Genomic DNA, 144,179 nt, shown 5'->3' on the forward strand with positions numbered 1-144,179 from the left:
AAATGAATGGCTTGTCTTATGAGGAGAAATTGAGCAGTTTAGGCCTATACTCGATAGAGTTTAGAAGAATGAGAGAATTGAGCTTAATGAGATGTTAAAAAGAATTGACAAAGCAGATTTAGAGCAGATGGTTTCCCCTTGTGGAGCAATCTCGAATGAGAGGTTATGCTTTTGGCTAAGCAATAGCAGATTTAAAACAAATGAGGAATTATTTCTCTCAAAGGGTTTTGAATCTGCGAAATTCACTACCCCAGAGTATGGTAGGTGTCAAGTCACTGAATAAATTCAAGAAGAAAATAGACAGATTTTTAACCTTGTCCCCTGGCCAACACCTCTGTCTCTGGCTTGCTGCAGTGTTCCAGTGAAGTCCAATGCAAACTGAAAGAACAATACCTCATTTTCCACTTGGGGACCCTGCAGCCCTCCAGACTCAATATTGAGCTTGATAATTTTAGGGCCTTAACTCTCCCATGTTCTAGCCCCCTACCCCAAACACCAGGCTTTGTTATCATATAAAAACCAAAAGAACTGCGGATGCTGTAAATCAGGAACAAAATCAAAGTTGCTGGAAAAGCTCAGCAGGTCTGGCAGCATCTGTGGAGGAGGAAACAGAGTTAACGATTCGGGTCCGGTGACCCTTCCTCAGTTCTTTGTTTTTGTTATCTTATAGCTTGCTATTACACACTACCTATTGTTAGTCACTAACAGTCCCCATTAACAGCTATTCACGCTCTTAGCCAGATCATTATCAACTCCTTTGTCTATCCAACTACTCTTCTCTTTCTTTGTGCTGTATCCTTTATCCTATTGTTTACTCCCTATCCCATCCCCTTCATTATCTTCTGCACATAAACTGACGTTTTCCCAGCTACCATCAGTTCTGAGGAAGGGTCACCGGACCCGAAACGTTAACTCTGATTTTTTTCTTCACAGATGCTGCTAGACCAGCTGAGCTTTTCCAGAACTTCTGTTTTTGTTCCTGATGTACAGCATCTGCAGTTCTTTCGATTTTTTTTAGACAGACAGTAATGGGTTGAGTGTTATGGGGAGCAAGCAGGAAAATGGAATTGCGGCCAAGATGAAATCAGCCAAGATCATGTTAAATGGTGGAACAGGCTCGAGGGACTGAATTGCTTGCTCCTGCTCCTATTTCTTATGTTCTCCTGTTCTGCTCCTGCTTTGTTAGGTGGTTTGAATGGCTGCATGTGGGTATCTGGCAAGTGACTGAAAAGTCCTTTTCTTAAAGATAATCAGAATAAGTAGTGGTGTTTCCATGACACTGTTTGCATGGCTGGTTATAGTCCTTAGTACTGGCTTTTTTGACTTCATTCAAAACTTCCATTTGCACAATGACCTGCTGAGTAGAGGGCTCGTGTCAGTTTGAAATCTTATTTAGAATCACAAAGTTATTTTTGAAACTTAAGCTGCAACTTCACAGCTGTTAGGTAAGGAAGCTGTTTGCACCAGAAAAATTTCTGGTCAATGTGGCTCCTCTATCATGTCCTACCAGGTTTACCCATGCTGCTCTGAGTTTGATACTGAGTCAGGCAGAGAAAGGACTTGGAAGGCATCCTCCACAAGTTTGCTGCCAGTCTGGTAGGAGACAGCTGACTGGGCAAATGCTACCACCAACACAGGATTCCAAAGCCAAAGAATATGACAGACCTGCAGAACGCTGCCAAGATGAGGCTATGCAACAGCTTTCCAAGCCAAGTGACTGCCTCAAGTATGAAAACATTAAAGTGTTTCTTCACAAACTGTTATTCCATTCCTGCTGTCCCATTCTCAGCTTCCAGACAATCTGAAAGCTTTTCAAAATGAATTCCAAACATGGCCATACTGCAACTGGCCACAAATGCAAGCTCAACTTAGAATCAAAACTATTGTCTTCCTTCAAAAGAACATCACTGACTACAAAAATATCAAGGTTAAGATGATGGATCAAGGCTGCCCAAATCTTGGAGCAAACAAGTTGTCATGTTTTGGCCACTCACTCAGAAGCATATATTCAACCACAATGACAACAGCCATCAATCACAAAAAGCAGGCTGACCGTAATAATTTAAGTGCATAAAAATAGGGACAACTGTAGATCTACTGAGCTCCTTGAGTTTGTTCAACATTTCCATACAATCAAATTTCATATTCTGTTCCAACTCCACTTTTCTGCCTGCTGTCCAAATCCCTTTACTGAGAATCACTGAGAGACCAAATATTTTTGATCTCGCTCTTTGTGCACCTTCTCTGCAGTTGTAGCATTATATTTTTCACTCTGTTCTATTATTCTAATGGACTTTGTACGGTGGGATCTACCTGTACTACATGCAGAACAAAACTTTGCACTGTACCTAGGTACATGTGATAATAATAAATCAAATCAAACAAAAAAAGATTTGTCTATCCTAAATGTACTTAATAAGGCAGCATCCACAACCCTCCAAGGTAAACACATTCTAAAGATTCACAACCTTCTGAGTGAAAAAAGTTCTCCTGATCTCACTTATTGATCCCTTATCCTGAGACTGCATCCTCATGCTCTAGATTACCCAGCTAGAGGGAAAAAAGAGACTCTCAGTGTCTACCCTGTAACATGTCTTCAGAAATTTTGTATGCTTGGAACAAGTCACTTCTCATTCTTAAAAAAACGGGCAAGCCACTTGCCTGGATAAATACAGCTTCAGCAACATTCAAGAAGCTTGACATCATGCAGGACAAAATAACTTGCTTGATTGGCACCACATCCATCACCTTCAACATACACTCCCTTCACCACTGGTGCATGGTGGCAGCATCGTGTACCATTTACAAGATGCACTGCAGTAATTCACCAAGGGTCCCTTGCCAGCAATGTTCATCCCGAGACCTTTACCACCAAGGACAGAACAGCAGGTTCCAAGCCATACAGCATCCATGGAACTATATCACTGTTCCTTCGCTGCTGTTCGTCCAAATCCTATTACTCACTCCTTAATAGCACTGTGAATGTGCCTACATCTCATGGACTGAAGAGTTTCAAGGTTACACTTCACCACCATCACCTTCCCCAGGACAATTACAGATGAGTCTAACATGCTACCTAGCCAGTGATAGCCACACCTCATAAATGAATAAAAATCCCAGAGACAGCTAACAAATGTTTACTGTATTGCCCTGTTCCAAGGTAAGTGCAACTTCCTTAGATCTAGAGACCACAACTGGGTAATGTACTCCAGTGGTCTCACAAAAGCCTTATAAAATTGTGGCAAGGATTTCTTTTTTATGTAATTGGATCCTCTTTCATTTTCCTTTCTAATTTCTTGTTTTACCTTCATACTAATATTTTTGGTCCTTTCACCAGTATATTCCAAATTTCCCTGAACACCAACATTTAAAAGCTTAGCATATTTTACACAATAATCTTTGCAAAGGCACGTTGCAGAAGGAGATGTGAGATAATCACTTTACCACTGCACTCACCCTGAGGACAGTCTATAGAGATTCTGGGAATGCATGAAAGATCCGACAGGTAGTACCCTTCTCAACACTAGCTATGTCTCAGCAATGAGTCATTCTGTCAAATGTCTTCAGCAGTCTGCTCAGGGAACTATCCAACAGGATCAGCCTTCTTCTTTTCCCATCAGCTAGTACCAATTCATAGAATGGTGACAACCAAGGTGGCAGAGAGAAGATATTGGCATGAGTTTCAGCTGAATTTTCTTTGCAGCCACAGTGATTGCTGACTAAGCTGAAGTTGCTTGAGCTTTTCCAATTATGCTGCAATGTTAGGACAAGGTGCATGGGTTTGACTGCATATCATTATTTGTATAGTTCAATAGAACAGCTTTTCTGCCCTGTCTGTGTGGCAGCTCTATCAGCAAACATCAGAAAGCCAGCCAGAGCACATCCAATGAATGAGACCTAGATTCCAATATGAAAGTAACTATTAAGTCTAACTTCAACTTTGAGATAAAATAGAGAACATTTTAGAGATTCATGCATTTCATTGCCGTCTTGCGCTTTGTTCTTATTTAAATTAGGGGACATTTTGAAATATTGCTCCAAAACAGTGTTGTAACTGGAAATAGCTATTTTCTTTCAGGATAATGGCACATCCAAAACCATCTCTGCAAATGACGGTGTGTTTTGCAAAATATACACGAGACCCATCTTTAATGCAACAATTAAAAGCAAATTTGTGTTCCAATGATACTACCAGACCTGCTGAGACTCTCCAACACTTTCTGTTTTTATTTTATGCAACAATATCCCGATTACTGGTTCCAAAACAAGCAAAACTAATCACGGAAATCACAAAAGGTGGCAAGACTGATTTGCCTTTGGCCTCTACCACAAAGTCTGTCACCTGATCATGGAACCATTCCTTTACCTGACAACTGCTTATAACCTTGGTGCAATTTTTGACCTTCTGCCCTATATCTTCACCCTCATCAAGACTATCTACTTCCACCTCTGTAATAGCAAACGTCTTTGCCACTGTCTGGTTGAGAGTATTCTGTGCAATTCTGTAATCCACATTATAGGAGGGATGTGATAACACTGGAGAGAGTTCAGAGCAAGATTTACCAGGATGCTGCCTGGGCTGGAGAGTTTCATTTATGAAGAGAGATTGGACAGACTGGGGTTGTTTTCCTTACAGCAGAGGAGATTGAGGAAGGACATAATGGCAATGTATAAAATTATGAGGGGCATAGATAGGGTAGACAAGAAGACATTTTCCCATTGATGGAGGGATCAATGACCGGGGGCCATAGATTTAAGGTAAGGGGCAGAAAGATTGGAGGAGATGTGAGGAAAAATGTTTTCACCCAGAGAGCAGTGGGAATCTGGAACTGACTGTCTGTTAGTGTGGTAGACATAAAAACCCTCACAAACTTAAGAATTATTTAGATGTGCACTTGTGATGCCAAAGCGTATGGGGAGGGAATGGTCTAGTGGTATTATCGCTGGATTGTTAACACAGAGATCCAGGTAATGCTCTGAATCCCGCCAGTGCAGATGGTGTAATTTGAATTCAATAAAAATCTAGAATTAAGAGTTTAATGATGACCATGAAACCATTGTCAATTGTTGGGAAAAAAACCCATCTGATTCACTAATGCCCTTTAGGGAAGGAAGCTGCTGCCCTTACCTGGTCTGGCCTCCATCTGACTCCCGACCCACAGTAATGTGGTTGCTGTATGTTACTGTACTCTCAACTGCCCTCTGGGAAATCAAGGATGGACAATAAATGCTCAGCCAGGAATTCCCTCATGCTGTGAATGAATGAATGAAAAAGGCAAACAAGGCAATAGGCCAAGTGCTGGAAAATGGGATTTTAATAGATAGATGGTTGTTTTTGACCTGCATGAATGTGTTGGACTGAAGTGCCTTTTTTGTCCTGTCGATCTCTATGATTCTATGACTCAAATCACCTACTGTGGAAATGTTTATCATCTTTTTTGCTACTTCCAGGCTTGATTATTTCAATACTTTCCTGGTTTACATCCATTCTTATATCCTTTATAAATTTTCGTGCACCTAAAACTCTGCTGCTCGGATCCAAAGTCGCACCAAGTCTCTGCCACTTATCATCCCAGTACCCACCAATCAACATTGTCACTATGACCAGCAATGCCCCGATTTAAACATTAGCGTCTTAAATTCAGTTTTATGGCCCCCTCCTCACTCTGTGGCCTGCTCCAGACCTCCTTTGAGATCTCTGCAAAATAAAAACCAAAGAACTGCGGATGCTGTAAATCAGGAACAAAAACAGAAGTTGCTGGAAATGCTCAGCAGGTTTGGCAGCATCTGTGAAGAAAAAAATCAGAATTAACATTTCGGGTCCAGTGAGCTGTCCTCAGAACAAGGGTCACCAGACCTGAAACGATAACTCTGATTTTTTCCTTTACAGATGCTGCCAAACCTGCTGAGCTTTTCCAGCAACTTCTGTTTTTGTTGTTCAGATCTCTGCGTTGCCCAAATTCTGGCCTTGTGCATCCCCAGTTTCCCTCACCATTGCATTGGTGGCCATGTGTTTGTCTGTATAAGTCCCAGGATCTGGAATTCCCTCTCTGAAGCTGTATGCTTATTGAGACACTCCCTGAAATCTGACACCCTGAAGAAATTCAGGTTCATAGAACATAAAACATAGAACATAGAACAGTACAGCACAGTACAGGCTCTTTGGCCCAAGATGTTGTGCCGACCTATTATCCTACTAAGATCAATCTACCCTGCATACCCTACATTTTACTTTCCTCCATGTGCCTATCCAAGAGTTGCTCATAAGTCTCTTAAAGTATCTGACTCCACTACCACTGCTGGCAGTGCAGTCCATACGCCCACCACTCTCTGTGTAAAGAACCTACCTCTGACATCTCCCCTATACCTTCCTCCAATCACCTTAAAATTATGTCCCCTCATCATAGTCATTTCCGCCCTGGGAAAAAGTTTCTGACTACTCACTCTATCTATGCCTCTCAACATCTTGTACACCTTTCACGTCACCTCTCATTCTTCTTTGCTCAAATGAAAAAAGCCCTAGCTCTCTCAACCTTTGCTCATAAGACCTGCCCTCCAGTCCAGGCAGCATCCTGGTAAATCTCCCCTGCACCCTCTCTAAAGCTTTCACATCTTACCTATAATGAGGTGACCAGAACTGAACACAATATTCCAAGTGTGGTATAACCAGGGTTTTATAGAGCTGCAGCATAAACTCGCAGCTCTTAAATTCAATCCCCCTGCCAGTGAAAGCCAACACACCATACACCTTCTTAACAACCCTATCAACGTGGGTGGCAATTTTGAGGGATCTATGGACTTGGACCCCAAGATCCCTCTGTTCCTCCACACTGCCGAGAATCCTGCCATTAACCCTGTATTCTGCATTCAAATCCGACCTTCCAAAATGAATCACTTCACACTTTTCTGGGTTGAATTCCATCTGTCACTTCTTTGCCCAGGTCTGCACCCTGTCAATGTCCCATTGCAACCTACAACAGCCCTCCACGCTGTCCACAACTCCATCAACCTTCGTGTCATCGGCAAACTTACTAACCCACCCTTCCACTTCCTCATCCAAATCATTTATAAAGATCACAAAGAGCAGAGGTCCCAGAACAGATCCCTGCGGAACACCACTGGTCACCAAGGTCCAGGCTGAATACTTTCCATCTACTACCACCCTCTGTCGTTTATTGGACAGCCAATTCTATAATCACACAGCCAAATTTCCCTGAATCCCTTGCCACCTTACTTTCTGAATGAGCCTACCATATGGAACCTTATCGAATGCCTTGCTAAAATCCATATACACCACATCCACTGCTCTACCTTCATCAATGTGTTTTGTCACACCCTCAAAGAATTCAATAAGGCTTGTGAGGCATGACCTGTCCCTCACAAAGCCATGCTGACTATTTCTAATCAAACTGTGCTTTTCCAAATAATCGTAAATACTATCTCTCAGAATCGTCTCCAATAATTTGCCCACCACAGAAGTAAGACTGACCGGTCTGTAATTCCCAGGATTATACCTATTCCCTTTCTTGAACAAGGGAATGACATTTGCCACCCTCCAATCATCTGGTACTACTCCAGTGGACCGTGAGGATGCAAAGATCATTGCCAAAGGGGCAGTAATCTCTTCCCTCGCTTCCCGTAGTAACCTTGGGTATATCCCGTCTGGTCCAGGGGACTTATCTATCCTTAAGTTTTTCAAAATTTCTAGCACATCCTCCTTCCTAACATCAACCTGTTCGAGCATATCTGCCAGTTTCATGCTGTCCTCACAAATGTCAATGTCCCTCTCACTGGTGAATACTGAAGCAAAGTATTCATTAAAGACCTCCCCTACCTCCTCTGACTCCGTGCACAAGTTCCCTCCACTATCCCTGATTGGCCCTACCCTCACTCTGGCCATCCTCTTGTTCCTCACATAAGTATAGAAAGCCTTGGGGTTTTCCTTGATCCTACCCACCAAGGTTTTCTCATACTCCCTTCTAGCTCTCCTAAGTCCATTCTTCAGTTCCTTCCTGGCTACCTTGTAGACCTCTAGAGCCCTGTCCGATCCTTGCTTCCTCAACCTTAAGTAAGCTTCCTTCTTCCTCTGGACGAGGTGTTCCACATGTCTTGTCATCCAAGGTTTTTTCACATTACCATCCTTTCCTTGCCTTAGCGGGACAAACCTATCCAGTACTTGTAGCAATTGCTCCCTAAACAACCTCCACATTTCTGTCGTGCATTTCCCTGAGAACATCTGATCCCAATTTGTGCTCCGTAGTTCTTGCCTAATAGCATTGTAATTCCCCCTCCCCCAATTAAATACTTTCCCATACCGTCTGCTCCTATTCCTCTCCATGGCTATAGCAAAGGTCAGGGAGTTGTGATCGCTATCACCGAAATGCTCTCCCACCGAGAGATCTGACATCTGGCCTGGTTCGTTGCCAAGCACCAAATCCAATATGGCCTACCCTCTAGTCGGCCTATCCGCATATTGAGTCAGAAATCCTTCCTGGACACACCTGACAAAATCTGCTCCAACCAAACTATTTGCACTTAGGAGGTTCCAGTCTATATTAGGGAAATTGAAGTCACCCATGACAACAACCTTATTCTGCACCTTTCCAAAATCTGTCTCCTAATCTGTTCCTCAGTGTCTCTGTTGCTATTGGGGAGTCTATAAAAATCTCCTAATAAAGTGACTGCTCCTTTCCTGTTTCTGACTTCCACTCATACTGACTCAGTGGACAAACCCTCCTCCGTGACTTCCCTTTCTGCAGCTGTGATACCATCCCTGATTAGCAATGCCACTCTCCCACCTCTTTTACCTCCCTCCCTACTTCTTTTGAAACATCTATACCCCGGAACATCCAACACCCATTCCTGCCCCTGTGTTATTCAAGTCTTCGTAATGGCCACAACATCATAGTTCCAAGTACTGATCCATGCTCTAACTTCGTCACCCTTATTCCTGACACTTCTTGCATTGAATTAGACACACCTCAACCCATCGCACTGACTGCCACTTTGCCCTATCAACTGCTTATCCTTCCTCACAGATTCCCTGCTTGCTCTATCTGCCTGTTCACTGGCTACCCCATCCTCTGATCTCTAGCTTCGGTTCCCATCCCCCTGCCAAACTAGTTTAACCCCTCCCAAAGAGCTCTAGCAAACCTTCTGCCTAGGATATTGCTGCCCCTCCAGTTCAGGTGCAACCCGTCTTCCTGTACAGGTCCCACCTTCCCCAGAAGGTATCCCAATGATCCACAAACTTGAAGCCCTCCCTCCTACACCAGCTCTGTAGCCACGTGTTCAGAAACTCTCAATTCAGTTCGAACTCCATTCAACATGGCTGCTAAGGTCAGACAGACCTGACTTAAAACTAAATCTAGTCTGAATGGCAAAGACCTCAAGGGATCTGCTCCAAAGTGGAAGTCAAATGCCAGTCATGTAAGAAAGCAGATAACTTGACTCATTGGTTAATTTTGATCATGTAACCAAATCAGTAAATTCAAAGACTTGCAATTGAGTTAGATACAAAAGAAATAATTCCTTGTCACTGGTCATTTAAGAATGGGGAAGAGAACAATATTTTCCAATAACAAAAATAAAGATTGCTGGAAAAGCTCAGCAGGTCTGGCAGCATCTGTGAACAGAAATCAGTTATCATTTCTAGCAGTTCTGAGGACAGGTCACCGGACCCAAAACGTTAACTCTGATTTCTCTTCACAGATGCTGCCAGATCTGCTGAGCTTTTCTACCAATGTCTATTTTTGTTTCTGATTTACAGCATCCGCAGTGCTTTCAGTTTTTAATCAATATTTTCCATTGTTGTTTGTGGTGGATACACCTGTAAAGCATTTGTACATTAAGTTCTTACTTTAGTTGACAATGGTCATCTTTTGTTCTGTAAAAGTTGCAGCAGGAAAGATGATGCTACTCTTTATATTTCACTGTGAATTGTAAGTCACTTGCTGGAGCAAGTTAATCATTATATGTTTTTAAATTTACCTTTTTTTATTAGGGAATCCACTTTGCTCACGAGAGCTCAGCTGTCCCTGATAAGTCTAAAGGTCAGAAAATTACTGATCTCAGCAAATGCACAGTTTATAACAAATTATAGGATAATGCAGAATAATGAGATTCTTTAACTGTAAGGCGACTAGGAAGTTATTAGGTAAAAGATTGCATTTCAGTGCCATTAAAGGGCCTTATTCTGGTATCTTTCATTCAAATATCTATTCCCAAAAGTAATGTTAATTAGTGCTTGAGACAACTGGCACTATTTAACTAATGTGTTTCTTAATATTACGGAGGCTACACAAAGTGGTTCAAATTCTAGCAGGGCTGGATTTTTGCCAGATTTAACATTCCCCAAAGGCCTAATAAAATGTACAACCCAGCATTGCCCGGACTCTTACAGTCACTACAGTTCTTACAGTCTTGGTGCTAAATTCATCCCTGTGAAGCAAATGTTAGAAAGGTTACCCTCGAGAGTAAAGGAGGGGTCAAAGGGAGACAACGGCCTAGTCCTGTTGGTTTAAATTTTCATCTGAGAGGTGGTTAGCAAGAGTCAGGAAGGTTTAGAGCAAACCTATAATGGTGGAATTTTCATTCTGGAGTGGGGCTTGTCAGGATGGGGACAGTTGGGTTGGTAGAGTGCAGGTTGAAGTTGTATTCATGGTCACCGCCACTGGAAAGGGTTCAGAGGCAGCCACAGAGTATTGAGACAGGCTGGTTAAGAGACTCACTTTAGTGGACAAGAACTTCATTCTAATTGTAACCAAAATAAAGAAAAAAAGCTATCCTTTAGCCATCACCCCTTCCACCCCCTAATCTCTCCACCCACCCCTGAACCCTTCATGCCAATTCCATGCTTACCTATGGCACCTCAGATAGCCACCCCTAGCCACTCATTCCCTCCATGTTAACCCGTGTCCTTCCACCCACCTGTCGCATGCCAAACCATGACATTTTCATGTCTATTCACCCATTAGACAGAACCAAATAATTCTTCAATACAATGTTAAATATTAACATGGTTCAGTATTGCACTGAGATCACCACTCAACACATCAAAGCTCCTTCACTGTGGGAGTATTTTTTGGTAGTCTGTCTTGCTGATGTCTCCTGAGTTGTGTAATTTTTTCAGGGTCGTTATAATCCGGTTCCCTAACTGTGGTGTTGGGTCAGTATCTACTAGTAGTGCATTAGCTTTCTTGATATTTCGGGGTCTATTGAGGATTACTGTCATGTCCGCTGGTAAGATTACAATATTTCTGTCTTTCTTGAGTCTTTCCAGGGCTTTCCTCTCTTCTGTATTGAATGTGTTCCACTTACCTTTTCTGCTCAGTGTTGGGACTATCATCTGTCTGATGTTCTGTCGTATTTCCTCTGTGAGTCCATTGCTCTTTAGGGTCGATTCCAGTGCAATTATAACCCAAGGTGTTGATACTGAGTGATTCAGAGATGGTAACTCTGTTGAATATCAAGAGGAGATAGTTAGATTCTCTCTTATTTGAGATGCTAATTGCTTGGCATTTGTGTTGCATAAGTATCAGTCCAAACTTAGATATTGTCTACATCTTGATCTGTTCAGATACAGGCTCCTTCAAGTATCTGAGGAGCCGCAAATTGCGTTGAATACTATGCAATCATCATTGAACAGTTCCACTTGTGACACTCTGATGCATGGAAGGTTGTAGATGAAACAGTTGAAGGTTGTTAAGCCTAGGACATACCCTGAGGAACTCCTGCAGAGATGTTCTGGGACTGAGATGATGGACCTTCAATAACCACAGCAGTTTTCCTTTGTTCCAGGTATGATGTCAATCAATGAAGGATTTGTTCAAATCTCATTGGCTGCAGTTTTACCAAGTATTCCTTATGCCAAATTCTGTCAAATGCTGCCTTGATGTCAAGGATGCTCACTTACACTTCACCTGGTGACAAATTTTGTCTATGTTTGGACTGAAGCTGCAGTGAGGTCAGTCCTGGATTAAACTTGGCAGAACCTACACTGAGCATTAGTGAGCAGGTTTTTGCTGAGAATGTGCTGCTTTAAAGTTCTGTTAACAGCTGCTTCCATTGGTTTTCTGATGATCGAGGGTAAACAGATAAGGCAGTAACTGACCGGGTTGGATTTGTCCTCTTCTTATGTATTAAACAGGGCTGGGTGATTGTCTCATTTTCAGGTAAATGCTGGTATTGTAATTCTGCTGGATCAGTTTGATCAGATGTTTCTAGGGGCAAAATACTGCAGATAGTGGAATCTGTACTGCCAACAGAAACTGCTAAGAGATCACAGTGGATCAGGCAGCATCCATGGAGAGAGATCTAGAAATGAGATCTAGATCTCAAAATGTTAGCATATTTTGTTGGCCAGAAGTATGGTCAGTTCGGGAGCACAAGTCTTCAGTAATATTGTCGGAATGTTGTCAGGGTCCATTGCCATTGCAGTATCTAATGCTTACAGCCATTTGATAATATTTTAAAATTTCATTTAGGGGATGTGGCCATCACTGGCTAGGCCAGCATTTATTGTCCATCCCTAATATCCCAATGGCAGTTAAGAGTAAATCACATTGCTGTGGGCCTGAAGTGATGCATAGGCCAGACCAGGTAAGGGCATTCATGAACCAGATGGGTTATTTTAACAATCAACAATGGGTTCACGGTCATCATTACACCCTTCATTCCAGATTTTTATTGAATTCAAATTCCACCATCTGCCATGGCAGGATTTGAATCAAGTTCCCTAGAAAATTACCTGGATCTCTGGATTAATGGTCTAGTGATAATACCACTAGGTCATTGCCTCCTTCCAAGTGGAGTGTGTAGAATTTGCTGAAGATCTGCATCTGTGATAATGGGGATGTCAGGAGGAGGAGAAGGTGGATCACAACTTGTCACTTCTAGCTGAAGGTGGATGCAAATGTTTCAACCTTATTTTTTCTTTACATATGTGTTGCGTTTTCCAATTGTTGAGGATGTGAATTATTATGCATCCTCCTCCTCTCGTTAGCTGTCTAATTGCTCACTAGCCTTCATGACTGAATGTGACAGGACAGCAGAGTTTAGATCTGATCAAAACCAAAAGAATTGCAGATGCTGTAAATCAGAAACAAAAACAGAAGTTGAGGGAAAAGATAAACGTGTCTGGCAGCATCTGTGAAGAGAAATCAGAGTTAACGTTTTGGGTCAAGTGTCTTTTCCTCAGAACTGATGGTAGCTAGGAAAATGTTGGTTTATATGCAGAAGATAGGATGGGGGGAGGGTGCTGCTGTTGTAGTCTGGCATACTGACTTCTACATTGCAGAGGCTGAGCGCTAGCTCCCAGATACCTCCTTCTATCTTCACCTGCACCATGACCTCACCATGGCACATCAGGCCATTGTATCAACCACAGTCACTCATCTCATTTCATCTGGTGATCTCCCCCTACTATTCCCTCCAAGCTGATAGTCCCCCCAGCTGCACACAGCTCACTTCTACCTCCTTCCGAAACTCATCTTTTCCTACCTTGACTCAGCCTTTTCTCCCTGGTCCAGTCACTGCCCACGTACATCCACAATTCTTCTGACGCTTTACGCCAGTTTTTGAACTTCTAGTTTGCTGGCTCCAGCCACCTCCTCTTTCCATGGACGTGCAATCCCTTTACACGATCCCCCACCAGGAGGGTCTCAGGGCTCTCTGCTTCTTCCTGGAGCAAAGCCTGAACCATCCCCACTCACCACCACCCTCCTCTGCTTGGCTGAGCTTGTCCTCGTCCTCAACAACTTCTCTTTCAACTCATCTTATCCTCTTCAGGTAAGAGGGGTGGCCATAGGTACCCATATGGGCCCTACTTATGCCTGTCACTTCATGGGGTATTTGGAACAATCCTTGTTCCAGTCCCATTCTGGCCCCCACCACAACTCTTTCTCCGATATATCAATGATATTATTGGTGCTGCTTCCCTCTCTCATCTGGAATTGGAATAGTTGCTTCCAATTTTCACCCTGCCCTCATTTTCCCCTGGTCAATCTCTGACTTCTCCCTTCCATTCCTCGACATCTCTGTTTCCATTTCTGGGGATAGATGGCCACTAATATCCATGATAAACCCACTGACTCCCACAGCTACCTGGACTATACATCCTCACACCCCGCTTCCTGTAAAGACTCCACCCCATTCTCTTAGATAACAAGGTGTAGAGCTGGATGAACACGGCAGGCCAAACAGCATCAGTGGAGCAGGAAAGCTGACGTTTCGGGTCTGGGGCCTTCTTCAGAAATGAAGAAGGGTCCAGACCCAAAACATCAGCTTTCCTGCTCCTCTGATGCTGCTTGGCCTGCTGTGTTCATCCAGCTCTACACCTTGGTTATCTCAGATTCTCCATCATTGGCAGTTCCTACTATCTCTGACCCCATTCTCTCAGTTCCTCCGTCTCTGTCACATACGTCCCGATGAGGCCAACAATACAAGGGAACCTCTGAAATGTCTACCTTCTTCCTCAACTGAGGATCCCCCAGCAAGGTTGTCGACAGGATCCTCAACTGGGGAAGACTCACCTCCCCGCACTTCCGCCCTCACCCCTTCTCCTCCCTCTTGCAACATCGATAGGGTTTCCCTTGTCCTTACCTACCATCCCACCAGCGCCCACATCCAGAAGATCATCAGTCACCATTTCCACCACCTCCAGTGAGATGCCACCACCAGCATATTTTCTTCCCCTCCCCCTCCTTCACTCCCAACAACCCCCCAACACCCACATCCCCACGACACCCTCTCCTGTAACTGGCGAAGGTTAATACCTGCCCTTTTACTTCCTCCTTCCCCAGTATCCAAAGAATGAAACATACCTTCCAGATGAAGCAACACTTCAGCTGCACTTCCCAGAATCTAGTCTACTGCATTCGCTGCTCACAATGTGGTCTCCTCTACACTGGGGAAACGAAGCGTAAACTGGTGACCATTTCACAAAACATCTACAATCTGCCCGCAAAATAAACCCTGAGCCACCTGTTGCCTGCCACTTTAACACATCACATTTCCCTGGCCAACATCTCTGTCTCTGGCTTGCTGCAGTGTTCTAGCGAATCTCAGTGCAAGTTCGAAGAACAACACCTTATTTTCTGATTGCGGACCCTGCAGCCCTCTAGACTCAATATCAATTTCAATAATTTTAGAGCCTAAACTCTCCAATGTCCTAGCCCCCTACCCCACACACCAGGCCTTGTTACCACATAGCTTGCCATTAAACACCCCCTGTTGTTCGTCTCCATTAATAGCTATTCACCCTTCTAGCCAGATCATTCTCCACTCCTTTGTCTGTCTCTCTCTTTGGGCTCTATCCTCACCTATTGTTTACTCCTTACCCTTTCCCCCACCCTAGCTTCTGCATATAAACCAATACTTTCCTAGCTACCATCAGTTCTGAGGAAGAGTTACTGGACCCGAAATGTTAGCTCTAATTTTTCTTCACAAATGCTCTCAGACCCGGTGAGCTTTTTGAGCAACTTCTATTTTTGTTCCTGATTTTCAGCATCTGCAGTTCTTTCGGGTTTTATTTACAAAAGATTATAGACAGGTTAGGTGAGTGGGAAACGTTCTGGCAAATCGAGTATAATGTGGAAAAATGTAAAATAGTCTATTTTGAAAGTAAGAATAAAAAAATTATCCAAGTAGTGAGATTGCAAAATTGTGAGATACAGAGGGATCTGGGTGTCTTTGTGTATGAATTTGAAAGGCTAGTTTGTAGACACAGCAAGTATTCTGCTGAGTCCCTTGGTCTCTTGTTTTAAATTCAGATCCTGACTCTGGAGGTTTTTATTTTCCCTAGCAGCTATCGTGTTTTGCCTTATACTTTAAGCTAATACTGATACATATACATTGAGATACCAGTTTGGAATACCCTGGGCTGTGGGTGTTTTACACATACACTGTACCTGCATCTGCTAGCTCATTACATGATCATATGATCATGAAACGGTGGCATTGTGATAATGTCAATGGAATAGTAATTCAGAATCCTAGGCTAATGATCTGGGACATGGGATCAAATCCCATCATGGCAGATGGAGAAAATTAATTTCAACAATGTCTGAAGCTAGTCTATAGAGGCTATCCAACAATTATTGATCATTTAGAACCCATCTGCTTCACTAATGTTGATGCACAGAAGTCTTCCATCCTTACCTATCATCTGTACCTGCATGTGAATCCAAACCTTTTGCAATGTGGTTGATAGCCTCCTGTAATGGCCCAAAGAGCCAATCAGTTCAAAGGTAAGTAGAAATAGGCAACAAATGCCAGTCTTGCCAGCAATATGCACATTCCATCCAATGGTAAAGAGATCACCATGACTGACATAAATCTCATTATGCCACAATGCTCTCAGTAACATCTTCCAAACCCACAACCTTGACCATCTAGAAAGACAAAGTTAATAGGTACATTGGAACACCACTATCTGCAAGTTCAGATCAAAGCTACTGACCATTTTGAAGTGGAACTATATTATGCTTTCTCCATTGCTGCTGGATCTAAATTCTAGATGACTCTCCCTAACAGCTTTGTGGGTGAGCACAACATGCAAACATTTGAGCAAGGAAAAACAGTAAGCCATTCCACCTCTCAGGCCTGCTCCACTACTTAATCAGATCTTGGCTGATCTGGTTGTAACCACAAAGTGACATTCCCACCACCTACCCCAATAACCTGTCACCCTGTTGCTTAGCAAGAATTAACTCACCTCAGCCTTAAAAATATTCAAACATTCTGCTTCCACCAACTTATCAGAAAGAGAGTTCCAATGATTCATAATCTTCTGAGAGAAACAAAAGCCACATCTCCTTTTAAATGGGCAAAACTGTGCTTCTCAGAAATTGTCTGACCTGCTGTGCTTTTCCATCTCTACATATATTGACTCTAGCTTCCAGCATCTGCTGTCCTTACTGCCTCCAAACAACTTATTAAATATGACTCCTTGGTCTAGATTATCTTGTAAAAGGGAACATCCTCTCCACATCCAACCAGTCGAGACCCCTCTGGACCTTATATGTTTCAATTAGTCACCTCTTAGCTGTTCTGAACTTCAGTGTACACAGTCTTAGTTTGTCCTACATTGTATTCCCTCCAAAGCCAATATATCCTTCATAAGGTGTAGTGCCCAGATCTGGTCCCAGTACTCAAAGTGGGGTCTAACCAGTGTTTTGTATAACTGCAGCATAACTTCTGCATCCTTGTGCTCCAGCCCTGTAGATATAAAGGCCAGCATTCCACTCGCTTGCTGGATTATTTTCTGTGCCTGTTCAAGACATTTTAAAGATCTAGGCACTTGAATTCCCCAAGTCTCTTTGGATATCCACTGTATTTAATTTCATACCATCTAGAAATATCCTGATCTATCCTTTTTCAGTCCAAAATGAATAACCTCATGCCGCTTACATTGAACTCCATCTGCCACTGTTCAGTTATGTCCATTCACTTAGTCTACCGATATTACTTTGTAATTATATGCTATTATCTGCACTGTCTAGAATGCTGCCTAACTTTGTGTCAGCAGCAAATTTGGATGTATGATTTTCTACACCATTATCCAAGTTATCAATAAGTAATTTGAATAATTGAGGCCCTAATGCAGATCACTCACAACTCACATTTTTTTCCTTAGAAACCCTACAGCATGGAAACAGGCCCTTCAGCCCAACAAGCCCATACCAACCCTCAGAGCATCCTACCCAGACCCATCCCCCTAATCTACACATCCCTGAATACTACAGGCAATTTAGCATGGCCAATCCGCCTAGCCTGCACATCCTCAGACTGTGGGAGGAAACCGGAGCACCCAGAGGAAACCCATGTAGAGAATGCGCAAACTCCACACAGACAGTCGCCCGAGGGTGGAATCAAACCTGGGCTCCTTGTATTGTGAGGCAGCAGTGCTAACCACTGAGCCACTGTGCCACTTCATATCAGTTTCTATCTGCTTAGATTTTGCCCTCTCTAAACTTGTCTATACCCCTCTGTAGATTCACCAGTGTCCTACAGAACTGAGGCACAATCTCTTTGCCCACTTTTGAATTTAACCCCTCACAACTATGATAACGTTCTTGCTTAAGGGAAAGCACGGCAGATGTCAGATGATTTCAAATTTGTAGCTAAGTAAAGAGCAGAAAGACACCAATGGCTAGCCAAGACCTGGGAAGACATTGAAAAAAATGACATTGGAAGACGTAAAGATTCCAAAGGCAGATAGAATATCTAGGAAGACTTTGATTGTGAAGCTGCCGAGCAGGAACATTTCAAAGGGTAGGAGATGGAACCTCAAAAAACCTTGAACTGTAGCCAGAAACCAGCAATAATGGGAGAAGAAAAACGCAGAATCAGAACACTTCAACAATAAGTAGGAAAAATCCAAATATTCATCAAGGTTCAGTTAGGCAGGACAGTCCATAGTAGTTGCAACTCCAGTGGAGACTTTGCCATTACCTTAATGATTTGATAATACAGGAGACCTACAAGGAGGCAGAAGTGTGAACATTGAATGTGGTGATTTCAGTGCAATAGAACAACTTCAGTCTTACAAATGAAGGATCTATGCTATCAAGAAAGCATATTTTATATACTGTGGGTCCAATAGCTGATGATATTCTGGTAAGACAAACCATGGATTTACGTAATCTAGCAGGTTGCTACAGGTGCATAGCTTTGAAGGATGAATTAATTAGATATCTTGTGGTATATGGAGAGAGGAATGAGAAGTTATCCGATCAATTTAAGGAGGATATAATGCTGAATCCAACTCACTGCACGGTCAGAAATCAGGGCCCAGAATTGGTCAGCATTGAGTGGAACCCATTGAAAATTCATCTCACATGGTCCAATGAGAAGGCTCCAAGATGGCATCATCACTCTTTTGAAAGCCTGCCAAAATGACAAAAGAGTGGGAATCTACATTATTGACAACATTAGGTTGTAGAAGATGTGGTTTCACACAGAATCACAAACACATGTCCAGCTTAATGCTATAAGTGTGAGCATGTTAGAAGATTTTGTATGTCAATAGTACCTGGGGCATCACCTCATAAACAAAGATAAAGGTCGTGCAGAAGGAAAATTTCCAGAGAAATGGAAACATACAACAAGGTTGCAAGAATTTGAAGGTACGGAACAAAAAGTTATGACAACATTCCCAGGGGAGGTGAATTAGAATCAGAACAGATTACACTTTATTCTTATTTGGGATTAGAACATCCCTGGCAAGGCCAACGTTTGTCCATCTATAATTGTCCTTGAATTGAGTGGCTTACTGAGCCATTACAGAGGATGGTTAAGAGTCAACCATATTACTGTGGATATGAAGTAACGTAGACTGGCAACGGACATCGGATTTTCTTCCCCAAAGTGCAATATGCCATTAACTTGAAGGCACAAGGCTTTAAAACATAGTATCGGTTTTAATATGGCAGACAGCTTGCTGTGTGTGAGGTCTGTGAGTCAGACCAGCAAACATAAAACTCTAAAGTCTAGGAGGCACTAATCTTCAGGTGCATGGGCTAATCACAATGAAGCTTAATCACAGGGGATGAAATGTCAGTGAAACACTATACATACTAAAGAATCAGAATACCTCATTGTTGAGCAGAAATGCATATTTTTTGTCTATTTCTCTTAGAGAAAGTGGATACAATACTTCAGACAGGAGAGAATTTCAGCAATAATTTCCAAAGGTTTTTGACATTTTAGGCAAAGTGAAGCAGGATTACCACATTATTCTGCAAGAAGATCCTAAACCCATCTGCTTATTCACTCCAAAGAAAATTGCTCATTCTTTGATGGCAAATGGAATATCTCAGCTTGACATAATTGAAAGTGACATCATATTGCCTGCAACAAAGCCGACACAATGGTGCTCCAAGATAGTAACTTCTCCCAAGACAAATGGAGACGTGATCATTTGTGGATCTCACTCAATTGAAGAAAAGACGAAGGAGGTAAACTATCCTATTTCATTGTTCGATGATATCTTGCTGAAATAGGCGACAAGAAAGCTTTTTTTCAAAACTGGATGGGGATTCTTCGATTTCCTGAGCAATTCCCTCGGAGTCTGCTATGCTGGAGATTCCACATGGTCCTTATGCACAAATCCCACCCACAAGTTAGAAACAATTATTTGGTCATCGGAAAATCCTCCCCTTTGACTCTTGGTCTGAAGATACATGCAATTCCTTTTTGCCCAGATCTCCAAAACTATCCATTTAATTCAGAGGATTTGGAGGGCTGCGCTGATGGTAAGTAAATAGTTAATCAGGAGTTAGACTATCAAAAGTCTAGTCTAACTCCTGAGTAATTATTCAACTGAAGACCCAATTTGCTTCAAACATCCCAATTACACCTCCCCCTAACCCTTTGCACTCCTCAGACCCTGGCCTGACCCCTGTCTCCCTCTGGGCTCTCTGTATCTGACTCACCCCACCTCCCCCAGAACCTGACACACCCCCATCACCAGAGCCCACTCACCCCTTTTAGCCCTAGGACCAAAGACTCCACCTCACTTATATCCCGCTCCACCATGCCCCAAACCCGACATCCCCCTGTCCCTGCAGCCTCTGGGAACAGACTGCCCCTTCAACTCCCCAGCTACTGGACCCTCAGAACCTGGGACCCCCTCCCCCACTGGCAACTCAACAAACCCCAGCTCCAGACCTGATTGGCTCCATGTGGACCAGGTTTGATTGGATTTGTCCTGCTTTTTATGGACTGGGTGTATCTGAGCAGAAGGAAACATGTTTCAATGCTGGATTTCCATATCCTAGACACCCACTCCAAAAGCCATCCACATCTCCTCTCAAATTAAATAGAATATTCCTACTTATTATAAAATTCTGGCAAAATCAATGATCTTGGTGACTGTCTTTGTAAAGCATTCAGATTCCCTGATTTATATGCTTGTCCTATTGCACAAAAGTTACTTATTTCTGAAATAAACCCGCAGAGGCTGTCACCAAGTCACCCTTTATTTACATGTGGAGAGTCCTTGGCACTAATTTAGCTCCATCAGAGTGAACAGGATGCCTGACACTCCTGTTCTGATTGGATCAGATTAACAGCTCCAATCAAAGAAATCATATTTAATGAGGTCTACTTGTCTGAGTTTATTGCAATCATTGCATCCTGCTGCCTCTCAGCCCAAGGATATAGGCTAGTAGTTTTTTTGTGGTTCCTCCTGGAGTGATTTAGCACTAGGTCAGATTCCTCCAACTCTGCCTCTGATACGAGTGATGTGTAGCACACAGTAGCTTGCCTCTCGTGCCCAGATTGTCTCAGAAGTAATTCATTCTCCCCTTCAGGCGGCAAAGGCATCAAAGTGGTGACATCCACTGTGTCCATCTCACATGTTGAGGTATCTTTAATGTTTGTTGGAGAGGGAGAACCCACAGAGTCCGGAACAGTCAGGAAGGCAGTCACGGAGCAGGACACGTTTCGCTCCCACACTCTTTACAAGTTTGCAACTTTCATATAGTCCACATGCTTGGTCACGACCGTTCACACCTACCCGAACTTTATACATCGTTTGACGTGACCGTGTGTCAACAAAGCCTCTTACCCACACAGGACCATTCCCATGGTTCCGACACCAAACTTCATCACCTGAAGTAAACTGTTTCTCTCTCTCATTTAGTGAAATCTTATGCCTGGTGTTGGCGTACCTGATGCCGTTTCACCCTCCTCCCCAAGGTCTGGGAAGATCAGATTTAACCAGCAGCAATTACAATGGCTTGCTGGCCCAGATCCTGAAGGAAATTTTAACCATTTGGCCGAGGCTTGGCTTTGTTTTGGGGTTTTGCTGTGGGTTGACCCAGAGTCCCTCTGTTCAGGATATGTCCTGAGTGCGGCTATACAATTACCTTCACTCAAGTAGTGTTCCCCAAGCTCAGCTGGACTGGTGACAGTGTTCATTCCATTAGAATGCCCTGCAACTCATATCTTCCACTTGCTGCACTTTCCATAGATAAAGCCAGTTGTAATGCCTGTTTAAACTCCAGTTGGGCTTCAGCTGTTAGGCACTTTTGCATGGTTACATCATTAACCCCACATACTAAATAGTCTCTCAGCATCTCATTACGGGTTAAACCAAAGTCACATGCCTCTGCTAGTTGTCTTAACCTGGCCAAAAATCCCATTACGGATTACCCTAGTTGTCAAATTTCTGAGTAAAACCTATAGCATCTCAGAATTAGAGAAGTCTTGGGGCCATAATATTCCTTAAATAAATCCATCAACTTTTGAATGGTTTTAGTATTCTGTGCCTCAGGGAAAGTTAGGCTCCTAATGACAGACAAAGCTACGGGTCCATAGCCTGTCAGGAAATTTGCTCATTGCTTTTCATCTGCTCCAATGCCATTTGCCCGAAAACATAATGCATTCTTTCCACACACTGGGCCAAATCTTCGACAGCAGGATTGAACAAGTCAAGTTTCCCAATAACTGGCACAATGCCAGAAATGCTTACTCCTACTCAATGACAACTGCTGCCAGCGAATTTGTTCAGGAGCATGCTTTTCTCTCGTTGCCACTGAAATTCCTCCACACAGGCTGGTACCCCATCACCAAGTCACCCTTTATTTACACGTGGAGAGTCCTTTACACTGACCCAGCTCCATCAGAGTCAGCTCTCAGGGTGAACAGGATGTTGACACTACTGTTTGTCTGTGTCAGCCATTGCTGCCTAATTGGACCAGATTAACAGCCCCAATCAGGGAACTCATATTCTATGATGTCCACCTGGCTGACCTCATTACAATTACTACAATTTCCCACATTAGTATGCAATAATTTCTGCTCTCTATCTGGCTCTGATCATACTAATACAATTACCTTTTTTCTTTAGTTTTGTGACAAAATACTATCAAGTGTATATGGGCATTGTGAGCATCAAACGTGCTATTGTACTGAGAGGGAGAAATGTTTGAGCAGGAACTGGTGCCTGGCTGATGCGAAAGGAATGCTGCCTGCAGGTGAATAAATAAAAATATTCATACTATTATAAAATGCTTCCTGGTATTTGGACAATATCCAGGCTTGGGCTGACAAGTGGCAAGTAACGTTTGCAACCACACAAGCATCAGGCAATCTCCAATAAGAGTCAATCTAACCACAGTCCCTTGACATTCGATGGTGTTATCATTACTGGATCCCTCACTACCAACATCCTGGGTGTTACTATTGCCCAAAAACTCAACCGCACTCGCCATTTAAACACAGTGGCTACACGAGCAGGTCAGAAGCTTTGAATATTGCACTGCGTAATTCAAGTCCTGACTCTCCAAAGCCTGTCTACAAGGCACAATTCAGGAGTGTTTTGGAAGACTCCCCACTTGTCTGGATGGGTGAAAGTCCAAGAACACTCAAGAAGCTTGACCCCAACCAGGGCAAAGCAGCCTGCTTGATTGGCACTGTAACCACAAACATCCACTCTTTACACCACCAGTGCTCAGTCGCATTGATTTCTATGAGGTGCACTGCAGAAATTCACCAGACAGCACCTTCCAAATCCATGGCCACTTCCATGTAGAAGGACAAGGGCAGTAGATAAATTGGAACATCCCCATCACCTGCATGTTCCCCTCCAAGCCACTCACCATCCTGCTTGGAAATATATTACTGTTCCTTCAGTGTCTCTGGGTCAAAATCCTGGAATTCCTTTCCGAAGGGCAATTCAGGTCAACCTGCAGAACATGGACTGCAGTAATTCAAGAAGGTAGCTCACCACCACCTTCTCAAGGGCAACTGGGCATGAGCAATCAATACTGGTCAGATAGCAACACCCATTTCCCACACATGAATACATAAGAGGAAAATTATGTTGATAATGATTTTTAAAGTTTGATTTCCCAAAACAGTGAATGTATTATAATTTATAGACAAGCAATCATATTCCCAAAATCAACAGTCTGTTTAACAATTTCTTAAACTAGAATAATACTATTTTTTACTATTGTTTCCCCTTTTGTTTAAGTCTTCTTTTGCCACCTACAAATTGTTATCTAAAGTTTAAGGATTGTTCCTGGATCTGTCAGAGCTACAAAGTCTGTTCATAAATTTCCCACAAGATGGTGCTAGAGATACAAATTGACACCTAATTTTCCCGCCAGTGGGAAAGTGATTGAAATCATGACAATTTGCTAAGTGTAGTGATAGGGCTTGCTGTGGTCTCACATTCCCACCACTTCATCATACAATTCATTAATATAGATAGTCCTTATCACAGATACACCAGCTATTACTGAGACGTTGGCCATTAACACAGTCAATCCAACCTCACATTTGATGTGCGCAGTCACTTTGACCTCATTATATAGTCAATTCTGACTAATATGATAATTAGCACAATTCATCTAATTGCTCATGGCTGTTGTAGATTCTCCAAACTCTCATTGCTTTAAACACAATCAATCAACATTCATACTACCAAATAAACAGTTTCTCCAATCTCACCGAACTATTCATGCAGGCACTTTAACTTTGTATTTCTGTTGCACAGGCATATCAACATAATACCATTTAGAAGGCATCTCAAAATTACACTTGTACTATATTACATTTAATGATAGGTTGACCTCATGACCCTGGCCAATTTTGATTGGTTGTCAATCCAAATCCACACGTTTCCAGCAGGGATTACAGGATCAGAATCAGGAACGGGAACCCTGGTTGCTTTTCCTGCAACTGCATTCACACTGTTAGCCTCTGTGTGTACTGCGGGAGCACCCAGCCACCTGACTGATACCCTTTGAAATGACATCCATCCCAACCACCCCACTTCACAATCATTTCTCATCCTAGTTGCCGAGGTTATCATACTCCATGAGTTTTTAATGAACAGCACACAAACCTGTGAATGAACTGAGTTGCATCTAAAGTTGTTCCTTGTAATGTTGCATTAACCTTTGTTTTACAATGGCTGTGTAGGCGCAGTTGTAGTATGGCACACTGACCTCTACATCGCCGAGGCCAGACGCCAACTCTCTGACACCTCCTCCTACCGCCCCCTTGATCATGACCCCACCCCCGACCACCAAACCATCATCTCCCAAACCATCCACAACCTCATCACTTCAGGTGACCTCCCACCCATGGCCTCCAACCTCATCGTTCCCCAACCCCGCACCGCCCGCTTCTATCTCCTTCCCAAAATCCACAAACCTGACTATCCTGGTCGACCCATTGTGTCCGCCTGCTCCTGCCCCACCAAACTTATCTCCACCTATCTGGACTCCATTTTCTCCCCGTTTGTCCAGCAACCCTCCCACCTACATCCGTGACACCATCCATGCCCTCTACCACCTCCAAAACTTCTAATTCCCTGGTCCCCAACAGCTCATCTTTACGATGGACGTCCAGTCGCTATACACTTGCATTCCCCATGCAGATGGCCTAAAGGCCCTCCGCTTCTTCCTGTCCCACAGGCCCGACCAGTCCCCCTCCACTGACACCCTCATCCGCTTAGCCGAACTCGTCCTCACCCTCAGCAACTTCTCTTTCAATTCCTCCCACTTCCTACAGACAAAGGGGGTGGCCATGGGTACCCGCATGGGCCCAAGCTACGCCTGCCTCTTTGTAGGTTACGTGGAACAATCCCTCTTCAGTACCTACACTGGCCCTAAACCCCACCTCTTCCTCCGTTACATTGATGACTGTATCGGCGCCGCCTCGTGCTCCCACGAGGAGCTCGAACAGTTCATCCACTTCACCAACACCTTCCACCCCAACCTTAAGTTTACCTGGACCATCTCTAATACCTCTCTCTCCTTCCTGGACCTCTCTGTCTCCATCTCCGGCAACCACCTAGAAACCGATATCCATTTCAAGCCCACCGGCTCCCACAGCTACCTAGAATACACCTCCTCCCACACACCTTCCTGCAAAAATGCCATCCCCTATTCCCAATTCCTTCGCCTCCGCCGCATCTGCTCCCAGGATGAGGCATTCCACTCCCGTACATCTCAGGTGTCCTCATTTTTCAAGGATCGCAACTTCCCCCCCTCAGTGGTTGAGAACGCCCTTGACCGTGTCTCCCACATTTCCCGCAACTCATCCCTCACACCCCCTCCCCGCAATAACAAAACAGAATCCCCCTCGTCCTCACGTACCACCCCACCAACCTCTGGATCCAACGCATCATCCTCCGACGCTTCCGCCATCTGCAATCTGACTCCACCACCAAAGACATTTTTCCCTCCCCACCCTTATCTGCCTTCGGGAAGGACCACTCTCTCCGTGACTCCCTTGTCCGCTCCACACTCCCCTCCAGCCCCACCACACCCGGCACTTTTCCCTGCAACAGCAGGAAGTGCTACACCTGCCCCTACACCTCCCCCCTCACCCCCATCCCAGGCCCCAAGAAGACTTTCCACATCAAGCAGATGTTCACCTGCACATCTGCTAATGTGTTATACTGCATCCGCTGTTCCCGTTGTGGCCTCCTCTACATCGGGGAAACCAAGCGGAGGCTTGGGGACCGCTTTGCAGAACACCTATGCTCGGTTCGCACTAAACAACTGCACCTCCCAGCCGCGAACCATTTCAACTCCCCCTCCCATTCCTCAGACGACATGTCTATCCTGGACCTCCTGCAGTGCCACAACAATGCTATCCGAAGGTTGCAGCAACAGCAACTCATATTCCGCATGGGAACCGTGCAACCCAATGGTATCAATGTGGACTTCACAAGCTTCAAAATCTCCCCTCCCCCTACCGCATCCCAAAGCCAGCCCAGCTCGTCCCCGCCTCCCTAACCTGTTCTTCCTCCCACCTATCCCCTCCTCCCACCTCAAGCCACACCTCCATCTCCTACCGACTAACCTCATCCCGCCCCCTTGACCTGTCCGTCCTCCCTGGACTGACCTATCCCCTCCCTACCTCCCCACCTACACTCACCTTTACTGGCTCCATCCCCGCCTCTTTGACCTGTCTGTCTCCTCTCCACCTATCTTCTCCTTTATCCATCTCCTATCCACCTCCCCCTCTCTCCCTATTTATTTCAGAATCCCCTTCCCCTCCCCCATTTCTGAAGAAACATCAGCCTTCCTGCTCCTATGATGCTGCTTGGCCTGCTGTGTTCATCCAGCTCTCCACCTTGTTGTGTCTTGTAGCATATTTAATGTTTTATTTAAACTTTTATTGGTTATATTAAACATATAAGAATGACTCAGTGTGGATGGAATAATAAAAAGATCAATAATATATTTGAGTAATTCTTTTTGACAAAGAATGGGTTTAACAATGTGGTTGAAAATACAACATTAATTTGAACATAATAAATTTTTCATTTAAAAAGAAACTTGATTTCCTGCTTTTTTCTAGGTCACATATTTTCCCTGCCTGGAAGCTAAAAAGAAAATGTAATTTAAAAGGTTGTTAATATGATAGAAAAATAGAAATTGAAAAGGAGCAGTGCATCTTGTCGATGACCACCTCTGCAATCGAAAAGCTGGGTGGACAATTTGTTCACAAGCTTCTGAGGCAGACCCAAGGAGGTCCGAGAACCAATAGAAGGTGATCCTTTTTTAGAAGTGAGTCCATTTCCATCTTTCTAAGCCCAGGGACAAAAATCCCTTCAGCAGGGAAGGAAATGGCAGCTGTCACCCCATTGTTGTGCTTGAAGACTCCTTGAAGTTTCATGGTGAAAGGGAATTCGGTGGTGATTTATCTTATATCCCACAGGATTCACGGAATGGGATGGTCAGAACTGCATTAAAGGTCTTATTCCCTGAGGGGTCCCACCCTCCGCCACATTGAAACGTGAAATAAAATACCCTGAAGGTCAAATGTTTAGTTTTGCAAGTGGCTGTCAAAACTTAAAAATGTTCTTCCTCTCCTCTCCTCCACCGTGACATCAAAGCATCATAGAACCCCTACAGTGTTAAAGCTGGCCATTCAGCCCATCGAGTCTACACTGACCCTCTGAAGAGCATCCCACCCAGAATGCCCCCTCCACCTCATATCTGTAACGCTGCATTTCCCATGGTTAATCCACCTGGCCTGCACATCCCTGGCCATTATGGGTAATTTAGCATGGTCAATCCACCTAGCCTGCACATCTTTTCACATGAGGCTCCTTTTCTTCTTCTTATCCATCTTTTCCTGCTCTGCCCAGTACTCTGGTTCGATCTTTTTATCTCCCTGCCTTGTGCTGAGATGTCTTCCACCCTACCAATGCTGGTACTAGGTGTGAACCATAACGTGCAGTTGAGTAGCTCTATGCCCTCCGAAGGCTCACGGCGTGTGGTGCGGTGCAGACAGCCTGTCAGCAGCACTGGCTAACAGGATCCACACCTGCCTGGGATCCACAGCTCCCAGCTCTGGAGTTCTCCACATTTGGCTGTCCCAATTGGACCCGGAGTCCCAAAGGCCTGTGTATGAACATTGCCTCTTGGGTGGTTCATTAGCTCATGTGCTGACATTTCACTTTTCAGAGCTGCTGTTGAAAGTAGCCTGAGCTGATGGGCTGAACACTCTTCATATTTGCTAGCAGTAAGGAAATATAACAGTTTTAGATATTCTTAACCCAGTCCCTAGCACACTTAAGTTCACAGCAGTAAACTCTCCCTAAGTTGGCATTGACAATAAATTGGTAATTGCATTTGAGAGGATGCACAGATGACTGGTGTAGTTAATAAGAAAATTCAGACAAATACACTAAGGGCCACTCTTTTGAGACCGGCATTAAGGCCAATCTGAAGGAAAAGTAAGAGATTGAGATTGGAACTGGCTGCAGTGTGTCCCACCTGCAGAGTACATCATACTAACACCTGAAGCTGGAAATTTGAGTGTGCATTAGTGATGGGGATCATTCCTGTGATAAAATCTTTTTGAAACTTAACATTCCCATAGGATAATCTTATTGAATATGTCGTCCCTGTGCCACTCTTGACTTTGACATCTCAGTCTGCAATAACATTTATTGTTTTTATGGCTATACACTGATCATAAACAAACATATGAGTTAGGTGCTGGACTTCAGCCTCTAGAGCCTGCTCTGCCAATAAGACCGTGGCTGATCAGATTACTACACGTTCCCAACTACTCTGATAACCCTTTTCCTCCTTTGCTTATCAAGAATCTATCTACTTCTAAGGGAGAGTTTTCCACTGAACCTATTTGTCTTTTTCTATTTAAGGTCTGAGTATATCAATCTACAAATCTTCTCTAGTCTACATTCTCACTATGTGGAAATCAGGACTCATTGCAAGGTTGCCTGCTTTAACTTATGCCTTCCCAGATCTGAAAACCATGGAACTCCTTGCCATTTTCTCCAATTTTAATTCCTCCTGCAATCCATCGGCTTTCAAGCTGTTATTAGTCATTAAAGCATAAATTCCTGACTTGCAAACATCCTTTTAGTCCTGTTTTTAGCCAAGTTTTGTTTCTTTTAAAAATTAATTCATGAGGTACAAATGTCACTGACAAATCCAGACTTTAGGCCCATCCTTACACACCAGGCAGCTTGCAAGACTATTTCAGAGGACAGAGAAGTTAGAGTCACATACAGGCCAGAGTGGTTAAGCTGACAGAATTCTGCCTTTAAAGGCCATTTTTGAACAAATGGGTGTTGACACCAATCCAGCAATCTCATAATCATCATTACTGAGACTAGATTTTTAATTATTTAATTAACTGAGTTTTAAATTCCTCCTCCTGTGATGGGATTTGAATTTAGTGAGATATGTCTGACTGTACTGTACAGCACTTGGATTTTCTTCTTGGTTTGTCAATTATTTAAAAAAACTGTAAATCACATAATTTAGCAAATAACAGCACCCGAAAAAGATTCATTGTTTTTACTTATTGTAGACTGACGGGAGTATTCAATAATATGCATTCCATTTATTAATATTAAAAACATAATTTCCTTTCCTCATTAATATGTTAAAAGAATATTTCTATTTGCTGGAATAAAACATGAATGTTTAATGAAGTATTTGGTTGGTGCATATAAGCAATCTGGTTAATACAAATGTAGAGGTGGCTAAGAAACACCGCAATTTTCTCTTGAGTCCCTTTTGTTTTTCTGTCACAGTATGATTTCACAAAAAAAGGGACATTTCACCCACATGAACATTCTTGATGTGCAGGTGAAAGTTTCAAGACAGTAGACTGCAGGATTCTAATACTTATATTCATCCAACATTTACACATAGACATTCCTGAAGCAGTGACTGAATAGCAATTTGACAACCAGGATCCCCTGTCTTGTTCAGCCCTCCCCTGGACCCAAAGGTTGATAGAACTCACAGTACTGCTGTGAACGTCAGTTCAACTGCAACGGACACGAAGCATTGAAGTAATGTGACTTAACTCCACCTTAAGTTGGTCCCTCACCTAATGAACCTCCTTTTGGTTTAATGCCAGGTGATTTGTTCTTAATGGCGAACATGGTGAAGAAGAAAGAAAAAAAACAAGGTTTTCATCTCTATAGTGGCTTTCAAGGCTTCAAGGGATCCCAATGCACTTTACAACCAATTAAGTACTTCTGAAAGTGCAGTCTCCTACTGTGGGGAATTTTAAAGTAAAATGTGGTGCACAAATCACAGCTTCACAACGATTTCAAGTTCTCTGAGCAGCTTGTTGTCATGAAGGAACTGGTTCAACTCTGGTCAAAGGTATTGAATTATATTGCTGAAAGTACAATGGTGTTATAGGTACAGTATATCTTATATAGACACACAAAATTACTCATAGACTCTTCTTCTCTTTGTTGACGGCAAATCATTTGGAAAGGAAGGAGACTGTGTTTATCTAGTGAGAGAGCCACACTGCTACTTCCAGAGAAGGCTTGCCAAGTCACATGCCAATCATGTACTGGTGAGGCCACTAGCAGCTCTTCATCTGGAATCAAGAATGTGGGGTGGGGACAGAGGCTTCACCCAGAAGCTGGGTAGCTGCTCCACACAGCATTGCCATGGGGCAGGTTGCGGGTTCTGGCAAAGGAGCCTCCTGGAGTTCCAGGATCATAGACACTCCAGAACTATGGAAGTGATCTGTGTCGAGTGGGTTTCTCAGGTTGGTGAGATGGTGAGAGCAACGTGCTGTGATTAGGAAGGGCAGGGGTTGTAGCTCACAGTAGGTAACCCTCTGAACTATGCTAAATACCTTAATTATCTTTAATCGAGTGAAGCCCAAGCCCCCAGTTGGGGCGATAACTGATCTGCATAGGTTAACCTGCTGTGCTTGCTGCATGGTAACAGATCACTTTTCAACTGAGTTAACTGCAGTGGTGCCAGGCTGAGGCCCTTAATTGACATTAATTCTGGTGGAGATGAGGAGTGGTATGGTTAGTGGGCACCAGCACCCCTCTGAACTAAATGCCTTTCCCACATTTCAGGTTCACCATGTCCAGGAGCGGAAGATTGCACACTCACTCTGGGAGGAAGTGAAGTTGTCAGGATAGCACCTGAGGGCTGAGTCAACAACAAATATGAATGTCTGATCTTGAACCTTATCTGGTGCCTTTACAGGAAACAAGGCAGTGACTGATATCTGAAAGTACAGATCACAATGATAATGTTTTTTTTTATTCACAGGATAAGGGGCATCACTGGCTAGGCGGCATTTATTGCCCATTCCTAATTGCCCAGAGGTCGGTTAAAAGTCAACCACATTGCTGTGAGTCTGGAGTCACATGTAGGCCAGACCAAGTAAGGATGGCAGTTTCCTTCTCTAAAAAGGACATTAATGAACCAGATGGGTTTTGCCAACAATTGACAATGGAATCATAGCCATCACTAGGCTCTTAATTCCAGATGCTTATTCAATTGCCACCATTTGCCATGGTGGGATTTGAACCCAGGTCCCCAGAACATTACCTGGGTCTCTGGAATAACAGGCCAACAATAATACCACTAGGCCATTGCCTCCCCACTAACCAACTAGATTGACAAGGCCACCCAGCCCACTAACCCACAGATCCTTCAATCCTGGTATCTGACATCGTGAGCTTTTGACCTCACCATGGTGGGAAATACCAGGTATTGATCCTATGGCTAGGGAGGAACTGCTCCTTGAAATCAGGCCTGATCAGGTTGAATTTACACCACCGGTTGTGATTTTAACTTGGGAGTGATGTTTGGGATTAGACTCTTGAACAAGTTAAGAAACTTTTTTTCTAATTTTGTTCAGATCCTTCTCTTCAATTCTTTTTTTCCCCTCTATTATTGTTGAATCTGGTGATAAAGGAAATGAATAACGAACTCACAATTCGCACAAGAGGGGTTTACAATCAACCCATTCAATGTTGTCAGAAGTCCCCTCTGAGCAACTGGGACTTGAACCCAGGCATCCTGGTCTTGGGGTAGGAACACTTGCATTGCGCCACAAGCGCCCTCCCCACTAGGGTTAAAAGGTTATTTTAAATTCCACCCACCACCAGGTCTAGAGCCCGGAGTTTGAAGCTGTGCCGTGGGTGTTGTCAAATCCTCCCGAATAATAACGATTGAGTTCAAATGGAGCCAGGTCTCTCCCAGCGCGTTTTAATCCACATTCCACGCGACGGTACTGCTCTCAGCATTGATTTACACCGTCTGTATCAGCTCTTTATTCAGCCATTGATTCAATCATCGCTAAACCAAACCCCCAAAGCAAAACCCAGCAAAAGCAAATAAAATACCTAAAACAATAAATCAGATAACCAAAATCTTAGCGCGAACCCCTAAAACTGCTGGGAGCAGATAAAATGTTTTTGGAAAGAGGTGTGGATAAAGAAACACTAAGTTATCTAAATTAGCGGCGGGAGAAGCTTGCTCCGGGAAACAGAATGAACAGGGAGAGAGGTAAAGTGGAGAGGTCACGATCCAAACAAGAAGCACTGCATCAAAATGACTTGGGAGCAAACTGAAGGAGGCTTCTTTCATCCTTCAGTTCAAAACGCTCAATGCATCGACTGGTTCTCGGGGATGGAGGCATGTCTTTAAAGCTCCCTGCGTTGCAAAAATCCAAATGATTGAGAATGAGCTTCGCCTCAGATCCCCGCTCAGCGATGTGGGCGCCTCCGCCGTCTCCTGGTGACTGACAGCGTTAGATTGTCTGGGGCTTTTCATTTACAGCCGCTCCGTTCCAGGGATGATTTCCAGCTCCTGGATTTTAACTCTCCTTACTACATCTCAGTTGGATCAATGGATTCACACACACACCCACAAGAGAGAGAGAGCTCCCAATTCACCTCACTGACCACAGCTCAGTAACAAGTGAGAGAAGGAACTCAGTCCCTTGTCTTTCCTCCCATCGCTGCAAATCCATCATCATCTCTCTCTCTCTCCCTCTGTTCAGCAGATAGGGCTATGGACCAGGATATAAAACAAGCCAAATAGCTAGGTCTCTGCCCCTAGTTAGCACCATTAGTTCCCGGCTGTTCTCTTCGCCCTTTTCGAGTTTCTGATTTTAAAACAAAACAAACAGAACACGATTTCGGATCCGAATGTTATTTTAGAAGAAAGACAAGAAGATTTAAACTTTCCCCCATCCAAGGGCCAATGCTGTGAAAAAGACCAACGGGGGAGAAAAGAGAAAGCAGGAGGCACACGGATTATACTGGACGTTCAGAGACTCCGAGGTGTTGGTCGATTATGGCGATGGTTGGATTAATGCAGCAGCAGCTAGTTTTAATACTGTGGTGGCAATCTTTAATCGGAGGTAGTCAGTCTGGTAAGTCTGCGCCTCATTGTCTGGTTGTTTTTTTTTAAAGACCGAGTTCACAGGAGCGGGTTAATGCGATTGGTTTGTGATATTCAGTGACTGTATGTGACTTTTACAGGTTCAGTCTTGTCTGTCTCCCCCGGACCATTTAATTTGATTTAACTATTGTCGTTTGCCTTGCCAACCCCTGGTTCATATTCCTGCTGCTTTTATTTAAACCAGGAATGAGAGATTCCTCCTGGAAAAATCTCCACACAGGCACACAACTTGCCTTTGATTCGGATTAAGTGGGAAATGCAACGTCTCAGATTGTGAACGAGCGGCGCGTTCATGTTGCTGCGATAGTTTTGCAAACCCAATACACAACCGGGGATCCAGCATCTGGATGCTCCCAACAGTCAGCTCTTGTGCAGAAACCCCGCTTTGACCTCAGTCATTCCCTCTCATTGCAGCCACTTTCTGTCTGTTTTCTTCAATATTCTGAAGGGGGTGGGGAAGTGAATAGAAACAGCCAGAACTGCTCGAAATTCAACAAGATGACAAATTGCAAAACGAAAATAAAAGCAGCAGGGTTTTAGATACAGAGCTTGGGTTTGGGTAAGGTTCGGGCAATGAGGCAATGATGTACCATTTCATGTTGTTTAAACAGGAGCAGGTTTGTGGGAATGACAGCGCGGGGAGCATCCCATTCTTTATGGTCGGCTTTAACACTTAACAGACACTGCGATTACTGTGGCTCGGGTCGGCTGGGAATTCGCAATGTCACTGCCCTGCTTTTTGTAGTTTTTATATTTTTGTCAATCACATCAGTACAGACTGTCCCCATGCATTTCATTCAGGACTGCTTCCCCCTTGAGCAGTGAAGAGCTGTGAAATTCTCTGGATGTTCAGTCTCCCGAAGTAGTTCTGCTGTAAAGAGACTGTTGCGCCGGTTTGCGAAAAAAAATCACACAGTCGCTACTTCGCTCAGCACCCAGCAGCTTTCCGCTAAGTCTGCCTTGTGAATGGCTAGACTCAATTCTCAGCAGTCAGAGATGCCTTGGCTGTGTCTCTATGTACACAGTATATATGTTAGCTTTACATCAGGGGGCAACCTTTTGTAAACAGCTTGCTGCAATGTTTATTTGGGGACCGTGAACAATAAGCCGGATAAACGCTCCCTGGCAGTGAGCTGGAGGCTGAGGGAATCACTGCAGGTGACAGGAGCTGGGACTGAATGGGTCATCCCTTTTATACACACACACACTCCTCCAACACTGGAACCTCACCAGCTCTCAGGCACAGACGATTGTGCAACAAACTGGATGGCTCCGGGAGAAAAGGGGTTTCAAGTCTGTCTTTGACTTGCTGTGGCCAGAGCAGCAGAGAGATTTCAGAGCGTGAACTCCGGCTGTGACAAAACGAATAGGCCAGACTGGGCACAGCCTGGTGAGGGTGTGTGTGTGTGTGTGTGTGCTGGGGGAGGAGACAGATTCATTATACATGCGGCTGTCGCAGTATAAATCACCAGATCACTGTCACTGCTTGTACTTAACAGTTCGATTTGTAAATGTTATGAAGCACGTGAACAGCAACTGCTATGAATCTTGTGTTTGGCGTTACGTTCTTGTGATAATCTGTAACCAGCTTTAATATCAATGCACAGCAAACACACAGGGACAAATAGATGTGTGTCTGCAAAATATCCCGAACTGAATGTTCATGGATCACGTGGCATGTATTCGATATTCAGAACCTGTGACTGTGCGGGAAACTAAATAACAATTATTCAGAAGTTTATGTACAGACCGTTTAATATCCATTGGTGTATGTAAAGGATAATACAGAGGGGCACATAGCAGAAATATACCTGAAGTATCAATTTTCGGAGATCTATCTCAAATCAGGCATTTAGTAACATTCAAATGCTCGGGCTGACAACTCCTACCAGGTTCATAGCGATTCCAAGAGTTTAGCCCTCACACTCTGGCCGTGTGGCAAAGAGACGAGGCTGCATTTCTTTATCATTTTACTTCTTACAGAATATGAAAGAAAATAGAGACTTCGTGCCGTTGTTGGCAGCAGGTCTGAACACAGGGACAGTAGAATGACCAGCTTCATTCGATGTGTTTTGTGGAACTGTCTGGCTCTCTGTATTAGTTGCTTTGGCAGTGAACACAAGGATCTGATGCAGCATATTTAATCGTTATACCGCTTTTAATTGCTTTGCTGATCTGTAGAAATAAAGGACTGAATAACCTTCCTTCTGCCACTAGGTGTTGCTCACTATCTTAGAAAATTCCATGCTGCATCTAAAAAGCAATTTTAAAAAAAGTCAGTTCACTGGGTGTGGGCGATGCTGGCTGTGCCACTTATTGCCCAAATCTAAATGCCTCTGAGAAGGCGGCGGTGAGCTGCCTGCTTGACCCTTCACTGTCCGTTTGTTGCAAGTAGATGTACAACGTCATTAGAGAGGGAATTCCAGGATTTTGACCCAGGAATATTGAAGGAATTACATTTTTCTAAGTAAAGATGATGAGTGGCTTGACATGGAACTTGTCAGTGATGCTGTTCCCGTGCAGATGGTAGTGGTCCTGGGTTTGGAAAGGGGCTATGTAAAGAGCCTTGGCACATTCCTTTGAAGTGTTCAAACTTAATATTGTGGATAATTTATGGAACAAATATTGGTGTTTGGTGATCATATCTTTACACAACTTCCTAAATCCCTCCTCATGAAGATATGATTGCTTTCCTTTCTCTGGATGTGGACAGTGATGCCAAGGCCAACACTTGCTGCCCATCTATCATTGCTATTGAGAAGGTGGTGGTGATCCTGCTTATTATGTTCATGTGGTGAAGTTATTCCCACGGTACTGTAAGAAGTCAAATCCTGGAATTCCCTCGCTAATGCATGACTTTCTCAAGGGCAATTAGGGATGGGCAGCAAACGATGGTCACAGCCCATGAATATATTAAAACAAAGGTATTGATGGCAGGATTCTGAGCCAGTCTCAATGAAGGAATGAGTCGATGTGGTGTGTAGCATGGGAAGCTAATTGGGGCTGATTCTGTTCTCATGCAACTGTCCTTTGTCCTTCTAGCAAGCAACTATTTGGCCACGGGAGCATCACAACAGTGCCCATTTCTGTCCTATACCCACAAGGGGGTGGCACGGTGGCCAGCTTTGCTGCCTCACAGCACCAGGAATCCAGGTTCAATTCCACCCTCAGGTGACTGTCTGTGCGGAGTTTGCACATTCTCCCTGTGTCTGCGTGGGTTTCCTCCCACAACCTAAAGACATGCAGGCTAGCTGGATCAGCCATGCTAAATTTCCCATTGTGTTCAGGGATGTGTAGATAGGTGGGTTACAGGGGGATGGGTCTGGGTGGGATGCTCTGAGGGTCAGTGTGACTTGTTGGGCCGAAGGGCCTGTTTCCGCACTGTAGAGATTCTATTGTGAAATTCACATTGGATAAAAATTGAAATCACGTATGCTGACTGACTTTTTAAGTCTTGCTAACCCAGGGCTCCTGGGGTGAAGTTTGTGCCTTCTCTGATGCCAAAATTAACATCAACTAACTCAGCACAAATGGAGGATCTGAACTGTATGTTTACACATCTTCCATGCTGTTTAGTGGGGTCATCCAAAGATGATGTCCTGGCTTACTTAAGAAAAGTGGAATTTGCTATTTTTAATTTTGCACATTTTATAATTAGTGAGATTTGTATGCAACATAGAAACTTAAGGTAAAACTCATTTGACAATGAACTGCACATGAAATTGGGAAATTTCTGAATGATCTTACCACCAGAGGGCCTTAATATTCATTTTAAATGGAACTCCTCTGTCTTCTATACTGCTATAGCTCATATCCCTTACAACAATTACTATCCCTCATAAGTTTGAAGTATTTACAAAGCTTGACTTCACCTAAATAAGCATTGTGCAGGTTCTACCTCCTCCTACCATCTTGGATTAAAACAGGTCTTAGTATACACATTCCTCCTCTAAACTTCCTTTTCCAATCCAAGTTTGGAGTCACTTAATCATTATCCCTTGATTCATCTTGACTCCCTCTCAGATTCAATCATACTGCAATGATATTGCTAGACAATGTTTCATATAAGATTTTACATAAAAGGACTACTTGTAGTAAAGGTGAATGCCCAAAACAAAATGTCTTTATCATTAGCAAAAATGTGACAGCAATTTATTTCTTTTCTAATAGTCTGCTTAAATAGTTTATAATTTTCCTCAGGCAAATAGTGCTTTAATTATGATTTTATTGTTTTTTCTTGCTTCCAGTAACATGTCTGTTTAATCCTAGCAAAAAGGCAATGATATAAGCTGAACTTTTGTCCTAAGACTCAGTTTAAAATAAATACACAAGCAAACACAAACAAATACATACACATGCACATATACAAGTACACATGCATGGGTGAAATATCTCTGTTTGAAGTTTTCTTTTAGTTCACACATGTCAGTTATTAGAACTTGGACTGTGTGCAAGAGTTGTTTTGAGGGAAGTAACACAATACCTCTCCACATCGATGAAGGGAAATACAACAGGAGATTTGGCCCTAGGCCACTGTTGTATACTTTGTAATGTTTGACTCAGAGTGGAAAAGGTGGGACAGAATCACTTTCTTTGTAGATTTTCAATTGGTGTGCAGCAGAGAAAATTCTGCTGAGATAAGAATGAGGAATTGGTATTCCCTAGCTACATTGTGAGTAAAAATACTTAAATACACTGCCTGTTGTATGATCGCAGCCTGCATCATGCGGAGCCTAGGTTTGATTAGCATTAGTTGGCAGATTTCAGTGCAATTTGGTGGTGTAAGTGTGATAGAGCCATAGAGAGATGTACAGCACGGAAACAGACCCTTCAGTCCAACTTGTCCATGCCAACCAGATATCCTAAATGAATCAGGTCCCATTTGCCAGCATTTGGCCCATATCCCTCTAAACTCTTCCTATTCATATACCCATCCAGATGCCATTTAAATGTTGCAATTGTACCAGCCTCCACCTCTTCCTTTGGCAACTCATTCCATACATGAATTTGCCGCTGCATGAAAAAGCTACCCCTTAGGTCCCTTTTAAACCTTTCATCTCTCACCTTAAACCTATGCCCTCCTTTTCCCAGGGGAAAAGATCTTGGCTATTCACCCTCATGATTTTAGAAACCTCTATAAGGTCACAAATCAGCCTCCGACACTCCAAGGAAAATAGTCCTGGCCTATTCAGCCTCTCCCTATAACTCAAACTCTCCAACCCTGGCAACATCCTCGTAAATCTTTTCTGAACCCTTTCAAGTTTCACAACATCTTTCCTATAGTAGGGATTCCAGAATTGAGTGCAGTATTCCAAAAGTGGCCTCAACAATATCCTGCGCAGCCACAACCCAACTCCTATACCCAATGCACTGACCAATTAAGGTAAACATACCAAATGCCTTCTTCACTATGCTGTCTACCTGTGAATCCAGTTTCAAGGAACTATGAACCTGCACTCCAAGGTCTCTTTGTTCAGCAACACTCCCCAGGAAGTTACCATTAAGTGTCTAAGTCCTGCCCTGGTTTGCCTTGCCAAAATGCAGCACCTCACATTTATTTAAATTTAACTGCATCTGCCACTCCTAAGCCCATTTGCCCATCTAATCAAGGTGCCATTGTTCTTAGGTAACCTTCTTTGCTGTCCACTACACACCAATTTTGGTGTCATCTTCATCATAGCCAAAAGTTCAGGATTGTGTGTGTGTGTGTGTTCGAGGTGACTTCAGTAGCCATGTGCTCAGAAAGGGATGGGTTGAGGAGGGGCCGGTGTGTAAGGATCCCAGTAGCTGGTGAAAGATGGGTATGTCAGTGAGAATTGGGCTCCCTCTGTCCCACTAATCGCCTAATGACACCCTCAAGCTTGCTCTGCCATTTGATTAGATGATGCACCTCAATTCTATTCGTCTGGATATCATTACTTAAGAGAAAAATCAATCAATCTTCATCTTGTGGTATGGGCTGATACATCAAAAGTTTGTGAAAAACAGAGGATAGCCAGCAGTAGTGAATCTTTACCTCAGCCTGAATGCTTGTTTTCAAGAGATGAGGAGTGAAAACTGAAAAAAAAAGTGATAGACACCTGGATATTAAAGATAACAAAATTTATACATACAAACATAAAAACAGTGCTTAGAATACTTTGCCAGGTCAAAGTTCTTGTTGTTCTCAGCCTCGGGATACTAAATCCCCATTTTTGTTCTGACTGATTTTATTAATTCTATTCAATAAAATCTGGAATTAAGTATCTAATGAAGACCATGAAACCATTGTAGATTTTTGGAAAAACCAATCTGGCTCACTAATGTCCTTCAGGGAGGGAAATCTGCCGTCTTTACTTGGTCTGTCCTATATATGACTACAGATACACAACAATGTAGATAACCCTCAAGTGCCCTCTGAAATGGCCCAGCAAGCCATTCAGTTGTATTAATTGCTATGAAGTCTCAACAAAGAAAGGAAACAGGATGGACCACCTGGCATCAACTTAGGCACTGGAAAAGACAATGGCAGAAACAGCACTTGCGACCCTGCAAAGCCTGCCTTATTAACATATGGGGGTTAGTGCCAAAATTGGGACAACTGTCTCACAGACTATTCAAGCAACAGCCTGACATCGTCATACTCACGGAATCATACCTCACAGACAATGTCCCAAACACCATCATCACCATCCCATTGGCAGGACAGACCCAGCAGAGGTGTTGGCACAGTGATATACAGTTGGGAGGGAGTTGCCCTGGGAGTGACCATGAAGTCTCATGACATCAGATTAAAAATGGGCAAAGAAATCTCCTGCTGATTAGCACATACCATCCTCTCTCAGTTGATGAATCAATATTCCCCCACGTTAAAGAACACTGGGAGGAAGCATTCGGGTTGGTATGGACACAAAATGTACTCTGGGTGGGAGATTTCAATGCCCACCACTAAGAGTGGCTCGGCAGCAGTACTACTGATCAAGCTGGTCGGGTCCTAAAGGACATAGCTGCTAGACTGGGTCTGCAGCAGGTGAAGAAACAGGTGGGAAAAACATACTTGAGCTCATCCTGACCAATCTGCCAGCTGCAGATGCATCTGTCCATAACAATATTAGGCAGGTTGACCACTGCACAGTCCTTGTGGACATGAAGTCCCACTTTCACATTGAGAATAACCTGCATCATGTTGTATGGTACTATCACTGTGCTAAATTGGACAGACTTCGAACAGATCTAGCAACTCAAGACTGGGCATCCATGAGGCACTGTGGGTCATCAACAGCAGCGGAATTGTACTCCAGTTGAATCATTAACCTCATGGCCCAACATATCCCCCAATCAACCATTACCATCAAGCCAGGGGATCAACCATGGTACAATGGAAAATGCAGGAGGCCAAGCCAGGAGCAGTACCAGGCCTACCTAAAAATGAGGTGTCAACCTAGTGAAGCTACCACACAGGACTATTTGCATGTTAAATAATAAAAGCAGCAAGTGCAAGACACAGTCAAGTGATCCCACAACCAACAGATCAGATCTAAGCTCTGCAGTCCTACCATATCCAGTCATGAATGGTGGTTGGCAATAAGCAACTCATTGGAATAGGCCGCTCCACAAATATCCCCATCCTCAATGAAGAAAGGGCCCAACACATCAGTGCAAAAGATAAGGCTGAAGCATTTGCAGCAATCTCTAGACAGAAGCTTTGAGTGGATGATCCATCATGGCTTCCCCCAGTGGTCCCCAGCAGTACAGGTAGCTGTCTCCAGCCAATTCGAATCACACCATGTGATATCAAGAAATGGTTGGAGGCACTGGATACTGCAAAGTCTATGGCCCTGACAACAATTACGGCAAAAGTGCTGAAGACTTCTGCTCCAGAACCTAGTGCTTCCCTAGGCAAGCTCTTCCAGTACAGTTACAACACTGACATCTACCTTTATATTGAATCCTCACAGTATGGAAACAGGCCATCGGCCCAATAAGTCCACACCGACCCTCTGAAGAGCCTCCCGCTCAGAACCATCCCCCTACCCTATAACTGTGCGTTTCCTATGGTTAACACACCTAACCTACACATCCCTGAATACTAATTAAGCATGGCTGGTCCACCTAACTTGCAAATCTTTAGACTGTGGGAGGAAACCAGAGCACATGGCGGAAACTCACATAGACACAGGAAGAAACTCTACATAGAGAGTCTACCGAGGCTAGAATCGAACCCGGGTCCCTGGCTCTGTATCTGACAATGTGGAAAATTACCCAGGTATGTCCTGTACATAAAAAGCAGGACAAATCTAACCCAGTCAATTACCACCCCATCGGTATACTCTCAATCGTCCGTAAAGTGATGGAAGGTGTCATCAACAGAACTATTGATCAATAACTGGCTCAGAGAAGCCCAGTTTGATTCAGGGTCACTCAGCACCTGATCTCATTACAGCCTTGGTTCAAACATGGACAACAGAACTGAATTCCAGACATGAGGTGAGAGTGACAGGCCTTGACACCCCACAATGGACCAAGTTTGGCATCAGGAGCCCTGGCTAAACTGAAACCAATAGGTATTGGGGTCAAACTCTCCACTGGTTGGAGTAGGAAGATGGTTGATGTTGTTGGAGGCCAGTCATCTCAGCTCCAGGACATCTCTGCAGGAGTTCCTCAGGGTACTGTCCTAGGCCCAACCATCTTCAGCTGCTTCATCAATGGCCTTCCCTCCATCATGAGGTCAGAAGTGGGGATGTTCGCCGATTATTGCACAATGTTCAGCATCATTCTCGATTCCTCAGATACTGAAGCAATCCATGTTCAAATGCAACAAGATCTGTACAATATCCAGGCTTGGGCTGACAAGTGGCGAGTAACATTCACATCACTCAAATGGCAGGCAATGACCATCTCCAATAAGATACAATCTAAGCACCAACCCTTGACGCTCAATGGTGTTAACATCACTGAATCCCCATCATCAACATCCTGGGTATTACCATTAACCAGTGACTCAACTGGACTTACCACATAAACACAGTCACTACAACAGCAGGTCAGAAGCTAGGAATATTGCAGCTAGCAACTCACTTCCTGACTCCCCAAAGCCTGTCCATCATCTACAAGGCACAAATCAGGAGTGTGATGGAATATTCCCTATTTGCCTAGATGAGTGAAGCTCCAAGAACACTCAAGAAGATTGACACCATCCAGAACAAAGCAGGCTGCTTGATTGGTACAAACATTCACTCCCTCCACCAGTGACACTCGGTAGCAGCAATATGCACTATCTACAATACACACTGCAGAAATTCACCAATGATCCTTAGGCAGCACCTTCCAAACCTATGATAATTTCCATCAGGAAGGACAAGGGCAACAGACACATTGAAACACCACCACATGCAAGTTCCCCCTCAAAGCCACTCACCATCCTGACTTGGAAATATATCACCGTTCCTTCACTGTCATTGGTTCAAAATCCTGGAATTCCCTCCCTAATGGCATTGTGGGTCAACCCACAGCAGGTGGACTGTAGCAGTTAAGAAAGCAGCTGACCACCACCTTCTCAACAATAAATGCTGATCAGCCAGAGGTGCCCCTTTTCACGAATAAATTTTTAAAAAATTAGATTGAATTAGTATTAAGTATAGAGTCATAGAGCCATACAGCAAGGAAACAGATCAGCTTGTCCATGCCAACCAGGAATCCCAAAGTGAACTTGTCCCATTTCCCTGCGTAGATTGATGCTGCAAGTAAAAAGTGGACATTAGGTCTCTCTACAGAAATATCAATAACAGCATTTTTTCACCTTTGTTCTGAGAAAGGCTAGGACCAAGTGTAATGGCCACCTGCAATTCTTGTTTAATTGGAGTGTGCTCTTTAAATATTAATTATGATATTTTGTATTAATTACATGAAACAATATTCCCCTTTCATCTTAAAACAGTGACATGAACATAATATAATATAAGTTCCAACTGCATCAACTTTGCATGAAATAGTACTTGGTTTTTCAGCGAAATCAATCTTTATGTAGCGCATTGGACAACATAAGCAGTGTAAGCAGGAATAGGCCATTTGCGCTCTTGAATCTGTCTGCCATTCAATAAAATTATCAGTAGTCTGATTGTGAATTTAACTCCACATTCCTGCTTGTCCTCCATAACCTTGATTCCGTTGTCAATGAAAACTCTGCCTAATACAGTGTTGGATACGTGTAATGACGATGTGTATACAGGCAATTCTGGATTTGTCAACACCAGACTTACAAATGCTGTACTTATGAATGAGATTCCATATTAATATTAATTTCAAAGATCCAAGGGGAGGCAATGGCCTAGTGCTGTTATCGTTGGACTGTTAATCCAGAGACCCAGATAATGTTCTGGGGACCTGGGCTCGAATACCGCCATGGCAGATGGTGGAATTTGAATTCAATAAATATCTGGAATTAACAGTCTAATGGTGACCAGGAATCCATTGTCAATTGTCAGAAAAACTCATCTGGTTCACTAATGTCCTTTAGGGAAGGAAACTGCCATCCTTACCTGGTCTGGCCTACATGTGACTCCAGAGCCACAGCAATGTGGTTGACTTTTAACTGCCCTCTGGGCAATTAGGGATGGGCAATAAATGCTGCCTAGCCAGTGACGCCCTCATCCCGTGAATGAATAAAGGAAAAAAAACGATTGCTCATACTTACAAATGGCTACTTTCTGCTGTACTGTATTGGGTTCCAATTTGCTTACAAATCGACTTACCAGTGCTCAGAAACAGAATCCATTCGCAACTTAGGGCCTTAATATCATGTATAATATATATAATGATGAAGTCTCCATTGCTTGCTGATCAAGAGAATTCCAAAGAATAGCAATTCTCTGTGAGAAGAAATTCCTCCCTTTCTCCATCGTAAATGGGAGACCCTTATGTTTAAAATATATTTCCTAGTTCTAGAATCCCCCACGAGAGAAAACATCCTCTCAGTATCTACCCTGTTAAACCACCTCAGAATTGTCTTATGTTTCAATAAAATCATCTCTGATTCTTTAAAATTCCGTTTAAATGATATTCTACTTTTCTGTTGTTCTTGCCAAAGTCGATGACTTCACAGTTTCCCACATTACACTCTGGCTGCAAAATTTTTGCTCACTGGCTTAACTTGCTCTTAAGCTTTGCAGACTTGTATCTTCCGCAGAATTTGACTTCCCTCCTTTCTTCATACGTTCAGCAAATTTGGTTACGGTACTGTCAGCACCATCATCAGTGTGGAAGCAGGCCATTCGGCCCATCAAGTTCACACCTCTGAAGAGCATCCCACCCAGATCCACCCCCTACTCTAGACACTATGGGCAATTTAGCATGGTCAATTCACCTAACCTGCAGCCTTTGGACTGTGGGAGGAAACCGGATCACCCGGAGGAAACCCACGCAGATACGGGGAGAATGTGCAAACTCCACGCAGACAGTCACCCGAGGGTGGAATCAAACCCGGATCCCTGCCGCTGTGAGACAGTAGTGCCAACCACTGAGGCACCGTGCTACCCGAATCTAGTTCATTAATTTAGATGTAAATAGTAGAGGCACCAATACTGATCTCTGTGGCACTTTCTACCCTGAAAATGACCCATTTATCCCAATTTGTTTCCTGTTAGTTAGCCAGTCCTGTCTTCTTGCTAACATATCACTCCAACAGCTTAACAGCAGCTTGTATCGTAACCTGTTATGTGGCACCTAATTGCATTCTTTTTGAAGATTCAAATACACTACATCTTTTTCTCTTTATCCATTCTGCTCATTACATCGCCAAAGAAATCCAATGAGTTTGTCAAAGAAGATTTCCCTTGCATAAAACCGTGTTGCGAAAGAGAATGAGTGATGGAGAAAGTGACCAGAAAAATATCAAAAAAGTGAGTAATGTTTTTTCACAGTAGGAAGGGCAAGCTCAAGGAGAGTTACTGCAGGCTGTTTCTAAGTGTCTAAAACGGCTCGTGGAAGAGCATTACTGATTCAGGCTAGGAAGCAGGTGACCTCTACTTTCAATGGAAAATATGTTTTCATGATGTCTTGTTTATTGGTTAGGAGAGTCCTTTTTTTGAGTGAGTTTGGGTAACTTCCACTCAGTCATTCCACTTAACAGAAAAGAAAACTCTTCTTAATTTAGCACTGTACCCAATCTCATTTAAAAGGATTGCTGACGTGGGAAAGATAAATGCCAAATTAGTGCAGTAATTGGGCTGTTCTAAGGCTGGGTTTCCAGCACCTTGTAGGGGCTGAGCTGATGACTCCTTAATCTGATTTTATGCTTGTTTGATGTAGAAGGGCTTGCTGTTGACACTTTGCGTTGAATTTTACAGAGACAGTGATGGTTCTGGAGGCATGAGTTAGGGAAATTCAGATCGTAGCATGTCCTGCTTCTGGGTGAGATTGCTGCTGAGGGAAACAGCCATGAGAGTCAGGAGCCCATTCCATGGAAGTGGGCTAGCAATGCAGCTGTGAAATCCCCTAATTAAAGAGCAATTTTAATGTTTCAGGAGTCTGGCACTATTGCAGAGATAGCCTCATGACAGCCTGGTCGCACTGGGAGGCTGCAATGCTCAGAGTGTCCAGGAGTGGCCATGGGCACACTTCTGGAGGAGTCAACCCTCCATCCTGAGACCTCTCACAGTTCTTTGTTAACTTTTGCACCACTGAAGAGGAAGGTACTTGTGAACCTCTCCATTTTGAGGCTCTACCAGTAGCGCTCACCTCTCCTGGCTGAGCTGAGCTAAACTTTGCAGTGTGTTCTCCTCTTGGACCTTGTCCTTCTCTGGTCAGTGGACATTCCTCAATTGCATGGTGAATGTGGAGGTGGCCAACTAGAATGCTGCCTCATGTAAAATTGTTCTGGCAGAGGCTCCGTGCAATTTTGGGCCCCAACAGCATCCTGATCCTGTCAGTCATGGCAAGTTCAGCCCCATGTGTATCCACAATGTGAAAATACTACAATATTCCAAAGTTATCAATTATCATTTTAATATTACAAAATTCACCAAAGACATAAAACTATTTAAAGTATGCTGTGCAAGAGCATTCTTGATAACCTGACAACTTGTGAATAACAAGTGATCAATTAGTCATCAACGTCTGTTAAACAATGAATTGCTACATTTAACTTACAATACAATCATACAATAGCTACACAGCTATTGATGATGATGATGATATAAACTGCAGAACCTTAGAGGAGATCAAGCACAAAATAGCAACATGCTTGAATGATCTGGCATTGTTAGCTCTTCTCTAAATATCAGAATGGATTGTGATTCAAATCTGGCACTTAAGTGCCTTTGATGAATTCTGCCTGTGTGAATTTCCTTATGCTGCAAAGTTTAACAATTTATATGTTTGGAGGTTGTAAGTTTTTAACTTATCGCCAGGTAACAGTCATACAATACTGCGTTAAAATTTTAATTTGAGGGGCTGATGCAAAATCAAACAAAAATAATAGGTATATGTTTACAAAAACAACCTCTGAGTTGGCAATATAGAGCACTGACTTGACAATATCACCTACAGAAGACACAAAAGCAAGTGAATAGCAGGAAACGAAAATTGTTAGCTGCATTTAGAACTCTTGATGATACAGTTCTGACATTGGATCAGACTGGATTGAACATTTACTTCCTCTATCCTATACTAGATATCTGAGTGTTTTATGGTGCAACGTAGCTTTACTTTTCATCTATTATATAACCCAGCTATATTTGTGCTGGATATGTTTGATTAAATGGGGTGGAAAGATTTTTCCACTTTAGCTGATCTGAGGATGTTTGAATATGGCGTAGAGCAAATTTACTCTTGAGTTTCTTACATTCTGCATTTAAGACGGAAGTGTGCTCTGCTACAGCAGGAGGGGGATTTACTTTGAGTTGGAATTGACTTGATAATGGGAAATAAAATACTCTTTCTAAGTTTTAAAATTGCTCACTTCTTAAACAACCACTGATTTAATCAACAATATAAAAACGTGTTCAAAGAACTGTTCCCAATAATATCTATTGAAGTTGGTGTGGTGGAGGCTAATTTTAGAACTGTGTGATGCCTGGAGCTTTTGTTGTGATAATTGCCTATAAAAATGATTGGTCAAGTCACATACCATAGTGAATTGGAAACATATCACTGTTCCTCCACTGTTACTGCACCTGTGGAGTACAATCACTATACAGACTGCAGCAATTCAAGAAGATGATTCACCACCTTCTTCTCAAGGGCAATAATGAGCGGGCAATAAATGCTGGCCTTGCCAATGACACCCACGTGCCATAAATTAATAAAACAAAATGCAAAACATTCAATCTATTTAAGAGAGGATGATGTTTCCCTGGTGAGCTGAAAGTTGAATCCTTATAATTCACGCTTCACAGCGTTGCCTCGGTAAGGACCCTATGCATCAGATGGAAATACAGAAAGCTCATACTGAAACATTCTATTGACCAATGTAATTATTGAAGTTCTTGAAAATAACAGGATGAAGTTCAGCTATCCTGAATTAATGATTTGATTTACAAATGAAGATGGGCTGTTTGCACAAGATTGCAGAGGACGAATAACAGCAGTAGCCAGTTGAGTTGCATTGTTTTAGTTGTCCACTCAAAGGCCTCAGTTGGTCACAGAGTGGGAAGGGCAGTCTATGGGTCGCTGCCATGCATTTACACAGGACGGAGACAGGAAAGTCCAGCCCATCACCCAAAACCTCTCCCCATCACCAACTTTGCAAATGGGTAGGGCACGAGATTTTGACTGAGGTAAAAATTAAACAGCCTGGTATTCCCTTCATTTCATTTGAGTCCGTGTTGGAACTGAATAATGGATGAAAACTAATACAAAAGTAAAATACTTCAAGTGTTGGAAATCTGAAATAAAAAACCAGAAAACACTTAGCCTGTCAGGTAGCACCTGTGGAGAGTGAGACAGAGTTAGCATTTTAGATTGATGGCTTTTTTTAGAACTGGGAAATGTTAGGAATGCAATAGATTTTAAAGGAGTGAAAGGGGGAGAGTGAGAAGAAAAATAAATGGGAAGGTCTGTGATAGATTAAGTGACACAAGAATCGGAGGTACAATGCCAAAGAAAGGGATTATGGAGCAAGTAAAGAAACAGAATATGTTTATAGGAGGTATGAGTGGCAGAATGATGAACAATTGTCGTCCAAAAGCAAGAGAAAGGAAAAAACTAGAATGAAAGCAAAATTTGCAAAGAAAAGGGAAATAAAGTAGAGGCAGGGATTACGGCCTGGAATTGAACTCAATATTGAGCCTGGAAGGTGCCAAACCAAAAGATGAGGTGCTGTTCCACAAGCTTCTTTTGACCTTCATTGGAACAGTGTTGGAAACTGAGACAGGGAGCTCTGCATGCGAGTAAGGTAGAGATTTAAAATAACAGGTGACAGGAGGCTCAGGCTCACACTTATGAGATGAATAGTGGCATTTACAAAATGGTCGTACAAACTGCATTTCACCTCCCCAGGCAGACTGCATTTTAAGCAATGAATACAGGATATTAAATTGAAATTACTGGTAAACTAGAAATCTATTTGTTTTGGATTCCAAAACAAATGGAGCAATAATTGCAAGATCGTCATATGTGATGTGTTGATTGAAAAAATGTTCCCTTACTTTTTTCTCCTGGGATGGATCGGCTGTTAAATACACTGCCCCTTCATTTCTGCATTTGGCATCGAATGTGATTGAAACTGATGAAATGCAAATAGTTTTTTTCCTTGGTGGTTACAAAGATCCAATGGAGCTCCTAATGGGCAGGAGTCCACAACACAAAGTGTTCATAATTCAGCAACTAATTGGCACAAAACTAGCAATCTCACTTTCAAGAAGCCAAGGCTGGCTTGTGTGGTAAATACAAAATGTTCCATTGGACTCCCCTTTAGAGGCAAAGCAGAGGAAGCTTTCTATCTAGTCCATGTAAAACCTGACCAACTGGATGCTGACATGAATTGCAAAGGTGGAAAAATATTCTAGTACCAAGCAGTTGAGGGGAACAACATTCCTCTTAAAAAAAAGCTTTGTGACATCCTGATGTTATTAATCCTGTCGTTCTTGCAATGATGTATCTGTGGTGCCTTGAAACAATTAGAATCCTTTTAAAGAATTGGGCAGTTGTAATAAATTATCATTAAATTGAATTCCCTTTCATTTGTTTTTCTTTGGCTTTCTAGTACAGGGGAACAAAATTAACATTAGCATTGACACAGCCATTAACCTGCAATGGTTCTACTTCAACTCTGCGCATTACTTTAGCTCCTCTGTGCAGGAAGACTTTGTTTTCTATCCTATTTTCTATCAAATCTGTTGAAGATGCAGTTGTCAGTCACAGTTTAAATGAAAAACTTAATTTTGAAATAATATATCCATTTTCTAAATGCCACTGAAACGGAACTTTTTTGTTCTTGTAAAAACATCTGCATCATTCATGGCAGTCGTGTTGTAATGAACTCACTAGATTGTGGATCAGAAACAAGTAGGTCCTTAAGGTGACAGAATTTACACAAAGCAATCCTGGGGTGCTGGTAGCAGGCTGAATGATCTTTGTTGTTCTGGATAGCACGTTCATGATAACACAAAAAATCAATGGATCAAGTTAACTTTGGCATGGTCTGTGGCAGAGGCACTGTCTCTGCAATTTTTAAGGCACAGAACGACAAATGTTAATTTGTCTTCAGACTAACCATTAGCAGTGACATGAAAGCTTACTGACAGCAAGAAATAAAATAAACAAAATAAATTTAGTTATACTTAGAGAATAAAAGCAGCAATGACATCCCTTTGGTTCAGGGTACTCTATTCACGTCCTCTCTGAATCCTTCAAAAAGATTATTGCATTGCAATCACTCTTGGGAAAGAATTATTCATCCTGCATTTCTTGTTCCTGAATACTGCACTATGTATGTTCCTTCCCCTAACTAGTCATTGAATTCATTGTGACATGCCAATACCATTATGACATTATCAATGTATCCTCAGTGGATTTGGAACCATCTTCAATCAGCGATGACTAAGGATGCCTTTCAGCCAGTTCTTTTGCGGCTATTAACATAAGTGTAATTGAAAGTAATTTGATGTGCGCTGCATAGCTGCAGCTACTCTGTTATATTCTGTCCACATTCTCATTGTAACAGCCTCCACTGGATATTTTGTGTTGCTGACATTTTTTATTTGTAACATGTGGAAAATAAAGGGTGTGCGTAATCAGAAGTTTCCTGCACAAGCCATGTGGGTATCAGTCAGACACCGTATTTCCTTTTAAGTGTGGACATGTACACCACAGTTCAGGAACAAACAGCTATCAGTTCTGTATGACAACTGAATGCAATTTCTTCTGCTCTTAAATGTTAGAATTGCTGTTAAACTGTGCAAAATAGGCTAATCTGACCAAATGAGAAATTGCAGGAGTTAACATCGGAATATACAGCTGAACAAAACTGAGATACCTTGTTTTATCAAGTGTGTAACGTACACGTGAACAGAGTGACAGAAAATCTCTACAGTTACATTAATTGACATGTTGTAATCTGTGTGCATTTGGCATATACAAGCACTGAGCCTGAGGCATGGACACCCTGTATAATACCAGAGAGGAGAAACTGCCAACATTAACTGACTGTACACATCAATCGCATATGTAGCAGTCTGTTAAGTGTTGATCAGAATCATGATAAAGCCCTGGAGCAACTTTTGCACAAATATAGATAATTTTCTTCTAAACTCTTTCCATGACAATGTGTACCCACCCTAAAAGTTTGTCAAGGAGTTGCAAAATAAAAGACCATTGAAGGCAATTTTAACCAAACCTGTGATCGGAAAGCTAATGGGATTTGATAGGTTGCCAATTTTGCCCCCGTCTTATTTTGCTTTCCATTAAAATCAATGGAAATACACTTGCAGTTTTGATTCATGGAATGCTAAACGTATGTACATGTACATGTGGCTTGATTTTACAATATTGCGTGTATATCAGACAGACAGAATGATCATAGCACTTGCACAGCTATTTTTTGTGTTTGGGCCTCATTGTGATAATTGTGCCAACCTGGCTACTCTGATTGAATACCCTGATTGGGAGCTGACCAATCAGGGAGGTGAAGGAAATCTGGAAGCTCCTGTGCCGAGGTGAGGCTGAAGTGGGGCATCAAAGTGGGAGAAATGAGTGGAGAGAGGAAATATTGGCAGGCAGAAAAATCACAGGAGCAGACTGGGACCAGCAACGAGTTGTAAACTGTTGCCCTGTTATCAGAGTAGTTCCTACATCCTGTCTCTCTCAGGTTAGATTGGTGCTTTCCTGTTTCCCAACTTGCTGCAAAATCATGGCGGACTGGATGGGAGTTGTAGCTGAATGCTAGATGAAGAGCTTGATGTCACCACCAGCCATTTGACGCACAAAACTTAGAAGAAAACTGAGCCTCATTGGATCAATTGTCGGGTCACCAATTCCATTGGACTTAAAATGAGAGATGCAACCTCGTTTCACCCCCAAAATTGGAGTTTTAACAGTAACCAGTCAACCTTCACTGTTGGACATTTATGAACTGTTTATCCATTGAAGGGAGCCAAAGGTCCACCAGCTGTTGTTTTGGGGAAGTGAGGAACAATGTCAGACATTATGGGGAATTACCTTTGTGGGACTAGGTGGTTCATTAATTGTTGCTCTGACATTAAATTCTGCACCTTAAACATGCTCATTTTCTGAGTTCCTTTGAGAGTCTTTGGTTAATAAATTTGGTGCAAGCCCTGATTGGTGAGCATATGCATCTCTACTTTAGTGGGTTGCAAGCAGTCACCTGGGATCTGTTTTCTTTTTTCTAAAAAAATCAATTTTTAATTCCTGCTTTCTTAACATGAAATGGTTTGCGTCTTTGATTTAATTTGATGGCTTTGATTTTCCTTCTTGGCTGAGCGGTATGTTTGATGCAGCAAATCACTTCTATATGGTGATGTAAATAAATAAATAAAACTATAAAAAGATTTGGAACCTATATTGCTGCAAAGTCTGGAGCGAAGAGTCGAGTCCCTCTGGAGGGTCTTCTTAGAGTGCTTTAATAAATTGCTTCGATCGACAGCTGTGGCCTCCAAACCCCAGGGAGTTGAGAGTCAGATTTGATTCTTTGATGTTGGTTTGAGGGCCTAATCAGCACAAGGCTTCATAACTAAGGAGTTGATTTTATTTACATGTCACTGTGGAATTTGAGTACCCTTTTTCTATATTGACAAAGTCTTAAAGAGACAGCGTGATCTTTGCTGAATTCGATGATATCAGCTCACAAGGCAGCAGTGTTTCTATGATAATCCTTGTGTATTAGTCAGGGAAAATACTCCCAATACTGTACTTTATGCTGTAAAGTGCACATGAGCACTGTGTGGCAAGGATAGTTTGCATGTAGTTTCAGATCCTAGTGTATAGTTGACATCATGGTCAAGGCTTGAAGACTGAAGACTAGTCACTTGAGTGAAGTACCAAAGGTTTGAATTAAAAAGCCTAAAGTTAACACCTGGGTATGGCTAAAGAGAGAGCAATCAACTACTTTTTCAGGATAACTTGGTCCAGAGTAAAGTTTGATTACAGAACATATTTATCTCTCTCTATTAAAGCCACTGGATGCAGGTTGGGAGCAGAGTTTTCTCCTGTTTGTACCTCAGGATGCTAAAGATCATTCAGATCTATCCTCCTAAATCCACAGTTGAGCTCAGATCACTTAGCATAATCTGTGATTCGTTTTATCCAGTTAAATCAGCCAGGTATTTTTTTGTTGGCTTATAGGAATGTGAGCTTTGCTGGCAAGGGCAGTATTTGTAGCCCATGCAAGTTGCCTTTGAGGAGGTGATAGTGAGCAACCTTTTTGAATCACTGCAGTCCATGTTGTGCTATTATGGAGGGAGTTCCAGAATTCCAGGGACGGTGATACAGTGATGATATAGTTCCTAGTCAGGATGGTCTGTGATTTGGAGACGAACTTGCCAGTAGTGATGCTCCCAGTCATTTGTTGCCCTTGTCCTTTTAGGTGGTAGAGGTCATGGGTTTTGAGGGCACTGTCCAAGACCTTTGATGAGTTGCTGTAGCTGCAATTCATCTTGTACATTGTGTGATGTATTTACCTTTGACAAAAGCCCTTTCCTGTTAATTGTGGGAGAGTCTATGATGTTAAAAATTGTTTTTAACCTCACTTGGTAAAGCACTTCAGGCGGCACAGTGGCTCAGTGGTTAGCACTGCTGCCTCACAGCACCAGGGATCCAAGTTCAATTCTAGTCTCTGGCGACTGTCTGTGTGCAGTTTGCACATTCTCCCCGTGTCTGCGTGGGTTTGCTGTGGTTTCCTCCTACAGTCCAAAGATGTGCAGTTTAGGTGGATTGGCCATGTTAAATTTCCCATGGTGTCCAGGTTTGTGTAGGTTAGATGGAATGGCATGGGAAATGTAGGGTTATTGGGTAGGTGGGGTGCTCTTCAGAGAGTTGGTATAGGCTTGTTGTGCCGAATGGCCTGTTTCCACACTGTAAGGATTCTTCTATCACTCTAAAGCATCTTCTAGTTCTATGGAGTTGTAAGTTATATGTGGTGTGCCGAATGAAGCTTAATATCCTGAATGACCTTTTCTTATTTTATACTTTCCCTTGTGTAAAATACTCTTTTTTTATGCCAATACACACAGTAAATTGTTTATCCCTGATTTAAAAAGGGCTGGTGACAGCAACCAGCAGTAATACGCAAGTGTCTGTATTAATAAACATAAAAGATGTGCAAATGCTCGCCTGTCATTTTATTTTTACACTTATCAACTCAATATAAGGTTTTTGTCACTCCTGACGTGACCTCATACATATAATTAAATTCTCTTGCTGCTTTTTTAAAGATACAAGGACACAGTCACTCAACACCACCATGACAGATTGAAGAATGCAAAATTATAGATAACTGAGCTGTGGCTGAGAAGCATATAAAAAAGAAATCCGAGCAATTTGCAAAATGCATTTGTGCTATAAACCCAGAATGTAACTTCAAAGTGTATCTGGCTTGTCAGATCATTAGAGAAAAATCTAAGTTTGTGACTTTAAACCAAACCAGTTAACTAAGCAAACCATTGGGATTTTTAAAATGCAGTGAGAAACTGTGTGGGAAAGGTCAGTTTTAGTAAAGGTTGAATAGCTTTTTTCAGTCCTCAGCTGTTCTTGAGTTGTAAGTATTGAGGTAAATCTTCATCACTCAGAAGGACAGTCTCAGCAACGTTTCTTGATCAAAAGACTCAGGTAAGATTCCGCTGTAGGTATGTGGAAAGGAAAATGTTGACATTTGTCATGTCTAATAGGATTGCAACAGAAGCTGGGACGTGCCCAGAGTCATAAGGCGCTTAATCTGCTGGTGAAAATTTATTGCAAACTCAATAGCCTTAATACTGGAAAGGATGCTTTTGAAATCACAAGATGCCAGAAATGTAGCATTAAATTTGCAGCGGGGTCAACATGACCTTAAATGGGCATATACTGCTGCTTTGTGTTAGTCAAGACTATTGCATATTATCTTTCATGGTTGGCTGATAAACTTCTTTTAAGCTGGCTGATGTATTATTTTTACCTCTTATACTTTCTCAACAAGTAAAAAGTCATTGAGCTTTTGTTCAGACTTGTTTAGTAATAACATTTGTGTTTGAAATTGTAATAACTGTGTATGTGATAACACAGTATGGAGCTGGAAAAATACATTTCCTCAGAAATCATTTCTGAAGAAGGTTCCCGACCTAAAATGTCAACTTTCCTACTCCTCTGATGCTGCCTGGCCTGCTGTGTTCTTCCAGCTCCATACTGTGTTACCTCTGCCTCCAGCATCTGCAGTTCTTGCTATCCATAACTGGGTATGTGTCTGTCCCAATTGCATAGAAAGCAAGGCAAATAGGTGTGAAAACCAGATTGCCCTGTGATTACAATTAAAGCAAGTTTGAATCAACAACATGCAAGCACTCCATAAATAGAAATTAAAGAGGGAGTCCATAGACATACCCATTCAACTGATGTTGCTATGTGTAAGTAAGCTAAGGGATAGATATGAGTATTCATGTGTCTTTTGGAAAAAGATCCAGGATAAAATGCCAAAACAACTCCACTTCTGCCCTCCAAACTCTGGTGATTATGCCCTATCTATATTTAACAGTGCTGTTAACAAAGTTTGTAAAACAAAACAATCTCCTGTTAGTTCGATTATCTGGTATTTGAAGCCGTAAGATTCTTATCATTTGTACCAACAGCAGGGAGCAACATTTGCAGAGATGTAGCTTGCAGAATCACTGTTAATGTCTGCATCATAAAACGAGGAATGGACTGAGAAAGATGAATTTCTAAATGACAAAGCGGGCAGTCCAGCTCAAGGTGGGACATGTTACAACCTCAAAAACAAAAAGAACTGCAGATGCTGTAAATCAGAAACAAAAATAGAGATTGCTGGGAAAGCTCAGCAGGTCTGGCAGCATCTGTGAAGAGAAATCCGAGTTAATGTTTCAGGAGCTCCATCAGCCCTAAGCGTTAACTCTGATTTTTGTTCACACATGCTGCCAGACCTGCTGAGCTTTTCCAGCAATCTGTATATTTGCTTCAGGTTACAACCTTACTTGGTGAAAGATTACTGTTGCTTACACAAATGTGTTTTTTTTTAAATGCAAGTAGCTGTTGTTGATTGTAAAGCCTACATTTTCCAAAGGCGTCAGAAGGGACCTGAATCCAGGAGTCCCAACCCTGAACACCTGAACCTGACCTCTACCACCTTCATAGTGGGGAGTGGAGGGGGAAGGCGTAAGTTTGAAATTGTCCATCTTTAGCTCCCAGACACAGCTACCTGTCTAAATCAGCAGCTGCTTTAATTCATGTGTGATCTTGGTGAAGTAGGTGTGTGAAACTGGAAGTGTACGGGTTAGATCTGGTAGCATAGAGCCGAACTTTATAGATGTGCTCAGATAGAAACATACCCTGTTGAAGAGGCAAGTTACCCCCCCTTGAGTATGGATATTTTTGGGAGATGTCAAGTGCCATTTGGGATGGTTCAAAATAAATGCAATGCCCATTAGAAATGCATGAACTCATTTGCATTACCAAAGCTGTCAAAGAACTGTCAAGATATCACTGAATTGTTAAAGCTCATTGGAACCTTTAAAACTCACTATCAAAGTTGTCAAGTGGTTTGTCTGTGCTGAGCTCCAACTGAAAGAAATGTATGGAGTTTACAAAAAAATCAGTGCTTTCTATTTCACTCATTGACATAAGCCTGGAGGTTGCTATTATAGGATTTGTCATACATAATTGATTTCATCATCTAACATTATCAATTATAGTAGTGTATCTTTAAGTAAATAGTTCGATGGAGAGAATGAAGAATAGAAAAATCCATTTTCATAAGTTGGGTGGGGGATATTGGGTGGCATAGATGGTAAGGGGCGAATGGGCATAGATAGAAGAGCATGGGGCAGAACTAGAAGGAGCAATAGATGGGCCTGAGATGTCATGGAGGGAATGAGCGATTAGGTGAGATGAGTGACTGGTCTAGGTTGACTTGGAGGGGATGAGGTGTTATGGGGTATGGGTCATGAGGTGGTATGTATTGAATGGATAGATAGGGGGAGTGTGTGAGGACTCAATGGATGACAGCTGGAGAGCATTTTCTTTTTGTTTTAGTCAGTGATTTAATCATTGTTGGTGCACTGAGCCAGACCTGCCAAACAGGCCACCTCCACACCTAGCAACCTTAGCTCTTGCTCCAGGTCACTCAACCCAAATCCCAGGAAACCCATCATCCTGGACCAAAAATTGACCTTCTGAGCCAATTTCTGCCAGGGTGGATTTGCTGGGCTAAGAATTGTCCTGAATCTGCATTCACGACCTGGGACTGAAAGGCTTATGTCTTTGCTGCTATTTCCCTCTGAACTGATTGAAATGACTTTCTTATACTGAAGCACTAGCTATATGGTTGCCACAGGGTTTGCAATAGTTGGTCAAAGATGGCAAAGCTTTTGGCTGTTCAAATCCATTTCTCCAGCACTCTCAAATATATTGAATCCTTGCTGAATTATGGTTCTCTGGGTATCAATTACCATCTTGCACTTGTATCAAGTGGTTACACTCTGGATCATGGCATCACAGCTGTCCTTCATCTTTACCTCAACTGCTATCCTCAAAGGGAGGATGCGTAGGAGCTCACGCTGATATTTTCTCACCTAATTTAGGGGTGCTGACGCCAGTGATATCTCTATCATTGCCAGCCATCTTCAAATCAATGAATTTAGCACAGTTCATGGCTCACGCCTATGAGCTCCTGGTCTATATGCTTTATTTATGTTATTTATATTGCAGATTCCTTCCACTGCATGTCTAACTGTTATACAACTTTGTTGTCCTGCTGTTGAATTGGCCTTGTTTATGTTGGGTTGAATGAATTGTACGAATGCAAGATGAGTACAAAGTTTGCTCAAGGTTAATCTTGCACTTTGCCAGTCTGGCTGTTGACTGCCTGATGCTTATAGTCAATATGACCAGACTTAAAACGGTGGTCCTCCAATTGGCCCGATCCAAGAGGCAGCCTAGAGAAGTCCATCACCAGGAAACACTATAACATCATCAGTGTAACTTTGTATTGGTATACAGGTCACATTGTTGGAGATCAATCATGTAGCAGGTAACTTACTGCAGGAGCCTGGCTGCACTGTTCTGAGCTGTTCCATGGGAAATGAGGAGATCAACACTCAGGCTGATATTCCCTCTATCTCCTCCTTTGTACTTGTGTGGCAGTGCTTAACCTCTATTTGGCAGATAGAAACTGGTAAATCCCCTCTGCATGGCACAGTGTCTTCAGTTGTCACTGGTTCCAGATAAATTTTCAACTAATCAGATGTTGTCTGACAGAAGTAGGTCTGTCAAATTGAATATTAGTGAGAGAAGCTGGTGTTTATCTGAGAAATTTTGTGTCATTTAAAAAAAGGAAGAAAAAGGCAAGAATATTGCTTAAAAAGCACAATAGACTCAATAGTGAAAAAAACCATAAAAGACAAACAATGAAAAATCGAGACATAAATCATCTAAAAACTCTTGCCAAATAATTACAAGTGAAGAATGGGTTTAAAGAACCCATCCTCCTAATTATTCACTGACATTTGATTATGAAAGGCTGTCATCTATTTGGCTCGATTTGTGTTTCCATTTGTGCCATGTGATGATGAATTAAAGTTTGTCTCTCGGGAGCAGGCAAATAGCTTTTTTTTTAGGCAAATTTCCATTTGGACAAAAACAGAGGGAAATATGCTGGCAAAGTGTCATTAGGAAAGATTATTTATGATTGGTGTGACCAGTAAGTTGTCCGATGAATAGTACGAACCATAGGGATCTTAGCTATCTTCAAAAGTCTGTACTTGTGTGTAACATTGCTGTTAAATGGACTTGCACATTAATGTCAAACAGTTGTGAATCACTGAATATGTTTTAACTGACAAAACCAAGATGAAGAGCTGAAGTGAATGCACCAATCAAAGTGGTAACGCATAGGACTGAAGACAAGGTGAATCAAGGAGAGGCGATTAGTTAATGCCAGTCTTTGGTTTTGAAATCTGGAGGCTAAAGAAAGTGGGGCAAACTGAGTGAGCTGAAGAGTTTACTCAATGGATGCAGTTTCCCACAGGACATGATACACTGAATCTTGACTGTAACAAAGTGATAATGCTGAAGATTGGGAATGTACAAAAACTGAACAGAGCATTGAAAAATGAAATGTTAAGTTAAAAGAAAATTGAAAAAAAATTGTCAGAATATGTCAGTGAGAGAGCAACATGTTCCTCTTTTCCTTAAACATAGGTATTGTTGCTCTGGTTCATTTGTGACCTATTCTTCTCCAACCACAGACATTAAAGACATTCACTGAAAACTTTATTTGCTTATTCCTGACTATTTAAATCTTCTTTCCTTTTATTGGCCCTCCCTGTCTGTCCTACTATATCCTAAGGGGATTCATGTCCTTCTTTTATTATCTACCATTGTCCACATTTATGTTGAAAGTATTCATTCCCGGGAAGTAGCAGCACTCATGAGCCCAGTAGTGACTGCCCACCTTTAGCTGCCGTCAGAGCCGAAGATAATGATCTCAATTGCTCAATTAATATATTGCTTTCATTGCGACCTATTGAATTATTTTAATGGAAATATCTTCTTTAAACTAAATTGATTACTGGTAAAACAAAAATGATAATTTGGGGTTAAACTCTGTAATGACTGAAAACAAATTCATTACAAGAGTGCAAAGGAGAGCATGAGACGTGTAAAGAATAAAAACACCGCTGCCTCTTGTGCTGATAGCTTGTCGTGTTGGTTGGCTTGTTATGCTGAAGCTTGGTAGGGATGAGTTATGTTTAAGGGTGGCACGGTGGCTCGGTGGTTAGCACTGCTGCCTCACAGCACCAGGGTCCCGGGTTTGATTCCACCCTCAGGTGACTGTTTGTGTGGAGTTTATACATTCTCCCTTTGTCTGCCTGGGTTTCCTCCCACAGTCCAAAGATGTGCAGGCTATGTGGATTGGCCATGCTAGATTGCCTGTAGTGTTCAGGGATGTGTAGATTAGGGGATGGGTTTGGGTGGAATGTTGGGCCGAATGGCCTGTTTCCACACTGTAGGGATTCTATGAATAATTCTCAGTTTCATGTTCACAGCAGGGAGCCCAGGGCTGGAGAGTCAGTGACACAGTGTAATCAATCCTATACCCTAGTGAATGGTAGGTTCAGGTTGTATTGGCACATTCAGTGTAGTTACTGCTCTCCCAATCAGTTTTCTTCTCAGATATCCCTTCCTCTCCTGAAGGAATTTCTCTATGCTTGCACAAAGTTTTGTGTTGGCAGCAGCATATTGGGCAGCACGGTGGCTCAGTGGTTAGCACTGCTGCCTCACAGTGCCAGAGACCCGGGTTCAATTCCACCCTCGGATGACTGTGCGTATGGAGTTTACACGTTCTCCCCGTGTCTGCATCGTTTCTGCCAGGTGCTCTGGTTTCCTCCCACTGTCCAAAAATGTGCAGGTTAGGTGGATTGGCCATGCTAGATTGCCCATAGTGTCCAGGAATGTGTAGGTTAGGTGTGTTAACCATGGGAAATGAAGCATTACTGGGATTGGGTGGGGTGCTGGTCATAAGGTCAGTGTGGACTTGTTGGGCTGAATGGCCTGTTTCCACACTGTAGCGGTTCTATAATAAAAAAAATCTATATTTAGCTAACTGCTCATTTGTCTTGATTGAAATCACACATCGGGACATGAGTTTTGTCAGTATCTGTGAAATCCCAGTGCAATGCTGTTACTGCAGTAGTCTCCAGGGGAGCCACTGTTGGCAGGCAGTGCCCACAAAGGAAGGAATCCCCCCTCTTGTGTTTGCTGGGCAACCCCAGTGGTGTCCCCACATTGTGACAGATCCTCCTCCGGCAGGTAAAATGCTCGCAGAGCCAAGTGGTTGCCCTTACTTGGCTACTTAGAAATACTGTGGCAACAAGAGCAGGTCAGGAATGAGATAGAGCACTTTCTGCTTGTCTGGATAAGTGCAGCTCCAACAATGCTTAAAAAATACAACACCGTTCAGAACAAAGCAGATTACTTGATTGGCACCCTACCCACCACCTTCAACAAGCTTTCCCTTCATCACCGATGCACAGTGGCAGCAGTGTGTACCATTGACATGGTGCACTGCAATAACTCACAAAGTCTTCTCCCACAGCACCTTCCAAACCTGTCATCTCTGCCACATGAAGGACAAGGGCAGCAATTGCATGGTACCACTACCATCACCACTACCTGCAAATTTCCCTTCAAATCACACATCATCCTAATTTGGAACTATTTCACCATTCTTTCACTATTGTTGGGTCAAAACCAGAGGGCATAGGCTAAAATTGAGAGAGAAAGATTTATAAGTGACCTTAGGGGCAACTTTTTCATGCAGATGGTGCTGCTTGTATGGAATGAGCTGCCAGAGGAGGTGGTGGAGGTTGGTATAATTACAACAATTAAAAGGCATCTGGATGGGTACATGAATAGGAAGGGTTTAGAAGGATATGGGCCAAATGCTGGCAAATGGGACTAGATTAATTTAGGATGAGTTGGACCGAAAGGTCTGTTTCCATACAGCTGTATGACTTTATGACTCTAAGTTCAAGAAACACCCTTCTCAACAAAACTGTGGGTATTACTGTACCCTAATGATTGCAGCAGTTCAAGAGGACGATTCACCCCCATCTTGTTCAGGGCAATGAAGGATGAGCAATAAATATCAGGCAAGCCTGAATTCCGTAATCAAATTTTAAAAAAAGCTGAAATGGTACCACTTGCTGCCCAGAGGAGCAGCCGAGTCCCTAACTTTCCTGCTACTGGTGACATGGCATGGAGACATGAGGGTCCTTCCCTCTTGGCATATTCCCACCGCGCCCCCCACAAACCCCGCCCCCCCCACCTCCCTGCCCAAACATTTTGCCAGCCATCCAACTATAAATGCGGGACAGAACAGCTGAGTATTTCCAGCATTTTCTGTTTTCATTACTGGATATTGGTAGACTATTCAATTGCAATGTGTGACACATCACAACTCAGTCTAAATCAAGTGAACTATAAACCTCGGTTGACTTTTCTAGTCCCTAACCCAGCGATGCTATTGTCAATTATAGTGATTCGACCATTATCTCAGCTGAGATTTGTTGACCTTGATGTGAATTTTGCGTGAGACTTGCCTGGTTTCACAGCAATGTATTTTTATAATTCATTTTCCTTCTCTCTTTGGCTGGCTTTTTTCACTTGCCCCAAAGCATACACATCTTCTTACCATATAGCAGTTATCATGGACACACCTGTTACAAAAAATTTTCTTTCCTTCCACTCCAGTACAGAGACGCCATGTTTACACTTTGTCATTCCAAGAGTAAAATCAACTCAAAGAATACGGACAGGAATAACGGGATGAGCTTTATATTTGCCATCGAACAACAATCCCCAGAATTCTGAGTAAGGTGATCATTTATAAAGGCACTTTCTACAATCCAGTGGCTTTTCTTTGCCATGCATACTGCTAGGTTTAAGAACCTGAAGTGAACAATGGAACTCTTTTTGTGAATCTACAATAATTTCGGAACAAAGTGAAACTGAGCAGCTCTTTGTAGTGTGATGTGATGGTGGACAAAGGTGAAAGGTAATGGGATTGTCAGGAGAATAATGTTGCTAGCGACTAAGAACTGGGACAGACACCATAGCAGATACAATAAGCTGACCTTTGGAATGCACTCCACTGATTTAAATCAACCTCAATAAGTAAGCTGAGCCTATTGTGAGCATGCAATGAATAGGAAATAGTAAGTGCTACAGCAACATTTTTCATCAATTTATAATGCTGTTTAATGATCTGCTATCATACCTGTTAGTAATATATTTTTCTCAGTATCATACATTACAAACTGACATTTTAAAGTGTTAGTTCTGCACTCAAAAGAGATTTTAAGCCACTTTAAACTGACCTTATTCTTGACTTTGTGTTTTTCTTTGTTGTTGCCACAGGACTGATAATGGATTGATTGAATTTAAAATATTCTCACGGGTACTTTATCGCACAACAAAGATAAAGGTCTGAGTTTTTTTGCTACTAAACCAGAAGTTTCTTTTTTTAACTCAGCAGTCGCTCTCTTTTGGGCATTTGTGTAAATGTTGCAGTCCACGCTCACAATTGATTTTAAGACTTCCTTCTACCAGACTAAGAATTCAGCTCAGTGAAATTGTGAGTGGCTGCCTTTTATCCTGCTCAACCATTTACTTTTGTCTTTATTTAATGCCAGGTTCACTTGGTGATCTGTGGCCAGTTCTTGGCTACTTCAATTTTATTACAGGGAAGAGTTTGTTTTTCTTACTGAGAAACCAATGTCTGTAGTATAGAACACCTCAAAAGTATGCATATCCAAACACTGCAGTATTGAGGAAGCATTGTACCTGGATCAGATCAGTGAAAGATGCTGAATAGATACAAGCTAATTCAAAATGCAGAGATACACTGAGGCCAAGCTTGTACATATTGAGCCCTTACTGAAGCTAATAGATCATAAAGAAAGGGGATGGCCTAAGTTGATCAGTGATTTTATTGCACTCATCTCTGGTCTTCACCATGGATTGCCTTCAAAAGGTAAAGCTTGAAGGGGCAGAAGATAAATCCTTTAAGACAAAGGTTACATCCTTGAATGTCCACTACCGTCACAAATGCTGCAAAAGATTACTTTTAAGTTTGCTTTTCTCACTTTAATTTCACCACATAACAAGACCCGAGAGCTAACTAATCCAGTAATTAAAGGTTTAATCCAGGTTTTTTTAAATTCTAATTCTTTCATGGGATGGGCTTTTCACTGGCAATGCCAGCATTTTGTTGCCCATCGCTAACTGGTCTTAAACTGTGTGGTCATTTCAGACAGTAATTAAGAGGCAACCACTTTACTGTGGATCTCGAGTCACATGTAGGCCAGAACAAGAAATTATGGCAGTTTTCCTTTCCTAGCACATTAGTGAACCAGACTTTTTAAAAATAAAAATCATTGGTAATTTTCTGGCCACCATTACAGACACTAGCTTTCAATTTCAGATTTCAAAGTAAATATTGGATTTATTAGTTAAATTCCACCAACTGCCTTGGTGGGATTCAAGACCATAATCCAGAGTTATTAACCCGGGCCTTTGGATTACTAATGTTATTTCATTACCACAATACAAACATCTCCCCTTAAATTGCACCATTTTGGTTCCAAAATCAGCTGACTGTCTCCCCCGAGAAGTTCAGTGGATAAATACATCAGCATTTGGATATACTTTTACCCTGCGTTACTTTAATTTCTGTTCATACTATTCAAATGCATGCTTTACCCTGTTTAATTGAAACAAACGCGGACTTGAGTTTATGGGTCATTAACTGATCTTTGCAGGAAATTAACCCCACCAGTTAGCACAGCAAGAGGGTCTGCGCTCACTCACTGGTCATGTCTGAATTAGCTAATCAATGAATGAGTGCTGTTGTTAGCCTTCCTGTTCCAGGCTTAGAGAGAAGGAGAAACTAGCAGGGGATCTCATGTGTGGTCCCTATCCAAATGAGGGAATTCTATGAACCATCTCCTCAATGCCATTGTGAGTATTTAAGTAGAATATAAATCTGCCATAACAATTTGTATTGCTCTAGCCTGACTGGCTGAGTTCCACAGAAGATTGGTCTCAGTAAGATGGCACCTTTCAATTCCACCATGAGGATATGACAAGCAACGTCTTTAGTTATTCTTGAAAGTATTCGGGGGTGAACACATTTGAACTAAATTGGTCACATAGTCCAATAGATTTAAAAGCTTCCTTCCGCCAGACTAAGAGTTCAGCTCGGTGAAATTATGAGTGGCTACTTTTTATTCTTCTTAACCATTTACTATTCTCTTCATTTAAAGCCTAATATATTTTGTGGTTGTACAAAGAGTCGTGGTTAGGATCATTAATTCCTACATGAGTGTCAATGGACCACATGCAATTTATTGGAACAAAAACAGAAGTTTTCGGAAAAGCTCAGCAGGTCTGGCAGCGTCTGTGAAGAAAAATCAGAGTTAACGTTTCAGGACCAGTGACCCTTCCTCAGAACGGACCTGGAAAGTTAACTCTGATTTTTTTCTTCACAGATGCTGCCAGGCCTGCTGAGCTTTTCCAGCAACTTCTGTTTTTGTTCCTGATTTATAGCATCTGCAGTTCTTTCAGTTGCAATTTGTTGGAAATTATTACACACTAGCAAGGAGCAAATTTTCCTGATAAGGGGAAGAGTGGAGGAAAATGGTGAACCATAGGTTTATGTAAAATATATTTAAGTGTGCCACTGTTGGGCACATTTATTTCTTTGTTTCATAGCATTTTTGTGCTGTAGCCCATGTCTTTTTCAGGCACCTCTGAAGGTGGCTATCTTTTCCAATGTGAGACTGGGCTTTGACTGAAGTTATGGCAATGAGATTAAGTGAAACTTACGGAAATTCCAGATGTATGATTCTATTGATATATTACATAAAATATCATAGTGTCATAGAGCCATACAGCATGGAAACAGACCCTTCGGTCCAACCAGTCTACGCAGATCATGTCCCCAAACTAAATTAGGAAGGGATTAAAGGGATATGGGTCAAATGCTGACAAAAAGGACTGGATTAATCTAGGATATCTGGTCGGCATTGACGAGTTGGACCGAAGGGTCTATTTGTGTGCTGTACAACTCTATGACTCTAGTTGGCCCGTATCCCTCCAAACCTTTCCTATTCATGAACTTATCCAAATGTCTTTTAAACATTGTAACTGCAGCTGCATCCACCACTCTCTGTGTAAAAATGTTGTCCCTCATGTCCTTTTTAAATCTTTATCCTCTCATTTTAAAAGCATGTCCCCTAGTTTTGAACTCCCCCAACCTGGGGAAATTCACATTGTCTATGCCGCTCATGATTTAAGATCAACCCTCAACCTCCTACACTCCAGTGAAAAATGTCCCAGCCTTTCCAGTCTATTTTTATATCTCAAACCCTCCATTCCCAGCAACATCCTGGTAAATCTTTTCTGAACCCTCCCTGGTTCAGTAACATCCTTCCTACAACAGGGCAGCCAGAACTGTACACTATACTCCAGAAGAGGCCTCATCAATGTCCTGTACAACCTAAACGTGATGTCCCAAATCCTATACTCAATGGTCTGAGCAATGAAGGCAAGTGTGCTAAATGCTTTCTTAACCAACCTGTCTACCTGTGACATAAATTTCAACAAATTACGTACCTGGATGACTAGGTTCTTATCCAGGGCCCTACCATTAATTGTATAAGTTCAGTGCTTTTTTTAACCAAAATGCAATACCTCACATTTATCGAAATTAAACTTCATCTGCCACTCCTCAGTCCATTGACCCAAAACTTGATGAAAATCACTCAGTGATGGAGACTGCTCTCCTTTTAATATTATTATTATGATGTAAACAGATGGAACTTATCACTTGCATTGAACCAATTTTGTGGGTGGGATTAAATGTAATGCTAATTGAAGTGAACTATACGCGTGTTATGAATCGACCATTTATCCACTTTGCATCATTAAATGCTCTTAGGTTGCACGTAGAAAGATTACCTGTCACTATTACTAATCCTATATAGTCAGGTGTTAATTTACAAGTATGCAGTGCTCCATGAGAAACCTATAGCCCTTCTTGAAGGTTGCTGGCCTTAAGCTTGTGCCTTCTGGATTTCTGCTGACAATCAAGTGAAATAGCCTGCCTAGTTGGAAGCAATTCAATCATGACTTCCTTGGATTAATCTTTGACCTCTGAAGCTATATTGGATTAGTCCGTGATAAATCATCTCCTTCTATACGCATGGTCTGTACTGATTACTAATATGTGTTTGAGCAGGAAGTGATAAACACGCTCAGAGAAGAGCAATGTGGTTTTTATTTACTTCTTTTCAATGAATCTCACACTATAGAAAAAAATTGGTCAGCTATCAGGCTTGCCCCAGCACCATTACTCGATTTATTTTTTTAAGGAACATTGAACTTAGGAGCAAAAGGAAGGTGTTTGGTCATTTCCTCCTGAAGCTGATGGCTCTTGCTGGGGTTATTGAGGGTCACCCTGCCAACCATTGCTCATGTTGGAACCTTATTGGACTGAGTCATGGCTGAGTCCGATCTGGTCCCCACCTCAAAATCTTCCTTTGGAGTGAAGGCTGCTGGAATTCTTTTCCTGTCCCAGGGTTACTGAGGATCAATACACTTATTACTGTAACCAGATTTAGATCAACTTGTTCAGATCAGGTTGATGAGTAAACGTCAGACCTTTTTGATCTGCCACATCAAGTGATGCAATTACCCATCAAACCGCATGACTGCAGCAATCTATTTATTTTAAAACATCAGGCAGTAGTTCTGCGCAATGCTATTTTTCAAAAATGCATTCACAGGATGTGAGTGTCACTGACCAGCCCAGTACTTATGGCCCATCCCTGATTGCTGAGAGGGCACATTGCTGTGAGTCTGGAGTCACATGTAGGCCAGACCAGGCAAGGATGGCATTTTCCTTTCCTAAAGAGCTTTAGTGAACCAGATGAGTCTTCCCAACAATTGGCAATGACGTCACGGTCATCACTGGATGATTATTTCAATGGCAGGATTTAAACCCAGATCCCCAGGACGGTACCAGGTCTCTGAATTAATGGTGTAGTTTTAATACCACAAGGCTATCACCTCCCTATGTTATACAGGGTACACCCTTCAAACAGCACATGCTAACTTCCTTTTGATTCCAAAAACTGGTTTTGAACGGAGCCAAGTGCAAATCTACGACATTTTAGCCTGAATCCATTTTGAACAGTTTAAGAAAGAGCTATGCAGAATAAAACTTATTTGCGAAGTTGTGAGGATGTGAGATTCATTGCTTCACAAGCAATTTCAGCCCAATTGATTAAGGTATGTAAGAGAAACAGAAATATTTCTTTAAATATAGAGTTAGAATATGCAGCGAGAAATTGGGGAAATGGGATAAGAGCAACATTGGTCAACACAAGGGAAAAGTCAATATTAATGGACAAAATCATTCACTCCTGCTCCTGTGTGATATGGACTCTCCCACAACGCTACACTGCCTTTATTTTATAACTGGTAGCAAACCAACAACAAAATTATGAATTAGCTAGTGTGCAGTAGAGGAAATCCCAAAAAAATCCTCATAACTGAGCCGTGAAGCAGATTAAAACCATCCAATAAAGGTAGTCCAAATCTTGACAGAAAGGTGCCTACAACAGTAGCAAAGGTTTGAAAGATCCAGAATTTCGATTCTGTCCATAACTGGTATGAGCCCTCACATACAGTGGATTTCACCCTGGTTCCTTTGTCGCTGAATTCACTCCCGGGCACAAATTGTGCATTTGGCAACAGTGGAGCAGATGCACATTATGGGAATCCTTCCATTGGAAAACCGATACACACGATTTCCTCAGAAATAAATGCCTCAAATGTTGTTTCTGTAAACACAGATGGGAAGCTTTAAGAACAATTATTTGTGATCCCATTTATTGCAGTCAGCAGATTTCAGGTTTCTCTGTCTCATCGTAATTGAAGGATAACTGCTGTAAGCAAAGACATTTGCAAGCAGTGCAAGCGTGCAGTTTGGAGATTTACAGTGTTTCTGTGCATTGAAATGATGAGCTGTGAATTCAGGCTCCAGGGCGTGTGTATTCATTCATATTAACTTTAATTATTTTAACTCAATGAATTTTTCAAATTTCTTATTTTCTGAAAAATGCAATGTTTAATTGCAGTCGACAGTTAATTGGTTCACCCAATACTTCCGTCAAATCTGTCAAGAAGGGAAGCGATGCATACAGCTTTTTCAGGTTGTATTTTTAAAGAAGGGAAATTGGCGAATTTACTGTTTCCCATCCAATTTCTTCTCCTTTCCAAAGGAACGGACTTTTACTGAGGTGGGGTGATTCTGTGGTTGGATTGTTGTTAGTGGAAGTCAGTGGTGGGGTTCTGTGGAGACTGATGGAAGCAGACCAGAATTGAGTACCTCCCTCAGCCATTTGTAATCAGGAGCAGAAATTCTGCAAAGACTCCCCAAGCCTCATGTCCAGGGGCCAGCTGTGTCATTTCTGTAGCTGTCAAGCCATAACTCAGCCTAGGTTTAGGACAAAATGGGATCTTTTGATCTTTTGTTCAATGTTGCATTAGACGTTGTGTATACTTTCTAGGATACTAGGGAACCAGACTTGCTTTTGCAATTGTAGCTCCTTTTTCCATTTATCATACTTCTCATAATTAGATAATTGAAAACAAGTATTGTGATACTGGATTAGGATTATTTAATAAGGATTTGTTGGTCAATGGCTTATTGAAAATCACAAAAGATTAATCAATTGAGTTACTAATGTAAGAGTTCACTTGAAATTCAATTCACAAATGAAAGACTCCAATCTATTTGTACTTTAGCTTACTGCCTGCTTTTTAAATTCACACTATTTGACTGTAATAAGTCAATGTTTCTTATTAAATGCTCAGCATTTGAAACTTCCAAATATATTTGTGATGTTATCAATTCCACTTCTGCCATATTTATCAAAATTGTGAACAATCTTTTTTATATATTCTTCACTTTAGTTATATTTTAATCTCTATTTTAAGCACTATAGTTATACCAATTATTCATTTTATTTCCTTATTTTGAAGAGGAGATGATTTTGGAGAAAACAAGGAATGAGCTTGCTTTAAGAAAAGAAAGTAACTTAGGCATAACTGTAGATAATGTTGGTGTACAAGCATGTGTTTACTGATTCATTAAATGTTAAATGTTTAAGTTGTCAACTCACATAGAATGAAAAGCACAGAAACAAGCCATGAAGCAAAGTGAATTAATACTTCACATATGCCTCCTCCTCCTTTAATTATTCCTTTTCTACACTGCCCCCATATCATCTATCCTCTTCCCCACTCATGTGAGTCAAGCCTCCCCATAAATGTATCAATGATTGCCATGTGATGGCGTATTCCATATTCTTTGCATTTTCTGTGTCAGTGTCATTTAATTTTATTCTTAAACCTGAAAGTTCATTTTAATTTTTCTTTCTTTGCTGCCATTTTCTTTACTGTCTGATTGCTTATCGGACAACATTGCATAGACACTGCCCAACCTCAGCAATCTCATCCTATCTCACCCCAGTGGCCATTTTTCATCTGCTAATTAGTCTATTAATATCAGTGGGGTATTCGACTGTTCTGGTCAAGTGACAGAGTTAAGTTCTTTTTACAATACCCCTTCCCCCTACCAACCATATATTTTCATCGGGTCTTTCTTTGAGCTTCTGAATATCTTGCTTCCGAAGAAATCAGGGGCTAACTAGAATTGTGCAGCGTTGCAATTATTCTTTGTCCAGAAGCTTACCAAGCTGACAATCCTACTTGAATGACCCAACATAATGAATATTGGAAGGCTCTTCCTGCATGGAGGATGTCTTGCAACTAAAGCTTATCTTTTTATGATATCTGCAAATGCACACTTTTCATTCCTAACGGCGCATAGGAACATAGAAATATAGGAATTACGAGCAGAAGTAGGCTATTCGGTCCTTCAAGCCTGCTTAGCCATTCAATATTATCCTGGCTGATCATCCAACTTGGTACCCTGCTCCTACTTTCTCGCATATGCTTTGATCCCTAAGATCTGTATCTGCTTCTTTCTTGAAACATCAATGTTTTGGCTTGAACCACTTTCTGTGTTAGAGAGTTCCACAGGCTTGCCACTCTCTGAGTGAAGAAATTTCTCCTTACCTCAGCCCTAAATGCTCTTATCCAGTATCCGTAGGCAGTGACCCCTGGTTCTAGACTCCCCAGTAATCGGGAACATCCTTGCTATGTTTACCCTGTTTAGTTCTGTTACAATTTTGTAGGTTTCCATGAAGACTGCCCCTATTCCTCTAAATTCCAAAGACTATAGTCCTAACCAGTCCAGTCCATCTTCTTAAATCAGTCCTGCCATCCTAGGAATCAATCTGGTACGAAAGTACTGTAGGTCCACCTACACAATATGGACTACTGTTGTTCAAGAGAGCAGCTCACCCCGAACTATTCAAGACCAACTAAGGATAATTAAGAAATATTGGAGTTGCCAGGGAATGAATAAATTATTGTAGCAGGCAACAGAGGATAGTGTAGTACGAGGAATGCTAATTAATTTTGCTCATCTATTTGAGGATATTGCAGCCTCTCACTATTGCCCCTAAATTAACCTGAAGGCTTCTATTTCCACTGAGTATAAGCCTCTGGAGAAAATAGAGAGAAAAAGAAAATTCCAAGTCGTCAAGTCACAACATCCGCAGCTTACCAAATCCATTACATCCCATTGCCTCACTCATGTATTAATAACATGTCTCCCTTCTGCATCATTCCCTCCATTAGTACCGGTCAAACAAGCTAAGCATATCCCTCCTGGTAGATGAATGTTCCAGGTATGTGGTAAATATGCTAAAGATAGAATTTTCTGGGGAATTGCTAAGAATTGGGCATGTGCTGTGCGGACGGTGAGCATGTACACCCATTGTTAAATTATAGATGGTAGGTTGTTGTGTATGTATACAACTTGGGTTTTGACACTGTGCAGAGGTTGGGGATGGGTGGGGATGTCTCCATGGTACCTGCAGCAAAGACAACTGTTTTGTATAACCTGTGCAATGTCATCCTCATGCAGCTGTCTTAGTGTTGGAGATGCATCTTCCGTAGGAGCATTCATAGTGGCTGGGGAGAGTCTGTGCAGAGAACTGACTGGTCTGTAGAGGCACTCAGCCAAATTAACTTGCTTTGTCACACCGAATGCCATTGCACCAGAAAATCCAATACCGCTTAATTAGCCAATGTTGGCTAATGTTTGGAACTCTCTTCTACAGACAGCAGTGGCTGCAGGATCAGTTCTTAATTTTAAATCTGAAGTGGATTAGTTTTTGTTAAGCAAAGATATTAAAGGATATGGGCCAAAGGCAAGTAAGTGGAACTGGGCCACAGATCAGCCATGATCTCATTGGATAGCAGAACAGGCTGAAGGGCTCATTGGCCTGCTCCTGTTCTTATGTTCTTATGTGCATGGGGAGGGCACTAAAACATACCCTCTCGCACTTGCTGCTTGCCCCCAAATTCAGGCCTGTGTGGAATGGTATGTGTGCTCTGGCCAATGATGGGTCGATTTGGCTCGTTGTTGTGTCGATGCTTTATCCTGAGCTGTTCCTCTTGACAGTTGTTGTTGGCGGTGGTTTACTTGCCTCCACTCTCAGGAATGGTATGAGGAGGCGAGTCCCAGGCCTACTTCAACCAGAATGGGAATTCAACTCACACTATTGATGGTATTCTGAATTACTCACTGGCTACCCAGCTAACTGATCTAAACAGCACCATTCACGGCAGTATCATTTAGAGAAGCTCTTGTTAAAATGCAGTTTTATTCATGTTGCACATTTTACAAGCAGCACTGGTGGCTGGAGTGGATAAGAGAGGGCCAGTGTGCATTATTCACACAATTCCTGATCTTGCAGTATGTAAAATGAAACGTCGGTTTACCACAACTGCAGAAGTTCGAAACAGAACGTTCTGGAGGGAGGGAGCCATCCCTGGATTGAACATTGTAGGGCTTGCTTTTCTAGCTTTTCCTTATGGGGAGCCTCTCATCCATTGCAATGTGAATGCTAATTTCATTGGAATGAAGCCCTTACATTAGCTTAATTCCCACTTATGGCCCTCAGATGATAGTGGATTGGGAAGGATGTCTACACTTCTTCTAACCATGGATTTAATTTGAACCTTTGAGGAAGGAGATGGGTACCCTGTGGGAAGGTGATAGCTACTGCCTGAGGCTCAATATCCTCGTGGGTTGGAGGCATGTAACACGTGCAAGAAGGTATTTGTTTAGTGTGTTCCTCACTTACGCAAGAACGTAGAAACAGGAGTAGGACAATGAGCCCCTTGAGCCTGTTCCACCATTCAATGAGATCATGACTGATCTGTGGACTAACTCCATTCACCTGCCTTTCACCCATATCCTTTATAACTTTGCTTAACAAAAATTTATCTAACTCAGGTTTAATATTAAAGATCGATCCTGCAACTACCGCTGTCTGTAGAATAGATTTCCGACATCTAACACCGTTTGAATGTAGAACTGTTCTCCTGAACTGTCTGGCCCTAATTCTCAGACTATAACCCTCAACTCTAGAATTCACAACTATTGGGAAAAATTTATGTTTATCTCTCCTGTCCTTTCCTGTTAATATTTGGAAGACTTTGATCAGATCACTCCCTAGCCTTCTAAATTCTAGAGAAAACTGGCCTAATTTGTATAATCTGCCCTCATAATGCCCATAATAATACACATAATACTTCCCAACGCAGGCCAGTCGTTAGGTGTTGAGTGCTTTTGGATGAGAGATCAGTGGAGTGGGAGGCCATCTTGAAGTCAACCCATGATGGGCATAATTGGGTAAAGGCGGGAAAGCGGCATGCTTCCCATCTGCCAGCTACTCATCTGATTAAATGCCGCCTCCCCCCACCCCGCACCAAATGTACTACAGTGGAAGGCATTAAATTCAATTCAGTAGTTTCCAGCACATGTCAAAATTACCTGTTTGAATGAGTTGTCAAAGAAGAAACAGGGCAAAATGGAAAAGTGTTGGATAAAGATAATTTATTCTCCCTGGGAATGTACTGCTTCTAGCTAGCCACATTTAGATATTTATTTCAGTTATATTTTAATCTGAGGAAGCCTTTTTGCTGACTCTCGGGGCCACCAGCTTTCTGACTAGTTATGTGCAGTATGCACTGAATTTGAGTCTTCTCTCCACTGATCTGCAGTTGTTTCATTTCTACAAAAGCATCAATCCTTTACTTTTCACTATTATGCTTTTTCTGCCAGACTCACACCCCATTTATATTACAGAGGTTGCTACTACTTGAAGTAATCCTACAACATATGTTGGCATCGTAGTTCTTTGAGTTCACTCTGTTACACACTGTCAAGATGACTGTTGACAACTAACTGTGTGCGATTGAGCATATGCAATTACTTAAAATGCAGTCCCTACAAAGATATGTATATCATAACAGCTCTAGAAGGTGATCTCAGTATTAGGCTTTCACCAGCAAGAGTTGATGATGGTGAAGAGATGATGAAAGCCCCTGGTAAAATTAAACCACTCTGAGATGGTCTTACTGACATCAGTGGCGGTCCCAGACTGTCACTGACTATTCACATTTGTTGTCAAAGATACTCCTGTTTGCAGAGGAGTCTCACAAAGTTATGCTTTATATAGTTCCACCTGTGCTCAAACAGAGACTACCATATGAGCAAAATGACAAATAGGGTGGGAGCTGGGAATTGGTGTCAAAGGATGATGTTGGGAAAGAATCAGTATGATGGCTGTAAATGTTTTAAAATGCTAGCATAGTATTTGGAAGTTTCGTTCAGGATAGGTAAAGAGACTGGGCTCTTTTCTCGAGTGAAGAGAATGTCATTCAGTCCAACACAAAATTCTTTCCACCCTGTTCTAATAGATGCTGATATGATCATCAAGATGTTTTAGTGCCCTCCCCATGCACATAAGAACATAAGAACAGGAGCAGGCCAATGAGCCCTTCAGCCTGTTCTGCTGTCCAATGAGATCATGGCTGATCTGTGGCCCAATTCCATTTACTTGCCTTTGGCCCATATCCTTTAATATCTTTGCTTAAAGAAGTGGCTAAACAAGTGGCTAAAAGTATGCAATAAGTCATTCCAGTAGGGAGTTCAGGGAAAAAGTCTTTATGCAGAAAGTGGTTAAAATGTGGAACTCATTCCACAAGGAGTGGCCGAGCCAAATAGCATAAATAAATTAGGAGAGACTAAGTGAGCATGAGAGACAAAGGAATAGAAGGAGATGCAATTAAGTGTGACATCAACTAACTATTTTTGTGCTGTGGACTCCTTGTAATTCAATGTGAAGAAAAGAGATTCAATAATCAAACATCATAATGTCTGGATCGGTACCTAGAAATGGGAGGCTGAAACTCATTCAGCTGCATTGATGTCAGAAATGATGAATGAGCTGGTTTTACTTTTTTATTCATTCTTGCGATGGGAACATACCTGCCAAGGCTGACATTTGTTCCCATTCCTAATTGCCCCTAGAGCAGGTGAACCATCTTCTGGGCTCACCACAGTCATGATATAGGTATACCCACAGTGCTATTAGGGAGGGAGTAGAAATGTTTATTGTTTTCATAACATTTGTATAATTTGACCGTGGCTTATGTTTTATGCCAGAACCAATCATAGACATTAAGACAGAAAGGTGAACAGGCAGAGTATTGGGATATGGACCATGTGCAGGCAGATGGGAGTTGTTTAGAATAGCATCATGGTTGGCATGGACATGGTGGGTCGAAGGGCCTGTTCCTGTGCTGAACATTTGATGTTCTATGAAACAACTTCATTAGGGTTTGACTATTCAGGGGTGATATCAGGAAGCACTTCATCACACAAAAGGTATTGAAAATTTGTAGCTCTCTCCCAATAGAACGCTAAGGACTAGGTGAATTGAGACTTTCAAAACAGAAATTGAAACATTTTATTAGTTATGGATACAATGTGGGTAGATGGAATTGAAGTACAGGTCAGTCGTGATCTAATTGAATAAAAGATCCAATTGAATGGTGGAAAGGTTTAGAGGGACTGAATGGCCTACTTCTGTTCCTGTATTCACTTAGCGCCGGGTGTCGAGTTCCTACATGCTGTTTGATTTAAAGATAATTGAGAAAAGGAAGGTAATAATGGCTCAATGGTTAAATGTGAAATATGATATGATCCTATGACACAAAGTCAAGAAAGGCGCATGTTTGGACTCTGGACTGTGCTGAGATATTCAGGTCAGACAATGTTCAGAGCCAACTAAGAAACCAACTCCCTTTTTTGTGTCACTAATTACTGGAGTGACTTCTGTTGTAAAGTTGATGAATATGGACTATTGTTAGGTGAATCCTTAAGTTGGGAAAAGTATGCCATAACTGCTGATATCCTTGAGATTGCACCATTGAAAATTCAGGAGAGATAGGGTAAAAAAATTAATAAAAATGTACTTTAAGCAACCAAGAGCCTCAAAAAAACACTTGGTCCATCCATCACAACCATCGTTTTCACAGAGCAGATGTAATATACTCCATTACACAAGTGGAGAGGTTTACCTACGCAAGTTGCCTTCGGGCAAGAAATGTTGGAATAAATCAAGAATTTTTAAAACTCTCTTGGAGCAATGTTGTCATTGTTCGGTGCAGTGGAGACATGCTCATTTCATTTTCTGGTTCACTTTTAAAGCTTGAACTTCCATCTCTGCCTCTCTGAATCCAAGTCTCAACATTCCATATATTCTCCCAGCAAAATTAACATAAAATTCTTGCACCTTTTCATTCCCAAATCAGAGGCATGGAATCATTTAACCAACCAGACATCCCATTTTATCCTCTCTCACATGCAGTTGTTGTTCTTCTGCCTTCACCTCTTCCTTTAACTGAGAGTAGAGATAAAAGTTACATTGATGATCTGTATAGGACCTGTTAAAATTATGTTTTCGCTTGACAATGGATTGGCCCCTGGGGATGAGTGAATCTTGTACTTTTGCAGCTGTCTAAGATGGTATCCCTTACAGAATAGTATCTACCACCTCAGATTAATGGTTAATATGAAACAAAAGATTGCATTGGGTCATTTGCCAAAAACTGTAGCTGAATTTAATTTACTTTCTGCCAAAAGGGAAAAAAGAGTGATTAGTGACTGCTTGCAAGCAGCCTGGCCCTCCCTTCCTTCCTCTCTTCCTAATGACTTTAATATGTGACAACGATACCATTTGCCTCATCTCGGATTCTGTTCAGAGGCAGCTTTTGAATTCAGCGTACAAATGAGGGTCTGAATTATAAACTTCCCCATCAATCACTAGAGAGTTAATAGGAGACTGCCACACAAGTCAATCAAGGCAGGATTATTAAAACTTGCCGTTGCCATGTCGTTACGTGGAGAAGGACACAATGGTTTGGGATGAGGTGGGTGGGGGGGGGGGGGGGGGGGATGGGGAGCAAGAGTGGGTGGGTGAAAGGAAAGAGATAATTTGATCTTTAGTTGCATTATTTCTGGGGTCATGCACAAGATGAAGACATTCCACAGCACCGTGGCTCAGTGGTTAGCACTGCTGCCTCACAGTGCCCAGGGACCTCGGGTTTGATTCCAGCCTTGGGTGACTGTCTGTGTGGAGTTTGCACATTCTCCCCGTGTCTGTGTGGGTTTCCTCCGGGTGCTCTGGTTTCCTCCCACAGTCCAAAGATGTGCAGGTTAGGTAGATTGAATGTGGGGTTATGGGGATAAGGTGGGGAGAATGACTAGTTCTGGATGGGATGCTCTTTGGATGGGCTGTGCAGACTTGATGGGCTGAATGGCCTCTTTCCACACTGTAGGGATTCTGTGTCATGAAATAAAGCAAGTTTAATTTTTCACTTGCTTGTTCCTCCTTTGCCTCTCCTGAGCTGACAGATGTCCTGCACTATTGCACGTCAGTGGCTATTTCCCATACATGAGCCCAAACTGTGAGCATCAGTGCGTTATTTTGTGTTAGGTATTTGCAAGATTGATCCTATCTAGGAGAAGTTACTGGATCGTGTCCGACAGCATAAAGCCTGGCTTGTTTGACTGTCTGTAGCCTAGAGGTGCAGGGCCTATTTTGTGACCTTGTCACAAGTGCTGAATTGTGACAGAGTCTGTTCTTTTATGAACATCTTTATTATATATATAAAATGCAAAAACGGCCTGATATCCTAATTCACACTTGTCCACTGGCCACACAAACATTGAATAATAATCAGCATACTTCTTTGTTGGTGGATTAAAATGAAAGGCTGGTAAAAGATGGGTAATTCACCTTCTGTTTCCAAAGATACATGGCTGACAGGCCAAGCACTTCACTTGCAGCATGGACTTGGAATATTACACTCGATTTGTAAATCTGTAATTCCCTGCTGAATAAGAATTCACCAGCGATGTGGAAGGTCTGCTGTATCACGTTCTACAAAACTGCACATTTTATGGCTTTCATATTTTTGTCTATGTTTCAACTAGTAAGACAGGGGTTGCAGTGTATTCTGTGTAGGGTAAGAGATGGGTAAACACAAAATTACTCAAAGCGTGGGATAAAAATGGAAATATTCTGAAAAACAAAAGACAGTGGTTGGAACCTAATGTGGCTGACAGGAGTTTTGTTCCCCAGCTATTGAAACAGTGAGAATGCTGGGTCATATTTCCCTCAGAGCTCAGTCCCCCGTCAGATTAAATAGGCTTGAAATTCCAGCCCCAAGAGTTGCCACACAATCAGAGACCAGCAGCACTACGAAGAGTAGTGACAACTGCTGGTACTACAGTGGAGCTTGTCATGTGGATCATTGGATCTCCAGATAGATAGAGTGAGATAGTGGTCACAGGGAGGGGGGCTATCACTGGCGAAATGGGGGAAAAAGTTTAGAAGCAAAGAAATGGGGTTGACTTCCTGTGATTCGTCAAGCACTACATAAAGTCTGCACTTGAGCCCTGCTATCCCCCCACTCACTGGTAAGCCCCTACCAGGTTAGAGGCAGCCTCCCTGATTGGTGAGTCCTCTGCTGCCTGTTTGTTGAGTGCCAGCAGAACTGGGATAAGGTCTTTAAGGGCCCTCGTAACGGCTTCAATTGGCTTCAATTTTCTGGCAAGCCTTCCCACCTTGGACTTGATTGGAAAGAGGTGGGAGGACAGCAGGATCATTAAACTGCATTTCTCACCCAATCGCAAGGTCCCTCTCCACCTCCAAACTCACCTCTGTGCTGAGGGATATTAGATTCCAGTGGATCAGTCAGTATCTGAATAAGAGTGGAATGTAGGGACACGGGAGCAGAAGTAGGCCATTCAGCCTTTGAGTCTGCTCTGCATGGCTAATTATCTACCTTGACACTCTAACCCCGCTCTCCATATCCCTTGGTGTCATGTAACTAGAAATATAACAATTTCTACTTCAAACTTACTTCGAACTCCCAAAGCTGTCGGAGATGGAGAATTATAAAGGTTCACCATCTAAAGGAGTGTTAATGTACCTGATGAGAATATTTCTCATCTGAAAAATCAAACTCTTAAGGGCTGAAAATCCACTGCTTTCCATTCTGCAATTTTTCCTGGCTTGATGGAATTCTGGCGATCCCTTCACCTTCTTGAATTGGGTAGATATTGTCGATAACAAAATCAAAAAGAACTGCGGATGCTGTAAGTCAGAAACAAAACAAAACGGAAGTTGCTGGAAAAGCTCAGCAGGTCTGGCAGCATCAGTGAAGTGAAATCAGAGTTAACTTTTCAGAACTTCTGAGGAAGGGTCACCGGACCTGAAACGTTAACTCTGATTTCTCTTCACAGATGCTGCTAGACCTATGTCGATATCGTCTATGTTGGGTTTCCTCCATCCTCAGCTCAGGAACATAACAAGGTCAACAGCTAAGCTGCCCTAGAAAAAAGGCATAGCATATCACTAAAGAGTCAAAAGAAGTCCATCTCTGGGTATGACCCAGAAATTTGGCCTTGACTCTGATGGTATGGACTTCTGAAAAGCCCATTCAAATAATGCAACCTGTCTTTGATCCTGCAGTCTCCAGTTTGGTGATTATATCAGTAACCAACATCAGGATAGTTGATTTTCAGAGTTTGTTGATCTTTAGTTTTTAAGGTTTGACTAACCTGTTTAGCATTTCCATTGTTTTGTCCTTTTCCCTTTAGTTTCAGTTTTCCAATTGTAGTTTCACTTTTTTTTATTTTGACACAGTATGGAGTGTTTTAGACAGCAGCGTTGGATCATTCAGTTGATGCATTTCCTCATCTTCTCTCTTGGCCTTAGCTTGATGGAGATGAGGATTCCGACAAATTGATTCCAAGCAATTTTCTTACACTCATTCAAAATGTTTACAATAAATTTTTATTAGTCACAAAATGAATAGTTTTCTTAGGAAGTGCATGTTACATTTCTACTGCATGCTGGAAAGAAAAACTAATTGCATTTACATTTTTGCCTGAGGGCTCTTTATTTTGCACTCATGTCCTCCAGTTCTGCAGTCACAGAATAAGTAAAGTAATATGTTTCCATCCATATTATCCATGATTCTTTCTGATGAAAATATTGTATCTTACACAGATATGTTTCTAATTTAATTTACAGCAGTAAACCAGTTCAGTACCTGTGTATTTAGATTGCATATGTTGTGTGTCTGTTCCCAGGCATCACAGCTGTCACATTCTCTATGCCCCACCATAGCATCATACCTTTGTCATTAGTGCTTCTAATATACAAAATATTGAGCATAACTTTCAGTGAATCAGATTAAATTGCACATCACAGAATGGCAATGAATCATAACTGAATGCGTTCAAAATATATCGAAAGTCCTTTTTTTAGGTATTGATCGATATATAGCTTGTCAAATCTTCTTAGAGTCAGATGGTACATGTTTGAAAAGACTAAGAGTATTGAATAGCTCATAATGTATTATTTGGCAGTAAACTGGAGGAGTACTTTTCTAACAGCAATAAAAAAGAAATTGCTCAGCATTCCTGAAATCAATGCTTGAAGCAATTTTAGGTCAGATGGGCTTCTTTCCTTTAAAACCCCATGCAGTCTAACTGTTCAACAAAGAGTTTAAATAAATTCAAGTTTAATTGTTGTCAGAAATATTTTTAGATGCAGTCGTAAGTAGCATTTGCTTTAATCATTACTGGTATAATAAGATGTGGGAGATGTGATGCATGTTTGAAACAATGTATTGTTTTGTACATTGCAATTTTAAAAATTATTCATCCAGGGATGTGGGTGTCACTGGCTGGGCCAACATTTATTGCCCATCCTTAGTTGCCCCGAGAAGGTGGAGATGAGCTGCCTTATTGAACTGCTGCAGCCCATCTGCTGTAGCTATACCCTCAATTCTGTCAGGGTGAGAGTTTCAGGATTTTGACTTTCAGTAGTGGCAATATATTTTCACGTTAGGAGGGTGTGTGGCTTTGAGGGGAACTTGCAGATGCTGATGTTCCCATGTATCTGCTGCCCTTGTTCTTATAGGCAGTAATGATCTTGAGTTTGGAAGGCATTGCCAAAGGAGACTTGGTGATTTTCTGCAGTAAATGTTGTAGATAGTACACACTGTTGCTGCTGAGCGTCAGAGGTGGAGGGAGTGAATGTTTGTGGATGTGGTACCGATAAAGTGGGTAGCTTTGTCTCAGATGGTGTCAAGTTTCTTGTACATTGTTGGAGCTGTTCTCATCCAGGCAAGTGGGGAGTATTCCATCATATTCCCAAGTTGTGCCTTGCAGATGGTGAACAGGGTTTGGGAAGTCAGAAGGTGGAGTTACTCATCGCAGTATGCCTAGCCTCTGACTTGCTCTTGTAGACACAGCAATTGTATGATTTATATTTATATGATTTTATGAACCCCTACAAATTTACCCCTCAGCCTCCAGGGAGAAAGAATTCCAGCCTTTCCAGCCTCTCCTTATAACTCAAACCTTTCAGTCTTGGTAACAATCTTATTAATCTTTTTTGCATCCTTTCCATTTTAATAACATCCTTCCTAAAGCAGGGTGACCAGAATTGTATGCATTACTCCAAATGTGGCCTTACTAGTGTCCTGTACAGCTGTAATATGATGTCACAACTCCTATACTAAGTGCTTCGACCGATGACGTCAAGCATGACAAACACCTTCTTCACCACCCTGCCTACACCACCCTCCGTCTCCTACCATCAAGCCAATTTTTATCCGACTGACCAGCTCGCCCTGGATCCTATGTGATCTAACCTTGCTAACCAATCTATCATGCGGAACCTTGTCGAAGGTTCATGTTGACAATGTCTACCACGCTGCTTTCATCTATTGTCTCTGTCATCTCTTCAAAAAATTCAATCAAATTTGTGAGACATGAATTTCCACGCACAAAGCCATGCTGATTACGCCTAATCGAAGGCCTTGCCTTTCCAAATGCATATAGATCCTGTCTCTCAGAATCCTCTCCAATGACTTATCCACCACTGATGGCAGGCTTGTGTTCACCCTAACAGGAACATGCTGGCCCTGAACTCTCACTTTTGAAAGCCTTCCACTGCCAGATGTCCCTTTACCTGCCAACAGCCTCCCCCAGTCAATTTTTGAAAGATCCAGTCTGATACCATCAAAATTGGCCTTGCCACAATTTAGAACTTTAATATGTCGACCAGATCTATCCTTTTCCATAACTATTTTAAAATTAATTGAATTATGTTCACTGGTCCCAAAGTGCTCCCCCACTAGCACCTGCCTTATTTTCCAGGAAATTTACTTACTGTTGTTCAATTCCTTTGTTCGTTGAACATGAAGTATATTTTATCCTTGACATAAAGGAGTTGATTTCCAGTATCAATAGGTTTATCATCTGGAGTACTTTGGGATTGATGACTAAGCAAGACATCGAGTTTGCGAGGTGGTGAATACTTACAAAGTAGGTGTGGTACTAAATGGCCAAGAAGGCATAAGGTGTGAGAGCCATCTTGTAAAATCTGAATATGTCCGATCTAGTAAGAGGAGAAATTGTGATTGATTTAGAGGCAAATTTGTGCACATAGAGGGTTCAACACTTGAATTAGACATCCATGTGATGAAGACAAAGGTTAATCAAGAGCCAAGTGGGTATAGTGATGAACAAACAATTATTTCTGGGCAGATGAATGATCTAGTGATTTGATGAGTTCCTCAGTCAATCCCACTAATTATGCAGTCACGACAGGATAGAACCTTTTCATCTATGAAATTATTCTTGTGAAAATCATTGACTTTTATAGTGCTTGGTGTTAGTTGTAGTTGATGTAAACACTGTACACTCTGTTGCAACAGCTGTCAATTCCTTTCATCATTTTATGAAAACCTTGGACTGTGAATATAGGGGAGATATTATCACTAGACTATTAATCCAGAGATTCAGGTAACATCCTGGGGACTAAATCCTAGGTTTAAATCCTACCCTGGCAGATAGTATTATTTGAATTCAATATAAAAAAAATTTGGAATTAAGAATCTAATGATGACCATCCATTGCTCATTGCTGGAAAATCCCATTGGGTTCAGTAATGACCTTTATGGAAAGAAACTGCTATCCTCACCTGGTGTGGCCTACATATGACTCCAGACCCACAACAATGTGGTTGACTCTTAAACTGCCCTCTGGGTAATTAGGAAAGGGCAATGGATGCTGGCCTAGCCAGCAAGGCCCTCATCCCAACAACAATTAGAATCCCTACAGTGTGGAAACAGGCCCTTCAGCCCAACAAGTCCACACCGAACCTCAGAGCATCCCACCCAGATCCATCCCCCTATGACCCACCTAATATACACCCTCTACCTCCCTGAACACTACGGGCAATTTAGCATGGCCAATCCGCCTAACCTGCACATCTTTGGACTGTGGGAGGAAACCGGAGCACCCGGAGGAAACCCACGCAGACACGGGGAGAATGTGCAAACTCCACACAGACAGTCGCCCGAGGCTGGAATCGAACCCAGGTCCCTGGTGCTGTGAGGCAGCAGTGCTAACCACTGTGTCACTGTGTCGCCCTGTGAATGAATTTTAAAAAATGTAAAATTGACATTAATAATTCCAATAAGGAATTCAGGAGAAACATACTTATTTAAAAATGTGGTTAGAGCATACAATCCACAGCAAGGAATGATTGTATCAGGGAACATTGATGTGTGTTGGGGGAATCGCGATAAACACATGTGGGAGAAAGCAACAGGACTGGAAGAAGAGGGATAGGAGGAGGCTCAAACATGGATAGCCAGACCCATGTTAGTAATTTTACAGCCATAAAAATACAATCTTTGGCAGGGATTAATAACCATAAGAATCAAAAATGAAACCTGAAGTGCTGGTGATCCTGTAATACTCATGGCACAGTGAGCAGTAACTACACCATGGGTGCACCTACACCCCAAAGACTATAGCCATTCATGGTGTGGAGGTGTCCATGTTGGACTGGTTGGACAAAGTCAGAAATTACATGACACCAGGCTATAGCATTGCTGGACTATAACCTGATGTTGTGTGATTTCTGACTTTGTAGCCATTCAGACCAGCAGCTCACTGCTACCTACTTCAGGGCAACTCGGGATGAGCATTGGAACATCACCCACATTCCATGAAAGGATATTATAAAGTAACTTGTGAAGCAGAAGAACCATAGAATTATAGAAAGAATTGAGGCTAAATGACAGAAGGGACCAAAGATGGAGCAGATCAAGAATAGAGGGCCCTGAGAAAATATTGTCACACTTCCTTGGCACCCAGAACAGAAGGGAGATCAAGGGAGCTCAAATTGCAGGAGAGCCCTACCCGGTTTATGCATTACCAGGGTAATTAAGCTGACACTTAATCAATTATTATCTGGACAGATTCTATTAAAAATTCCATTAATACTGAAGTAGAATTTGTACCTGGATAACAGGTGATATATGTGAATCTAAATGCTGATTCCTTTCTCTTCATTTTAACTTTCTCCTCTAATCTCCTGAAACATCATTGCATGGGTGCCAAAGTACTATGTATCTTATTCAAGCAGAGTCTAATTTTTTCTTTAATCAATATCCACAGGAGTGATTTTTTTCAGCTAGATAGGGAACATGATGAGCTTGAATGCCAGTTACCATCGCTGAACATCCCCACTAACAACATCCTGGTGGTTACTGTTGACTACAAATGGAGCTGAACTATCTATATAAAGAGGAGAAAACAGAGTTAACGTTTCGGGTCCGGTGACCCTTCCTCAGAACTTCCTCAGTTCTGAGGAAGTGGTCACCGGACCCGAAATGTTAACTCTGTTTTCTCCTCCACAGATGCTGCCAGACCTGCTGAGCTTTTCCGGCAACTTTGATTTTGTTCCTGATTTACAGCATCCACAGTTCTTTTGGTTTTTATCCATATAAATACGAGGTCCAAGGCTGGGAATGCTGCAGCGAATCTTGACTGCCCAAAGGCTGTCCATTCCCTACCAGGAATAAGTCTGGAGTATGATGGAATGCTCCCCACTTGCCTAACTGAGTGCACTTCTAACAACACACAAGAAGCTTGACATTATGGATAGCAGTGAGTTAAGAAGGAAGCTCACCACTGCCTTCTGCAGGGCAAGTTGTGAGGGGCAATAAATGCTGGCCTTGCCAGCAGTGCTGACATAGAGTCATAGATATGTACAGCACGGAAACAGACCCTTTGAGCTACCTTGCCCATGCCGACCGGATATCCTAAATTAATCTAGTCCCATTTGCCAGCATTTGGTCCATATCCCTCCAAAACTCTTTCTAATTGAATGCCCATCCAGATGACTTTTAAATGTTGTAATTGTACCCATCTCCACCACTTCCTCTGGCAGCTCATTCCATGCACGCACCACCCTCTGCGTGATAAAGTTGCCCCTTAGATCCCTTCTAAATGTTTCCCTTTCACCTTAAACCTATGCCCTTTAGTTTTGGACTGTCCTAACCTGGGAAAATAAATAAATAAAAATATTTCTCTCACCTGAACTTGAGGATTTTGAATCAGGAGCAAAGGGAAGAAAATAGCTCATAGAAAAGTTAGTAAAAGTGAAATAGAGCCATATAATTAAGGCTGATAGCTAGCCTAACAGTTTGATTTGGCTGGGCAGGAGGCAGGTTTGGAGTATTTGAGAACGACGTAAAACAGAACAAAGTAGAAATAGATAAAGGAAGAGGCTAAGCATGGATTTTGCTGGCTTCCTAAATCAACAATATGGTGATGAGAAGTGTATCCATTACAAACGATAGATCACCTGTAACACTAAAAAGGCGGGAGTGGAGCTAAACAAGGCCAGTGCAAACATGTCGAACAATGGAATAAATTTTCCAACAAGTATTGTTGCCTCTTCCTATCTGCATTCATGCATGAGGAACAAGCTTGGCATGTGGATTTGGAGAACCAATAACACCTATGAAACCAGTTATTGGCAATCAGATGCCCGATGGGCAATGTTGGAGAAGGTACAGGGATAAAGTAATATACAAAATGTACACTGAGATAAGCAGACAGTTCCATTTGATTTGATTGCCCAGTTATGTAAATTAATTCTGTGTTGGTGGCTAGAGGCCTCCCTTGCAGTAGCCAGTTTAACATTGCAACTGCTTCTTGAATTCTGATCAAATTAGAATTACGCTTGTGCCAATGACACATAAATTAAATGACAACAAATTCAGATTTTGAAGGAATTGACAAGTGTGAATTTTGTTACATCAATAATTTGCCGTAAATGCCCCAAGCCTCAAAAGACCAAAGGGAAAAACTTGGAGCTTATCCACATGGTGAATTCTCATTTTGTTTTTTAGTTAAAATTTATGAGTCTAGAAATGTAATATTTTGTGAGGAAACAGCTTAAAAAATTAAATGTTGCCTAGAGTCGGCTATAAGCTAATATGGTTTCAAATGAAGAAGATGAAAGGTTGCCTTTTTACGGTGTAGAACTTGTACATGCATTATACATATTTTCTTCAAAATTATCAGAAGGGCAGATAAAAGGAACATGTTCAGCTTCTTAAAGATTTGGTATTGCTCTGTTGTGTGGTCGAATCCACAGGATTCAGTGTGAAAGCAAGCTTTTAAAGTGTATAATAGGTGCATAACATATGGCAACTGTATGTTATTTACACAACGGTTTTGCAGATTTTATTTCAGATCAAGGTGAGTTTTTAATGGGAAGTGGAATGTGTTCCATTGAATGTCTCCTCTTTTTATTTTAATTCACCCAACATCCAGCCTACGGCTGCTTGAATGAGATTGCCATTTTCATGGCAAAGTAGACGATACTCTAAATTGAAGAATGCAATCTGATTTTGTATAACCTTTACAGGGGAGTCTGTAATCTCATCGGTGTAGCCTGAATTTGAATCCCAGTCCCCATCTGTCTGGTGTCCAACCTTTTGTATGATGCAGCTGTCTTTCCCTATAAATTCAACTTTTAGAGAGTTTCATAGATGGCGTGCTCCTTCCCGGAGTCTTTTTGATTAGAACATTAACCTTTTGTCATCAGGCAGTGTGTACAGCCTTGTTGTCAGTGTTGAGATCTTTGAGAATATCTTGATGAAATAAAGAACGCTGCTGAAGGGTTTGTGTTGCCAGTGATCTGTTGATCTTTAACTTTGAGGTGACTTTAGCTTGCAGTATCTCCATGGTTCCTCTCTAGGAGCAACAACCTTCACCTTTCGCCAGCTGTAGTGGATAAAGAATGCTATAGGTTGATTTCACTTTAGGAAATGTATTTGCAGTGGAGCAGGAGGTGAGCAGCACACATTCTGTCAGCTGTATTTACACAACGGAAAAGCTGCCTGAAATATCTTACAATGCCCTTTTCTGTGTAACTACAGTAATGATCTTGCAAGGTTGCACTGCATCACTAACTGCCATTAGACCTGGAAATAAATTGGATACCTGCCAACGCCTCAGGAATACTTTGAAGCACCAGCCTTCAAGTAATTGGCAAACATTTTAACATAATTCAGGAATACTCCACTAATATTTCCTTCTGGTGTGCGAACTGTTAGTATGTTAACATACTCCTGAATACTTTTTGAAAAGTGCTTCTAACACTGTGTTAAATTAATGTAGATGGTGAGAAAGATGGCAAGAAGGGGAAATAATGGGACAGGTTGGCCCTTGAGAGAAGCTCATTCCTCCTTGTCACTTCAGCAATTAAATATTGGGTGGGGTGGTCCATTGACTTTCTTATCTTGCCGCAAACTAAGGCCCATAAGTGATTTGTTAATAGCCACATAAAGGCCTCAATTTACCATCTCCCCAATTACTTGCCTGTCTGGTGGATGAGAAAGGAGGCTAGTTTCCCAACTGCAAAACAACGGCATCCTACCTGCTGGCTCAGGGGTGAAAGCCTCAGTTGCCCCAACCATTTGAAACATGATGGGGGAGGGGAAATGATATGGTCTTTAAAAGCCGACCCCACCCCTCCCTTACATTCAATGCCCCAACCATCCTCTTTCCGTGATCCCTCTCTGCTAACAAAGATAAGCTGATAAAAATGATTTACCTTCTTACTTTTGGATCCGCTGACGATTAGGCTTCAACTCGCTGACCCAGAAGCTGCTGGCCTCTGATTGACTGGGCATCTCCTGGCAAGCTGGGTCACTAGTATTGAGAGCTCTGATTGGGTGTGATACTCTTTCTTGCTTGCCCATTAGCTCCTAATGAGCTGGTTGGTGGGCATGTTGGTGAGTTATCTTGACAGCGAAGGTGGTGACATACCTCCACAGAGGCCAATATCCGTTTACCAAGTCACCCTTTATTTACACTCCTGACACGCCCGTTTATACCTGCCAGCCAGGGCTCCCTGACTGGACCAGATTAACAACTCCAGTTAGGGAACTCATGTTCTATGAGGTCCACCTGGCTGATGCTGTTACAGTCACCAGCTACCAGCTCTCTCTGTCACACACACACACACACACACACACACACACACACACTTTACATAAAACAAAGATCAGAAAATCACACCCCAAAGAGTGCCTGCCCAACAGGCAGGAAGGTGGCAGCCTTGTGATATTATTGTTGGATTATTAATCCCAAGATCCAGGTAATGTTTTGGGGACTGGGGTTAACTGCCATTCTTACCTGGCCTGGCCATGTGGCTCCAGACCCACAGCCATGTGGGTGACCCTGAATTGCCCACGGGGCAGTTAGCGTTGGGTGCACCCACATCCTATGATGAATGTTTATATAAAGTTTGCATGTGCACTTGTTCTAGATTAAGAAGCGGGATATGAAATGATTACAACATTTTATTGTGAAATTTAAACTTACAAGAACATGATGACTCACTTTTATACATCACTGCCCGGCATCTTTTCAGGAGGTGGGTCATATATGACAGGTTCAATGTCTAGCCCTGAGCGAGGCCCCATTGTACATTATGTGGTTGGGCACTGAATTCCCAACTCTTATACTCAAAGGTCTGAGCAATGAAGGCATGTGTGCTAAACACCTTCTTACCTACCCAGTCTATCTGTGACACAAATTTCAAAGAACTATGTACCCGAACCCATAGGTCTCGCTGTTCAACAACACCACCTAGGGCACTATCATTAAGGGCCTGTATAAGTCCTGCCCTACTTTGTTTTATCAAAATGCAATATATCACATTTATCCAAATTCTACTCCATCTGCCACTCTTTCAACCCACTAGCCCAATTGATCAAAATCCCTTTGTAATCTTAGATAACCCTCTTCACTGTTACCAAACCATCAATCTCGGTGTCATCCTCGAATTTATTAACCACATCTCCTAAATTCTCATCCAAATCAAAGTAGGGCTGAGTGGCCTACTCGTGTGTGTACAAGGCAAAAATCAGGGATGTCAGGACTGTTCTTTGAGGAGAGATTGGCTCACCACAGTGTGGATCTGGAGGAACAGGCACATCGTCATTTCAAATTGGGACCCTTCATCAGAACTCTGGACAGACTAGGTACAGGGAGAATGTTTTTCCTGGTCAGGAAGCCTAGAACCAGGGCACACAATCTTAGGTAGACTATACTGGATTGAGATGAACAAATATTTCTTCACTCCAAGGGTAGTGAGCCTATAGAATTCTCTACCACAGATGGCGATGGAGGTCAAGTCACTGAATATAGACAGAGATAGATAAATATTTCAACTTTAGAGCCATCAAGGAGAATGTCAAGAAAATAGGGCAATGGTATTGTGATAGAGGATCAACCAAGATGATACTGAATGGTGGAGCATGAAGGGCTGAATGTCCTGTTCCTGCGTATAATCTCTTTGTTTCTCATGTCTGACTCCAGTTAGTAATGGAGTCACAGAAATAAATAAAAGCAGCATAATTGGAGAATTAGGAAAGTGGTTGAAAGCTTGGTCTGAAAGATAGCCTTAGAGGAGATTTTTTTCAAGGTGGAAAGACAAGTGGAAGAACAGATGAAAAGTTGTAAAAACTGGAGCCGGAAGGAAGCAGTTGAAGATTGTGTCACCAAAGTTAACAGAACTGGTGGACTTTGAAATCACTAGATAGGAATACAGAAATGTGAGATTTCATTTCTTGGGTAATTCAGTGTTATAGTGTCTTCCCAGAATATATTAGAACATTAGATTTGAAGAATTTCTGGGAAGAGACTATAATTTCTCCTGTATTTCTTCAGAAAAGCATAAAAATATTGTACAAAAGAAGGGCTTGCAAGGAATTCAGTACAACTTTATCAGCAAGCTATTGGAAACCTATCTCCATGTAAATCATCTTGACTAGTGTGTTGAAACATCTTACAGTGCAGCACATCTACAGTAACACCAGACAGTACAGTATTCTACATAAATAAAACAATTCTGACTAACTGTAGTATATGCACTGTCCTCGACTACAAGTCAGGCAGAGCTAGGTATGTGTTTAACTTGATGAATAATATACCGATGTGACTGTTTATTTTCTAAGCAGCCTTATAACAGTGAGTCAATATTATCAATTAGTTCTGAGGAAGGGTCACCGGACCTGAAACGTTAACTCTGTTTTCTCCTCCACAGATGCTGCCAGACCTGCTGAGCTTTTCCAGCAACTTTGTTTTTGTTCCTGATTTACAGCATCCGCAGTTCTTTTGGTTTTTATTATCAATTAGAACTATGTTCAAATCAAGTTTACACTCAGAAATGTAATTTTCCCTTTACACTTATATGTCTAAAATGTTTTTTTTTCTTAGTTCTTAAATTTAAATCTAAATCTTAAAGCACACAAGACTAGAAATGACCGTTGTCAATATTTCTGGACAAGCTATTAATTGTAATATGGCATTTCTCTATCTGTAATATTAATGGAGGCATTAATTCATTTAAAATAAACAGATTAGCTCCTGTCAAAAGGATTTGCAATCCTTACAAAGAAAACTAATGTGCATGAAGTTGTTTGCAGGCACTACAAGCAGACGTTAGTGTTTTCAAATGAATCTGATGGATTAACTGAATCTAGGGTTTATGATCTATCAAACACTTACTGATTTATTCTTTACAGTTGTCCATGGATGTTGATCACTGTAATTTCAACAGTAGAAAGTCTTTCCCTATTTAGGGACCTTTGCTGCAAGCCTGTGTACAAACTAAGAACAGCTATCAATAGGGATAATTTTTAATTATGCAAAATTATCATTATTACAGTTCTACACCTTGTTTTATGAGTGAATCCTAGCAAATGTGGTGACAGGGAATCTCAAATCCATGCAGTAATGAATTTGTGCCATGAAACATTTTATCATGAATTTTTAACTGTGGACTGCGTTGCTGAAATTATATCTGTAAGCAAGTAAACATTTGAGCACAGAGGTGAAATTTGCTTTAAGAGAAATGTAAAAGTCTTTAAAAATTGCATTCTGCATCAAAATTCTTATATCTTACTTTTTTAGGGATGAATACTAAATAAACACACTTGTAACTTCAACTTTCCAAGGCTCTCATCTTACATTATCAGTGAGACCTTTTGCATGTGTTCTGGGATATGAGTGACACTGATAAGGTCACATGAATTCCTCATCCTTAATTGCCTTAAGAGCATTGACAATCAGCTTGGACAACCATGAGGGGCTGTGCACCATCTACAAAGATGCAATGCAGTAAAACATCAAGTCTCCTTCATCGGCACCTTCCTAACCTACAACAAATGCCTTCCAGAAGGATAAGAGCAGCAGATTTATGGGAACACCACCACGTGCTAGTTCCCTTTCAAGTCACACACTATGCTGACTTGGAACTACATTGCTGTTCCTTCATTGTCACTTGGTCGGAATCCTAGAGCTATCCTGTTTACAGCCTTGTGGGTCCCTACATCCAAGAACTGCAGTAATTCAAGTAGGCAGCTCACCACCACTTTCTTCAGGTCATTTAGGGATGGGCAATAAATGCTGACCTAGCCAGTGATGCCAATATCATAAATATGTTCATCAAAGTACATGGAATCTACGTGCACAGAAACAGGCCATTTGGCCCAAGTGGTCTAGGTTGGTATTCATACTCCATGAGCCTCCTCTCAATTTATTAACTACTTAGAGTCATAGAGCCCTACAGCAAGGAGACAGGCCCTTTGGCACAAACTGGTCTATCCACCAAATGTCCATCCACACTAAGCCCATTTCCCTGCACTTGGCCCATATCCTTCTAAACCTTTCTAATCCATGTATTCATCCAAATGCCTTTTAAATGTTGTTAATGTACCCCCCTCAACCATTTCTGCTGGCAGCTTATTCCATATGCGTACCACCCTCTGTGTAAAAATATTGCCCCTCAGGTTCCTGTGTATTCTTTCCCCTCTTACCTTAAACTGATGCCCTCTAGTCTTTGATTCCCCAGCCCTGGGAAGAAGACTGAATGCATTCATCCTATCCATGCCTCTCATGATCTTACACATTTCTATAAGATTCCCCTCAGTCTCCTACGCTTTAAAGGAAAAAAGTCCTAGCTTGTCCAACCTCTCCCCATAACTCAGTCCCTTGAGTCCTGGCAACATCCTTGTAAATTTATTTCTGTACTCTTTCCAGTTTAATAATATACTTCCTATAGCAAGGTGACCAAAACTAAACACAATACTCCAAGTGTGGCCTCACTAACGTCAGGTACAACTGCATCATAACTTCCCAACTTCTATTCTTAATACCCTGACTGATGAAGGCCAGTGTGCCAAAAGCCTTCTTCACCGCCCTGTCTACCTGTGACTCCACTTTCAGAGAACCCTGCACCTGAACTTCAAAGACCTTCTGCTCCACTACACTTCTCAAGGCCCGACTATTCACCATGAAACTCCTACCTTGATTTGACTTTCCAAAATGCAACACCTCACATTTATCTATATTAAACTCCATTTTCCATTTCTTGGCCCATTTCCCTAGCTGATCAAGATCCTGCTGCAATTTCTGATAACCTTCCTCACTGTCCACAATATTGCCTATTTATGACATAAATGCGCCAAACATCTTTTTAAATGTATCAATGCCATCTGCTTCACCCTTTCCCTAGAAACTTGGTTAACCAGCTGAACATTGTGAATGAAAGTTAAAACCTTTTAACAATCTGGGGAGATTAAACATAACACGCACTGATAGAAAACAAGTTGACCCTTTGTGATGCTGAGGGACGGCTACCTAATGAACTTAATAATGCTTCATCTCTGTTGCAGCCTATTTCTGGATCAACTTCTCAGATCCAGTAACCTGCATTTTTAAAATAAAATATTCTCACTATGGTGAGAAAAAAAAAAATGAAATTGTAAATATGCTCATTAAATAACAGTTTAAGATTTCAGCACACCTAGCACAGATGTTGTCTTCCCCTAAGATCATTTTTATGTATGAAGAGTGGTGCCAAGGGACTTCAGCTCTATCAGGGGAAAGTAAGAGGATACTTAATTTCCATGAGATATTCCCCTGTGAACTCTCCCCTGAGTCCTAATGTGTTATTCCGATTAAGAAGCAATCACTTTTGGCTTATCACAATAAACCTGAGGCAGAAATTAAACACATACCTAGAAACTAATAGAAGGTTCCAAATCTCACCTGGGATTTGTGTGATTTAGAAGCAGATGATGATTTTCACACCTTCCTTATTGAAACCTGACATCAGAAAGAGGTAAACGAATATCTCATGTCTATGAAAAGCTCCTTTAGCAATGTACTGTTTATGCTTATGTGGGTATATCTGTGTTTGTGTGCGTGCGTGTGCGTGTGCGTGTGCGTGTGTGTGTGTGAAGGGAGCAAAAGCAGAGGGAGGGAAAAGAGGAACAGTATACAAAGAGAGAAAGTCAACACTGCCAATGAGAAAGTAAGGCAAGAAGTTTGGGGGATGGGAGATGATAAACAGGGAAGAACTTAATGGGAACAATCATCACCTTTGCTGTTTTTGGCCTTGATAATTTCCCATCCAGTGGACATTTGACCTTCATTTTGGCATTCAACTAAACAAAAATTTATTTAAAGATTTTAATTGGGGTGGGGGGAGGTGATGGCCCTCAGTTACACAGAGAGTCTGGGACAGTAATAAAGCTGAGGCCTCTCTTGTCTTCCCTACCCCCACACCCCACACCCCAACTTCACTGCCCACAACCTATCACACAACAGCCAGCTGGAGAGTCACATGGAGAGGTAGCTGATCTCCTTTCCACTAATAGGTCACATGGGTGAGAAAGCCACCTGCTACCCCTCCCCAGCACCTGCTCCTTGTCTGCTCCCCATCATCATCCCCGCACCCCCACCCGCCCTCGATCCACCACCACCCATTGTGCAGTTGGCAGCTACATGAAGTTGCGCTGCATACAGAAAAAAGAACCATTTCCAAGCACTGTTATTCTGTGGCAGAAGTCATGGCCAACGTTTTTGGGTCATTATTCTTTTTGTAAACGCTGCCGTTTTAAACAAAACACCCAGTGCGATTTCTGTTTATTTTGCCTTGCCTCCGTGCACGTGTGTGCTCTAAGGAAAATGATTCTTAGTTGAGAAAGGAACAGTGGACAAAAGAATTAGTATGCTTTTTGCTTCCTTTATGCCGCATGTCAATTGGGACATGCTGTGAATTATGAGAAAGCCAGTGACACGTGATTCAAGGCTGATGCAGAGTTCATTAGAGAGGGGACTGCTATTCATCTCATTTCCATAAAAATCACTACTCAGTAGCTCCTGTCTCCACATTGCAGAGATTAAAAACAAACTAGACTGTCTTTGACTCTAGTGCTTTGTTGATATTTATATACTTTGCCAGCATAAATAGGTGCTCCTTCTAAATATATAGACAGTATAGCAGAAAGATGGACAAGTCAGCAGGTTCCACCGTTCAATTCTCATTTTCTGCTGACTTCTCTGAATTAAGCTGGGTAACATCATAGACCAATCATCACCAATGACCTCAGAGGTCCCAGCACTGGAAGGTGAAGCAATCAACCAAGCGTTTCATTCCAGATTTGTATCCAATGGTGGAAATTGTGCATGCAAATGCCAGACAATAACAGGAGTGGGTTCAGTTATGATGCCTCCACCGCAGAGTAGTCTGTTAAAACTCATATTCTTGGCTCACATGTGATTAATGGATACTTGGTCAAGGAGGGTCAATGGCATAGAACAACATCCAATAACAGGCAATGACTCAAGAGGAAGGTGTAAATAAATAAGCGACGACCATGAAAAATGTACGCTACATCTCATTAACTGAACCCGTACCTATTTGTCTCCTTCTCGATTTGTTTAATACATAGAGGCATTACATAGAAGGATTTCTCCCCCCCATCACTTTAGAAAGCCAGTGTGTTATGTAGAGTCCCTCTGCCAGTAATTACAATCACTAATTTGTGGTGATAAGTGTAAAGAGAGGAAATGAATTATACCGTATTTTGTAACTGGTATTGCAGTGATTACTAATTTGTCAGACTGATTAACTGTGAGCCGTAATGTAATTGTATGCAGTATATCTAGTCGACCCAAGACATATTACAGGTTTCGCTCAACTGCAACCTGCTTGCATTTTGAAGAGCTCATACTCACGAAATTCATTTATCGTGTTACTTCCTTCCATGTTACATAGAGCATGAACTTTCATTTAACTTTGCTGTTGGAATGTGCATGCTTGTGGACTTCAGCAAATGAAAGGATTGGGTGTTTCTCACACTCAGAAAACCTGCTAATGTATAAAGGGTGGCCGCTAGTGTCCTGAAACCATCTACCATTGTGCTTTTAGGAAAGGCACAGAAGAAATCAGAAGGTTAAAATCCTCCAAATTCTATAAGCAATACCTGCACAAAGGTGATACAGCCTCAAGGTTAAATGTTTCCAATCTAGTATACCTTCATGTGCAACATTAAGCGATATTCCTTCACAACAAATTGGTTCCTCAGAGGTCTTATTTCTCTAATTAGTTATTTCATTAGAAGAAGAATACCCTGTAGGTTTTAATGATGATTCAAATGTACCCAGGTGATCTCCAATGAGTAGTCAAAGATGTCAGAAGGGAATAGAAACAGTTCTGCTGTGCTGCTTCTGGGATTCTCTATATCTAACTAAAACCTATGCACTAATCACCTCTTTCTTTCCACATTTAAAGACCTTCCAAAAATCTATTTTTCTGATGAATCTCTAGGCATTCCTCCACAGAATGAGTTTTCTTTTGCGATTGGCATTTAATTTTTCCCTTCCCATGACTTATGTGGCTGGGTACAGTGATGTGGATTCCAGCTTGAAATAACTCCACGAAGGCTGGTATCCCATCACCAAGTCATCCTTTATTTACATGCGCATGGTACATGACACTGACCCAGCTAGCACAGAGCCAGCTCCTAGCGTGAGCAGGACCCCTGACACTCCTGTTTATATCTGTCAGCCAGGGCTCCCTGATTAGACCAGGTTAACAGACCTAATCAGGGAACTCATAGTCTGTGAGGTTCACCTGGCTAACCTCATTCCAACACTGCAGAGCTACTTTGTGAGGCCTCACCAAAGTGACCATTCTTCATGTGTGTTGGAGGACATGGCTGCCTTTCAGCTGTTCCACTCTAGAGAGGGGATAGCAGGCTTTTTGGGCTGTTGGAGTGTATCAGGGATATGGTATGCTACTGTGTACATGGTGCGGGAGGAGGTGGGTCCTCATCACATTCAAAGTGGTGCCAAACAAGAAAACTGTTTGATCCCTCCCGAACCTGCTCTGTTGTAGCTGAACAACAGTCTGCAAATTCCCATCAACCACACACCATCCTGAGCTGGAATTTAATCTCTGTTCCTTCATTGTCACTGGGTTAACATCTCCATCCCTAGGAGCATTGTGTGTGTCTGTACACCCCATGCTCTGCAGTATTTCAAGAGGGCAGCTCATAACACTTTCACCGGGGCAATTAGGGATGAGTATTAAATGTTAGCCCAGCCAGTGATGCCCACACAACACAAGAGCAGCATTAATTTATAACTATAATCTGCCTGATTGTTGACAATCTTCAAATGAAATATGCCAATTTAGAATTATCTGGCACTTTTAACATGATAAATCTTCCCAAGGCACTTTACAGGAACATTAGGCCACATAGGGAAATATTAAGCTGGATGACCAGAAGCTGTAAATTTTAAGGAGCGATGTAAGGGAGAAATGAGAAAAAGGCTGGGAGGTATAGAATGGGAATTTTACAGCTTGGAGCCTTGGAATTTGAAAGCATGATTAATAGGGCAATTAAAATAGGGATTTTCAAGAGGTTAGAATGGTGGTAACACAAGAGTTAGGGGCTACAGGATATTATAGAGATAAGAAATGGTAGGGTTGTGGTGTAATTTAAAAACAGAGATGTAAGTTTTGAAATTGAGCTGTTGCTGAACAAGGCTTTGCTCGGTGTAGCCCAATGTAACTGAGTGAGTGTAGTTGTGATTGTGAATGGTACTTGGTATATTTTAGGAAGTCTCAAGTTTAAAGTGGGTAGAAATGAGAGCCTGGATGCAGGATATTAGAATAGTGAAGTCTATGGGTAGAAAAAGGCCTGGATGAGATTATCAATAACAGATGAGCTGTGGCAAGTGTTGTGTTGGGTGATGTTACTGATGATTTGATAAGCAACAAAAAGATCTTCTGACAAACCCATATACCAAGGTTGTGAACAATCGAGTTCAGAGTCAACAATGAGGGACAGGGATGGAGTCGGTAGCTTGGGAACTAAGTTTGTAGAGTTGACTGAAAATAATGGCATTGGTCTTTATCTTTTAGTAAATATTATTTCTAGGAGCCCTGTTTCATGTTTTCCTTCATTCAAATGTGTATATTGAGGCCAGTTATACACTACTATTGTTATGTCAGTTGGGACAAATTAATTTTGACCAAGGATGGAACTTGGCTATTTCTGGGTCTGAAAAGCTCAGTTCCACAATAGACAATGCACCTATTAATGTCTGTGGGGTTCATCAGACTTACATAGTGCCACCATCCATGTTTAGCTCAAGTGATGACTGACCACCACGAAACATTGAAGTGCATTCCAATTGTAAGTCACAAGTTTGAGGACTGCAAGCCAGAGCAGACACTTGAGTCAATAATTTTATCTTCAGTGACAAACACTGTCGATTGAATGGTGCTGAACTTGATTGAGGCCTAAACAAAACGGTTACATTCTGGTCAGTGGATAAAAAAAGGTGAAGTTTTGAGGTCACGTCACTTGCAGAAAATTCGTTAGAATATGAAATGTCTGAGGATGGAATCTTCACTCTTCCCAGTCATTCATCTTTTGCAAAAGCTTGCAACAGTGATAGAAAGTGGGAAGAGTGGTCCTGAATTGGAAATGGGATCAAGTTCTTATCTGTGCTCTGATGCTGTTAAAAATAAATTTGAGAACAATAACAATTAGTGTCTTGAGCCAATGGATAGAAAAAAAAAGTGCCTAGTAGATGTACTGAATAAGTTACAGAAAGGCCAACCTCATACATACTGAAATATCCTGTCCAAAAGCGAACAAGCAATAACTGCAGCTTTGCCTTAGATTTACAGCGCTATGCCTACACAGTTAAACTATTCTAAAATGCCAGGAAGAAATGCAAATAGAAAGACATGGAACTGTTTTAAAGTGAATTCAGCATCCTGTGGTGCTACAGTGTAATGGAAATGAGTTATGGGGCTGTGTTCATCTGGCAGATGATGAATGAGAGAGTCAGTGAGAAGGACAGTGCTTTTCAGGAGGTCGTACGCTAAGCACAAAGACATCACGCTAGATGTGTAAAATCTCACTGCGACCTTTTTTGACACCAGCTCTGGATAGTAACTTGCTGCAGCTTGCTGTCAAACTCCTGTTCCCAGATTCTGAGAGGCAGTAAATCCAGACTGCCTGATTGAATGGTCAATCACGTTTCAATATTCGGCTGTGAAAATGAACAGTATTTAAGTGCAATCCCTATTCCATCTTATACAAACAATAGTATTTTACACGTAAAGCAAGTAAAGCCTTTGCAGGTAGCGAGTCTCTGAAGTGGGTCTTGGCTGTGGGAAAGTATAAAACAAGCTGTAGTGAACCTGCAGCCCGGTTAATTTCAATGGAAACAAAAATGTCAAGATTTGTCTCTCTGTGTTTTCTGCCGTTTTGTTTGATTTCCTGTCTGTAGGTGTTGACCTGCATTGAATAAAGTTTCACAGGCACCATTTGTTAATCACCCAAGTGGCCATTTTTCATACATGATCTTTGATATTGTTCATGAATGATTCAGCATTAGGAGGTATCATAGCTGAGCCAGGTTCATCCTCCCTCAACAATTACACAAGCTCAACCAAGTACATAAACAGGAGTGGTAAATATGGCTGCATTTCCCTACTCCTGCTCCTGTTTTTCACTGAAAGACAGCTGCAACAACTTAAACATTGCCTCAGCTGAGCTGAGCTAACTTGGTGGCAATTCTTAAATCCCAGACTTGACTTTGGATCAGAATCACTCCCTTTTCTTTCCCCTCCAGGTCTTTAAGTCAAATCCAGTTCACATTGCACTCTATCTAGTAATTTTTAACAAACCTGTTATAGCATGCCTCTGGAGGGGGTCAGACTTGAACCCTGATGTCCTGGCTTGGGGGTAGGTACATCACCACTGTGTCACATATACCCTCTCTTCCTGTTGCAGCAGAGGTAGGGCAGAACAGCCACAAAGTTCTGCATAGGTTGGAGCTGGGAGGGTAGTAGGTAAATAGGAATGGGCTGTTTCTGTGCCAGAACTTTTTTAAAATTAGGAAAGATACTCATTTTGTAGTCTAGTCTATCAATGATCAAAATCACCAGATGTGGACAGGCTTCCTAGTGTTCAAACTCTCAGTCAACTGACCTTGTCATTGGAGACCTGTTAGAAAAGCTGCGCCCCTTAAATTGGCCAGTGTGTGTCATCTGATCTCCCATTTTTTTAAACTGGGTTCAAAATAATTATTTTTGTTTGGAAAATAAATATTGGGATAAAGATCATGAAACAAAACAGGGTTTCAGAAATCCCAGAAGAGTCAGCATTCATCTGCCACAGCTGAAGAAATTTTTGCTGGTGTTCAAACAGGGAAAACTGATCTCATTACATCAGAATCCCCAAGACTATGTTTATCCTTCACATTGGATTCTTCACTGCAAAATCAACCAAACTGAAGGAAAATGGGATGGGGTGGCCACCTGCAACATTCCCCTAGATTTTCTACCTAGATTTACCTCCCTTCTTTCAGTATGAAATGTTGCTTGTGACTCCTTTTTCCAACATGTGTTATTGTAGTAATAAGGCAGAGTCTGGGGCTAGCTCGGCTGATTTCCTTGCATTCTGCTGCTAATCTTAGCATTTGGCAAGAGGTAGTGATGGTAGGAGCACTGAGCTATGAATGGATAGAGAAGACCAATAGTGATCAATTCGTTCTCTCCTTCAGATGCCTATCTACCTTCTTGTGCTTAGTGTATCACTGCCACATCCACCTCCTTCACGGGGATTAGACTCCTCCTTTCTAAAGGTTGGCCAGATTAGATAGTGACTTGCAATGCAGCAGCAGTCCTGACTCACCACTGGTCAGAGGAAGTGGACAATAAAGGTTAAGACTGCATCTATATTTCAGAGATAGTTTAGAATTTGTTCTGAACCCCTCTATGAAAGAAGAGGTTCCAGTTAATCGGTAAAGAAGGTCAACTTGAGTTTGTGGAGTGCAGGAGAGGGGAGGAAAGTGAGAGAAAAGTGAATAGTGAATAATCAACTTTTAAAAACATTTTTAAAAATGATTCTGGGATTTTCAAGTATTGAAATCACATTCAGATGATCAGTATCACAAATCCTATATACTACAAATCCGCAGGTTAGAATCATTCCTATCTTTCATTAGAAAAGTCTAGTATTCATGTTCTGCAGCACTTTGTTAGGTAACAGTTTTAAAGGATATTTGATTTTGCTTTGGACTTGCTTAATGCATTTCACACATTAGATATTTGGATTGATTTAATTAATTGGGTTGTGATAATGACTGAGAAAAGAGCATGGGTTCTGGGGATATTAGGCCTGATATAAGACGTGTCTAATATACAAACTCATGATGTGCTATTGGTTAATCAGTGCACACTTCTGTTGTCCTCTATTGTGAATTCATACCCTGCAGACATGAGGGATCTGAATCCCCAGCTGTAGGCAAAATGAATCGCCAGGGATTTAGCTTCCCAGTGTGAAGATTGGCTTCCAATGACAGATTTAACAGTCTGCACATAGTCATAAAACAGGGCTGAGGGGAGGGAGACCTGGGTTGGGTTCCCAGTTTGGGAATAGACATCTGTTATTTAGGTCTTCAGCCCACTACCCCACCCCCTTTCTGGACATTTGTTTTTTGTACTCTAATCTTTACAACTCCACCCCCACTGCCACTTCACCAACCTTTGCAAACTGTGCCACACTCCACTGCTGGCTAGCAGAGACGACAGCAGGTGCACCATCCTTTCTGCTTGCCCTGCCCATGCAGAAGCGATTTCTTTTATGCTTATCCCTGGATACAATAGCTCTCCTCATGTTGGGAGGAGTGCACACACTTTAAAGTGCTCACTAGGGAGCATGGCAATACAATGACAACCTAAGGCGTCAGAAGCCTTCTTTTGTTGCTTGAAGTGGCATCTGTATTGCGGCCCTGCCTGATTCTGTTTACTCCATTCAAGACAGGATTTACAGACAAATTTATTTTTTATTTGCTTCCCATTCTTTCCCCTCCTCTCTATCCTCCCCATTGTGAAAGCAATTCCTGGAGAAAAGGTTAGAAGTGTCTGTTGAAGAATGAGAAAAAAAATCTCTTCTTAATTAAACATTTACTTTGACCTTCGGTGTAATGTTCGCTTAATTGCATTGACTTTTGTTATTGAGAAAAAGGACATTGTTGCAACTTTCCCAAAGATGTATTATGCCAGATTAAAGTCAATATGTCACATTTAACAAATATTTGTCTGGAATAGAAGTGTATTGATTTTTTAAATTGCCTTCTATTTTTAATAGTTGAATCGAGTTCCTTAATTTTTTTGTTGAAAATCACAGTAAACCAGCTTTGGTAAAAGTACTTTTGTTAAACTTTGGTTTGGTACCTGGGATGATTGTTTATTGTTCTCCAATATTCCAGGTATGAGATATTTCACCTCTGCTCCACACCCTCACTGTGCTTAAAACAAAGCTCATGGCATTGTCTGCCTGCTCTTCCCTAGGACTGTGGAAGTTTCCCATAATCTAGCGACTCTTCAAACCCAAGGCAGGAATTACCTAACCACTTACTCAATGATTAACTTTAATCTGCCTTCCTTACTCCAACCTTGGTCCTCAAGTAGATTATTTAATTGGAATAAAAAAGTTAAAAGGCACCCATTTCCAGGGTGAATAAGTCGAGAGAGTGTTCTCAGATTTTATTATCAAAGGGTCAGCCTTTCTAGGCTCCAAGTAGTTCTCCAAGATCATATACAGTCTCCTCCATTGGATGACGACGGGCCGCTATACACCATGCAGCAGCTACTGTCATACAAGGTAGTTGTGAGGTTGTAGATTTGCTTGCCGAGCCGGTGTGTTTGATTGCAGACGTTTCATCACCCTGCCAGGTAACATTGTCAGTGTGCCTCCGGTGACACCTTGGTGCTCTGTCCCGCTTGTTATTTATATGCCTCGTTTTGCTGGGGTGGTTGGCATTACCTCCAGTTCTGTTTTTCAGTGGTTTGTATATCAGGTTCAGTTGAGGGTGTTTGTTGATGGAGTTCCGGTTGGAAAGCCAGGCCTCCAGGAATTCCCTGGCATGTCTCTGTTTGGCTTCTGCTATTATGGATGTGTTGTCCCAGTTGAATTTGTGCCCTTCTTTGTCTGTGTGTATTGAGACCAGTGAGAATTGGTCCTGTCTATTGGTGGCTAGTTCATGTTTATGTTTCGTTATTGTCAGTTTTCTTCCAGTTTGGCCTATATAATGTTTCTCACAGTCCTTGCATGGTATTTTGTATATTACGTTTGTTTTATTGGTTGGGGGTATGGGATCCTTTACGTTCGTCAGTAGCTGTCACAGGGTGGATGTTGGTTTGTGGGCTACCCTGATACTAGGGGGTCTGAGTAGTCTTGTGGTCATCTCTGATGTGTCCCTGATGTATGGTAGGGTGACCAGTGTGTCTGGCCGTGTTGTGTCTTCTTGTTGTGGTCTGTCATGGGGGTAATGGTGGATTGTGCTTTTTGGATAGGTAATGGTGGATTGTGCTTTTTGGGTATCCATTCATTTTAAAAACTCATTTAAGTGCTCCTGTTCTGCTTTGTGCAATCCTAGGTTGCTGCTATGTGTTGTGGATCATTTGAATAATGTCCTGATGCAACTCCGTTGATGGGTGTTGGGGAGGTTGCCGATGTAACTAAGTATCTGATCCGTATGTATGTTTTTTCTGTATATGCTAGCAGATACGCTTTTGTGAATTTTGTTCAGGTGAGGATGTTGTATATGCGTTGGTGGGTTTCTTCTAGTCTTGTGCATTTGATAATCACGAAGGTGTCATCTACGTAGCAGACCCAGAGTTTGGGTTGTATAGTAGGGAGCGCTATCTGTTCTAACCTTTGCATTACGGCTTCTGCAGTCAGTCCTAATATTGGGGATCCCATTGGTGTACTGTTGACTTGTTTGAATATATGGTCTTTGAAGGTGAAGTGGGTTGTGAGGCATGGATCCAACAGCAGTGTGGTAATTGTTTCTTTGGCTAGGTCGATGTTTATGGATGTAAATAGTGCTGTTACATAGAAGGATATCATTATCTCGCCTTCTTCTGTTCTGGTGTCCTTGATGGTGTTGAGGAATTCTTGGGAGACGTGGATGGAGTGGATAGAGTTGTCTACTAAGTATTTCAGTTTCTGTTGTAGTTCTTTGGCTAGTCTATATGTTGTTGTACCTGGTAGTGAAACAATATGTCTGAGGGGGACCACTGGCTGGTGTACCTTGGGAAGTCCATAGAAGCTAGGTGTGTTGGATCCCTCTGCCTTCATTTTTTGGTAGTCTGTCTTGCTGATATCTCCTGAGTTGTGTAATTTCTTCAGGGTTATTGTAATCTGGTTCCCTGACTGTGGTGTTGGGTCTATTGCCGTTGGTTAGAATGCCAGGCCTCCACGAATTCCCTGGCATGTCTGTGGTTGGCCTGTGCTACTATGGATGTGTTGTCCCAGTTGAATTCATGTCCTTCTTTGTCCGTGTGTATTGAGACCAAGTAGTACTGAGACAGGCAATGACACATGGAAAAGAGGCATCAAGGAAATAAACAAGGGTGATTCATTTATATTCTCATGCAGTACTGTAAGGATTTCATTTATAAATGCTATCTGGAATGTTTATTTTTACATTGTGGCAAAGCTGTGATGCTCAATAGATGACGGCAGGGGAAGTGTTTGTTGATGAATGCGATGAAAGGTGAATTAGAATTGCAATTATTGGCACACAGTGGAACACATTCTTCATGGACAGCGTGGCCAGAAAGGAGCTGTCTGTATTGTCTTCTTTTTCCTCTTCATCTTTTCATGTCCCTCAGCTAGGCACAGTATGTCCCATGGCCAGTACTGTGCCATTATGAGGGTGAAATTGTGAAGCGTGGTATAGAACATGGCAAATTTTGACAAATGCCTTGCTGAGTACTGCAGGTCTGCTGAGAGTGGTGCAGGTAAATGAAGGTGCAGTTTCAGGTGACATTAGTCTTCTGTGTGAACTTTGTTTCAGTTCTCATTGTATTTGTGATGTACAGTTGCAAGGGGGCTGTTTTCTGGAATCATGAGCCACGTTCATCTGTCCTTCTCATTTCCAGCGGCCAACCGTTGGTTCTGACTCAAATGTAATTGGTATAATGGACTGCCATAGAACGAGGACATTGTGACTGCTGCCAGAATTCTTGTGTGAGATAATGCCTATGGTTACTGAATTGTTATGTAGCACCCGGGAAGCAATGTGTATGTAGTCAATGGCCCCCTGCACAATGGAGAGCTCTGCAAAGCTGGAGACTCACTCTGTGTCTCGATTCTGGCAAGGGAGAGTGAGGTGTAGTTGGCTCTCTTTCAACTGAAACTTAGTGACTTCCCCATCAGTGCTGCATGGGGTTTCAAGTATTTACAATCTATCCAATTGACTTGGATGAAGGGACAGACCGCATTGAGCCAAAATTGCTGAGCATGTAAAGGTAGGTCAGAAAACAAGATGTGGGAGGGACACAAAGGGCAAATAATCAGGAATGAGGGTGACAGGTGGGGAATATACCATCCTTCTATCACCACTGAAAGTAACTCCATGGTGAGAAGGCCTGTGGGCAGCCTACTCAAGGACCTCATACCACTGCTCCTGGCTGTTGTGTGCAAATCGGTGCCACTGCGTTCATTTTCAGAACGTATGATTCTGTGAGAGATTTCAGTTTCATCCCTCTTCATGAGCCTACATTAAGTCTATAGCTGGGCAGGCCAGTTAGAGAGCGCAGCTATTTATCCTGTTTGCAATCTTCTTATTTCGTGATGACAATGTTAAAGACCTGATTGTTAATTAACCTCCTGAAGGTCTGTAGCAGAATTTCTGTATTACAGAATTTGGGACTGATTACTGTTGGGAGCTGAGGGCAAAAGGTGACATTATTGGTAACTTCTCACAGCTGACTGGGCAGAGTAAATTTTAGTCTGCTCTGTACTGGGTGGAGTCAGTAGCACAGGCAATTGTTTGAGTTGCTCTAGGCTAGTATCTTATGAAATACTAGGAAGCAGAAAAAAAACACGTTCTTCCAGATTCAAATATGGAGTTAGAGAAGCTCTACAGTGCAGAAAGGTGTCATTCAGCTCATTAGGCCTGTACTCACCTTTTGAAAAACATCCCCACCATCCCTGTAACCCTGCATTTTACCATGGCTAACCCACCTAGTCTGCACATCCCTGGGCACTACAGGGAGATTTAGCACAGCCAATCCACAAAGTCTGGACATCTTGGGACTAATGGAGGAAAGCACAGCATCTGGCAGAAAACCATACAGACACGGGGGTAACATGCAAACTTCACACAGTCACCCAAGGCTAGGATTGGGAATCAAGAATTACGGGGAGAAAGCAGTAGAATGGGGTTGAGAAACTTATCAGCCAAGATTGAATGGTGGAGCAGACTCGATGAGCTGAATGTCCTAATTTCTGCTCCTATGTCTTATGGTCTTATGGTCTAACCCAGGACCCGAGCGTTGTGAGGCAGCAATGCTAACCACTGTGCCACCAAGTCAGTTTTGCATGTTTCATGCTATAATTTTTGCTCATCCTGATTTGCTAGAGAAGCATATTTAGTTCATAAAGAGTCAAAACAAATTAGAATCTCAAATGGGCTTTTAGGGCCAATGAGATTATCGTTATTTTCAGTTGATCTCATATCTACCATAATACATTGTCTCCATAGAAATCCATCAAATTACCTCATGAATTTTTATACTTCAATTGTTCTCTCTGGTAGCTTATTCCACATCCATTACTGGTTGTGTAAAAATATTCTGGCTTCATTTCTTGTTTCTAATTTCCTAATTTTAACCCATTAAGTTACATTGTCTTTCTTAAGCTAAAAGCAGGAAGGTTATATGAGTGGGCAAAACTTTGACAGATGGATTATAATGTAGGAAGTGTTGAAGTTATCCACTTTGGCAAGAAGAACAGAAAAGTAGTACATTATTTAACATTCTATAGTACAGACTTAAATAAATCACAAAAAGTCAACACAAAACGTCAGGTGCAACTGATGTTTAGGAAGGCAAATGAAGTGCTGATATTTATTGCAAGGGGTATCAAGGATAAAAGTAGGGAAGTATTACAGCAGATGTACAGGTCCTCAGATAGACCACATCTGGAATATTGTGCCCAGGTTTGGTCTTCTAATGATAAAACTGCATTAGAAGCTTGAATTAACTCGTTGGGTGAGGGGTTAGCTTATAAGGAAAGAATGGACAAGTTGACTTTTATCCATTGGAGTTTAGAAGAGTGAGATACAATCATAATGCAACATATAAGATCCTGAAAGGATCTGACAAGGTGGTTTCTGAAATTATGTTTCCTCTTGTGGAAGACAGAGAACTGTAGGACAAAGTTTAAAAATAATGGCTCTCTAATATGAGCCAGAGACTTAGCTATATTTTGCTCTCAGAAAGTGGTGAGTCTCTGAAACATTCTCCCTCAGAGAACGATGAAGGCTGGGTGATTAAAAACTTTGAAGGTAGAGGTAGATATAGTTTTGACTAACAAGGGAATCAAGTAGTACTGAGGGTATGTAGGAGACAATTAGATCAGTCATGATTTTATTAAATCATGGAGCAGACATGACAGGCCAAATGGCCTAACTGTGCTCCTAATTTACAGTCTGTTCTGCTATAACGTGTGTCTTATCAATGCAAATTGATACAACTGATGAATACGGGAATGCTATTTCTAAAACGTGCTCCTGTGTTGGCTATAATGTGATTCCATCGATGTGCGGAGGAGTACGTGTCGACATCACATGATCGTTTTGCAGGCTTTGTCCTGAATATGCACAATGTTAGAGCCGAAAGAGTCTCCGTGCTGGCATCACATGATTGTTGTATTGAACTTGCAAAACAAGTGGAGAGTGAGGATGTGGAAGAGCTGCTCGAGTCCCACTGTGGAGACCTCTCTGCAGCTGATCTACAACAACTTGTCGCCGAGAGGGAAGTGGAAGCTGGAGATGAAGAAGGTGAAGTCCAGGTTGCAGCACCACAAGAGCTTTCCACTTCTGTTTTGTCTTCTATCCTGAGGGAAGTTGAGAAGCAGTTGCAATTCTTAGACGACGACGATAACAATGCAGAACGCAGCAGGGTAGCAGTTCTTGGAATAAGATCTTATTTGGCACCCTATGAACAGCTTCTTCATGAAAGAAGATAAAGGGCAAAGCAGCAAAAATTGGATGTCTTTTTTAAACCAACCACCAAGAAATAGTCAGAAGACAATGAACCACAGCCATCCACTTCTGGATTAACTATTTTTCACTCTAACCCTGCAGCCACAACTGCACCTGAAGGTGATGATGATGATAATGATGATGATGATAACCCTTAGCCCCTGCATTAATAACAGAGCAACCTCAAAGCCTCCCCCCCATCAAGTTATCTTGACCTTTTTTTCAAGGTAAAATGGCAAATTTACTTTTATTTCATTATTAGATATGAATTAAACATTTATTTAGACAGTACTATCCTTTGTGTTAGGCTTTTGAGTGATTTTGAGTGATATTTTTGGGTGGCCTGCCCCTAACCTGCTTTTCCCATAAGTCCCATTATTTCTATAGTGTGATTTTCAATAACCTGATGTAGTGCAGGAACACGACTATCGCGTTATAGCAGAACCAACAGTATATGTTCAGTGAAGGTTCTTTCAACTGATACCTGGGATGAAAGGGTTAGTTCAGGAGGAAATGTTGAGCAGATTTGGGTTACATACAGTTTAGAAGATTAAAGGTGATTTATGAAACAGATAAGATCCTGAAAGGACTCAATAGGGTCAATGTTGAGAGGATGATTCCCCTTCTGGGGAAATGTACCAGCACTGTTTAAAATTTAGAGATCTCCCATTCAAGATATGGATAAATATTTTCTCTCAGAGTTCATTAGTTTGCAGGATTCCCTTCCCCAGGGAACAATCAGGGCTGAGTGACTGACTATACACAAGGCTGAGTGAGATGTATTTTTGATTAACACGGGAGTCAATGGTTTTGGAAGGTGTACAGTAAAGTAGCGTTAAGGGCCAACAATCAGCCATGAACACATTGAATGGTGGAACAGGCTGAACAGCTGAATAGTGCAGTTCTGCTTTAAAACTCGCTTCATCTGTTACATTCAGCAGCCCAATATTAAACAAAAAAACTTTCTCTTTCATTAACAATCAAGTTTTGTCTTATCAAGTTTCAATCCATGTCTTCCTCTTCCGGACACACAATGGAGCAAATATTTTTGGAAATGTAACAGTAGATTAATGATATCACTGATGTGCAAATCATCCAGCAAATTCAGAGCATGAAGAAGTACACAGCGGTTGTGAATCTTCAGAGCTTGCCGGCTGATTTATGCTGTGTTTGTGGTTTGCATGTAATAATGGCATCTTACCCTTAGCCTCTTTTTATTTGAACAATTTGTTGGATTAGCATACTAATTACCTCTTAAAGACACCATAGAAACTTTGGGCTGGTAATTAATACTGTAACTACTGTTTCAACAATGCCATTATTTTCCATTAATTTCTGGCCTGTGGGTGTCACTGGCAAGAAATTTATTTTGTGTGAACATATAAAATAGGAGCCAAAGTAGACCATTCAGCCCATTGAGGCTACTCAGGCATCAAATAAGACCACAGTTCTGATTCATTTGTATTTTACAATCCCCATCCCTGACTCAGCTTGAGAAGTTGAAAGTAACCCCCTTCTCAAACAGAATTGAATAGTTTTACAGGCATTTCAGAGGCCAGCTAGAGCCAACCATATTGCTATGAATCTGGTGTTAAACGTAGGCAAGTCCAGATCAGGAGGGCAGATCTTTTAGTAGCATTTTAATCCAGAATTACTTAAGTTGAAAGTAAATTCTTCACCTGTGATGGTGGGATTGGAACTCATGAGGGGAGTTTTATTTTGAAACAGTGGCCATTAATTTCAACTCAGAATCCGGATACTGAGTGGCCAAGAGGCAATTTTATGCCACCGAGCTGTTAATTGATTCAGCGCCTGACTTCTGCTCCCGTTGGCTGGAAGATCTACCTGAGGTCTGATGGCCCATCAAATGGGTGGCAACTGTCTAGTCTCGGGCACGTCATCATGCTCATTGACCAATGCTGGGACTGCAGGTAATCCCCGGTGATGACCATTGCTGGAGTCAGATTAGAGTGTGAGCGGATGGCTATTACTGAGGCCCAACCGGAAGGACCCAACAACAAGTCTGAAGGCCTGAATCTTGAAGATGGAAATGGTAACATTAGTATACATTAGAGGAGGGAAGGGTCATCCATTGGGCATTAATTATTGGGGTTTCCATGTATGGCGGTGGAGAAGGAACAATTTCCCTAAGGAAATTCCCAACATTTTTCTTTACTTTTTCTAAAAAACATTTTGTTCATTGAATTTTTTTTCCATATTACTTCAGTTCTTTTTCTTTCAAAGCCATAAAGCTACTTTAACTCCCATTTCTCATTTAAGAAGACTGCTCATCATTGCCTACTTTTTAATCTAATTCCACAATTTCCTTAACAGTTCTCACTGCAAATTGAACATCTGCCTCTCTTTCACTGATAAATGAGGTGTCCTTATGCGTTCGATGCTGGATGTTTCAGGCTGGTAACCAGCTGTGGCATTTGACGTGATTTTGGTCAGATTTGCTCATAAGTCAGCACCCTCAGGGACTCTGAGACCATGAATCTCAGGTGCTCAATGCCCAGATTTGTAGGTGAAGTATTTTGCCTCCAGAATATTTTGCCTATATTCAGCCTTCTGGTGTGAGCTACACTAGATATCATTTTGTTGAAGCATTAACGAGTGCAAAGGGAGTTACTGTCAGAAGAACGCATGGTACTGGATCATGGTGCTGCACTGATTTCATGACAGATCTTCTGTTGTGGAGTTCAGTTGTCCAGCTCATGCCCTCCGATCACCTTGTACAGCTGAACACCAGTTCAGACACCCTGCAACCCCATGACCTGCAACAGCATATTTAACAAATTTGCAAACTATTTTTATGTTAGTACTTTTAGCTTATTTTGGCTAAAAGTTTGGAAGTGCTTGATGGTTTCTTGCATTCTCTACAATTGTTGAAAGACTTAGTCCCAATCTCACTGATTCTGCAAATATGGGTGCAGTCGTATGCATTCCCCTTTGGTAACAACTTGATAGCAAGAATCATCTGAGGTCACACAGAACAGCTAAAGCTGTTTCAAGTGAAAGGAGGTGGATGTGTAGAATGCCTTTCAGCTGGGAGATATATCTGCCCAACAATTCTCTGACCTAAATCTCAGTAAGGGCCAATGTGATTGATGTTTCTAGTTCAGAGGGGATGCTATCAAAAATCTGACAATTGCTGCAGCCATAGCTCTAATATCAGACAAGGGCGAGAACAGTGCTGCCAATTATTAGGAAGGTGTCCTTGTCCATGCAGACATCTTCCTGCTTTTTAACCTCTGCCCTTGCCACTGCCTCACCACTTTACAGTTCTTGGGTATCTTAAAGGAGAAATGCACAAAAGGAGGGTGACAATGAGACATTGGGTGTTGGGGTGGGGTGATGTGCAGCTGTGGGGGAAGCTGGAAGGGCATCCTAACACAATTTTCAGTTTGTAAACAATTGGAGATAAAACAACTTGACCTTAGTCCAGACGTAACCATCCCTGACAGTATCAGTAGGAGTGACCACCACACAGTCCTTAGGAAGACATAGTCCCATTTTCACACTGAGCAGATCCTCAATACTGTTTTTCTTTAATTCACTTGCGGGACGTGGACATTGTTGTCTGGTCCCTAGTTGCCCTTGAGAAGGTGGTGGTGAGCTGCCATTTTGAACCAGTGCAGACCATGCACTGTAAGTTGGCCCACAATGCAATTAGGGAGGGAACTCTAGGATTTTGACCCAGAGACGGTGAAGGAACTGCGATATATTTCCAAGTGAGATGGTGAGTGGCTTGGAGGGGAACTTGGCGTTGGTGGTGTTCCCATGTGTCTGATACCCTTGTCTTTCTAGAATGGAAGTGGTTGGGGGTTAGGAAGGAGCTGCCCAATGATCTTTGGTGAAATTTTGCAATGCATTTGTAGATGGTACACACTGCTGCTATTGAGTGTCTTTGATGGAGGGAGTGGATGTTGTGGATATGATGCCAATCAAAAGGGCTGCTTTGTCCTGGATGATATCAAGATTTCTGAGTATTGTGGGAGCTGCACCCATTCAGGCAAGTGGTGGGGTTTTCCGTCACATTCCTGGCTTTGTGCCTTATTGATGGTTGACAGGCTTTGGAGAGTCAGGAGGTAAGTTACTTGACCTCTGACCTCTGCTCGTAGCCACTGTGTTTACGTGGTGAGTCCAACTGAGTTTCTGGTCAATGATAACTCCAAGGATGTTGATATTGGCGGATTCCGTAACATCTTTGAATGTCAAGGACCGGTGGTTGCATTGTCACTTATTGGAGAAAGCTATAGCGTGGCATTTGTATGCTGTGAACATTATTTGGCACTTGTCAGCTCCAGATAGGATATTGTCTAGATCTTGTTGCATGTGCAAACGGACTGCTTCAACATCTGAGGAGACATGGATGGTGCTGAACACTGTGCCGTCATCAGCAAACATCCCCACTTCTGACCTTATGATAGAAGGAAGGTCATGGATGAAATAGCTGAAGGTGTTTGAGCCTAGGACACTTCCCTACGGAACTCCTGCAGTGATGTTTTTGGAACCTAGATGACCGACCTCCAATGACCACAATCATCTTCCTATGTGCTAGGTATGACTCTAACCAGTGGAGAGTTTTCCCCTGATACCCATTGATTCCAGTTTTGCTAGGGCTCCTTAATGCCACACTTGGTTGAATGCAGCCTTGATGTCAAGGGCTGTCACTCTCACCTCACCTCTGGAATTCAGCTCTTTTGTCCATGTTTGAACCAAGGCTGTGATAAGGTCAGAAGCTGAGTGGCCCTGGTGGAGCCCAAACTGAGAAGGTTACTACTGAGCAGGTACTGCTCGATAACACTGTTGATGACACCTTTCATCACTTTACTGGTGATCAAGAGTAGACTGGTATGGTGTTAATTGGCTGGGTTAGAGTTGTCTTGCTGTTTTGGTTGTTGTACAGTACATATCTGGGCAACATTCCACATTGTCTGGTAGATGCCAGTGTTGTAACTGTACTGGCACAGCTTGGCAAGTTCTGGAGCATAGTCTTCAGTACTGTTGCTGGAATGTTGTCAGGACCCATAGCCTTTACACTATCCAGTGTCTCCACTGTTGTGTGGCACTATCATCATGCTAAATGGAATGGATTCAGTACAGATCTAGCAGCTCCAAAATGAGCATCCATGAGGTGCGGTTGGCCATCAGCAGCAGCAGAATTGTGTTCAACCACAATCTGTTAGTTTTTAACTGGGCGTATTAGATTTTTCCATATCACCAGGCCAGGTGAATATACAGTGAAAAATGCAGGAGATCATACCAGGAGTTGCAAGAAGCATACCTAAAATAAGATATCACCCTGGTGAAGCTAAAATACAGGACTTTGTGGATGCCACACTGTGGAAGCAGCATGAGATAGACAGTACAAAGTAATTCTAGAACCAGTGGATCAGATCTAAGCTCTACAATCTTGCCACGTCCAATTTTAAATGGCCATGGATGAGGAGGAGGAGGAGGATATCCTCATCATTAATGATGGGTGAACCCAGCATAACAGCGTAGCTTTTGTGTACACAACTGCACCTTTGGCCAGTAGCGCCAAGTGGACAATTCAACTCCTCCTGAGACCTCCAGTGTCACATTTGCCAGACTTGAGCCAATTTAATTCACTCCTCATGATGTCAAGAAATGGTTGGAGGCACTATATAATGCAAAGGCTAAGGCCCTTCTTAACATTCTGGCAATTGGATTGAGGACCTGTGCTCCCAAATCTGCCATACCTCCAGGCAAGCTGTTCCAGTACAGTTACAACACTGGCATCTATATGACAATGTGGAAAATTGCCCAGTTATGTTGTGTCCACAAAAAGCAGGACAAATCAAACCCAACCAATTACTGTCCTATCAGTCTATCCTCAATCATCAGTAACATGATGGAAGATGTCACCAACAGTGCTATCAACACTCAGAATGGGTTCACCAGGGTCACTCAGTTCCATATTTCACTACAACCTGAGTCCAAACATGGGTAGAAAAGTTGAATTATTGAGGAAACTTGACTACCCTTGACATCAGAGCAGTATGTGAGTATGGGACCAAGGAACCCTAGTAAAATTAGAGCATTGAGACAAAATGGAAGTTGGAATCATACCTAACACAGAAAAAGATGGTCACCATTGTTAGAGTCCAATCCTTTCAGTCCCAGGATATTGCTGTGGGAGATTCCACATTGTGTCCAAGCTCCAATCATCTTCAGCTATGTCATCAGAAATGAGGAAGTATACTGATCATTGCACAATGTTCAATATAATTTCCGCTCCTCAGTTACTGAAGCAGTCAGTGTTCATATGCATTAAGACCTGGAGAACGTTCAGGCTTGGGTTTATAAGTGATCCCACACAAATGCTGGGAAATGACCAGCTCCAACAGGAGATGGTCTAACAATCCCTGCTTGCCATTCAATTATATGAAGGAATCCACTGTCCCTAGTAACAACATTCTTGAAATGAGCATTGAACAGAAACTATACTGGATCAGACACATGAGTACAGTGACCACAGGGATAGATCAGAAACTGGGAATTGCAAGCCAAGTACCTTACTGTCTGACTCCAATCTGAGTTCTTCTCCAAGCAACACACCATCCTGACTTGGAACTTTGTTGCTGTTCCTACACTGTCGCAGAATCAAAATCCTGGAACTCCCTTCCTAATAGCACTATGGATGAATTTATAGCATGTGGACTGTATTAGTTCAAGAGGCTGTTAATCGCTACCTTCTCAAGGAAAATTAGGGATTGGCAAATAATGCGGTCCTCATATGACAAAAGCAGAACATTAGCAGAAGAAATTATGCGTGATAGATAAGTGAGATGTGACAAGGAGGATTAATTGTGAAGATATACAGTAAATAGACAATGTCTTTTCCCCAGGGTTGGGGGATCCAAAACTAGAGGCCATACATTCAAGGTGAGAGGGAAAGATTTAAAAGGGACCTAAGGGGCAACATTTTCATGCAGAGAGTGGTGCGTGTATGGAATAAGCTGTCAGAGGAAGTGGTGGAGGCTGATACAATTACAACATTTAAAAGGCATATGGATGGGTACATGAATGGGAAGGATTTAGAGGGAAATAGGGTAAAATGCAGTCAAATAGGACTAGATTTATTTAGGATCTCTGGTCAGCATGGACAAGTTGGACCGAAGAGTCTGTTTCTGTGCTCTGTATCTCTATGACTTTATGACTCTAATTGTTCCAGTCTCATTCCCTAGCCTCAGCTTCAGCCTCAGCAATGGCTCCTCCAATGATGGTGATAATTTTCTTGTCCATAAAGGGAGGTATAGAGAAGACCTGTCCTCTACCCAGTTAGGTTGCCTTCAGTTTTGTGTGACATTGTCCTGCAAGAGACTGTCAGTGAATGTGGTACCATGCATATGAGTGATGTAGCTATCATGTTTGAATCACTGACTCTGTGTGTGTGCAAGCTGTGAACTCTGAGTATGGGGCTGATGTCAGGGCTAAATGTTTGAGGCTGAGCAAATGATATGTATAAGAATGATAGGTCTGAGTTGTGATTGATAACAATTGTTGGTAGGTGAGTAATGGTGGTAAGTGTATTTAGTGATGTGTGAAACTAATGGTACTGTTAAAGATATATTTACTAACCTTGACTACTTGTGTCAGGTCACTGAACATTTTACGGTATAGTCTGTTCTGCTATAACGCAAAAGTTGCACTCTTGTGCAATCTCACGCAATAGAAAATTGCACAATAAAAGTAACAAGGCTTATGGAAAAAATAGGTTAGGGACAGGCCACCAAAAATATTACTCAAAATCAAAACAAATACAGTAGTTAGCTCAACAAAAAGGATAGAACAGCTTAAATAAATGTTAAATTCATATCTAATAATGAACCAGTACAGTAAATTTAACACTTTACCTTGAAAAAATTTGGAGATAACTTAATGGAGGGGGAGGGTGGTTTTGAGGTTGCTGAGTTGTTAAGATAGAGATTGAGGGTTATCATCATCATCACCTTCAGGTGCAGTTGTGGTTGCAGGGATAGGATGAAAAATAGTTAATCCAGAAGTGGATGGCTGTGGTTCATTGCCTTCTGACTGTTACTTGGGAGTTGGCTTAAAAAAGACATCCAGTTTTTGCTGCTTTGTCCTTTTTCTTCTTTCATAAAGAAGCAGTTCATAGGGTGCCAAGTAAGATCTTATTTCACAAACTGCTACCCTGCTGCATTCTATGTTGTAATCACTGTCTTCTAAAAGCTGCAACTGCTTCTCAATTTCCCTCAGGATAGAAGACAAAACAGAAGTGGAAAGCTCTCATGGTGCTGCAACCTGGACTTCATCTTCTTCATCTCCAGCTTCCACTTCCCCCTTAGCGACACGTTGTTGTAGATCAGCTGTGAAGCAGCTGTTCAATATTCTCACTATCCACTTCTTCAAATCCAACTTGCTTTGCAAGAGCAACACAATATACTTTGATTGTTGGGAGCTTCTCTGACAGTTCAAAGCCTTTAAAATCATGAATAAAATCTGGGAGAAGCTCCCGTCAAACCGCATGCAGGCAGTCCTTACTGACATCACCCCAGGCCTGCACGATAATGTCAATAGCATTCTTGATGTTAAAGCTTTAAGTCTCCACTGGCATTGACACCCAACAGCACAGCCATACGATCCTTTGCAACCTTAAAGCCTGGAGAGTGTGCTTCATTCTTAGAAATGTAGGTTCTTGATGGCATTTGCTTCCATTATAAACCTGTCTCATCCAAATTGAAAATTTTATTTCAGTTGTAGCCCTCTTCCTCAATTTTTTTACTATGATAGGAAATGTCATCCTACGTTCCTGGTCTGCACTGGAAGCTTTGCCATATAACTTTATCTTATGAAAAGCATAGCAGTCCTTAAAACCAGCAAACCAGCCATTGCTAACACGAAAGGCAGGCACATCATGCAGGATTTTCACCTTTTTTCCTTTAGGTCTTCACAAATTGATAAGGCATTTTCTTTTATGGTGAGAAAGCTGGTCCCAGAGTGTTTTTTGTTTGATCCTCTATCCACACAATTAGAAGCCACTCCATCTCCTCAAGTTCCTTTGGCCACGATCTCACAGATTTGCTAGCACTCAGGCTTGGTCCAGCAATACTACTTGCTTTAATTTGTTCTGTGTTGTCTCTAATGGTGCGTAACATAGTCTCCTTTATTCCTGTTGCACAAACAATATCACATGTTCTTTCATTAAGTTCAAAATGCTTTATAACGTCTAGCTTCTCTTCAAGTGTTATAGCCTTTCTTTTACATTCACTGCCTGCAATTTAATACCAGGATGCTTCTTGTAAACATTCTTGTTACTTTGTCCTCCCATATTTATGGGCAACACATCAAAATTTGCTTAAAAAAACGGAAAATTATGGAGTACCTCTCAAAGAACACTTCACAACGAAGCACACAAGTTAACTGAACATACGATGTCAACGCAGAGACTGTTGTGTAAACATTGTATTCCTCCGTGCACTGCGACACTTAAAGTGTTGGAATTGCGTAATAGCCAACACACGTATGTGAAAGTTTGTGTTTTACAAACAGCATTCACCTATTCATCAGTGATGTTACAGCCAATTCGCGTTGACAAAACATGTGTAATAGCAGAAAGGACTGTACTGTATCCAGGGTCTCAGGGCTGCACTCATGACCTACAGTGCCACTGCCTTCAAAACTTTTGTCTAGAGTTCTTCTGGTCCACTGAGGATAGATGACATCTCTCTTTTCCATTTCCTGTACCAGAGCATCTATTGCAGAGTTGAGCATTCTGGGCATCTGCCTTAGTATACTGTGTAATCACAGAGTATTCTACATGTCAATATCACTTTTGTAATGACTTCTATTGCCCTCATTTTCAAAGGTACATATTAGCTTTAAATTGTGTTCAGCTGTCATGATTTGGTTGTTCTGCTCAGATGTGCAGCCACTAATTAGTGGGCTTGGCACTGGCTGCAATGCTATAATTGTTTCAAGTGACAAACTTGATATGCTGCCAGCATGTGAAGACATGGGCAAAGGGCAATTCTGTGTCGTAATCCATACCTTTGTTTTCAGGCCCTGTCCAATTTCACAAACTGAGATTTTTATCTTGTGATGTAATGTGTGTGAATTGTACATAATTTAATGTCGCTTGTTTTGGATGTTTGAATTTTGAAGTAGTGGCATATGGGTTTTCTGTGTATCTAAAGTGCTTTAATAATATTTTTCACTGGAGCGTAGGAGCTTGTAGAAGTTTATAAAATAATGAGGGGTATAGATAGAGTTGATGGTAGATGTTTTTTTCCCCAAGGTAGGGATTTCTAGACTAGGGGGCACATTTTAAAGATGAGGCGAAAGAAATTTTAAAAAGACATAAGGGCAAACTTTTTACACAGAGGGTGGCTCACATGTGGAATGAACTTTCTGATGAAGTGGTGGATGCAGGTACAATTACAGTGTTTAAAAGACACTTAGATAATTACATGAATAAGAAAGGTTTGGAGCGATATGGGCCAAACACAGGCAGGTGGGATTAGTTTAGTTTGCGATTATATTCAGCATGGACTGGTTGGAACGAAGGGTCTGTTTTCGTGCTGCATGTTTCTATGACTCTATGACTATGACTCTATAGAGAGACTTCGTGAAGAGTAATAGACTTTTATTTGCATTGGGTGAGTTTGTAAGTGAACAAAGTAAGCAGTATAGTGCATTAGGGTTTTCAGATAGAACGGTCTAGAGTCTTTTTGGGTTTAGGGGATACATGAATTGCACGGAAAATAGATTTCCATTTCAGTTTGGGGTAGTTAGCAGTCTTGTATGACCAAGTCTTGTATGAACCTGGTTGTGTAAAACAGTTGTTCCTGAGAAAAGAAGATATTTTTAGGACTGTTAAGACAAAAGGTAACCACAGTGTAAGGAGCTTAGTTCAAAATTTCCAGATCAACAGTGTTTGGGTAAAACCCTGGAGGAGTTATTTGAAGCAGAGAAACTCTAAACGCAAATGTATGAATGCTCCAGGAAGAGACTATCAGATTCCCATGTTGGGGAATTGAAGGCATAGTTAAATTAAGCATTAAAGATATGGAAGAAAAATAAATTCTTTCCGGTGTGTGTACTGCAAAAGAGTTTTTTTTTGGGGATTAATAGATTATATTTTACTGTGCTTTGAGATTTTTAATTTGTGTTCAATGTAAATATTTTGGTTTGTTCTATTTTATCTTTTTTTTTGTGTACCAAACTTCTGTTTTATTCTTAAACCTGAATCTGCAGCATTGCTAGTATATAGTAGTGTTATGGCATGGATAAACAATTGGCTAATGGCCAGAAAATGATGAGTGGGGATAAGGAGTTATTTTTCAGGTTGGCAACCTGAGACCAATGGTGTTCCACAAGGATTAGTACTGGGACCGCAACTATTTGCAATTTATGTTCATGACTTAGATGAAGGACTTACTGTGGAAAGGTACATCGCAAGAGGGATACAAATAATTTATAGAGATGTAGCAATAGGTTGAGTAAGTGGGCAAAAAGTTGACAATGGAGTAAAATGTGTGAAAATATAAATTTGTTCAATATGGATGGGAGAGAATAAACAGTGTATTATTTACATTGAGAAAAGCTGCAGAAAGCTGCCACACACAGGGACTTGTGAGGAACTTGTGGGCTGCCACACACAGGGGCTTGTGGGGAGCTTAATGTGGCATGGTGGCTCAGTGGTTAGCACTGCTGCCTCACAGCACCAGGGACGCAGGTTCAATCCCAGCCTTGGGCGACTGTCTGTGTGGAGTTTGCACATTCTCCCCATGTCTGCGTGGGTTTCCTCTGAGTGCTCTGATTTCCTCCCACAGTCCAAAGATGTGCAGGTTAGGTGGATTGGCCATACTAAATTGTCCATAGTGTTTAGGGATGTGTAGATTGGATGGGTTGGGGTGGGATTCTCTGAGTGTCAGTGTGGGCTTGTTGGGCCGACTGTAGGGATTCTATGATTGTGCATGTAACACAGAAAGCTAGCACACAGCTGCAGCAGGTAATCCAGAAGGCTAATGGAATGTTGGCCCTGAAATAAAGAGGGTTGGCGTATAAGTATAGAGAAGTCTTCTTGTAACTGTACAACATGCTGGCGAGACCACATCTGGAACACTGAGAGTAGTTTTGGCTCTCTTATTTAAGGAAAGATATCAATTCATTGCAGGCAGATCAGAGAAGGTTCATTAGAATGATCCCAGGTATGGAGGATTAGAAGAATGAGAGATGACCTCATTGAAACCCAAAGGGCTGTTAAGGGGCTCAATGGGATAATGTTGAGAGGATATTTCTGTCATTGGAGAATTTAGGAGGGGCATGTAAACTCTCAGAAGAAAGGGGCGCTAAATCAAGACTGAGATAAGGGGAATTCTTTTTCTCAGAGGTTTTAGAGTCTTTGGAACTCTGTGCCTCAGAGAACTGTGGGGACTGAGTCCTTGTGCATATCTAAGGCTGAGGTAGGTAGATTTTTAATCAGTAGGCAAATCAAAGGTTGCAGGGAAAGGGCAGGAAAGTGGAAATGAGGAATTTTGGATCAGCCATGATCCTGTTGAATGATGAGCTGAATGGCCTCCTCCTATTCCTATTTCTATGGTCTTATGGTCATTGCATGTTTTTATTCCAGTGAAAGACCATCGAATTAAAACCAAAGAAATAAAACAAAACATCATCTATCAAGCCAGATTTTAGTCTTACTTTTCCAGTAATAACATCAGCTGGGATCATAACAATGTTGAATCATGGCAACTGAGCATATATTTTTCCTTTTAGACTATTAAGTGGAATTTGATAGATGGACACTGCTATATAACTAAAATACCAACAGCATTTACAACTGGAACAAAAACAGGAAGGTTTGTCTGGTGTATCAGTTATAGCTTTACAAGACTATGTTGAATTTGGAGTACTGAAGTCGTTAGATTATGAGACACAGTGGTACCAGGAGTCTTTGAGTGAAGGGAAAATTGCTTGATGACAGCCCTCAGATTGGTCCAGCTATAGTTTGCTCCAGTTCTGAGTGCAGTGCAGTCAGAGACTTTCAGAGTAGGAAAATCAAAACTATCTCTGTGTGAATCAAAAGTCAGAAAATCTAACAACTCTAAAAAAGATTTTTAATACGAGGAAAGACCTTGGTCCATCCAACTGGCTATTGAATCAAAGATTGACTAGTGCTCTGCAGACAACATTGTGCTTTCATTGCTACAATCTGTAGAGATTGTTTCCCCTGTCTAAACTTTCCCACCCATAATAGTTGGGTTCAACAGTTTTGTCTGTTTTTGTGAATTAATGTGTGCATGCTTTGAGCATTGACGGGGCAGAGTTCAAACCACATAATGGTAAATTAGTGATTTTATTTTCTCTGCCATTTGTTAAAAATTGAATTTGTTTACAATAAATGGAGTTATGTTCTTGTTCATGATGAAACCTGATGTGAATTACTCTTGTCCTGAACAGCAGTCCTCAGGCAAATTGGTAATCTTGGTGATTTAATTGGGTATGTACACATTTGTGACAGCTTGTGGAATAGTGAGCCTTGATTATTGGTGCACTCTTGCCAATTGAGTCATGACAGCACCAAAGTGCATTGCACATGGTCTTTTGCCTGCCTCTGATGCAGGATCATTGAGGATGTTTACATAAAAGTACTGTGGTTGTAGCTATTTGTACCTTAAGCTTTTTGATTGTTGTTTGTACCAACATTTGTAGTAGTTATAGTGGAAATGTGGATGACAGATTGGTCCTCAACAGAATGGGCAGGCAGCCATCCTTTTCCAAGCAATTCTTTTAATAATGAAGGTTTTGGTATTTTAAATCATTATGTGAATGCGCAGACTGTTGTTCATATACAATGACTTCGATGACTATGCGGTTTTAAGTGCCTTTAATCATGGCCTCAGTAATTCAGTTTATCTCCTGATTTCATTATACCACTTGACAGTGAATAAATTGAAGGCTGCACTTTAAATGAGAATCTTGGGAAAGTGACTTCACCCTTGGTAGTTGCCTGAAAGACATAACTGTGTACATTTTGAAAAAAACATTATTTGTGTACATTGAGAAAAAAGATTTTAATCTTGTCAGGTTTGGCTGTGAGTGTAGCAGTCTTTTATTTTCCCAGCACTGGGGCAGAGTCAGGGCTTTTGGTGCACCTTAAGCAGGAATTCTTGTGTGAAAACATAAGTAACATAAAATCACAACTCCACATTCTGACCTACCCCTGATAATATTGGACTCCCTTGTTAGTGAGGAATCTATTTACCCCTGTTTGAAAATATTCAGTGAATCTTCCCTCTATGTTCCCGGGAAAAATGGTCCACCACCCTCTGGGAGAAAAATAAAAATCCTAATTTCTGTCTTAAGTGGGTGACGTTTTACTTTTCAACTATGACCCTAGTTGTTGTCTCTCCCAACATCCTTTCAGCTGCTATGCTGTTAATCAGGAAGGGAATATATGGTCTTGTATGGTCTGCAGACTGTTGTCATCATGATGTTCATCACTGGGTTCATCCCAATGAATTGTTGGTGGGTGACTGTTGCACAATGAGACAAGATTCCTGTGGATCATCCATACAACTCTCTCCACTGGGTGAATATGATACAATTGCTGCTAGTTTGCTGCCTCTTGAGTGACCAGTACCCTATCCATTTCACTACACTATCCGCAATCCCATATGCTTGAATTTTCCATTAATTTCTCTTCTTTTAAAATAAATTTATTGTATTTAATATATTTTTGAAATTTGTGTGTGGTGTTTGACTAAATGCTATTTTTCTAAAATTTGTTCATCTATCACTTGAGTTTGAAAAAATCTTAAATAGAGCCCAGATGCAGAAAGATTGACAATCCTGATTTAGATTAATAGTCAGATTCAGATTAAAACTTTAAAGACAGCAATCCAGTTAGAAATAGTCTAGTTTAATAGAAACTACCTAACAGTTACAGTTATCTGTAGGAGGAACTTGACTTGGCAACTACAACTTTGTGTGTGTTCTGAGTTCTCGCTAAAATGTTTGCAATGGCACAGAGTGGAGACAAACGAAGACTGAGTGTAATGAAGAGTGATTGCTTACTCGGTATTTTGTTGCATGAAGGAATTTAGTGCAAATGGGGTAAGTCGATGTTCCTGTTGTAATTTTTTTCAGCTGGTGGCCAGTGAGTGTTCAAAGGTATTAATTAGATGAGCAGGTAGGTAATTGATTGGTGATAGGATAGTGAAGTAGGTGTTTGCTATGCTTGTCTTTATTAGCCAGTGTTTTGAGTACAGGAGTTGGGAGGTCATGTTGCAGCTGTACAGGTCATTGGTTAGAGATAGTAGGAACTGCAGATGCTGGAAAATCTGAGATAACAAGGTGTAGAACTGGATGAACACAGCAGGCCAAGCAGCATCGTAGGAGCAGGAAGGCAGCCTTCCTGCTCCTATGATGCTGCTTGGCCTGCTGTGTTCATCCAGCTCTACACCTTGTTATCTCAGGACATTGGTTAGGCTGCTTTTGGAATACTGTGTGCAATTCTGATCTCCCTGCTATAGGAAGGATGTTGTGAAACTTGAAACGGTTCAGAAAAAATTCACAAGGAATTTACCAGGATTTGAGGGTTTAAGCTATAGGAAGAAGCTAAATAGGCTGGGGCTATTTTCCCTGGAGTGTCGGAGGCTAAGGGGTGATTTAATAGGGGCATGAATAGGATAACTGGACAAGGTATTTTCCTTTGGATCGAGGAGTCCAAAACTAGATGGTATAGGTTTAGGGTGAGAGGGGAAATATATAAAAGGGACTTTAAGGACAACTTTTTCATGCAGTGGGTGATGCGTAAATGGAATGAGCTGTCAGAGGAAGTGGTAGAGCAGGGTATAATTACAACATTCAAAAGGCATCTGGATGAGTGTATGCATAGGAAAGGTTTTAGAGGGATATGGGCCAAATGCTGGCAAATGGGACTAGATTTACATAGGGTATCTGGTTGGCATAGATGAGTTGGGCCAAAGGGTCTGCTTCCGTACTGTATATCTCTATGACTCCTTTAAATGAGAGCGATGCTTAAAATGGTCTAAGACAGAAGTAAGCATTACATTATATTTATATAGCTGGTAGGCTAGAGGCGGTCGCTGTTAGTAAGGAAGATGTGCTAGGAATTTTGAGGAAGTTGAAGATAGATAAGTCCCCCGGGCCTGATGGGATTTATCCAAGGATTCTATGGGAAGCGAGGGACGAGATCGCAGGGCCTTTGGAGATGATCTTTTCGTCCTCACTGTCCACTGGTATAGTGCCGGAAGATTGGAGAGATGCAAACGTCATTCCCTTGTTCAAAAAAGGGAATAGGAATAACCCCGGAAATTACAGGCCAGTTAGTCTTGCGTCAGTGGTGGGCAAATTATTGGAAAGGGCTCTGAGAGATAGGCTTTATGATCACTTGGAAAGGCACAGTTTGATTTGTGATAGTCAGCATGGATTTGTGAGGGTTAGCTCATGCCTCACAAACCTTATTGAATTCTTTGAAGAGGTGACCAAACACTTGGATGAAGGTGGAGCAGTAGATGTGGTATACATGGATTTAAGTAAGGCGTTTGATAAGGTTCCCTATGGTAGGCTCATGCAGGAGGTAAGGAGGCATGGGATAGGGAGAAATGTGGCAGATTGGATTCAGAATTGGCTGACCCTAAGAAGACAAAGGGTGGTAGTGGATGGAAAATATTCAACATGGTGCTCAGTTACGAGTGGTGTACCACAAGGATCTGTTCTGGGTCCTCTTCTATTTGTGATTTTTGTAAATGATTTGGATGAAGGAGTGGAAGGGTGGATTAATAAGTTCGCGGACGATATGAAGGTGAGTCGCATTGTGGACAGTGCGGAGGGCTGTTCTAGTTTACAAAGGGACATTGATAGGATGCAGAGCTGGGCTGAGAAGTGGCAGATGGAGTTTAACCCTGAAAAGTGTGAGGTGATTCATTTTGGAAGGAAAAACTTGAAAGCAGAATACAGGGTTAACGGAAAAATTCTTGGCAGTGTGGAGGAGCAGAGGGATTTTGGGGTTCATGTCCACAGTTCCCTGAAAGCTGCCACACAGGTGGATAGATTTGTTAAGACAGCGTATGGTGTGTTAGCTTTCATTAATAGAGGGATTGAGTTCAAGAGCCGTGAAGTTATGCTCCAGCTATACAAAACCCTGGTTCGGCCACATCTGGAGTATTGTGTCCAGTTCTGGTCGCCTCATTACAGGAAAGATGTGGAAGCGTTGGAAAAGGTGCAGCCGAGATTTACCAGGATGTTGCCTGGAATGGAGGGAAGGTTTTAAGAGGAAAGGTTGAGAGAGCTAGGGCTTTTCTCTTTAGAAGGATGAGAGGTGACTTGATAGAGTTGTACAAGATGATCAGAGGTATAGATAGAGTAGACAGCCAGAGACTTTTTCCTAGGGTGGAGGTAGCTGTTACAAGGGGGCATAGTTTTAAAGTGAGTGGAGGTAGATATAGGGGAGACGTCAGAGGTAGGTTCTTTACTCAGAGAGTGGTTGGGGCATGGAATGCATTGCTGGAGAGGGTAGTGGAGTCGGCCTCATTAGGGGCATTTAAGCGGTTATTAGATAGGCATATGGATGATAGTATAAGGTAGGGTTGGAGGTTAGATAGACCTTAGGATTAGGGTAGAAGTTCGGTGCAATATCGTGGGCCGAAGGGCCTGTACTGTGCTGTACTGTTCTATGTTCTACGTTCTATAATATAACTAGGGATAACAGTGGAGTTACAAGTAGGTACTTCCCTGTTCATTATTGCCATATATTGGTAAACTAGTTGCTTGTTTAATTAATTATTCAAGTTAAGTATGTTATGTTTACACAAGAATTATAGAACATTAGAAAATGTAGGTAAAATGGAGGCCATTTGACCCACTGAGGCAGTACCAATGCTAGCCCATCTGTTACCATGGACTGTAATTCTACTTTCCTGTCCTTTCCTCATATATACTTTATAGCTTTCACTTTCAAGTACTTTTTCAAATCCCAATAAATAATGTTCTAGGTTCTGCTTCAATAGCCACTATGGTAAAGAAGGCCATGTTCTAACAAATCTATTATAAATTTTAATTGGTATTTGTCCTTGTCAAGTTGAAGAACCCTTTGCTGAAACATGAATGAAATACCTTTCTGATTGTATGCTCTCGGCGACAGCATTAAGTGATCCCTCAGTAGTTGTATCATGGTTAAATGCGGAGTAAATTTCCTACTATTTTGCTCTAATAATTTGCCTTGACCAAAATTTTCTCAAGTGCACCCCTCACTGTTTCACCCGTGCAGTAAACCCACTTTATACACTGGTTTAAAAAATGGATATGTATATTTGCAAAAGAAAACTCTGCAGGGTTATTAGGGAAGAGTGAGACAAGAGGTCTAACTGGTAAAATTTTTCAATGATCTAACATAATGGACAAATGGCGTTCTTCTGTGCTATAAGGTCCTAGGATCATTATAGCCTGGGATAGAGAATTATTGAAGATTTTGACCTCGAAAATGCAGGAATTAAGGATTGATTTCCTGGAAACTGCTGAGAGCAATCTGTAAGAATAAATCATAAAGAATTGAGTATTTTTTCTTCATTTCCTTTGAATGCTTCAATTTGACTTTATAGAAGTACTGGGAATGGAATAAAACCAGCTGTTTGTCTGCTGGAGTTAGTTATAGGCAGAAGGTCATGTGGTGAGATCTCTAGTGATACATTTGTGTTGCAGTGTGGGTAGTTTTGCATGGTGCATTTATAGCTGCTTTGAACTAGGTTTAGCCTACATCAGGGACAAATTCAGCACGCTGCAGAGGACATAAATCTGAAGTAAAGGCAAAAAATTCTTCCAGCACTCAGCAAATCAACTAGCATTAATGGAGAGAACAAAACAGTTGTGTTTAGGTTACAGAACATTCCTTAGAATTGGAAGCTATTACAGGTGAACAACATCTGAAAAAGAACAGGCAAGTGGAAAACAAAGTAGAGGAAATCCACTACACAGACAGGAGACATGCTTAGTACAATGTGTAGTTGGAATGTTTGACTGGCTCCTCATTCATTTCCTCCCTTGGTAAAGTCATTAAACTTCCAACATCGAGTTGCTTTGCTTCAGATGATTGAGTTATTTTTAAGTATTGCTGAAAAAAATTATTTTGTTCATGCTTTTCATCTTGAATTTGTCAGAACAATCCTCAAGAAATATCAATTTAAGAGGGTAGACCAATATTTATACTGCATGAGAGGAAAGTGCTGATTGTTTGGCAAGTGCACTCTGATTGGTAGAAGCATTATCATGGAAGATGTTCCATGATAGCTGATAGTTAACTGTTAGGTTTTAACTTTTAAACCAGGCAGGTTAACTCTGATTGGTCAGGGTGTTGCCCTGAGAACTCAACTAGCAAATTTTTTTTTCCTTTATTCATTCATTCATGTGGGCATCACTGGTTAGGCAGCATTTATTGCCCACCCCTAATTGCCCAGAGGGCAGTTAAGAGTCAACCACATTGCTGTGGGTCTGGAGTCACATGTAGACCAGACCAGCAAAGGATGGCAGTTTCCTTCCCTGAAGGACATTAGTGAACCTGATGGGTTTTTCCCCTGACAATCAACAATGGTCATCATTAGACTCTTAATTCCAGCTATTTATTGAATTCTAACTCCACCATCTGCTGTGGTGGGATTCAAACCCAGGTCCCCAGAACATTGTCTGGGTCTCTGGATTAATAGTCCAGTGATAATACCACCAGGCCATCGCCTCCCCACTATCTGTGTGTTGCTTTGAAACAGACACAATGTCTGTATATGTCACAAGTTTCATATATCACACTGTATACCTTGCAAAATCATTAAAGGCCTTCAGGTGGTCACTCATGGTCCTGAAAAATGCCCAGTCTACCTCTGATTACCTGGAGAGTGAGGTATCTCAAACAGGTGTTTCAGCAGCTATTATCTGATAGGAACGTGACTATTGCTCATCACTAAGAGGATACTGCTGTCAAGTCAAAGAGATTTTCTGCTTATCACACAAATTTCTCATTTAGTATATGAATTTCAGTAACAGTAAGATGCCAGGTATGTAGGTTGTACGTCCCAAAGATTGGTGGATCATGTCAAAGAATATAGCCGTTCCGCTATTTACAGCAAGCAAAGTACTAACTGTACCCATATAGCCCCATGCATGTAAAACTCATAACAGTGTCCAACATTTGATGTGGTTCTGCAATTTGACAACATTTGCTGGATGATCCTGAATGCATGAAGAATTACATTGACAACCAATGCAGGTTTATCAGCCAGGGTCACATTGTGGCGCGCTTGTGTACGCATAAAGCTAGACATATTAACACACAGGACCCTGTTATTTGCATACAGAAAAAAACAATATTTACATGCTGATTTCAACTCAACTAAATAGGTAGCAGCCATTCGGGACGTGGAGACTTCAATCTAACAGAGTACAGCAATTTTCCAAATCAGTTAGTGTTCATGTTATGGCATCTTTTTCAGGGACTCATTTTAAATGTGAAACCTTGTTAAGAGTAGATAAATTTGCGTAAAATCAATTGTACATTCGTTAAGGTGTGCATCTCGGAGATTATTTCTCTTGGGCAGCGGATTGGGGAATAGTCAGGGAAAAAAAATCAAGGAGATCTTTTTTAAAAAGTAAGAAATACTGGAAACCCAAGATTAAAAACAGAAAGCATTAGAAATTCAGAATAAGTCACCCAGCCTCTGGGGTATGACACAAACTCAGAACAAGGAAACACATGAAATGTTAACTTACCTTTTCCATTGCAGACACTGAGTGAAGTTGCTGTGAACCAATAATTTTTACTGTTTTTGAATTGAAATATCTTCTAGATTATACTAGGTGTTATAAAATACATTAAATGTACTTAAAAGGAAAAAAAGACCTTTCCTTTTAGTCCTCCTGATAATCAATTCCTGACAATCATGGTCATCATTGGACAAAATTCCAGAATTTTCTTTTTACTGAATTCAAATGCCACCACTTGCTATGGTGGAATTCAAACCCAGTCCCTAGATCATTACTGGGGTCTCTGGATTAATGGCCTAACATTTATACCACTAGGCCATTGCCTCCCCAAATGAGGCTCCTTAATGGCATTGATTGCCTGACTTCATCATTGCGAAGGTAGAAAAGTGACAGGCTCACAACCATCCATTAAATGTATTCGACCATCAAAACCACCACAGAGAAGACACAAGGTTCCATTCTAAGACTACTGAGTACTGTTCTGGATGCCATATTGTTAGAAGGATAAAGAGATAATTGATAATTTGCAGAGAGAATTCCAAGGGTAATATCTCGGGATCAGAGTGTTGGGAAATGATTGATCAGCCTGGTGTCTTTTCTTTATAAAAAAGAAGGTAGATAAAAGTAAGAAAATAATGCTACACCTCTACAAGTCATTGGTCAGACCACATTGGAGCATTGTGTTCACTTCTGGACACTTTATCAAAGGAAGGAGATTAAAACTGTGGAGAGACTGCAAAGGAGATTTACTAGAATGATACCAGGACTGGGGGAATTTGAGATGCAATGAAAGATGAGAGAAACTGAGCTTATTCTCCTTGGAGTAGAGCAGATTAAGAGGTAACCTTATTGAGGTGTTCAAAATTATGAACAATTTTGATAGGATGAAGAAGGATAATCCGTTTCCATTAGTTGGTATGTCAGTAACTAGGGGTCATAATTTGAAGATTGTCAGCAAGAGAGCTAGGAATGAGATGAGGAGAAACTTCTTTACTCTGAGAATTGTTAGGATTTGGAATGTGCTGCCTGGAAGAGTAGAGGAAGCAGATTCCATACAAGGTTTCAAAAGAGAGCTGGATATGGCTGGAGGGTGGAACAAGCTGGGTAGCTCTTTCACGACCTGGTACAGACACAATGAGCCAAATTGCCTTCTTGTCCAGTGTAGAATTCCTTGATTCTACGATTCTATGCAACAGAAAGTACACATACAGTCAAAGGGAAGTGAGAGGTGCCTCTGAAGGACAAGGGAATAATGATTTATGATAACAGATTTAGATGGCAGGGGCTTGAACACCAGCATGGACTCGATGAAATGAATGGTTAGTTCCTCTGCCTTATATCCCATGTAATCCTATTAGCATCTCAACTATTTTAACATCCTATGTTCACCTTTCTTGGTGCTCTTAAACACCACATCCAACTTCCATTCCTGACCTGCTACCTGGTATATCCATCCTGATACTTTCTCATCCTATAGTGTTATTAATGCTCTGATGTAAATTATGTAAATAACTTTTGCATAAACATAACCTGAAATTTCATCTTTGTCCGAGGCTTTAAAAAATCATTAGACAAGATTAACCACCTAGATTGACAAGAAATCTGATAATCAAGACCACTGATTTGCCATTTTGATGAAAATAGGCTCATTATCGTGGGGTTTGAGTCTGAAAATACCTATAACATTCCCACAACACTATCATAAAAATGCAAACAGAAAACGCTGGAAATACTCAGCAGATCTGGCAAGATCTGATGAGAAACAGATTTAGTAGATGGAAGCTTACCAGGCTCTGAGTAATGTTGAATATGGTGAAGTGATGATAGAATGGAGCGAGATGTTTGGCCAGGAACATTCCAGCTCTGAGATCATATTGCCTTGTACACTTTCCCGAGCCACATGGTGAGATTCTGATGAGGGAGTGGTGAGCTGTCAATTGATGGCCATCATTGCTTGTCAAACACCTTGTTAACAGTGCAACTTGACACAATTTGTGATCTTACTAAACTTACCATTAAAAGAGCCTAGCCATTGAGAAACTTAACTTGGAAACCAGAGAGACTTTTTGCAGGTTCAACTCGCTGCTGCAAGACTTCTATGTTGGACATATCAGGGCACACTCCAATGGGTGTAGTGACATGGGGCATTGGTATCTGACTTGTATCAGCCCCCGTGAATCCCTAAGGCACACCTTCATTTGACTTACAGGATGCTTCTTCACTTTAACTCTGCATCTCAGGCTGCACCAACAACTAGATCTGTGATGCTGCTCCAAGGACACTGTGTTCAGGGGCACACACCCAGTTTATGGATTGGATCAGGCTGCATCTCTGGACTCTTTCCTCACTAGTACTTGGAAGTGCATAGTGAAATATGGCTGAGTGAGCACAGCTTCATCAAGGGCAGGATATGCCTGACAAATCATGTTTTAATTCATTGAGGAGATAACAAGCAAGTTAGACAAAGGAGAGTAAGTGTACATGATCTATTTGGATTTCCAGAAGGCGTTTGGCAAGGTGCTGCATGGGAGGCTGCTAAATAAGAGAAGAACCCATGGTTAGGGGCAAGGTACTAGCATCGATAGAGGATCGGCTGACTGGCAGAAAGTAGAGAATAGGAATAAAGGGGTCTTTTTCAGGATGGTAGCCAGTGACTAGTGGAGTTCTGCAGAGGTCAGTGTTGGGATGACCACTATTCACGTTATACATTAACAATCTGAACAAAGGAACTGAGGATATTGTTCCTAAGCGTGCAGACAACACCAAGATAGGTGGAGGGACAGGTAGTGTTGAGGAAGTGGGAAGGCTGCACTTGGACAGGCTAGGTAAATGGGCAAAGAAGTGGCAGCTGGAATACTTTGTGAGAAAGTATGAGGTTAAGCACTTTGGTGGGAAGAATAGAAGTGTAGACTATTTTCTAAATGGGGAAAAGCTTCAGAAATCTGAAGCACAAGCAGACTTTGGAATCCTAGTTCAGAATTCTAATAAGGTTATCGTGCAGGTTCAGTTGGCAGTTAGGAAGGCAAATACAATCTTAGCATTCATTTTGAGAGAGCTAGAATACAAGTGGAGAGATGTACTGCTAGGGCTGTATAAGGCTCTGGTCAGACCACATTTATTGAAATATTGTGAGCAGTTCTGGGCCCTATATCTTTGAAACGATGTACTGGCTTTGGAGGGGGTCCAGAAGAGGTTCACAGGATTGATCCTGGGAATGAAGGGCTTGTCATATGAGGAGTGGTTAAGGATTCTGGGTCTGTATTTGATGAAGTTTAGAAAGATGAAGGATGATCTGATTGAAACTTACAGAATACTGAGAAGCCTGGATAGAGTGGGTGTGGAGATTATGTTTCCACGAGTAGGAGAAACTGGGACTTGAAGGCACAGCCTCAGGGTGAAGGGATGACCCTTTAGAACTGAGATGAGGAGGAATTTCTTCAGCCAGAGGGGGATGAATCTGTGGAACTCATTGCTGCAAAGGGCTGTAGAGACAAGTTCAGTGTATTTAAGACAGAGATAGATAGTTTCTTAATTGGTAAGGGGATCAAGGGTTATGGGCAGAAGGCAGGAGAATGGGTTGAGAAACATATCAGCCATGATCAAACGGTGGAGCAGACTTAATGGGCCAAATGGCGGAATTCTGCTCCTATATCTTAAGGTCTTATGGTCTTTTGGTCATAGTGCTCACTCAGTCTGAGCCTATCTGGATGTTGTAGCAACATTGCCTTGTTTTGTCTTACCTTGTCTTTTTATGCATTGACAATGAGCCAGGGATACCTGACTAATATTACTCCTGTCTTGCTGTGTCATTTAGTGCAGAAAAAAAGCCAGAGAGCTCACTGTGATTGTCACCAGGCCTTAGTCCACTCTTGGGGGTAGCCCAGCACAATTGTTCAAAAGCTACCTTCGATGTTAACCCAGGCCATGCCCTGGGCAGTCAGAGCCAGGATCTTCTGCTCATAAGGAATGAGCATCTGAATGACGGACAGGCCACTAGCCATCTTGACTCTTTCTGCTCTATTGTGAGCTGTTTTGCTCCTGGAATGACAGGCAGGTATTATGGAAGATATAAGTGGGATGGCACTGTTATTTGTGAAGGTGGGGGTAAGTTGGAGGTTTCCTGAGCAAGTGATTCGGCAGGATAGAGCACGTACAGTATGGGGTGTATGAAGGCGAGTGGGGAAGATGTTGCAAACATTGGTGAGAGTGATAGAGCTTGAGCATTGGTGGGATGTGGGTACAGTAAAACAGGTAGAGTGAGTGTGAAGTAATAGAGAGAAAAGACATGGACCTACTTCCTACAGTGCTCAGCCTGGTTCAACCCAGGTTGCATCCTCAGAACAGGCTGGCATGGTGTTGGGTTGTGACCTCCACTGCTGGTCCTGGGAGAAGAGGAAGTTTGGCCTGTGCACCACCCCATCCAACAGGAATTCCAGGACCATGCCCACAAGGGGCAGGTGGGTGTTCTGATATTGCCATCTGCCATGTCTGGGCAAATGGCAGGAACTGCGCAAGGCAGCTCAGGCTTTTAAGACATGGTGCCTGGGATGATGGTGAGTTGCTCAGGGAATGGTGTGTGGTAAGACGACGTGGAAGTCAGACTTACTATTCAACCTGAGGGCAGAAATGCCAATGAATGTAATGGGTCAGGCAAGATGTGGCAGAAAAATTTCACTCGCCCTCACAACAAGAATCACCATCAACTTTAATGCGACTTGCAGTTGCCACGAAAACCACAAAGTTCAGCCCAATATTTCAGTTTGATAACCTTACACCAGAAGTAATAAAAGTTAGACCATTTCTAACATTTCTCAGCTCTGATGAAAGATACAGTATTTTGGTTTTATCAGTAAATGGAATGTGTTCAATGACTAGCTCTGATGAAAATGATGCATTTGGGGGAGGCAATGGGCTAGTGGTATTATTGCTGGACTGTTAATCCAGAGACCAAGATAATATTCTGGGTTCGAATTCCACCACAGCAGATGGTGAAATTTGAATTCAATAAAAAATATCCGGAATTAAGAATCTAGTGATAACCATGATTGTCGGAAAAACCCATCTGGTTCACTAGTGTTCTATAAGGGAGGAAACTGCCATCCTTACCTGGTCTGGCCTACATGTGACTCCAGACACACAGCAATGTGGTTGACTCTCAACTGCCCTCTGGGTAATTAGGGAGGGGCAATAAATACTGCCTAAAAGCGATATCCTCATTCTGTGAATGAATGAAGATAATAAAGCTCTGGATAACACAGCTTCCTCAGCTTCTCACCACCAACAACAATAGTGGAAAGTGACCTTTGTTTGAACTACTGAGACAAGGTATGCACTAAGCCAATTGATCTTAGCTGGAATGGTAGTGGTGGTACAAATGGTGGTGCTGACAAACCTGGGTCTAAAGTAAGCAGAAGTGCTGTCCAGGCTTAAACTGAAAATAACTTGTGTGGTGTGTACCGCAAGGACAAGTTTGATTATATGTATTGTACAGTGTATATACAAATTTGTATATTGTATATTCCTCCCTGGGAGTAAACATGCCATCCTAATTTAGCGTGATATTAGTGACAATAAACTATATCATGTATGTGTCTGCCTTTTGGAATAGGTATTGTGTTGGGACAGAGACAAAGACTGTGGATGTGAATGTAACATGCACTGGGGCCAAACATGTCTGGCAGTGAAAGAGTGGAGCACTTTGGAGCACAGCGGGGATCCAACAGCTGGGATTTGATTCTTGGCAGCTTAATTGTTTAAAGCAGTCCCTTAAATGCAAAATGATTCAGTGAACTTTTCCTGGGTTCAGCCTTAACACGCATAAAGAAATCTTGTAAAGCTCAGACAAATACCACACACATTAAGAAAAAGGAGAAAACCATTTACAAATAGCCTGAGCATGGTGGATGGAAAGAAAGCCTGGGGGTGAAATTAGCAGAGCTCTTTTTGTATCGCCTGTTTGTCTTGTTTTTTTTTATTCCAGGCTTGTCAGAATTCAGGTCTTCTATCTCATCTGAGTAACGAATTTTAACTGAGGTTTGCATGACCTGTTGACATAGCATCAGTCACACGTCCCTCGCAGACACAAACTTTAGCTCATGGCCATGGCGCTAGAGGCAGACAACAAATGCATATCTGCACCTCTCACTATTACCCTTGCCCTCCAAAACCCCGCTTGCTGCTGTCATTCATCGTAGAATCAGAGAATGGTTAGGGTATGGAAGGAAATCATTTGGCCTACCGAATTCATGCCAGGTCCCTGCCAGAGCATTTTAACTAGTCCCAAACTCCCACACCTTCCTGGTAGCTTTGTAGTCTTATCCCTTCATCCAACGCCTTTTGAAAGTCCCCATTAAAAGTACATCCACCACACTCTCAGGAAAAACATTTCAGATTCTAATCACACACTGTATAAAAAAGTTTTTCCTCATGTTGCCTTTGGTTTTTTTGCTTCAGTTGAGACACTAGGTTTGAAACCTTGCTGTGATGTGTTAGATGGGCTTAGGAAGTGACACTGGGTTAACAAAATAATGCTTATGGCAAAAGAGGCAAATGTGTGTGTTTTAAAAATCGACCGGGCACTTTACTACGTTGAGGCTTGCACAGGTGAAGTGAGGAAAATGTTTTACAGCCAGACAACTTTCAAGAAGACAGACTTAGAAACATATGATTTATTTTCCCCCCTTTTGCACTGTTCTATTTTACACAATATAAAGCCATACGCCAGTTGTATTGTCATTTTTATGACCAGTGCCAGAATGTTCTCCACCTCATACATTTTAACCTATTCGGGCTGTTGTGTGTGCAACCCTGTTCATGACAGATGTTTGCCCTGTGATGTTTGGAACGTGGCTAATTATTAGGCTTCCTCTGGTTAGGTCTTCAAACATCACTCCTCTGTGCCACAACTTTCATTTCCTAAACAGTCATATTTGGCTTCCTAGTATTCTATGACAGTGTTCCTAGTCAGGTTACACTGGCTCCAGACATTGTCACTCAGTCTGTGGGAATAGGGAATTCTACTCTAACCTCTGGAGGGGGCCAATGTATCTTTAACAGGTTCCTAAGCTGTTTGTGATTATATCTGATCAAATGTAGTTGTATTCATTGTTATCAAGTAAAAAATCTCTGTTATCTAAACACAGTGCCTTTTCTGTAGATACCTTCATGATGGTGTATCCTCAACAACTAATCGCCAGATAAACCCAAGTCAAAGCAAAGACAAAGGAGGATTGGAGGCAGCAGTCTACCTCAAACAACCTTGGACTGGTAGAGGTGTCATGTACCACAAGGTGCCAGTAGTAATCATGCAGCAAAATGCCAGACCTACTCATCTCACAGCTTCTTGAGTGTTCTCTGAAATTTTCCTTTTCTAATTCTTCTAATGCTTGCTTGGTGCTAACTGCTATGTCATTTTCGTGAAGTGCTTGCACACTTCTTCAGTCTACAACTTTAGTGTGTGTAACCATCCTAAGACCCAAAAGTTAGTGCTGACTGAATAAATCAAATTTCTTTTTTATTACTTGGCCATCTCTATCACCAATCTTTAAATTGCTGTTTAGAACATCATATTCCACAGGTACAAACGTTTCAATAGCTTTTCCTGCCTATCTGCCTACCTGTCTGACTGCTCAGTCTTGTGTAGCAGGGCTCTGGCTGCACTCCCTGAAGAATTGTCACTCACACTGTTCTCCATCACAGAGAAACTGTTCTTGAGTGAAATGCACTCTGGGGCTTTCCTGACCACGTGCTTGCCTCACTTCTTCTGAGGTCATCCATTCCCAACTTAACTACACTTCCTTAAGCTGCGGGATAACCCCTTTCCTTAAGGTGCGGTCTAACAATGCACAATCCATCTGTCTCTCATAAATACACTGCAGTGTCTCCAACTGATGAACAAGCTGTAAAGCCCAGTGCTGAAGTTGGTCACACCAGTGACACTGCCTGCAGATGCGGTCATCCACGCTGTCAGGAGAGTCTAAGACTTCTCACAAATTGTAGGCTGGACAACACATGGGATTGAGTTCTCCAGCCAGGATTAATCAAGATTAAATACACTTAATTTACTTGAATTAAAATACAAAATTGCTGGCAAGCTGTCCTACATTTTCCACTAGATTAACCCTTAAAATTTAAGACTGTTACCTCTCCTTTCACCAAACTTGCTACGTTACCACTCTGCAGCAGAGTACTACCTGAGTGCCTGTCATGGGATTCTCACCTTGCTTGATGCTCTTGGTGATGGTGAGTGTCTATCATGTTGTTCTCAACTAGCCTGCTCCGCTCCTAAACCTGCAAGGAGATTATGAAGGCCACCTCTATTTTGTGATATCCTTGCAATGGAGGTGAAATGTTGGTTCCTATACTGAAGCCAAGGTCACGGTGATCAGAGGAGAACTGCAGGGTCAGGACCATGGAGATATCCATTGTCACTGCATTTGGCCCATGAGCCTATGCTTGTAATAGCCTATGGGAGGTGGCCTCTGTGCAGCTGGTGGCCTTGCCATGCAACGGGTGCTATTCTTCCACCAAAACACAGGTAGCCTAGGAAGATGGCCGAGGATGGCACTCAGGCTAAATGGTCTACTTCTGCTCCCGTGTCGTATGGCCTTAACTCGGCCTTATAATAAAATGAATTGGCCTACTGCCTGAAAGCATTGGGAAGCTCCCGAAGTGTAGCTCCCTGGCATTTCACTCTTGGGAGAGGGTACAATTTTGCCTTCTTTTCCTGGAGTAACAATTTTGAGACCAGCTATTCAAATCGCACCACTTCAGTGCAAGAACTTGAATACCGCTTTAAAAAATCTAAAATTTAAAAATGTTTCTTAATTTAAATAAAAAGACCACAAAGCCACCACGTTCACAAAAATGTCCTTTAGGGAGGAAAGCTGCTGTCCTTACGCTGTTTGGTCTAAATAAGACTGCATTCCTGCTCCAGTTTGGTTCACATTTAACTGGCTTACGAAGGGGTCTAGCAAACTACTCAGCTGTATCAAACAACAGTGTTTCATAAAGAAGACCCATCATCACCTCCTCAGGATACCCAGGGATGTGATATCAAAACTGGCTTGTCAGAATGCTCACATCTTGAGAATTAATTCAAAAGCAAACATTCTGGTGAGTAGCCCAAATTGACAGAATCCTTGTTGAACTGAACACCAAACAGCAAGTAATCGATCGCACTTTGTTGAAAAATCCTAACAGGCTGACTGTTGAATAAACGGTTCCAATGTAATGTTAGAAGGTGTACATTCCCTTTGTGGTAAAAGAATGATAATGAATCTCAGAATTTGGAACATAAACTCTCAGAGACACTGGCAGAGCCTTCTGAGTACAAAAGGAGTGACATTGCATTCGGAGGTGGGAAAATTAGGTGGGTTATTTTGGGAATGATACTTGACCCTTTCTTTACACTGTGCATGTAAGGTTCTGGGCAGGAAGAGTGACATTCCCACCCCGGTTCTATCTAACACCTTTATATGGTCCGTAAAACCAGAAGATCATAAGACAGAGGAGCAGAATTAAGCCATTCAGTCCATCAAGTCTGCTCCAATTTATCACGGCTGATGTTTCTCTTGCCTTCTCCCTGTACCCCTTGATCCCCTTACTAATGAAGAACTTATCTATCTCTGTCTTAAATACACTCGATAACTTGGCCTCCACATCCTTCTGCAGCAAAGAGTTCCACAGATCACCACCCTCGGGCTGAAAAGATTCCTCCCTTAATTTGTCAATGCATTGAGTATAGGAGTTGGGAGGACATGTTGCAGCTGCACAGAATATTGGTTAGGCCACATTTGGAATACTGCATTCAGTTCTGGTCTCCCTGCTATAGGAAAAATATTGTGAAACTTGAAAGGGTTCAGAAAAGGTTTACAGGGAGATGTTGCCAGGGTTGGAAGGTTTGAGCTATAGGGAGAGGCTGAACGGACTATTTTCCCTGGAGCGTCGGAGGCTGAGGGGTGATCTTGTGGAGGTTTGTAAAATCATGGGGGGCATGGATAGGATGAATAGTCAAGGTCTTTTTTCCCAGAGTGGGGGAGTCCAAAACTAGAGGGTATAGTTTTAAGATGAGAGGGGAAAGATTTAAAAGGAACCGAAGGGGCATTTTTTTCATGCAGAGGGTGATACGTGTATGGGGTGAACTGCCAGAGGAAGTGATGGAGGCTGTACAATTACAACATTTAAAATGCATCTGGATGGGTACATGAATAGGAAGAGTTTAGAGCGATTTGGGCCAAATGCTGGCAAATGGGATTAGATCAATTTAGTTGATCTAGTCCCATTTACATAGAACATAGAACACAGAACAGTACAGCGCAGTTCAGGCCCTTCGGCCCACGATGTTGTGCCGACCTATTATCCGACTAAGATCAAACTACCCTGCATACCCTACATTATACTAGCATCCATGTGCCTATCCAAGGGTCGCTTAAAAGTCTCTAACGTATCTGACTCCACTACCACTGCCGGCAGCGCATTCCACACACCCACCACTCTCTGTGTAAAGACATCTCCACTATACCTTCCTCCAACACCTTAAAATTATGCCCCCTTGTAATAGTCATTTCCGGCCTGGGAAAAAGTCTCTGACTATCTACTCTACTATGCCTCTCATCATCTTGTACACCTCTATCAAGTCACCTCTCATCCTTCTTCGCTCCAATGAAAAAAGCCCTAGCTCCCTCAACCTTTCCTCATAAGACCTGCCCTCCAGTCCAGGCAGCACCCTGGTAAATCTCCTCTGCACCCTCTCCAAAGCTTTCACATCTTTCCTATAATGAGGCAACCAGAACTGAACACGATATTCCAAGTGTGGTCCAACCAAGGTTTTATAAAGCTGCAGCATAACCTCACAGCTGTTAAGCTCAATTCCCCTGCCAATGAAAGCCAACACAGCATTCGCCTTCTTTACAACCCTATCAACTTGGGTAGCAACTTTGAGGGATCTATGGATGTGGACCCCAAGATCGCTCTGTTCCTCCACACTGCCAAGAATCCTGCCATTAACCCTGGATTCTGTATTCAAATTCGACCTTCCAAAATGAATCACTTCACACTTTTCTGGGTTGAATTCCATCTGCCACTTCTTTGCCCAATTCTGCATCTTGTCAATTGACTGCATCCTGTCAATTTGACTACATCAATCTGGTTGGCATTGACAAGTTGGACCGAAGGGTCTGTTTCTGTGCAGCATGTCTCAATGACTCTATGACTGAGTTTTAAAGGGCCATCCCTTCACATGGAGGCTGTTACCTTGTGTTCCAATCTCGCCAACGAGTGGATACATCTTCTCCACATCCGCTCTATTCAGGCCTCTCAGTATTCTCTGAGTCTCAATGAGATCCCCCTCATCCTTCTAAACTCCATTGAATACAGATCCAAAGTCCTTAATTGCTCCTCAAATGTCAAGCCCTTCATCCCTGGGATCATTCTCGTAAACTTACTCTGGACCCACTCCAATGCCAGCATATCCTTCCTTCGATATGAGGTGAAAACTGTTCAAAATATTCCAAATATGGTTGGATCAGAGCCTTGTACAACCTCAGCAGTATATCTCTGCTCTCGAATTCTAGCCCTCTTGAAATGAGAACTGAAAAACAGCTAATTTGGTTTCACTTTTCAAGAAGGTTGGTAGAGATAAACCAGGGAATTACAGACCATTGAGTCCCACATCAGTGATAGAGAAAGTATTAGACAAAATTTTGAAGGAGAGAATTAATCTCCACTTGGGGAGGCAAGGTTTAATCATGGATAGTCAGCATGGCTTTGTCAGAGGGAGGTCATGCCTAACAAATTTGATTGGACTTTTTGAGGAGGTGACAAGGTATGTAGATGAGGATAGTGCAGTTGATGTAATTTATGTGGATTTTAGCAAAGCCTTCAGCGAGATCCCACATGAGAGATTGATAAAGAAGGTAAAAGCAATGGGAACCAAGATAACTTGGCAAGTTGGATGCAAAATTGGCTTAGTGACTGGAGACAAAGGTCGATGGTAGAAAGCTATTTGTCTGACTGGAGCTTGGTGTCCTGTGACTTACCACAGGAACCAGTGCTGAGTCCCATTATTGTTTGTGATATATATAAATGATATCGAAGGAATGTAGTAGGAGGTGGATAATAAGTTTGTGGAAGACAAAAAGATTGGCTGGGTAGTTGCCAATGAGGAAGAAGGTCTTAGGGTGCACCAGGATATAGATGGATTGGTCAGATGGTCAGATCAATCGCAGATGGAACTTAACACTTAATTATGAGATAATGCATTTTGGTAGAAGAAACATGGAGAGACAATACAGGCTCAGTGCTTCAACTTTGAGGAGAGGGATCTTAGACTTGGTGCATAATTCTCTGAAGGTGGCCAGGCAAGTTGAAACAGTTGCTAAGAAGGCTTATAGGATCCTTGGGTTTATGATTAGACGCACAGAGTATAAAAGCAAGGAGGTGATGCTACACTTCTACAAATCATTAGTCAGACCACATTTGGAGTATTGTGTTCAGTACTGGGCACCTTAATTAAGGAAGGATGTTAAAGTTGTGGAGAGAGTACAAAGGAGATTCACTAGAATGATACCAGGAATTAGAGATTTTAGACCTAAGGAAATATTAGACAAACTGGGCTTGTTCTTCTTGGAGCAGAGAAGATTAAGTGGTGATCTTATTGGGGCATCTGAAATTATGAACAATTTAAACAGGATATTTTGTTTCCACTACTTGGTATATCAGAAACTAGGGGTCACAATTTCAAGATTGTCAGCAAGAGAGCTAGGAATGAGATGAGGAGAAACTTCTTTACATGGAGAGTTGTTAGGATTTGGAATGTACTGTCTGGGAGAGTGGTGGAGGAGGATTCCATGGGAGGTTTCAAATGAGAGCTGGATATAAATATAAAAGGCATGAATTTACAGGGCTACAGAAATAGGGCTAGAGAATGGGACTGGCTAGGTAGCTCTTTCAGGAGCTGGTGCAGACATGATGGTTTGAATGGCCTCCTTGTGTACTGTAAAATTCTACAATTCTGTGATTCTAAGGGAGTACTCAATGAATGACAGAAAGCTCACAGGAAGATCTTGGGGTGTTTGTCCAGATATTCCTGAAGGTGGTAGGATATGTTATTAGGGCAATTAATAAAACATACAGGAAACTAGTCTTTATCAGTCATGGCGTAGATTATAAGAGCAGGGAGCTTGTGTTAACCATAACTTTGGTAAGGCCAGAGCTAGAATATTGAGCAAAGCTCTGATCACTGCACTATAAGAATGACGTGATAACTCTGGAAGGGGTGTCATGGAAATTCACCAGGATGTTGAGGGATGGAGCAGTTTAGCTACGAAGAAAGTCTGGATAAGCTTAGATTATTTTCTTTGGAGCGGTGAAGGCTGAGAGGGAACCTCATTGAGGTGTATAAGATTATGAGGGGAAGGGACAGGGTGGATAGACAGTAGTTATTCTCTTTAGTTCAAGGATCGATAACAGGGGAATATAATTTTAAAGTGAAGGGCATGAGATTTACAGTGGATTTGTGGAAACATTTTATCAGCCAGAGGGTGGTGGAAATCTGGAGCGCACTGCCTGGGAGGGAACTTCAGGAAGGAAACCTCACAACCTTTATACAGTACTTGGATGAGCAATTGAAGTGTCATAACATTCAAGGCTATGGGCCAAGTGCTGAAAAATGGGACTGGTATAGATTTAGTAACTCCATCTGAGACTTTAAATCGACAGGGAGCTCCTTAGCCCACAATATTTTTGAACACTTAACGAAAAATCACTCTTATTTTCCTTTGACATAATGGCAATGGGCTTAGATTTGTAAAATGCCTTTCTCACCCTGAAGTGCTTCACAGCTACTGAATCACTGTTCAAGTTAGTCGCTGTTGTAATTTTGGCACAAGTGGCAACCAATTTGCTCATTTTAAGGTGCAATAAAACCCAACTAAAATAAAAAACAGAAGGGCTCGAGGATTTATAGTGCCTCTCGTGACCTCAGGACATCTCAGGATGCCCTTGCAACCAATTAAGTATTTTCTGAAGTCTATATGTGCAATTGTAATGTAGGAAATGTAACAATTTGGATTCTGTTACATTTCAAGAGTGGGGCCTCATCTCTGACTTAAAGGTGAGAGCCCCACCACTGAACGAAATCTAGACGACTTAGATGAAAGGCCATGACACCAGGAATACTCCCCTAATCCTTTGATGGCTTGCCTGGTACTTCTTGTTTTGACTTGAAAAGAAAGAAATGGCTTCAAACTTTGAGGTGTGGTTTAGCTTGTTACAACCATGGCCAGCATTTTTGAGGTGATGACCCTGTCCTCCTGCAGCCCTTCAGCTGAAAGATCATGAAAATGTCCAACTTCACTTGCCCCACTCTGCCCACAGTGAATCAACAGACAATTCACCTTTAATTGGTGCAAGGCAAGACTGCTACCTTCAACTCTCTAGTCCCAGCAGTGCCTCTGGGAGTAGTGGCTACTGCATAGGAGTACATTCAGTCCCAAATCACGATTCACTGGAGTTGGATAACAAGGTGAGTGGGAATTTTGCTGAGGCCAGGCTGGCAACCCCTGATGAGCAGGGTATGAAGCTGGGTTCACGAGGATAGGGTTGGGGGAACATGCAGGGGTGGGTCATGAATACCATTGAGAGGTGCCTTTGTTGAGCAAAGAGTGCCTGAGCAGAAGCGAATCTCTGCCCTCAGTCTGAGAGAAGGTCACCAGGTAAAATGCCAGTGGTGGTGGACAGTGACACTGAAGTGGTCTCAATTGTCACAAAAAATATAAGGGCCACCCAATACTTCTGCTGTGGTATAATACCAAAGAAGGCAATGAGCACAACTCCATCTCCATGGCACCCACTTTTATAGACTCACCACTGTCAGCTTGCATTTATTACCCATTTCTAATTGCCCCAGAGAAGGTGTTAATGGGCTTCCTAATTGAATCACTGTAGACATTAGGGTATGGAAACACCTGGAATGCTGTTAGATTGAGATTTCCAGGGTTATGATCCAACAACAGTGAAGGAATAGCGATATGGTTTCAGGACGGTGCATGACTTGGACATGAACTTGCAGGTGATGTTCATCCTGTGCAACGATTGCACTTGTCCTTCTCATTGGCACAGCCTGTTGGTTTGGAAGGTGCTATTGGAGCAGCGTTGGTGAGGTGCTGCAGAGTATTTTG

Source organism: Rhincodon typus, chromosome 1, assembly GCF_021869965.1.
Source record: "Rhincodon typus isolate 14 chromosome 1, sRhiTyp1.1, whole genome shotgun sequence".
Taxonomy (NCBI): Eukaryota; Metazoa; Chordata; class Chondrichthyes; order Orectolobiformes; family Rhincodontidae; genus Rhincodon; species Rhincodon typus.